Raw genomic sequence first — 144,179 nt, forward strand, 5'->3', positions numbered from 1 at the left:
ATAAAAGTCAGCCCGTTGACCCGAAACGTCACCCATCCCTTCTCTCCAGAGATGCTGCCTGTCCCGCTGAGCTACTCCAGCTTCTGGTGTCACTTTATTCCACCCGGTGTTGAAGAAGGAACTGCAGATGCTTTAAAATCGAAGGTAGACAAAAATGCTGGAGAAACTCAGCGGGTGAGGCAGCATCCATGGAGCAAAGGAATAGGCGACGTTTCGGGTCGAGACCCTTCTTCAGACTCACCCCGTGATCTGTGATGCTTAGTGCAGACCAGACTCGGGGATGCGTGGCAGATGCTGGTTTATACCGGAGAAAGACACAACATGCTGGAGTAACTCAGCGGGACAGGCGGCATCTCTGGAAAGAAGAAATGGGTGAAGTTTGGGGTCGAGACCCTTCTTCATAATCTTCCGAGCTGCCTTCTGCTGAGAGTCTGTTCATCTTGACCCAACTCTGCTGCCACAACTCAGTAGCCCTTATAGCTCCCTAGCTTTTGAAAAACGTTCAATGACCCGTGGTAAAAGTCTTTAAGGAACTTTAAGTGGGATAAAGCCAAAAGCAAAAGGAATTGGGGCTTGGCATTTGTAACATAAACTCCCTTTAAAGATTTACCAGGATGTTGCCAGGACTTGAGATCCTGAGCTATTTGGAGAGGTGGACTAGGCTTGGACTCTATTCCTTAGAGCGCAGGAGGATGAGGGGAGATCACATGGATAGGTGTACAAAATCATGAGGAAAAATAGATTGGGTAAACACACAGAGTCTCTTGCCCAGAGTAGGGGAATCGAGAACCAGCGGACATAGGTTTAAGCCAAGGAAGGGGAAATATTTAATTGGAACCTGATAGGAACCTGATTTACAATTAAATAGTTTAATTGTAATTATTTTTACACAAAGGTTGGTGTGCTCATGGAAGGAGGTGCCTGAGGAGGTAATGAGGCAGGTACTGTCACATTGTTTAAGAAACATTTAGACAGGTGCATGGATAGGATAGGTTTAGAGAGAAAGATACATCAGCTACTGTATGATTGAATGACAGAGTAGACTTGATGAGCTGAATGGCCTCATTGTGCTCGCCTCCGAGAACTTATGAAACATAGAAACATAGAGAAACATAGAAAATAGGTGCAGGAGTTGGCCATTCGGCCCTTCGAGCCTGCACCGCCATTCAATATGATCATGGCTGATCATCCAACTCAGTATCCCATACCTGCCTTCTCTCCATACCCCCTGATCCCTTTAGCCACAAGGGCCACATCTCACTCCCTCTTAAATATAGCCAATGAACTGGCCTCAACTACCTTCTGTGGCAGAGAGTTCCAGAGATTCACCCATCTCTGTGTGAAAAATGTTTTTCTCATCTCGGTCCTAAAGGATTTCCCCCTTATCCTTAAGCTGTGACCCCTTGTCCTGGACTTCCCCAACATCGGGAACAATCAGAACATTTAGACCAGTACATGGATAGGACAAGTTTAGAGGGATATGGGCCAAACGCAGGCAGGTGGCACTAGTGTAGATGGGACATGGGTCGATGTGGGCAAGTTGGACCTAAAGGCCTGTTTCCACTCTGTATGACTCTGTGACTCTATGACTCGAAAGGTATATCTTGGAGCAAGCAAACAAAGGAGCAAGCCTACTCCTGCACCTATTTTTTATGTTTCTATGTAACACTTGCTGAACTGTGGAGGGAGAAGGAGATAAAGCAGTGGTGGTGCCTAAGCAAGGGGAGGGTTGTGATGCCAACAATGATCGACCTGACTCAGCTACAATGACACATCCTGTGCTAAACACAGTGTTCATAGTAACTCAGCATGTCAGGCAGTGTCTGTGCAGTCTGAAGAAGGGTCCCGACCCTAAATGTCACCTATCCACATTCTCTGGAGATAGATGCTGGGTCAAGGCCCTTCTTCAGAGTGTTTGTAGTAGGGGGTAGAAAGCTGGAAAAGAGATGGAGGCAGGATAATGCCTGACAAAGGATAGGTGGAAAACAAAAGACACTGAAGAAGGGTCTCGACCCGAAACATTACCTATTTCCTTTGCTCCATAGATGCTGCCTCACCCGCTGAGTTTCTCCAGCATTTTTGTCTACCTTCGATTTTCCAGCATCTGCAGTTCCATCTTAAACAAAAGACACAAAGTGCTGGATTTGCTCAGCGGGTCAGGCAGCAACTTTGGAGAACATGGATATGTGACGTTTTGGGCTGGGAACCTTCCTCAGATATCAGTTACTCCAGCACTCTGTGCTTTTATTTTGTAAATTAGCATTTTTCAGTTCCTTGTTTCTACTAGGTGATAGGTGGATACAGGTGTGAGGGATTTGGTGGAATAAGTGAAAAAGGCGAGAGGTGAAAAAGAGACAAAAGGGTGTCAGTTAAGGTGAGAGGAAGTGTGAAATGTGAAGCTAGAGGGAAGGGGACATAGGTGGAAATGGTCAGGGCAGTGAGGAGAGAGGGGTGAGATAATAGGTGTGCCCTGGGGAAATGGCTGGGTACAACATCGAGCGAGGGGGAAGGGGGATTGGAGAATTTAAATTGGAGAATTCAATGCTCATAATGCTGGGTTGTAAACTACCCAAGCGGGTAGTTTACCCACTATAAGATAGAAACATAGAAACATAGAAAATAGGTGCAGGAGTAGGCTATTCGGCCCTTCGAGCCTGCACCGTCATTCAATATGATCATGGCTGATCATCCAACTCAGTATCCTGTACCTGCCTTCTCTCCATACCCCCTGATCCCTTTAGCCACAAGGGCCACATCTAACTCCCTCTTAAATATAGCCAATGAACTGGCCTCAACTACCTTCTGTGGCAGAGAATTCCAGAGATTCACCACTCTCTGAGTGAAAAATGTTTTCCTCATCTCGGTCCTAAAAGATTTCCCCACTTATCCTTAAAAGATCATCTCTCATCCTCCTGCACTCCAAGGAATAGACTCCTATCCTGCACAACCTCTCCCTATAGCTCAGACCCTCGAGTCCCGGCAACATCCTCGTAAATCTTATCTTCACCCTTTCCAGCTTGACAACATCTTTCCCACAACATGGCGATCAAAACTGAACACAATACTCTAATTGTGGCTTCACCAATGTCTTATGCAACTGCAACATGACCTCCCAATACTCAATACTCTGAATGATGAAGGGCAATGTGCCGAAAGCCTTTTTTGACCACCCTAGCTATCTATGATGCCACTTTCAAGGAACTGTGTACCTGCATGCCTAGATCCAGTACCTGCAGTTACTTGTTTCTCCAACCATATAACCATTCAGTGTAGGTCAACTAAGAGGCCAAAGTGTATCCAAGCCTTCTATTGCTCTCAACAAATTCTTAGAGACTTATATTGGCTTACAGTAAAGGTTTTTGTATATAACATATCAAACATTCAATCTGTTGATGCCACAATAGCTTTTAATTAATAAAAGAAAAACCGTGCGGCAGGGTGGCGCAGCGGTAGAGCTCCCGCCTCGCATCGCCAGAGACCCGGGTTCCATCCTGACTGTGGATGCTGTCTTTATGGAGTTCGTACGTTCTCCCTGTGACCATGTGGGTTTTCTCCGGTTGCGCCGGTTTCCTTCCACACTCCAAAGACATGCAGGTTTGTAGGTTAATTGGCTTCAGTAAAATTGTAAGTTGTCCCTGGTGTGTGGGAAAGTGTTAGTGTATGGGGTGATCCTTGGTCGGCGAGGTCTAGGCGGGTCGAAGGGCCTATATCTCTATCCGCGCTGTATCTTTAAAGTCTAAAGTAAAAGTAAATACAGTTATATAATTAGATATAGCGATTTGGAGAGATATAATTAGATAGCCAGTTGATGGTATCATTTGAGTTCTGTGGCAGTGTAGATAGTAGAAGGGTAACTATTGATCTATTAGTATGGCAAACAGCAATGGACATTCAGTATTAGAGGCAGTCTGTTCTTGATTCCACCTCATTAATAATTATAGGAATGATCACAGTATAAAATAAGCTCCATTTTACTTTGTTCTGCTGTATTATTTTGAGTGGATCAATTTAAAATTCACTCTATTATTTGTTCTGGGAATCTCTCAGGTCATCGCCATTTTAATCACCAAGGTCATATTTTCTAATGAAACACCAAGTGTAAATTCAATTGCTTCTGCGTGACAATGAGCTCCTTTTTTCCCCCTTTCGGCTTGGCCCCAAAATGCTCTCCGCTCCAGCACAAAATGTTGTGATTCCATTAGCTAATTACCAAGAACAGCAAACAAAATTCTCGTGCTGCTTGATAGCCTTGGTTTCACAAGGCTGGCTGAAGCATCAAATAATGTTAATGTGCAGGGAGCTATGAGCTGTTCAGCAAAAGCAAACTGGCCTCTGTTGGACCTCCCGACTTCAGTGAATAAACATTCTACAAGTTCCATCTTGCTTAATCAGAAGCAGCAGCTCCAGTTAACTAAGCTCCTAGGGTCTGATATAAAGTTGGGTTACTGAACAATCAGTTTAGAGTTGCTGCTTTGATTGCACCATTCCAGTGTGACGCCAGTAGGCTTAGATGGATCCCGCAAACTGTATGTGAGCTGGAAGGTACACAAAAATGCTGGAGAAACTCAGCGGGTTTCAGCAACTATGGAGCGAAGGAAATAGGCAACGTTTCTGGCCGAAACCCTTCTTCAGACTGATGGGGGGTGGCGGGGAGAAGAAAGGAAAAAGGAGGAGGAGGAGCCCCAGGGCTGAGGGATGGGAGGAGACAGCCCGAGGGCTGAGGAAGGGGAGGAGACAGCAAGGGCTAACAAAATTGGGAGAATTCAATGTTCATGCCCGCAGGATGCAGGCTCCCCAAGCGGAATATGAGGTGCTGTTCCTCCAACTTCCGGTGTTGCTCACTCTGACCATGGAGGAGACCCAGGACAGAGAGGTCGGACGGGGAATGGGAGGGGGAGTTAAAGTGCTGAGCCACCGGGAGGTCAGGTTGGTTATTGCGGACCAAGCGGAGGTGTTTGGCGAAACGATCGCCCAGCCTCCGCTTAGTCTCACCGATGAAGATCAGCTGACATCTAGAGCAGCGGATGCAATAGATGAGGTTGGAGGAGATACAGGTGAACCTCTGTCGCACCTGGAATGACTGCTTGGGTCCTTGAATGGAGTCAAGGGGGGTGGTAAAGGGACAAGTGTTGCATTTCTTGCAGTTGCAAGGGAAAGTGCCCGGGGAGGGGGTGGTATGGGAGGGAAAGGAAGAATTGACAAGGGGGTTACGGAGGAAGCGGTCTTTGCGGAAGGCAGACATGGGGGGAGATGGGAAGATGTGGCGAGTGGTGGGGCCACGTTGGAGGTGGCGAAACTGACGGAGGATTACTTGTTGTATGTGACGGCTGGTGGGGTGAAAGGTGAGGACTAGGGGGACTCTGCCCTTGTTGCGAGTGGGGGGATGGGGAGAGAGAGCAGTGTTGCAGGATTTGGAAGAGACCCTGGTGCGAGCCTCATCTATGGTGGAGGAGGGGAACCCCTGTTCCCTGAAGAATGACGACATTTCAGATGCCCTGGTGTGGAACGCCTCATCCTGGGAGCAGATGCGGCGTAGACGGAGGAATTGGGAGTAGGGGATGGAGTCCTTACAGGAAGCTGGGTGGGAAGAAGTGTAGTCCAGATAGCCATGGGAGTCATTAGGTTTATAGTGGATGTCGGTCAGAAGTCTATCACCTGCGATAGAGATAGTGAGGTCGAGGAATGGTAGGGAAGTGTCGGAAATAGTCCAGGTGTATTTGAGTGCTGGATGGAAGTTAGTGGTGAAGTGGATGAAGTCAGTCAGTTGTGTGTGGGTGCAGGTGGCACCAAAGCAGTCGTCGATGTAATGGAGGTAGAGGTCGGGGATGGGGCCCTGGTACGTATTGAACAAGGATTGTTCGACGTACCCGACAAAGAGGCAGGTGTAGCTGGGGCCCATGCGTATGCCCATAGCTACGCCTTGTATTTGTGTGGGTGCAGGAGGTGGCACCAAAGCAGTATGTGTATGTGTATGTGAGCTAGCTATGCTGATCTCCCGCTTCCACTGACTTCAACTAACTACTGGGACGCAGGCGGTAACCCTCAGGTTTAACACATAAACCAAATATCACTGGAAGTAGAAGCAAGGAACTGCAGATGCCGGTTTGCAAAGACATGAAATGCTGGAGTAACTCAGCACATCAGGCAGCATCCTAACCTCTGTCAATGCACGTCAAGCAATGAGGCTCAACACACTTACCGAAGGCCACTGGCTTAATGGGACTGCCGATTTCTTTTTCATGATCTGTAATTTCCTACTGGTGTTTCTTCCTAAAGGAATCCCCGAGACTTAATCTGCCTGCATTGGTGCTTACCATTGATGGAGTGAATTTAACCAGTGATGTGGGAGACATTTGGACAATAGATGATAATAGAGCAGCATGGTAGTGTGGCGGTAGGGCTACTGCCTTGCAGCGCTAGTGACCCGGGTTCGATCCTGACTATGGGTGCTGTCTGTACGGAGTTTGTGCATTCACCCTGTGACCTGCGTGGGTTTTTTTTCCGAGATCTTCGGTTTCCTCCCACACTCCAAAGACGGACAGGTTTCTTGGTAAATTGGCTTGTCATAAATGTAACAATGGTCCCTAGTGTGTGTAGGGAAGTGTTGGTGTGCAGGGATCGCTGGTCAGTGCGAACTCAGTGGGCCGAAGGGCCTGTTTCGTGCTGTACCTCTAAAGATCTTAGTCTCTGGGAGGACGAGTTGGTTAGTCCTTTCTTTATTTTAGGCTTTAGAGATGCACCGAGTCCACGCCAACCAACGATCACCTGCACACTACTTCTATCCTCCACCCTAGGGACAATTCACAATTTATAGAAGCTAATTAACCTACAAATCTGTACGTCTTTGGAGTGTGGGAGGAAACCGGAGCACCCGGAAAAACCCCACGCGGTCACAGGTAGAACGTACAATCTCCGTGCGGACCGCGTCCGTAGTCAGGATCAAACGCGGGTGTCTGGCGCTGTAAGGCAGCAACTCTACCGCTGCTCCACTGTGTCTCCTCACAGTCCACATATAGTCATGCCACTTTGTCTACCTGGAAGCTAGCAAATACCAGGGCTTAGTTTCCTGTGTGTAACCATTTAGGGGAGAGTTCACTGTTGCACAATTAACAATCTCGCAACCTTGAAAATATTGCTGAAACATTTGGTGCGTAATTGTGGTTTGGATCTTGCAACAGATAAGAATGCAGTTTAGTTTAGAAGTTCGGTGGGATTCTAACAAATGAACTGAAGTCTGCAGGAATCAAAATTAAATTATAGCCTTATCCCTCACTCTCAACCCAGCTATAATTTGTTTTATTATGTAAGGCATGTTACGGTCTAAGTAAAACCAATGCATTCCCAGTTGTAAAGAGTGAGCAGAGACTGAGTGCGATTGAAATCCGTGGGAAGCCCATATGGTGACGCCATTGCGATCACTTGACGTCATTCACAATTGGGACCTCTCACCAATGTATTGTGACCACAGCATAGATTCAAAAACAATTTTTCTCCTAACTTGCACAAGTATGTGATTTCTGATCAAAGCAATGCCGAGGTAGAGGCCGAGGGATGCGAAGCAGCTGTTTTGAGGCTAAATGCCTCCAGATTTTTAGTTTAATTTCTTTTAGTTTAGAGATACAACGCAGAAACAGGCCCTTCGGCCCACCGAGTCCGCACCAACCAATGATCCCCGTAACCTAGCATTATCCCACACACGAAGGACAAATTACAATTTTTACCAAATTTACAAACCTGTTCGTCTTTGGAGTGTGGGAGGAATCCGGGTCATCTGGAGAAAACCCACATGGTCACGGGAAGAACGTACAAACTCCGTACAGATCTGTGGTCAGGATTGAACCGGGACCTCAGGCGCGGTAGTGCAGCGACTCAACCGCTGTGCCAACGATACAAATAAAAACTTTGTGACACACTCTTTCCCAGCATTTCAGACATTCTCTGATTGGAAAATTGGTCTCAGTCACTAAAAATCCTACAAGAAACACAGTTCTACAGGAAATGCTACAGGGTACGGTAAAAAGAGAAATGTATTGTCACAAACTAGGCATCAAATGGGTGGCACAGTGGTGCAGCGGTAGAGCAGCTGCCTTTCAGTGCCAGAGACCCAGGTTCGATCCTAACCTCAGGCGCTGTCTGTACGGAGTTTACACGCCCTGTGGCCGCGTGGGCTTCCTCAGGATGCTTTGGTTTCCTCCATCAACCATGCAGACGTGCAGGTGTGTAGGTGAATTGTTTTCTGTCCCTAATATGTAGGATAGAACTAATGTGTGGGTGATCATTGGTCAGTGCGGACTCAGCGGCTGAAGGGCTTGTTTTCACGCTGTGTAACTAAACAAAGCTAAACGGAATCGACCCAAGACTTGATAATGCCGCTACAATGTCAGCATTTGCGTTATTCAGTACAAAATAAACCATGTCACTGGTGTAAACCACCAAACCCACCTCCATTGATATGTTGCATATTGTCTCTCACCAGTGTGGTGACATTTGGCACAATGGGGTAAAGGATCAATGTTTTGGCATGTGACCATCCTCAAGTTAACTTCTTCTTTAAGTCACAATTATAGCACACATAACAGTAGAGTGGAGGAACAGGCCCTTTGTCCCTCAATGACCGGTGCTGATAAACATGATGCCCAGACCAAGTCCTATCTGCCTGCACATAATCCATATACTCCCATTCCCTGCATATTCATGTGCCTATTTAAGTCTCTAAAATGCTACTGTCATCTCGACCTTCTCACAACCTCTGGAAGTGCGTTACAGGCACCATCCACTCTGTAAAAAAACTTCTCTGTATACTCCCTCTCACCTTAATGGCCCTGTCCCATGGTACAAGTTCATTCCAAGAGCTCTCCCGAGTTTAAAAGAAATCAAACTCATGGTAAGCACGGAGAATGAACGCAGCGGGTACGTCGGAGCTCGGGGACGTCTCTTAGCGGCTCGGTACGCTCACGGCAGGTACTCGGGAAGACTCGCTAACAGCAGGTAAGTACGGGAAGACTCGTGAAGATTATTCAACATGTTGAAAAATATCCACGAAAGCCCCGAGTACCGACCAGAGGCCATTACCGTAAATCTCCGAGTTCGAATCAGGGCAAACTCGGGAGAGCTCTTGGAATGAACTCGTACCGTGGGACAGGGCCATAAGGCTATGCCATCTAATATTTGATATTTCCATCCTGAGAAATGGTTTCTGATTATCTAGTCTATCCATGCCTCTCATTATTTGACATCAAGTCTCCCTTCAACCTCGGACTTTCCAGAGATAAAACAATCCAAGACTATCCAACCTTTCCCTGTAGCTAATATCCCCAAATCCAGGCATCATTCTGGTAACCCTCCTCTGCACCCTTTCCAAAGCCTCCACGCCCTTCCGATAATGGGACGACCAAATCTGCATGCAATATGCAATCATGACTTCTGGACTCTTATACTCAATCCCCTGACCTATGAAGACAAGAACACCACCTGCCTTCTTTACCATTCTATCTATTTGTGTTGCCACTTTCAGGGAGTTCTGGACTTGGAACCCAAGATCCCTTTGAACATCAAATCATCCTGCTTTGGTATAGGAAGGAACTGCAGATGCTGGCTTAAACCGAAGATAAGGGGTCCAGAACTAGGGGTCACTGTTTAAGGATAAGAGGGAAGACTTTTAGGACCGAGATGAGGAAATCATTTTTTACACAGAGAGTGGTGAATCTGTGGAATTCTCTGCCACAGAAGGTAGTTGAGGCCAGTTCATTGGCTATATTTAAGAGGGAGTTAGATGTGGCCCTTGTGGCTAAAGGGATCAGGGGGTATGGAGAGAAGGCAGGGATGGGATACCGAGTTGGATGATCAGCCATGATCATATCAAATGGCGGTGCAGGCTCGAAGGGCCGAATGGCCTACTCCTGCACCTATTTTCTATGTTTCTATGTTTCTATAAACATAAAAAGCTATAGTAACTCAGCCGGTCAGACAGCGTCTCTGGAGTAAAGGATTAGGTGACATTTTGGGTTGAGACCCTTCTTCAGACCCGAAACATCACCTATTCCTTTTCTCCAAAGATGACGTCTGACCAGCTGAGTTACTCCAGCTTTTTGTATCTATCTTTGGTATCACATTGCTATTCCTGGAATTCCTTCGTTAAAGCAACGATGGGAACGCCATGGTCACCAAGCCTAAAGTGCTCCAGGAGAAAAAGACCACCAATGAAAAGTTAAATCTTAGTCTGACCCTTTTATGTGAAGCATGTAACGATCATCTCTGACCCCTCTCCCACTGGCCTCAAACTATTTGAATCACTTCCCTCGGGAAGGCAACTCCAGACTGTCAAAGCTGCCACAGCCAGACATAAAAACAGCTTTTTTCCTCTTGTAGCTCTACTCAACAACCAAAAATCTGTAGCCTCCTTTTGCTCTGGTATTTTATTTAATTCACATGTTTAATCGATAATGTTTTATTATTAATGTTTAATGTTTTATGTGTCATTCCTTACTGTCACTGTATGTTGTCACTTGCGGGCGGAGCACCAAGGCAAATTCCTTGTATGTGAATACTTGGCCAATAAACTTATTCATTGATTCATTCATTCATTGATGCAAATAGCTGAACTACAAAGACAGTGGTGTCTAAATTACTGTAGGAGGTTGTAAGTTACTCTAGTTTATCTGTGGTGTGATACAGATGCTGCTGTTTAGTAGAATCAAAGAACTGCAGATGCTGGTTTATACCAAAGATAGACTCAAAGTGCTGGAGTAACTCAACAGGTCAGGCAGCATCTCCAGAGAAAAAGGATAGGTGACGTTTCGGGTCGGGACCCTGTCTTTGGACATGTTCCCTAAAAGAGGGCTGAAAACAGAATGTTATCCAAGTTTATGCTAATTTCTAAATAATATTGAGGCAGGACTGAACTATGAAATCAATAAATAGTGGGATTTCCATTTGTCATAAACTGCCAAGGAAACATTCTTGCTCTTATAGGTCTTCAATAAATCCTCCTCCATATCTTATTCTGTGGAAAATTTACTGACATTCATTTCATCTTTAATGATTGAATCAGATGTCAATAAGAGGATGTGTAAATAACAAAATAGTCCTTTGGCAGAAATATACTTTAAATGACCTCAGTCAGCTACCAACAGCAGTCTTTAACAGTAAGTCAGACAAGGGACTTTCATTATGGAGGGAAATTGTTACTACTTCCATTATGGCCAGTGGTTCATTTTAAGTTTATTTCAGTAACTCGGATATGCTGGTCTTTCCACTGCTGCCAAATTGCAATCAAGATTTACACAATTATGTAATTATTCAAAACATTTGGGGTTGAAGCTAAGAACACAAAGAATAGGATTGTGAAACTGTAATTATTACTCTGGCTAAATTGGCAAAAGCACAAAACCATTATTTCACATTATGCTGCATCATCAGCTTAACTGGTGCCTATTTAATGTTTAAATTAGCATAGCTGATACTCTGATTTATTTCTTGCCTGCAGTGACAAGGGTGGAATGTTGTTGTTTTTGTTAATGTTGTGCAGTTCAGCAATATGGTGATGCATCTCAGCTGTCCCTGGAGCGTAGGAGGATGGGGGGTGATCTTATAGAGATGAATTCAAGAGAGAGTTGGATATAGCTCTCAGGGCTAACGGAATCAAGGGCTATGCGGAGAAAGCAGGAATGGGGTACTGATTTTGGATGATCAGCCATGATCGTGTTGAATGGCGGTGCTGGCTCGAAGGTCCGAATGACCTACTCCTGCATCTATTTTCTATATTTCTCTGTTTCTATATAAAATCATGAGAGGAATAGATTGGGTAGATGCACAGAGTCTCTTGACCAAAGTAGAGGATTCGAGAACCAGCGGGCATAGGTTTATGGTGAACGGGGAAATACTTTATAGGAATCTGAGGGGTCATTTTTTCACACAAAGGGTGGTGGGTGTATGGAACGAGCTGCCAGAGAAGGTAGTTTGGGCAGGTACTATCACAATGTTTAAGAAGCAATTACACAGATATATGAATAGGACAGTTTTCTAGGGGATATGGGTCAAACACAGGCAGGTGGGACTAATGTAATGTTGGTCAATGTGGGCAAATTGGCCCAAAGGGCCTGTTTCCACACTAAATGACTCTTTGACTCTATAAGTAAGCTGATTGATGGTTTTTCAGTACATGTGGAAAGAAAGGAAGGGATAATCAAATTGTGTTCGGACAAATCGGCTTGTACTCGCTAGAATTTAGGAGATTGAGGGGGGATCTTATAGAAACTTACAAAATTCTTAAGGGGTTGGACAGGCTAGATGCAGGAAGATTGTTCTCGATGTAGGGGAAGTCCAGGACAAGGGGTCACAGCTTAAGGATAGAGGGGAAATCCTTTAGGACCGAGATGAGAAAAACATTTTTCACACAGAGAGTGGTGAATCTCTGGAACTCTCTGCCACAGAAGGTAGTTGAGGCCAGTTCATTTGGCTATATTTAAGAGGGAGTTAGATGTGGAACTTGTGGCTAAAGGGATCAGGGGGTATGGAGAGAAGGCAGGTACGGGATACTGAGTTGGATGATCAGCCATGATCATATTGAATGGCGGTGCAGGCTCGAAGGGCCGAATGGCCTACTCCTGCACCTATTTTCTATGTTTCTATGTTTCTAAAACGGGACTGGAGGATGATTACTCTTGGGACACTTATTGTGGCAGATGGAATTGAAGATCCTTAGGTTTTATTTTAGTTCAGAGATATTGTGTCATTCGGCCCACCGAGATTGCGCTGACCAGCAGTCCCTGCACACTTACACCATCCTACGCGCACAGGGGCAAACTTACAATTTTACTGAAGACAATTAACCTACAAACCTACACAACTTTGGAGTGTGGCAGCAAACCGGAGCACCCAGCGAAAACCCACGCAGGTCACGGGGAAAACGTACAAACTCCGTACAGCCAGCACCCATGGTCAGGATTGAACCCGCATCTCTGACGCTGTCAGGCAACAACTCTACCGCGGTGTCACCAAGCCGCCCCTACTTGCGGCACTTAAGGTTATAAGGTCATAATGGATGGGAGTAGAATTAGGCCATTCGCCCCATCAAGTCTACTCTGTCATTCAATTAGGGCTGCTCTATCCCTAGCTCCTAACCCCACTAATGACAGCAGATGGAGTGGAAGAGCTTTCTTCCTCTTGTCACCATTTTTTCTTACTTTCAGTGGGAATAATTATGAGGGTACCAATGGTCATCATCATAATTGAAAACATTTTGATTATACCATCTGCAGCACATACATGTGCAATTATGTGCAGAAATCTGGAAGGTGATGTTAGTGATTTCCCAAAGCAGTATATTAAAAAAGGTTTGCAAACTGGTGGGAATTTAAAATATTTATTAACCAATTTCACAGCAAACTCCCCTGAAATATTATATTTAATTACTGTAGCTGAGTTATAATTACTTCTTAGCAAATACCCAAATGCTACAGGTATAGGTATTGGCTTGAGGTATAATTAACTTTTCAATAACACATTAATTGATAATTATTGGTTTACAAACTGTTTGATTATAAAAATATAATTGTATATATATCTCCTCAGTCCATTAAATAATTCAAAATTGTATTACCTTTTAAAATAGTATTACTTTCTATTTTATTTATTCATGAAAAAACAATGGGAAGATTCAGGCTGAAATGTTCTGAATAAAACTCAAACAAAATCCTTTGAAAGAAGAGAATTAAAAACTAAATCAGGTTCCTAATTGGTATTTCTGAACAATTATTTTCAGCTTTATTTCATGTTTACATTCCCACTTTTATTTTTATACTTTGCCAAATGTTTACCCGAAACAAAGCTTGCCTCCAGCTTTGGTGTCTGTGAGAATCATTCAACATGTTTGACTCTTCAGAGTGTTTGATGACATTGCTGTGGCTGGATGCCAGAGATCCTCTATTAGAAAAAAAGGAAATCTTTGCCACAGGGATGGCAAGGCCTTGTCAGCAGCTTTCTTCAAGAGGTGCAGCAGTCTGAGCAATAAACATGAAAGATCGTGGCTGGCAGATCAAAAGGGTAGGCACTCAGAGGTTTAAGAAGGATGAGAGGGTATCTTATTGAAACATATAAGATTATTAAGGGATTGGACACGCTAGAGGCAGGAAACATGTTCCCGATGTTGGGGGAGTCCAGAACCAGGGGCCACAGTTTAAGAATAAGGGGTAAGCCATTTAGAACGGAGATGAGGAAACGCTTTTTCACACAGAGAGTGGTGAGTCTGTGGAATTCTCTGCCTCAGAGGGTGGTGAGTCTGTGGAATTCGCTGCCTCAGAGGGTGGTGGAGGCCGGTTCTCTGGATACTTTCAAGAGAGAGCTAGATAGGGCTTTTAAAGACAGCTGAGCCAGGGGATATGGGGAGAAGGCAGGAACGGGGTACTGATTGTGGATGATCAGCCATGAATGGCGGTGCTGGCTCGAAGGGCAGAATGGCCTACTCCTGCACCTATTGTCTATTGTCTATTGACTATTAATGTTGGATTGGTGAAGCAGAGACAGCAAAAATCGAAGGCTGTGGAGGCCAAGTCAATGGATATTTTTTAAGGCTGAGATAGATTCTTGATTAGTAATGGTGTCAGGGGTTATGAGTAGAAGGTAGGAGAATGGGGAAAGAAGAAATGATAGATCAACTATGATTGAATGGCGGAGTAGACTTAATGGGCCGAATGGCCTAATTCTGCTCCTGTCACTTATGAACTGGTGAACAGAAAGAGTAACCCCATATTAGAGGAGCTCGGAGGGCATGAGATACTAGAAGGCACAAGAAGTTGCAGATGCCGGAATCTTGAAATTGCAATCAAGATTTATACAAGGATGTAATCATTCAAAACATTTGGGGTTGGTGCAAAGAGTTTGCAGGAGACACAAAAAATTACAACTGATGGAATCTTGAACAAAATCGCAAAGTGCTGGAGGAACTCAGCTGGCCAGGCAGCTTCTGTGGAGGGAATGGACTGGCCATTATCCATTGGACTCTGCTTCAGGCTGACTGGAGTAGAGAGGGAGAAGATGTGAATGGAGAGGTGGGGGGTGGAACAAAACATGGCAAGTGATAGGTGGATATAATCAAAATGCTGGAGTAATTCATTTCATTTCAGATCAAGACCGTACTTCAGACTGAAGATGGGCCACGACCCGAAACATCAACTATTCCTTTTCTCCAGTGATGCTGCCTGACCTGCTCAGTTACTCCAGCATTTATTGTCTATCTTTGGTGTAAACCAGCATCTGCAGTTCCGTCCGACACAACTGATAGGTAGATACAGGAGAGGGGTTGTTTGGTGATATTGCCAATTAAGTCCGGGAGGAAGCTGTGGAGTGATGAGATGGTGAGAATCTTACAGAAGGCAGCTTGGTGAACAAGGAATTAATGGGGGGGGGGGGAGGGGAGGGTGAAAGGCGACTGAACTTTTCCGGCTGAGAAGTGAGGCTGAAATCAGGCTGAAATATTCTGAATAAAACTCAAACAAAATCCTTTTGAAGAGCAGGATTAAAAACTAAATGAAGACCCTAAAATTATTTCAAAATATGATGGGACAACAGCGGGATGTAACACTGCTAGCGGGGGAGAGCAGGGTCATGCGGCAAGGTGTAAAATTAGTGCCAGATTAGAACGTGATTGGGAAAGATTTGCATAAACAGCTGAGAATGATTGTTTTTTGTTAACCAAAGATATTAAAGGATAATAGGATAAAGGTAGGGATATGGAATTGAGGCAGGAATCAGCCATGGACCTGTTAAACCGCAGAACAGGTATGAGAGGCTAAATAGCTTCCTCTTGTTCTGACTCATAGAAAACATAGAACATAGGTGCAGGAGTAGGTCATTCGGCCCTTCCAGCCAGCACCACCATTCAGATTCAGATTCAGATTCAGATTCAGATTCAGATTCAGATTCAGATTCAACTTTAATTGTCATTGTCAGTGTACATTACAGAGACAACGAAATGCAGTTAGCATCTCCCTGGAAGAGCGACATAGAATATGATTTCAATAAATAAATCTATTTACATGCATACAGTCATAGTGTTTTTCCTGTGGGAGGAGTGTCCGGGGGGGGGTGATTGGCAGTCACCGAGGTACATTGTTGAGTAATGTAACAGCCGCAGGGAAGAAGCTGTTCCTGGACCTGCTGGTCCGGCAACGGAGAGACCTGTAGCGCCTCCCGGATGGTAGGAGGGTAAACAGTCCATGGTTGGGGTGAGAGCCGTCCTTGGCGATGCTGAGCGCCCTTCGCAGACAACGCTTGCTTTGGACAGACTCAATGGAGGGGAGCGAGGAACCGGTGTTGCGTTGGGCAATTTTCACCACCCTCTGCAATGCCTTCCGGTCGGAGACAGATCAGTTGCCATACCATACTGTGATACAGTTGGTAAGGATGCTCTCGATGGTGCAGTGGTAGAAGTTCACCAGGATCTGAGAAGACAGATGGACCTTCTTCAGTCTCCTCAGGAAGAAGAGACGCTGGTGAGCCTTCTTGACCAGAGTTGAGGTATTGTGGGTCCAAAAGAGGTCATCGGAGATGTTAACACCCAGGAACCTGAAGCTGGAAACACGTTCCATCTCCGTCCCATTGATGTGGATGGGGGTGTGCGTGCCGCCCCTAGACTTCCTGAAGTCTACAATGAGCTCCTTGGTCTTCTTGAAGTTAAGGGCCAGGTTGTTGTCAGCGCACCATGCTGCTAAGTGCTGGACCTCCTCCCTATAGGCCGACTCATCGTTGTTGCTGATGAGGCCATTTGTATCATCTGCATACTTGATGATGGTGTTAGTACCATGTACAGATGTGCAGTCATAGGTGAAGAGGGAGTAGAGGAGGGGGCTCAGCACACAGCCCTGTGGAACGCTGGTGTTCAGGGTGAGGGTTGAAGAGGTGTGCTTGTCTAACCTAACAGACTGGGGTCTGTTGGTTAGAAAGTCCAGTATCCAGTTGCAGAGGGAGGGGTCGATGCCCAGGTCACCGAGTTTGGTGATCAGTTTAGAGGGTATAATGGTGTTGAATGCTGAGCTGTAATCGATGAACAGCATTCTTACGTAAGTGTCTCTGTTGTCGAGGTGGGAGAGGGCGGAGTGAAGTGCCGTTGAGATGGCATCCTCCATACTCCTATTCTTGCGGTAGGCAAACTGATAGGGATCCAATGTGGGGGGTAGGCAGCCTTTGAGGTGTGCCAGGACCAGCCTCTTGAAGCGCTTGGTGATGATGGGGGTAAGTGCAACTGGGCGGAAGTCGTTGAGGCTTGCCGCAGTGGAGTGTTTTGGCACCGGCACGATGGAGGTGGTTTTAAGGCACATGGGGATCACTGCTTGGGCAAGTGACAGGTTGAAGATGTCAGTCCAGACGTCTGTCAGCTGCACAGCACAGGCCCTGAGCACGCGCCCGGGGATGCCGTCAGGGCCAGCAGCCTTACGTGCATTAGTCCTACTCAGTGTCACGTACACGTCATAGGGGGTGAGTGTGAGGGGTTGGTGATCAGCAGGGAGCACAGCCTTGATGGCTGTCTCTAGATTGTCCCTGTCGAAGCGGCCATAGAAGTGGTTAAGCTCCTCAAGGAAGGAGGCGTCGCTGGATGTGGGGGTGGTGTTGGTGGGTCTATAGTCCGTGATGGCCTGGGTCCAATCCAATCCAATCCAACTTTATTTGTTAAGCACTTTAAAACAACCAATGTTGACCAAAGTGCTGTACAGAAGAATAAACAAGACATCATAAACAGACAACATAACAGAACATAACATAACAGCTCACATAAGGCGCAAAAATTACATATGAAATACAACAATAAATTAAAAGACATAAAACATGAGTAAAAATAATAGCCACGCAATAAAAGCAATCAAAATAAGAAATTAAATCAAGTAAATAAAGGATGCCTTGCCACATGCCTCGGGGGTCGGAGTTGTTGTTGAAGTGCTCCTCAATCCTGAGCTTATGGCAGTGGCAGTGTTTATGGCAGTGCTTGGCCTTCTTGATGCCCCTCTTCAGGTTAGCCCTGGATGAACTGTAGGCTCGAGCATCGCCTGACCTGAAAGCGGTGTCCCGTGCTTTCAGCAGTAGCCTGACCTCGCTGTTCATCCATGGCTTCTGATTCGGGAATATGGTCACCTGTTTGAGGGAGGTGACACTATTGATGGTGGAGTTTATAAAGTTCAGAACAGAGGATGTGTAGGAATCAATGTCCGTGTGGGAGTCAAGGGTGGCCTGGGCTGCAAACGCCTTCCAGTCAGTGTTTCCAAAACACTGCTGAAGTGTGGAGTCCGCTTCCTCTGACCAGACTTTAACTGTCCTCACTGTGGATTTAACCCGTCTGATGAGTGGGGAGTACTTAGGGAGCAGGAACAATGAGACGTGATCAGACTGACCAAGGTGGGGGAGGGGACGGCTTTTATAAGCTTCAGCCATGTTGGTGTAGACTTTGTCCAGTGTCTTGTCTACTCTAGTGGGGAAGGAGACATGTTGGTGGAATTTGGGGAGTACAGTCTTCAGGTTGGAGTGATTGAAGTCACCCGCAACAATGAAGGCTGCCTCGGGGTTGTGAGTCAATATGATCACGGCTGATCATCCAAAATCAGTACCCCGTTCATGCTTTCTCCCCATAGCCCCTGATTCCGTTAGCCCTAAGTGCTAAATCTAACTCTCTTGCAAACTCCCTTGTGTTCCTTGAATCTGAAACAAGTAGAGGGTAGAAATGAAACAGCAGAAACTCTAAACGGTATAGAAGATGACACTTCTACCCATTCCTCTTTGCCCTTTCTACTCCACCATAGACAGACAATCATAAAAGGCAGACACAAAAAGCTGGAGTAACTCGGTTGGACAGGCAGCATCTCTAGATAGAAGGAATGGGTGACGTTTTTCAGACCCTTCTTCAGACTAGAGTTGTGGCAAAGGGAAACGAGAGATATAGACGGTGATGTAGGGAGCTATAAAACAAATGAATTAAAGATACTGTATGCAAATAAGTAATGATGATATAGGAAACAGGCCATTGTTGGCTGTTTGCTGGGTGAGAATGAGAAGCTAGTGTGACTTCGGTGGGGTGGGATGGAAAGAGAGGGAATGCAGGGGTTATTTGAAGTTAGAGAAATCAATATTCATACCACTGGGATGTAAGCTGCCCATGCAAAACATGAGGTGCTGTTCCTCCAATTTGCGCTGGGCCTCCCTCTGACAATGGACAGAAAGGTCAGTGTGGGAATGGGAAGGTGAATTAAAGTGTTTAGCAATCAGGCAATTGGCATAACGAAGCGGCTGAGCACAGAGAGGAAGAAGAGGCTGGAATAATTACGCACATTACTATAACTCACCCCATGTTCTACCCTGCGCCTGGTCTTCTGTTCATGCACAAATAAAGAGGAACCAGGCTGAAACTAAGCTGCGGTCCTGAGCTACTATCTACCTCTTTGGAGACCCTCAGACTATCTTTAACCGGACTTTTCTGGGCTTTATAATAATAATAATAATAATATATCTTTTATTGTCATTGCACGTCAGTGCAACGAGATTTAGTGTGCAGCTCCACTGATGTACAAGAAAGGTAAATAAATACAATACATAAATAAACAAGCTGAATTGATTGACGTGACCATCTGAGGGAGACTGTCCAAAGGGGGTGGGTGGGGGGGCTCACGGCCGCTGTATGTCCTCCACCGTTATCTTGCACAAAACGGATTATCTCATCGTATATCTGTACACTGCGAATGGCTGGATTGGAAACATGTGTTGTCATTCTGTTGACTGGTTAGCAGGCAACAAAAGCTTTTTACTGTACCTCGGTACACGTGACAATAAACTAACCTAAACTAAACAAAAACACTTTTTTACTGTACCTTGATACACATGACAATAAACTAAAGTAAATAAAACAAAAGTTAACTATCTCTTGGTGCTTTTATATTAAATATTCCTTTCTCCAGCCTTATGGCTTTCACCTTAAGGGCACAAAAATACATTAAAAAAATCGCAGAGTTTATTTCAAATTAAAGAAAACATGGAAACAGATACATTAATAGTGTTCTAAGAAAACAAGAAGATAATTATGCAACTGTATGAATGAAAGTACAAGGACCACATTGTAACTGTGTAAAGCCACATCAGAGGTTGTGCCAGACTACCCAAGGATCATTTCTACAGTTGATGCTAAATCAAGATTTGCACACTGTACTAACTTCTACTGAGAAAAGCTGGCAATTTGCTAACGAAAGCATTCTGAATGATGACTTGGTATCCAGAATCAACTTGGAGATTCAAACCTGGCTCGGACATCATGTAAGCATTGTCCCTTCAAAGTAACACACTCTGGGTACTTGTTGTTCCACTGGGTTGCTCCAGTGCAGGCAAACCCCTCAGAGCAGCCTACAGGGTGGATGGAAGATCAATGGGTGGGCCTGGCCCAGCATGATGCCCTTGGCTAACGCAAGCTGTGCTCACGGCCGCTGTATGTCCTCCACCAGTCGTCTACTTAACCCATGACTACCACAACTTTACGGAGTTTGTACGTTCTCCCCTTGGCCTGCGTGGATTTATTCCGGGGAACTCCAGTTTCCTCCCACACTCCAAAGACGTACAGGTTTGTAGGCTAAGTGGCTTGGTATAAATGTCAATTGTCCCTAGTGTGTGTAGGATAGTGTCAGTGTGCGGGGATCGCTGGTCGGCACGGGCTCGGTGGGCCGAAGGGCCTGTTTCCACGCTGTATATCTACGGACTTCAGCAGCCACCTCTCTGCGTCTGTGAGCTGAGGTGACCACGTCCCGCTTCCTGAGCTGACCACGGAATGTCATGGTGCCTCCCGAGGGAGCGTGAGGTAGATTCACAGACCGTTTACAGCCACTGACTTTCCTCTTCACCTTCCCCCACCGTCATGAAGCAAAACATCACCCCGGTTGTTCCTTCTTCTCCCCTCTCCCGTCGGGCAGAAGATACAAAGCATGAAAGTACGACCCACCAGATTCAGAAACACCTTCTTCCCCACTGTTATCAGACTGAATGGTCTTCCCATATGGTGACAGAGGCCCGGGGAGCCGTTGGTGAGAGGAGGAGTTACCCAAATCTGCAGCGTTCCATCCAAAGATATCTCACTTCCAGAGAAGGGGTCTGGTAGAAGCCTCTGATTGGTGGAAGAGGACCAGAGGAAGCAGCTGATTGGGTGCAACACCAGGTTTACATTTCTGCTTTCAGGTTAAGGGTTCAGTGAGTTAAGGATTCTGTGAGTTAAGGGTTCTGTGAGTTAAGGGTTCTGTGAGTTAAGGGTACAGTATTTATTAGTAAAGGTACAGTTTAAAGGATAAATATTTTTATAGTGTGAGGGAGTTGAGTTAATTTGGGAGTAAGCTATGTCAGTGGAGATTGGCCCCGTGGTTTGCTCAGCCTGCAACATGTGGGAGATCAGGGATATGGTCGGTGTCCCTGGTGACTACGTTTGCAGGAAGTGTGTCCAGCTGCAGCTCCTGGCAGACCGCATTGAACGGTTGGAGCCATGGTTGGATTCATACTGGAGCATCCACGATGCTGAGAAAGTCGTGAATAGCACGTACAGCGAGTTGGCCACACCGCAGGTAAAAGGTAAGAGGACAGAAAGGGAACGGGTGGCCAATAGCCAGCATAGCAGTAGGCAGGTAGTGCAGGAGTCCCCTGTGGTCATCTCCCTCCTAAACAGGTATACCATTTTGGATACTGTTGGGGGAGATGGCTCATCAGGGGAAGGCAGCAGCAGCCAAGTTCATGGCACCATGGGTGGCTCTGCGGCACATGAGGGGGGGGGGGGGGGGGGGGAAAGAGTGGAAGGGCAATAGTAATAGGGGATTCAATTGTAAGGGGAATAGATAGGCGTTTCTGTGGCCGCAAACGAGACTCCAGGATGGTATGTTGCCTCCCTGGTGCAAGGGTCAGGGATGTCACTGAGCGGCTGCAGAACATTCTGGAGGGGGAGAGTGAACAGCCAGTTGTCGTGGTGCATATTGGCACCAACGATATAGGTAAAAAAATGGATGAGGTCCTACAAGGTGAATTTAGGGAGCTAGAAGATAAACTTAAAAGTAGGACCTCAAAGGTAATAATCTCTGGATTACTACCGGTGCCACGGGCCAGTCAGAGTAGAAATAGGAGGATATTGCAGATGAATACGTGGCTTGAAAAATGGTGCAAGGGGGAGGGATTCAAATTTTTAGGGCATTGGAACCAGTTCTGGGGAGGTGGGACCAGTACAAACAGGACGGTCTGCACCTGGGCTGGAATGGAACCAATGTCCTTGGGGGAGTGTTTGCTAGTGCTGTCGGGGAGGATTTAAACTAATGTGGCAGGGGGGTGGGTACAAGAGCAGAGAGGCAGGGGGGTGTAAAATGAGGGTAGAAGCAATAGGTAGCAAGGTGAAAAAGTGGCAGGCAGACAAATCCAGGGCAAAAATCAAAAAGGGCCACTTTTCAACATAATTGTATAAGGGGTAAGAGTGTTGTAAAGACAAGCCTGAAGGCTTTGTATCTTAATGCAAGGAGCATTCGTAATAAGGTGGATGTTGAACGTGCAGATAGTTATTAATGAATATGATATAGTTGGGATCACGGAGACATGGCTCCAGGGTGACCAAGGCAGGGAGCTGAACATCCAGGGATATTCAATATTCAGGAGGGATAGATAGAAAGGGAAAGGAGGTGGGGTAGCGTTGCTGGTTAGCGAGCAAATTAACGCAATAGAAAGGAAGGACAGTAGCTTGGAGGATGCGGAATCGATATGGGTAGAGCTGCGAAACACTAAGGGGCAGAAAACGCTAGTGGGAGTTGTGTACAGGCCACCTAACAGTAGTAGTGGAGTTGGGGATGGCATCAAACAGGAAATTAGAAATGTGTGCAACAAAGGTAAAACAATTATAATGGGTGACTTCAATCTACATATAGATTGGGTGAATCAAATTGGCAGGGGTGCTGAGGAAGAGGATTTCTTGGAATGTATGCGGGATAGTTTTCTAAACCAACATGTAGAGGAACCAATGAGAGAGCAGGCTATTCTAGACTGGGTATTGAGTAATGAGGAACGGTTAGTTAGCAGTCTTGTTGTGTTTGGCCCCTTGGGCAAGAGTGACCATAATATGGTTGAGTTCTTCATTAGGATGGAGAGTGACATTGTTAATTCAGAAACAAGGGTTCTGAACTTAAAGAAAGGTAACTTTGAGGGTATGAGATGTGAATTGGCCAAGATTGACTGGCAAATTATTCTTAAAGGGTTGAAACAACAACAAGTGTTCATCCCAGTTTGGCAAAAGAATAAATCAGGGAAGGTAGTGCATCCGTGGATAACAAGGGAAATCAGGGATAGTATCAAAACAAAAGATGAAGCATACAAATTAGCCAGAACAAGCAGCCTACCAGAGGACTGGGAGAAATTCAGAGTCCAGCAGAGGAGGACAAAAGGCTTAATTAGGAAAGGGAAAGTAGATTATGAAAGAAAACTGGCAGGGAACATAAAAACTGACTGCAAAAGTTTTTATAGATATGTGAAGAGGAAAAGATTAGTTAAAACAAATGTAGGTCCCTTGCAGTCAGAAACAGGCGAATTGATCATGGGGAACAAGGACATGGCAGACCAATTGAATACTTTGGTTCTGTCTTCACTAAGGAAGACATAAATAATCTGCCGGATATAGCAAGGGACCGGGGGTTAAATGAGATGGAGGAACTGAGTGAAATGCAGGTTAGCCGGGAAGTGGTGTTAGGTAAATTGAATGGATTAAAGGCCGATAAATCCCCAGGGCCAGATAAATTGCATCCCAGAGTACTTAAGGAAGTAGCCGCAGAAATAGTGGATGCATTAGTGATAATTTTTCAAAACTCTTTAGATTCTGTAGTAGTTCCTGAGGATTGGAGGGTAGCTAATGTAACACCACTTTTTAAAAAGGGAGGGAGAGAGAAAACGGGGAATTACAGACCAGTTAGTCTAACATCGGTGGTGGGGAAAATTCTGGAGTCAGTTATTAAAGATGGGATAGCAGCACATTTGGAAAGTGGTGAATTCATTGGACAAAGTCAGCATGGATTTACGAAAGGTAAATCATGTCTGACGAATCTTATAGAATTTTTCCGAGGATGTAACTAGTAGAGTGGATAGGGGAGAACCAGTGGATGTGTTATATCTGGACTTTCAGAAGGCTTTCGACAAGGTCCCACATAAGAGATTAGTATACAAACTTAAAGCACACGGTATTGGGGGTTCAGTATTGATGTGGATAAAGAACTGTCTGGCAGACAGGAAGCAAAGAGTAGGAGTAAACGGGTCCTTTTCAGAATGGCAGGCAGTGACTAGTGGGGTACCGCAAGGCTCAGTGCTGGGACCCCAGCTATTTACAATATATATTAATGAACTGGATGAGGGAATTGAATGCAACATCTCGAAGTTTGCGGATGACACGAAGCTGGGGGGCAGTGTTAGCTGTGAGGAAGGTGCTAGGAGGCTGCAAGGTGACTTGGATAGGTTGGGTGAGTGGGCAAATGCATGGCAGGTGCAGTATAATGTGGATAAATGTGAGGTTATCCAATTTGGTGGCAAAAACAGGAAAGTAGACTATTATCTGAATGGTGGCCAATTAGGAAAAGGGGAGATGCAACGAGACCTGGGTGTCATGGTACACCAGTCATTGAAAGTAGGAATGCAGGTGCAGCAGGCAGTGAAGAAAGCAAATGGTATGTTAGCATTCATAGCAAAAGGATTTTAGTATAAGAGCAGGGGCGTTCTACTGCAGTTGTACAGGGTCTTGGTGAGACCACACCTGGAGTATTGCGTACAGTTTTATACAATACAATACAATTTTATTGTCATTTGAGCCTCAGTGAGGCTCAAACAAAATTCTGTTTCCACAGCCATACAAACAAAGACGTACACACAATTTAGTTCACACAAACATCCATCACAGTGGACCCACTGTGATGGAAGGCAAAGTCTTTTCTCTCCCCTGTTCTCCATGTCTCTCCCGATGTCCAAGCCCCAGGCGGGCGATGATAAGTCCCACGGCCATTTTAGGCCGTGCCGGGCGATGTACGGCCCTGCTCCCGGTCTAAAAGTCTCGAAGTTGGAGCCCCCGGCGGGCGCTGGAATGTCCCACGGCCATGAAGCCGTGCCGGGTGATGTATGACCCCGCTCCGGGTCGTTCCAACCCCGCGACACGGGCTGGAGAAGTCGCGTTGCGGGAGCTCCGGGAAGCGGTCTCTCTCTCCCCCCCGGACCCGTGAGCTCCCGATGTCCCAGTCCACCGGACCTGCGGCTGCGGTGCTGGAGCCTCCGAGCCCCAGGAGTCGAGTCGCAGCAGCGAGTCACCACCGCTCCCCACGCTCCGAGGCCGGCCAGCCCCACGATGGTGAGTAGTCCGCAGCTCCGCAGTCTCCCGAGCCCCCGGGTCGTTCAGGTTGGAGGCCGCTCCACGGTGCTAGGCCCCAACAACAACGGAGACCCGACAGGGAAAAGGTCGGGTCTCCCAGACAGGGAAGAGATTTTAAACGGTTTCCCCCTCCCCCGCCCCCGCCCCCCACATATACACATTTAAAACCAGTTAAAAAACACCAAACACTACATTTAACTAGACAAAAAATAAAAAAAAGACAGACAGGCTGTAGGGGCCGCTGCAACGGGTGAGTCGCGCCGCCTATGGTCTCCTAATCTGAGGAAAGACATTCTTGCCACAGAGGGAGTACAGAGAAGGTTCACCAGACTGATTCCTGGGATGGCAGGACTTTCATATGAAGAAAGACTGGATAGACTCGGCTTGTACACACTAGAATTCAGAAGATTGAGGGGGGATCTTATCGAAACTTACAAAATTCTTAAGGGGTTGGACAGGCTAGATGCAGGAAGATTATTCCCGATGTTGGGGAAGTCCAGAACTAGGGGTCACAGTTTAAGGATAAGAGGGAAGTCTTTTAGGACCGAGATGAGAAAATCATTTTTTACACAGAGAGTGGTGAATCTGTGGAATTCTCTGCCACAGAAGGTAGTTGAGGCCAGTTCATTGGCTATATTTAAGAGGGAGTTAGATGTGGCCATTGTGGCTAAAGGGATCGGGGGTATGGAGAGAAGGCAGGGATGGGATACTGAGTTGGATGATCAGCCATGATCATATTGAATGGCGGTGCAGGCTCGAAGAGCCGAATGGCCTACTCCTGCACCTATTTTCTATGTTTCTATGTTTCTATGATGTAATCTTTCAACCTTCCAACCAACCTCATTATGCACTTTTCTTTAACTGTGTGTAAGTGGTTACAAGGAGGAAGCCAAGTTTGTGAGCTAGTCAGAGGTTAAAGGAATGGGGAGCAAGTAGATTGAACATGAGGCAAGGTAGAGATTAGAAAATGTCACATTGGTGCCAATACGCTTAAAGGGTTGGAAATGTGATGGAAACAACAAATTTTGGAAATACTCAGTAGGCCAAACTAAACAAAACCGAAGGACACAAAGTGAATGAATGACTGAATAAGTTTATTGGCCAAGTATTCACATACAAGGAATTTGCCTTGGAGCTCCGCCCGCAAGTGACAACATGACATACGTGACAGTTAGGAATGACACATAAAACATGAAAAATTAATAATCTATACATAACTAAAGCTATGATCTTGTTATCTTCCGGTTGCGTGATCATTCTATTTGTGTAAAAACGTTACGAGATAGCGCTACATTTTTTCGCCAGCTTACTCACCGTACTCCTGCGCTGCTATTGCACCAAGTTTGGTTCCGATTGGTGGTTTAATGTAAACTTTAGCGAGGTTTAAAAATCTTAAAAACCGCCCGTGCGCAGATCGATCTCCTCTCCTGCCGTACAGCGCCACATGGATTGGTCTTTTCTCCTGTCGCTCCGCGGGATGGTCCGCCCCTTCCTACGCCATCGCCTCTTTACTGGAGCGGTGGATGGCCGGTGGAGGTTTCCAACCGGACACAATTTTCGGAGGGACTGGAAATGGCCCGGCCAATTTCGTAAAACGGAAAACGGAAAGCGGAAAATCTGATCTCGGCGGAGGAGAACGACCAGCGACCAGCGGTCCAGCGACCAGCGACCTGCGACCACTGTGAGTCTGCTCCAGCCCCTTCCCATTAGCTGCGCCTGCGCAGTAAAACCTGTGTGTTCCATGTCACAATGGGAACCCAATGGGAGGGAATGGCTGCGCCGCCGGAGGGCCGCTAAGAGTGGATGGAGGGGCAGGGGTTGAGGGGGGATGGAGTGAGTGTGTGGGGGAGGGGGGGGGGGGATGGGCACGAGGCGGAGTGGGAGGGGTGAGGGGAGGGGAGCAGTTCAGGGGCGTAACAACGGGAACCCGTCAGCCGCGCCTGCGCAGTTAGGGGCTATGGGTGAGTGGTGGAATAATGCATTGGGGGAACGGGTTGCGTTGGGGGAATGGGTGAGTGGTGGAATATTGCGTTGGGGAATGGGTTGAATTGGGCCCAGGCCTCCCGTGTGACTGGGACCCAACGGATCCCACTTAGTCTAGTAATAACTAATAACAATAATAATAGTAATAATAAATAATAATAATAATAATAATAATAATAATAATAATAATAATAATAATAATAATAATAATAATAATAATAATAATAATAATAATAATAATAAAATTTTATTTTGATCCCGACCCAAAATGTCACCTATCCAAGTTCTCCAGAGATGCTGGTGGACCTGCTGAGTTACTCCAACACTTTGCCTCATTTTGTGCATTAACCAGTACCTGCAGTTCTTTGTTTCTACAGGAGGCAACCAAATATAATGTTTGGGGTCAATGATTTTTCATCTTTGAGCATTTTCTACTTTTATTTCATGTTTGAAATGCAGCCTTTTCCAGCTTTCAGCTCAAGTAAGTGAACTTGACTTAGGAATCCTGGTCACAGGTTCTAACTCCAGATACTGGAACGGGAAATCTACACTTCAATCTGCGAGTTGTGCTGGTAATTATAAAATGACTTTGGTCTTACTTAGCGGGAAACTAGAGGCATGTTTGTCCCTCGACCAATACTGTGTAGGAAGGAATTGCTGATGCTAGTTTACTCCGAATATAGACACACAAAGCTGGAGTAACTCAGCGGGTCAGGCAGCGACTCTGGAAAAAAAGGAATAGGTGCGTTTCGGGCCGGAACCTGAACCTTTGGGTCTGAAGAAGATTATGACCCGAAACGTCAACTACTCCTTTTGTCCAGAGATGCTACCTGACCCCCTCAATCAATATTGGTGTTTGATAGAGTTGTCTGTGCAAGTAGTTGCAACATTTCCAACAACAAGGATTACATGTCAATGAACACTACATTGCCTCCGATGAGGTGGTGGACGTTTACTGGTATTTCTTTCAATCCTGATGAAGGATCATTGATCTGAAGCATTAACTCTGTTTGTCTCTCCACAAAAGCTGCTTGACCTGCTGAGAATTTCCATCATTTTAATTTTCTTTAATCCTGAGGGCTATTTTCAGAGTAAGTGCTGAGGGAATATTCTCCCCGAAGGATGAATTTACAAAAAGGGGGCTTAACCGGAGGAGGCGCTGTCCTGAACGGCTGCCTGTCCTGCAGCTGTCCGTTTTTTTCCCCTTCTTTTTTATTATTTTTAGTACGTTGAGTGTGCAGTCAGGGGGCCTAATCTTTTTATGTGTGGGGGGTGGTGGGGGGGAAGGGGGAAACTGCTTTTCGAGTCCCTACCTGGTCGGAGGGGATGCCTTCCTCCGAGCAGCGACTTCGACCTGTCCTCGCGGCCTACCAGCGGGTCCTGGAGCGATGTTTCCCTGAGGGGACCTGGCCAGAACATCGGCTTTGGCGGCGGCGCAGAACATCGGCTTTGGCGGCGGCGCAGCACTGGAGCGCTATTGCGGAGCGGGCGATGCCTTTCCTGGGTCGCCGCACTGGAACTCCAGTATGCTGGGACCGTCGATGAGAACATCGTGGAGCCGCGGTTCTGTGGAGCGGCCAGCTGCGACGCTGAACGTTACATCCCGGAGCCTGGGATCTCTTGCTGAGATCGCCAGTGTGCGGAGCTCCGTCCGGCGCGGTCTGTTGGCTTGGAAGCCGCGGGCTCCGGTGGAAAGGCGGCCGTTCCTGGCACCCCAAGCCGCTGGGGGTTCTCCCGACGCCGGAGCACCATCACCCGGCGAGAACATCGGGCGCCGTGGCGGCGACTGTGGAGGCCTCAATAGGCCCGACTTTGGGTGGACAAGAGGATGGGGACTGGACTTTGTGCCTTCCCCCACAGTGGGAATCACTGTGGGGGGATGTTTTTGTGTTGAACTTCTTTTTGAATCTATGTTGTATTTTTATTAGTGTGCTGCAAGGACATCAGAATTTCCCCTGAATAAGGGGTTTAATAAAGTTTAATCTAATCTAATCTAATCTAATCTAACCTCGGTGCATGGGTTGGCTAATTAAAAACTGAGGAAACTGAAGTTTCTGTTCTCACACCAGACATACCTTTGTAATTCTCTATTGTGGAGGCAGAATCATAAGTATATCCAAGTCCAGGACAGACTGAGTTTTGGACAACAGGGTCATTGAGCTATACAGCATGGAAAAGCACCCCATATTTCACTTGGACGGCTTACGACCCAGTGGTATGAATATCAATTCCTCTAACTTCAAGTAATCCTTGCTTTCCCTCTCTCCCCATCCCTCCCCACCCGAGTTTGACTAGTTTCACTGTCCTTTTGATTAATTTTACTGATCTCTGGAACTCTCTGCCACAGAGGGTAGTCGAGGCCAGTTCATTGGCTATATTTAAGAGGGAGTTAGATGTGGCCCTTGTGGCTAAGGGGATCAGAGGGTATGGAGAGAAGGCAGGTACGGGATACTGAGTTGGATGATCAGCCATGATCATATTGAATGGCGGTGCAGGCTCGAAGGGCCGAATGGCCTACTCCTGCACCTAATTTCTATGTTTCTATGTTTCTATGTATGCATCCTTGTCACCTTCCCCTCAGCCAACAACGAACCATTCCACATTTCCTTATCGTGGTCTGCTTTGATCTGTCATTTTCACACCTGACCCTTTTATATCCCACTCCCCTGACTCTCAGTCTGAAGTAGGGTCTCGACCCGAAACGTCACCCATTCCTTCTCTCCAGATTTACTGTCTGTCCCGCTGAGCTACTCCAGTAGTTTGCATCTATCATCGATGTATAAGCAGCATCTGCAGTTCAAGTTCAAGTTCAAGTGAGTTTATTGTCATGTGTCCCTGTATAGGACAATGAAATTCTTGCTTTGCTTAAGCACACAGAAAATAGTAGGCATTTACTACAAAACAGATAAATGTGTCCATATACCATGATATAAATATATACACACATGAATAAATAAACTGGTAGTGCAAATAACAGAAAGTGGTTGCTAATAATCAGAGTTTTGTCCGAGCCAGGTTTAATAGCCTGATGGCTGAGGGGAAGTAGCTATTCCTGAACCTGGTTGTTGCAGTCTTCAGGCTCCTGTACCTTCTACCTGAAGTTCCTTCCTACACATGGAAAAAGGACCTTCGGCCCACCTTGGCGATCCTGACAAGGATCCTGGTCCAGTCCCAGGGGAATGGAGGGTTACACTCGTGTACAGGTGATCGATGATTGGCGTGGATTCGGTGGGCCATTTCCACGCTGTATCTCTAAGCTCATGGGCGGCACATTAGTGCAGTGATACAGCTGCTCCCTGACATCGACAGAGACCCGGGTTCGATCCTGACCTGGGCAGCTGTGTGTGCGGAGTTTGCACGTTCTCCCTGGGGGCTTTCTCCGGATTCCTCGCACATTCCAAAGATTTGTAGATTAATTGGCTTCTTTAAATTACCCCTAGTGTGTAGATGCGAAAGTGGGATAACGTGGAACTAGTGAATGGGTCGGCAAGGATTAAGTGAGCCAATGGGCCTGTTTCCAAGCTGTATCTCTAAGCTAAACTAAAAAAGAACAGACAGGAAACTGAAGCTGAAACCAAAGGTCACATCGACCATTGCCTGGATCTATCTTGAAGGGATATATTGCAATTTTCCTGCTCCTTTTTCAAAGTGCAGAGTGCACAGTAACGGCTGCACGGTGGCGCAGCGGTAGAATTGCTGTCTTACAACGCCAGAAACCCTGGTTCGATCCTGACGCAGGGTGCTTGTCTGTATGGAGTCTGTACGTTCTCCCTGTGACCACGTGGGTTTTCTCCGGGATCTCCGGATTCCTCGCACACTCCAAAGATGAACAGGTTTGTAGGTTAATAGGCTTGGTATAATTGCAAATCGTCACTAGTAGGATAGTGTAAGTGTGCGGGGATCGCTGGTCGGTGCATACTCCGCAGGCCGAAGGGCCTGTTTCCGCGCTGTATCTCTAAAATTAAAAAGGACTAAAAATATTTTGCTTTCACATTTGGGTCAAATCTAAATTAATTTCTTGCATTCCAACTGTTGCAATCAAGTTCAGGGCCTTAGGTTCAGTATCATATCAGGATTTTAACCACTCTCCCTAGAAGGAAGCTTTGAAAGATTTTCAAATGAAGCTTGTCGCCGGAGCCGCTGATTGTGTAACATCAACATTTAGCACTGATGTGGGAATAGGCCGAATGATAGGGCCATGGAGAAAGAGAGACTGAGTGCATACCAAACCAAAATATAAACACATTAAAAAGTAAATACAGATTTTTCAGCGCTGACATATAAATGATAAGACCATTGATGTTCTTGACATGTTTTTACCGAGTGTTATATTTGTCATTGTGTTTGAAGGTATAAATAATGACTAGATTAAATGGCTTAACCTGCCTTAACCTCCTGTCTCGACATCAACACATTGGAATGTGCAAGCTCACTGAGATAAATCCTTATTGATCAGATCAATACTTGGCTGAGCTTACTTCAGAATCAATTACGTCTGTAGAAACATAGATGCAGGAGTAGGCCATTAGGCCCTTTGAGCATTCAAGATGATCATGGCTGATCATCCAACATCAGTACCCCAATAGAAAATAGACAATAGACAATAGGTGCAGGAGTAGGCCATTCAGCCCTTCAAGCCAGAACCGCCATTCAATGTGATGATAATAATAATAATAATACATTTTATTTGCGGGCGCCTTTCAAAGTCTCAAGGACACCTTACAGAAATTAACAAAAGAGAAAAAACATATAGTCGGAGTAAAATAAATAATAAGGACATCACCAATACACAAATTAAAGACAGAAATCGCTCCAAAGACAAAAAATCAAAAACACAATGTGATCATGGCTGATCATCCACAATCAGTACCCCGTTCCTGCGTTCTCCCCATATCCCCTGACTCCGCTTTCTTTAAGAGCCCTATTTAGCTCTCTCTTGAAAGTATCCAGAGAACTGGCCTCCACCGCCCTCTGAGGTAGAGAATTCCACAGACTCACCACTCTCTGTGTGAAAAAGTGTTTCCTCATCGCCGTTCTAAATGGCTTACTCCTTATTCTTAAACTGTGGCCCCTGGTTCTGGACTCCCCGAACATTGGGAACATGTTTCCTGCCTCTAGCGCATCCAAACCCTTAATAATCTTATATGTTTCAATAAGAGACCCTGTCATCCTTCTAAACTCCAGAGTGTACAAGCCCAGCCGCTCCATTCTCTCAGCATATGACAGTCTCGCCATCCCGGGAATTAACTTTCCCATTCCTGCTTCCTCCCCATATCCATTGATTCTGTTAGCCCTAAGAGCTAAATCTAACTCTCTCTTGAAAACATCCAGTGAATTGGCCTCTACTGCCTCTTGTGGCGGTGAATTCCACCAGCTCGCACCAGCACCATTGTGACTCAACCCCCCCACAACCCCCACCCCTCCACCTCCCGAAACCACCTGCCTCTCCCACTCCCCCTTTGTAAAAGGTGATCATGTTGAAAAGGTGAGAGAGGACAATCCTAGCTTTGTGTTGCATTAAAGTCTACTTATCGTTTCAAAGAGGAATTGTTGTTAAATATTTTGCTACGATAATATGTCTGCATTATCAAGTGATTAAAGAGAACCATGCTTTCACTGACAAAGAGAGTTAAACAAACCGACCTTGTTTGGGAGTCCACTTACACTACAATCCCCCAGTAAGAGGCACTTACACTACAATCCCCCATCCTTTGGGAAAGTGACAATTTTTCTTTTGAAACCATTTGAATCACTGCAGGCTGTGTTTTGCCGCACACTCCTTCTCTTATCCTCCCTCCTTATCTTAGAGTGTTGGCTGACTGTGATCAATTCCTTTTTGCATTTAATGGGTTCGCTTTATCTCCTGATACTGCTGTTGACAACACAGTGCGATGTGTTTCAGAAATCACACATTCGGTTTTCATCCCTGGACTTTGTTCCAACCGCCTGCCCTTCAACTCCCCCCCCCCCCCCCTCGCCTGTGCCTGCCGATTACCTGCCATGCTTTATCCTGCCCTTCCTTCTAACTCCCCCCACTTCACGATCAGTCTGATGAAGGCTCCCTCTCTGAAATGTCACCTACGGATATATGGAACATGCTGCCAGAGGAGGTAGTTGAGTCAGGGACTATCCCAACGTTTAAGAAGGAGTTGGACAGGTACATGGATAGGACAGGTTTGGAAGGATATGGGTCAAACGTGGGCACGTGGGACTAGTGTAGCTGGGACATGTTGGCCGCCATGGGCAAGTTGGCCTGAAGGCCTGTTTCCACACTGTATCACTCTATGACTCAATCCATGTTCTCCAGAAATGTTGCCTGACCTGTTGAGTTACTCCAGCACTTTGTGTCTATCTCTAGAGACGCTGCCTGATCCATTGAGTTACTCCAGCATTTCCTATCCTTTTTTGTAAACCAGCATCCGGAGTTCCTTGTTTCCACTACGTGATGTATTTCCTTACTGGTTGCATTATGGCTTGGTACAGCAGTTCAAATGCACAAGAGTACAAGAGGCTGCAAGGAGTCCATCACGGGAACTGTCCTCCCCTCTATTGAAAGTATCTACATGAGATGCAGCCTCACAAAGGCAACATCTATCAGCATGGATCACCATCACATGGGCCATGCCCCTCTTTTCATTATAAGTGCCAGGCCAGAGGTGCAGAAGCCTGAAATCTAGGTTCAGGAACAGTGACTTTACTACAACCATCAAGTTCTTGAACCAATCCCCTCAACCTTGGATACACACAAAATGCTGGAGTAACTCAGCGGGACAGGCAGCATCTCTGGCCAGAAGGAATGGGTGACATTTTGAGTCGAGACTCTTCCTCCGACTTTGCAATATCCTCTCTCGCTTCTCCACATCCTTAATCCTACATCAAGAATGGAACACTACTTTCCTCCTGCTCCACTCAATGGACTTGCAGTGTTTGTGTTCGTAATTGTGTTTGCACTAAAGTCTTGGTCTTGTTTTGGCACAATAATTTCTTTCCACTGTCTTGTATAATTTATGTTTTGTCTCTAGTCTAAGTCTACGTGCCTGTAATGCTGCCACAGGCGATATTTTCACTATGTCCGTACCTCACTGTGCTTATTCATTTGACAATAAACTCGACTTGACTAATCACCTAACATTATTCTTATGGCACCTGTATAGACCTGTCTGTAGAAGGGTCCCAACACGAAACGTTATCTGTTCATGTTCAGGGATGCTGCCTGACCCGCTGAGTTACTCCAGCACTGTGTCTTTTTTCTGTAAACCATTTTCTGCAGTTCCTTGAATCTATCTTTTGGGACGGTTGGCTTTGTTCCCATCATTCACTGTCTGATTAGGAACAGTCAACATGGATTTGTGCCTGGAAGGTCATGCTTGACTAATCTTCTTTAATTTTTTGAAGAGGTTACTAGGGAAATTAATGAGGGTAAAGCAGTGGATGTTGTCTATATGGACTTCAGTAAGGCCTTTGACAAGGTTCCACATGGAAGGTTGTTTAAGAAGGTTCAATTGTTGGGTATTAATGGTGGAGTAGCAAGATGGATTCAACAGTGGCTGAATGGGAGATGCCAGAGAGTAATGGTGGATGGTTGTTTGTCAGGTTGGAGGCAGGTGACTAGTGGGGTGCCTCAGGGATCTGTGTTGGGTCCACTGTTGTTTGTCATATATATCAATGATCTGGATGATGGTGTGGTAAATTGGATTAGTAAGTATGCAGATGATACTAAGATAGGTGGTGTAGTGGATAATGAAGTCGATTTTCAAAGTCTACAGGGATTTAGGCCTTTTGGAAGAGTGGGCTGAAAGATGGCAGATGGAGTTTAATGCTGATAAGTGTGAGGTGCTACATCTTGGCAGGACAAATCAAAATAGGACGTACATGGTAAATGGTAGCGAATTGAGGAATGCAGTTGAACAGAGGGATCTAGGAATAACTGTGCATAGTTCCTTGAAGGTGGAATCTCATGTAGGTAGGGTGGTAAAGAAAGCTTTTGGTGTGCTGGCCTTTATAAATCAGAGCATTGAGTATAGAAGTTGGGATGTAATGTTAAAATTGTACAAGGCATTGGTGAGGCCAATTCTGGAGTATGGTGTACAATTTTGGTCGCCTAATTATAGGAAAGATGTCAACAAAATAGAGAGAGTACAGAGGAGATTTACTAGAATTTTGCCTGGGTTTCAGCAACTAAGTTACAAAGAAAGGTTGAACAAGTTAGGTCTTTATTCTTTGGAGCGCAGAAGGTTAAGGGGGGACTTGATAGAGGTCTTTAAAATGATGAGAGGGATAGACAGAGATGACGTGGATAAGCTTTTTCCATTGAGAGTAGGGAAGGTTCAAACAAGAGGACATGATTTGAGAATTAAGGGACAGAAGTTTAGGGGTAACATGAGGGGGAACTTCTTTACTCAGAGAGTGGTGGCTGTGTGGAATGAGCTTCCAGTGGAAGTGGTGGAGGCAGGATCGATTTTATCATTTAAAGATAAATTGGATAGGTATATGGACGGGAAAGGAATGGAGTGTTATGGTCTGAGTGCAGGTAGATGGGACTAGGTGAGAATAAGTGTTCGGCACGGACTTGAAGGGCCGAGATGGCCTGTTTCCGTGCTGTAATCGTTATATGGTTATATGGTTATTCCAGCTATTTGATCCCTGGTAGATTTAATTTAGGAATACTTATCCACTCCCCACACACTAGGGGCAATTTACACAGTCCAATTGACCTACAAACCCGCATATATTTGGAGCAACCGGAAGAAACCCACGCAGTCACAGGGTAAACGTGCAAACACCACGCAGATGCTGCCTGACCGGCTGAGTTACTCCAGCACTTTATTTTCTTTAATAGGCATCTGCAGTTCCTTGTGTCCACACTATAACTATCATCAGTTTTGTTTTCAGTGCTGGTACCTATAACATGATTAGTTTTAGTTTCGAGATACAGTGTGGAAACAGGCCCTTCAGCACACCGACCAGCGATCCCCGTACACTAAAGGGCCTGTCCCACTGTACGAGCTAATTCAAGAGTTCTCCCGAGTTTCTCCTGATTCGAACTCGGAGAATTACGGTAATAGCTGCTCGTAGGTAATCTGGGCTCTCGTGGACATTTTTCAACATGTTGAAAAATCTTCACGAGTCTTCACGAGTTTACCACGTTTCTCGAGTACCTGCTGTTAGCGTTACGAGCCGGTAAGAGACGTCCCGAGCTCCGACGTACCCGCTACGTACATTCTACGTACTTACCACGAGTTTGATTTTTTTTTTAAACTCGGGAGAACTCTTGAATTACCTCATACAGTGGGACAGGCCCTTAACACTATCCTACACACACTAGGGACAATTTACACTTATACCCACCCAATTAACCTACAAACCTGTACGTCTTTGGAGTGTGGGAGGAAACTGAAGATTTCGGAGAAAACCCACGCAGTCATGTGGAGAATGTAACGCTCCATACAGATGGCACCTGTTGTCGGGATCGTACCCGGGTCTCTGGCGCTGCAAGCGCTGTAAGGCAGCAACTCTACCGCTGCCCCACCGTGGCTGCCCTTACACATTGTCAAGAAATCAGCATTATGGATGGTTGAGTACATTTTGAATGTACTTATTAAACCTCTGCTCAAAACTTGCGGGAACAAATGTTTAAATGTAGAAACAAGGAACTGCTGGAGTAACGTAACGGGTCAGGGAGCATCACTGGAGAACATGGACAGGTGACGCTTCAGGTCAAGACCCTTCTTCAGATGTTTACTTTGAATGTTTACTTGATTGTCGTTTCTTACTAACAACTAAATCCCCAGATTAAGGAGACGAGGAGTTGTCAGTGTAGGTGTTCAGTGATCAAGAATACAAAGTGGACTATTCCAATTAATCAAAGAAGGCAAACAAAATTCCAGTTGCCAGGGGAAGAGCTGACACTGATTCTCAAGCCTCAATTTCCACTTCTCATCTTTGACAATTACATGAGGCATTGTCCTATCAACTGCAGCAGCTGTCTGCTAAACACTAAGTATTACAGCTATTTTCAGTAATCTCACACTAATAGCATGGCTTTAGGGACAGGTGTACAGTGAGTGTGACACCTATGCTCAGTTTGGGCAGCATGGGTGGCGCAGTGGTAGAGTTGCTGCCTTTCAATGCTAGAGTCCCGAGCTTGATCCTGACTACGGGTGCTGTCTGTACGGAGTTTGTACGTATTCCCTGTAACTGCATAGTTTTTCTCCGGGTGCACCGGTTTCCTCCCACATTCCAAATATGTGCAGGTTTGTAGGTTGACCCTAGTGTGTAGGATAGAACTAGTGTGTGAGCAATTGCTGGTCGGTGTGGACTCGGTGGGTGAAGGACCTGTTTCCCGATCTATCTCAAAACCAAACTAGACATAGAAACATAGAAACATAGAAAAATAGGTGCAGGAGTAGGCCACAGCCCTTCGAACCATTCAATAAAATCATGGCTGGTCATCTAAAATCAGTACCCGTTCCTGCTTTTTCCCCATATCCCTTGATTCTGTTAGCCCTAAGAGCTAAATCTAACTCTCTCTTGAAAACATCCAGTGAATTGGCACCCACTGCCTTCTGTGGCAGAGAATTCCATAGATTCACAACTCTGGGTGAAAAAAAATGTCCTCATCTCAGTCCTAAAAGCCCTTATTCTTAAAATGTGACCCCTGGTTCTGAACTCCCCCAACATCGGGAACATTTTTCCTCCATCTAGCCTGTCCAATCCCTTAAGAATTTTATATGTTTCTATAAGATTCCCTCTCAATAGACAATAGACAATAGGTGCAGGAGTAGGCCATTCGGCCATTCGAGCTGGCACCACCATTCAATGTGATCATGGCTGATCATCCCCAATCAGTACCCCGTTCCTGCCTTCTCCCCATATCCCTTGACTGCTATCTTTAAGAGCCCCATCTAGCTCTCTCTTGAAAGTATCCAGAGAACCGGCCTCCACCACCCTCTGAGGCAGAAAATTCCACACTCACAACTCTCCGTGAGAAAAAGTCAAGTCAAATCAAGTCAAGAGAGCTTATTATCATATGTCCCAGATAGGACAATGAAATTCTTGCTTGCTGCAGCACCACAGAGCATTAAATACAGAACAGTTCAGTGTGTCTATATAGCACATAGACCATATGTATATACACATATAAATAAACAGATAAAGTGCAATAGGCTGTTATAGTTTGTTTGATGGTGAGTTTAATAGCCTGATGGGTGTGTGGAAGATGCTGTTCCTGAACTTGGATGTACCAGATTTCAGGCTCCTGTACTTTCTCCCTGATGGCAGCAGAGAGATGTGTGTGTGGCCAGGATGGTGTGGGTCCTTGATGATGCTGGCAGCCTTTTTGTGGCAGTGACTGCGATAGATCCCTTCGATGGTGGGGAGGTCAGAGCCGATGATGGACTGGGCAGTGGTCACAACATTCTGCATTCTTTTCCGCTCATAGGCGTTCAAGTTGCCGACCCAAGCCACAATGCAACCAGTCAGCGTGCTCTCTACTGTGCACCTGTAGAAGTTCGAGAGAGTCCTCTTTGACATACCGACTCTCCGTAATCTTCTCAGGAAGTAGAGGCACTGATGTGCTTTCTTAATAATTGCATCAGTGTTCTGGGACCAGGGAAGATCTTTGGAAATATGCACGCCCAGGCATTTGAAGTTCTTGACCCTTTCCACCAACGGCCCGTGGATATAAACTCGTCTCCGTTCTAAATGGCTTACCCCTTATTCTTAAACTGTGGCCCCTGGTTCTGGACTCCCCCAACAGGACCATGGTTCCTGCCTCTAGCGTGTCCAAACCCTTAATAATCGAACGTACGCTACACTGCCTCAATAACAAGGATGGCCTTCATCAAACTTGGAGACCAAAATTGCACACAATACTCCAGGTGTGGTCTCACCAGGACTCTGTGCAACTGCAGTAGGACCTCCTTGCTGGTAAACTCAAATCCTCTCACAATGAAGGCCAACATGCCATTAGCTTTCTTTACTGCCTTCTGTGACTGATGTACAAGCACACCCAGGTCTCGTTGCACCTCCCCATTTCCTAATTTGACACAAATCAGATAATAATCTGCCTTCCTGTTCTTGCCACCAAAGTGGATAACCTCAAATTTATCCACATTATACTGCATCTGCCATGCATCTGCCCACTCACCCAACCTATCCAAGTCACCCTGCAGCCTCATAGCATCCTCATCGCAGCTCACACTGCCACCCAGCTTGGTGTCATCTGCAAACTTGGAGATGTCACATTTAATTTCCTCGTCTAAATCGTTAATATATTCCCAGCCCCGAGCCTTGTGGCACCCCACTAGTCACTGCCACTAATAACTACTCAGTTATCTCTTCAAGAGCCAGCACAATAACCTGGCTCTCAACACCAGCAAGGAATGGATTGTGGACTTTGGAAGGGGTAGGATAGGGACCCACAATCCCGTTTATATCAATGGGACGATGGTGGAAAGGGTCAAGAACTTCAAATTCCTGGGCGTGTATATTTCCGAAGATCTTTCCTGGTACCAGCACACTGATGCAATCATAAAGAAAGCACATCAGCGCCTCTACTTCCTGAGAAGATTACGGAGTGTCGGTATGTCGAGGAGGACTCTCCCGAACTTCTACAGGTGCACAGTAGAGAGCACGCTGACCGGTTGCATCGTGGCTTGGTTCTCGTGGCTTGGTTCGGCAACTTGAGCATCCAGGAGCGGAAAAGAATGTAGAAAGTTGTGACCACTGCCCAGTCCATCATCGGCTCTGACCTCCACACCATCGAGGGGATCTATCGCAGTCGCTGCCTCAAAAAGGCTGGCAGCGTCATCAAGGACCCACACCATCCTGGCCACACACGCATCTCTCCGCTGCCATCAGGCAGAAGGTACAGGAGCCTGAAATCTGCTGCATCCAGGTTCAGGAACAGCTACTTCCCCACAGCCATCAGGCTATTAAACACGACATCAAACAAACTCTGAACTATAACAGCCTATTGCACTTTATCTGTTTATTTATGTGTGTATATATATGGTCTATGCTATATAGACACACTGATCTGTTCTGTATTTATGCCTACAATATTCTGTTGTGCTGCAGCAAGCAAGAATTTCATTGTCCTATCTGGGACACATGACAATAAACTCTCTTGACTTGAAGAGCCATTGTCTTTTTTTTACATATGGTTGATCACCTGGCAAAAAACTGAAAGGACAGGTTCAACATAGACGATTAGCAGCAGGAACAAATGAACACTGCCTGATTTAACATCAGACACATCACATCCCCAATCCAAATATATACGGGTACATCTGATAAGGATCATGATGAACTGAAGGGCTTCCTTTACAATGCTGTGTGTATCTGAGCTAGGTGGAGCTTCAGAGAAGCCATCTTTCTCCGGTACTGAATTAAGTCTATTTTTGCAAACATTGTCAAACTTGAGAAAGAAAATGGGTGCTGTCTGTACGGAGTTTGCACGTTCTCCCCGTGACCTGCGTGGGTTTTCTCCGAGATCTTCGGTTTCAACCCACACTCCAAAGATGTACAGCTATGTAGATTAATGAGCTTGTTGCAATTGTAAATTGTCCCTATTGTGTGTAGAATAGTGTTAGTGTGGGGATCGCTGCTCGGTGTAGACTCGGTGGGCCGAAGGGCCACCGAGCCCGCGCTCAGGGTGAATGATGTCAGATAAAAATCTGACACTGTATCTCTAAACTATACTAAACTCAACTAAAATGACTTAATTTGATTGTTTATCTTCCGAGTTATCCAAACAACATTTATCTTGATGGTGGTGAAGCGATAAGGGTGAGTTAGCGCAGTTTTTGGTATGTGTGGAAGTTTCACACCACAATTACACTGTGGCCCAGGAGTCTATGAAATTGCAGCATGGAATTAGTACATTGGCAACGGTGATATCAGTGCAATAAATGCAGGGAGAGACGGCAACAGTTTAGTGACTGTCAATTTGAACTTAATCAATAACATTTGAACATCTCCATTATCAGTTATCATAATGGCAGCAAGTGCTGGAGTAACTCAACGGGTCAGGCAGCATCCCTAGTGAACATAGATAGGTGGCATTTCAGGTCTTTGTGAAGGAGGGGGGAGGGGAACGAGAATTGGAAGAGAGGAGGGGTACAACAAAGTGTGGCTTTGTACCTCCCCCCACCCCCCACAATCAGTCTGAAGAAGGGTCCCGACCCGATATGCCACCTATCCATGTTCTCCAGGGATGTTGCTTGACACGCTTAGTTACTCCAGCGCTTTGTGTCTTTTTTTGTAAACCAGTATCTGCAGTTCCTCATATCTGTCTTTAGACTTTAAACTTTAACGGTACAGCGGGGAAACAGGCCCTTCGGCCAACTGAGTCCGTGCTGACCAGCGATCACCCCAAACTCTGGCACTATCCTACACACTAGGGACAATTCACAATTTCACAGAAGCCAATTGACCTACAAACTTGTACGTTTTTGGAGTTTGGGAGGAAACTGGAGCACCCAGCGAAAACCCACGCGGTCACAGGGAAACATACACACTCTGTTCAGACAGCACCCATAGTCAGGATCAAACCCGGGTCTCTGGCGCTGTAAGGCGGCAACTCTCCAATTGCACCACTGTGTCGCTATTCTAGCAAATTTCTTCTCTACGCTCACCAAAACCTAATTCTCTTTACAAACACAGGGTGCCCAGCAAATTACTCCAGACATACCTTTCTGTGCTGTTGTATTGTCTCTTCCCATTCCTGCTATGAAAATGCATAATCTTTTGTGTCTTGAATCATCCAGATTGTGCCATGCCATCAGCCACTGTTAGTTCCCTTTATTACAGTTTTCCCTCATTAGTCACCACACTTTCCCTGTGGTTTGGTGGAGAGAAGGCATGGCTGCCAATGCTAACTAAAACATGCGGGGGCTGGAGAGGAGGCCAGAGTTGTAGGAACTAAGACGTGTTAACATAATGTAGTAGGTTGACGAGCCACCATTGGACATTGGCTCTAAGATGCTGCTGTGTGGAGCCAAAGTAAAGTCCCAATCTCCTGAACAGATTAATGGACCTTTGCCCACTCTTAACCACAGAGCACTACAGAAATAGCCCAGCAGCGGTACATGGTGAGGCGGAGGCGGTGGATGGATTACAATGGAGCATATTGTTCACACACAACGAGACATTGGTTGGGTACACTGAAGCATGTCAAGGCATATTGTGGCATGTGGTATGGTGTAGCCAAACTGCCAATGTTTCCAGATGAGGTTTTTATGAATGCATATTGCTGAACACAGATCAACGTCCTAGGGCGAGTTCCTAGTTCGCAGTGTTCACAGAGATGCTTGTTTTAGTGGGAAGCTACGCAGGGTCATTTAATGGAACAAGCATACATGCTCAGTTTTCACAGTCATTCATTTTCTAGAGAGTCTCTATTGAATATTTTCTGACATTATTCGGCAAGGCTGCCGTTTACTGATTCCATTTTACCCAACGCCTTCCAGCATTGTTGATTGCCTAATGGGACCTTTATTTGTTACCAATAAACTTCAGCTATTTCCAACACTCTCCTGGCTATGCTTCTTTCTTTATCAACTGGAGCCTTTCCAAAACTGCTCATTCCCCTAAACACACCAAGCTTATTTAATCCGTCGCTAAACACAAAGTGTTGGAGGATGTCAGAGGGTTAGGCAGCATCTTTGGAGGGAATGGGCAAGCAGCATTTTGCATTGGGACCTTTCTTCAGACTGAAGAAGGGACCCAACCCGAAATGTCGTCTGACCATTCCCTCCATAGATGTTGCCTGGCCACTGAGTTCCTCCATCACTTTGTATTTTGCTCAAGGTTCCACTGTCCGCTGTCTCATGTGTCTCCATTGAATATCATTCTTCTGAGTAATTGCCTTCGAGCTTCCAGCACAGATTCCTGGTGTGGCAGGTTCCTACAATCTAGCATCAGTTCCAGTGGTCATAGGCTCAGAATAAAAGGACGTTCCTTTAGGAAGGAGATGAGGAGCAATCTCTTTAGTCAGAGGGAGGTGAATTTGTGGAATCCATTGCCACAGAAGGCTCTGGAGGCCGTCAATGGATATTTTTAAGGCAGAGATAGATTCTTGATTAGTACGGGTGTCAGGCGTTATGGGGAGAAGGCAGGAGAATGGGGTTAGGAGGGAGAGCTAGATCAACCATGACTGAATGGCAGAGTGGACATGATGGGCTGAATGGCCTAATTCTGCTCCTATCTCATGAACTTATCTGCAGTTCCTTGTGTCTTCATTTCACCCATCATCCCTTTTCTCTCTGAACTATCCAGCAATGCTTTGATCTTAAAATTGTCATCATTGTCTTCAAATCCCACCATGGGTTGTCCCTCCTTCAGGTTTCTGTGACTGCCTTCTTCCTACAACTCGAAGATGTCTATGTTCATCCCATTCTGGCCTCTTGCACATCATTAACTTTAATGGCTTCACATTCAGCTGAGGCACTGAACCCTGTAATTCACTTTATTAACTGCTCTTCCCTCTGCTCTTTTGTTTCCAGTGAAACATTCCATCAAAGCTACCTCACTGGACCATGCTTTAGTTCTCGACCCGAAACGTCACCCATCCTTTTCCTCCAGAGATGCTGCCTGTCCCGCTGAGTTACTCCAGCACTTTGTGTCTTTCTTTATGCTTTAGGTCCTCTTTGATAATGTCTCTTTGTTGTTCCTTCGTCAAATGCAGTCTGATGATGAGTTTGCGAATGGCTTCATGATGTTAAAACGTGGTAATAAGTTCATAAATTATAGGAGCAGAACTAGGCCATTCGTCCCATCTAGTCTACTCTGCCATTTAGTCATGGCTGATCTATCTCTCCTAACCCCATTCTCCAACCTTCTCCCCATAAGCCCTGACACCCGTACCAATCAAGAATCGGTCAATCTTCGTCTTAAAAATCTCCATTGACCTGCCCTCCACAGCCTTCTGTGGCAATTAATTCCATTCATTCAAAAGGTACGTCCTTTAATTCTGAGGCTATGGCCTCTGGTCCTAGACTCTGCCACTAGTGGAAACATCCACTCCATCCAATCCTGTCATATATATATATATATTTAAATGGAACGTACTGTTACATCGTGCTGGCAGCAAGATGAGACAAGCTCAGGTCAATGATACTCAGTCTAAAGAGTGAAAGGAAGTGGGCAGAGCTTTTGTTCAGTCCACTGTCAGCTTCAGGACATTTAAAATGTTTGATGGGAGATCGGGAGCAGCCATATTTCAGGATCATTGATGAACAGTGCAAATGCATGACAGGAATGCTGGGTTAACAGGAAGGAGCAGAGAGCGGCTCAGCTGGAGTCTAACCCAATGATAAGCAGATGGGGCCAACGTATCTTGTCTTTGTCTATTTATTTTTTTGTCACTTCTACAAGCTCTAGAGTTAGATAGAGCTCTAGGGGCTGCAGAATCAAGGAGATATGGGGAGAAGGCAGGCACGGGTTACTGATTGTGGATGATCAGCCATGATCACAATGAATGACGGTGCAGGCTCGAAGGGCCAAATGGCCAACACCTGCACCTATTGTCTATGTTCTATGTTCTAAAACCCTAATCTTGTCAAACCTATTGAAATGCCTTCTATGCTGCACAACAATTAAACCGTTAGTAAACGGGATCATTTTAACTGTTTAACTGCTGTTGAAACATTTACCGTAGAAATGATTAGATCTATTCAATGAGCTTCATGTTTGGGAAGCTTTATATTATAATGCAACTTGATTATTTACTTCACTTTACTTTAGAAATACAGCGTGGAGATACACCGTGGAAACAGTCCCTTCGGCCCACCAGGTCTGTGCCAACCAACAGTCACCCTGTCTAGTTTTAACCTGCAGAATAGAGACAATTTACCATTTACAAAAGCCAATTAAACTACAAAGCTATACGTCTTCGGAGTTTATTATTAAAGGTGATCTAATTATTGTGGCAAGTCAAGTCAAAGGTGTCCCGAAACAGAACAATGAAATTCTTACTTAAAGCAACACAACAGATAGGTAAATATATCAATCAGTAAAAAAATGTTTAGTATGCATAAAATTAGCATACTGATAACAATGGGTCCGAGTGTGCATTGTTGGTTTTGTTAGCAGGCACCTCAACATACGCATGCAAACAGACTTTTGTCCAAAGTTGGGGAATTAAAGACACAGAGCTAGATTTAAGATGTGAAGTCAAGTTTCTTCACATCGTTGTAGCTCTGCCTCTCAAGTCCTGGCTACATCCTCATTGGTATTCAATGCGGTGTCCATCTTCGGATTGAAAGATTAGTTTAGTTTAGTTTATTATTGCCACATGTACCGAGGTATATTGAAAAGCTTTTCTTATGTTTGATTCTGTAGGGCTTAGACCGAACAGATGGGGACAAGATGCTTTCTCTTTCGGGCGAACCTAGAATGAGAGTCAATATTTGAAAGGTCAGCCAATGAAGAAAGAAATTAGGCAAATCTTACTCACTTTGCCTATCTTTGGAATTTTCTTCTTCACAGGCAATGGAAGCAGAGTCTATGAATATTTTTAAGGCAGAGGTAAACAGATCATTGATAAGCAAGGAATGAAAGGTTGCAGGGGTAGATAGGAATGTACAGATGAAGTTGCAATTAGATAAGCCTTGATCATTTTGAATGGCAGAGCAGTTTAGGGTTAAGTGGCCTGCTGTTGGCCCTAATTTCTATTTTTGTATCTCTTTGCCAGAGATTTTGATCCTCGACACTAATTTCTCCTTGTGACATGGCTTCACTTTTTGTGCAACCATGTATCTCTGAAATGTATCTTCTGGAATTTTTTGAGAATGTGTCAAGTAAAATGGATGAAGGAGAGACAGTGGATGTAGTGCATCTGGACTTTCAGAAAGCTTTTGTTAAGGTCCCGCACAGGAGAATAGTGGGCAAAATTAGAGCACATGGTATTGGGGGTAGGGTATTGTCATGGATAAAGAATTGGTTGGCAGACAGGAAACAAAGAATAGGAATAAACAGGTCCCTGTCAGAATGGCAGGCAGTGGCGAATGGAATGCCACAAGGCTCGGTGCTGGGGCCGCAACTGTTTACAATATATATTAATGATTTAGATGATGGAATTAAAAGTAACACGAACAAATTTGCAGATAACACAAAGCTGGGTGGCAGTATGAACTGCAAAGAGGATGCTAGGAGGTTGCAGGGTGACTTGGACAGGTTGAGTGAGTGGGTAGGTGCATGTGGGTAGATGAGTGGGTAGATGCATGGCATGTGCAGTATCTATCAATATTACTAAAAGTAAGATCTTGACCATTTCCTGTTTTTCTGTTTCATGATTTTTGATAAAACGCTGCCACTTACGGCTGTGATTTTTGGCCATCTTACTCAGAGTCCCCCTCCGCTGCACAGGACAAGAAGATTTTTGAACACGAGGAAATGCTGCACTGCAAATGGTTGCTGGTGGTAACTGCTTTGAAATGCTGCACTGCAAATGGTTGCTGGTGGTGGTAACTGCTTTGAAATGCTGCACTACAAATGGTTGTTGGTGGTGGTAACTGCACAATTTCCTGTTTGCACTGTGTATTGATTTTAGATAAAATGCTACCACTTACGGCTGTGATTTTTGGCCATCTTACTCAGTCCCACTCCGCTCATCAGGTGCAGAGGATTCTGCCCATCAATGAAAAATAAAAGTGTTATTAGTGTTTAAAAAAATGTTGAGAATCTCTCTCTTGTCAATCACGCCATGAAGGCCACACCCATTCCGGTGGGAGGGGTGAGGGATTATAAAACCCGGAAGTGTGGGTGTGGCTCAGTCTCTGCAAGATGGGGGAGGGAGAAGTCACGACTCTGTCTGAGCTGTGAATCAACTGAACACACTGAATGTCTACTGAACTGTGAGTGTGGTGTTTTTGTGATGTTTTGTGTGGTTTTATGGTGGTTTCACCCTGCTTGAAATGGTATGAAACTGCATTTGAATTTGGTGGCCTTGCACCCTGCTTGAAGTGGTAGGAAACTGCACTTCAGTTTGGTGGCCCTGCAACCTGCCTGAAGTGGTATGAAACTGCACTTGAATTCAGTGGCCTTGCAAGCTGCTTGAAGTGGTAGGAAACTGCACCTGAATTTGGTGGCCTTGCACCCTGCTTGAAGTGGTACGAAACTGCAATTGAATTTGGTGGCCTTGCACCCTGCATGAAGTGGTAAGAAACTGCACTTGAATTTGTTGGCCTTGCACCCTGCTTGAAATGGTAGGAAACTGCATTTGAATTTGGTGGTCTTGCACCCTGCTTGAAATGGAATTTCAAGGAATAGCCATGAGTCAACTGCTTGCGCACCAGCCGTGAGTGAGCTGCCAGCACATCAGGCTTGAGTGACTGAGCTGTCACCCCAAGAATCCATTTGGCCCACAATGTCCATACTAGCCCTCTGGAAACCAGTCCCTCCAGCCCACAATACCCATACTAGTGCTCCAGAAAGCCTCCTACTGGCCACCAATATTGGAATTGGTGGAGAGGTGGAATATTGCGTTGGGGGACCAGCACTCCCATGTGAACATGGGACCCTACTGGTCCCACTTAGTCTAGTAATGTAGATAAATGTGAGGTTATGCAGCAAGAACAAGGAGGCAGGTTATTATCTCAGTGGTGTCAGATTAGGAAAAAGGGAAGTGCAACGAGACCTTGTACATCAGTCACTGAAAGTAAACATGCAGGTCCAGCAGGCAGTGAAGAAAGCTAATGGCATGTTGGCCTTCATAACGAGAGGATTTGAGTATAGGAGTAAAGAGGTCCTTCTGCAGTTGTACACGGCCCTGGTGAGACCACATCTGGAGTATTGTGTGCAGTTTTGGTCTCCTAATTTGAGGAAGGACATCCTTGTGATTGAAGCAGTGCAGCGTAGCTTCATGAGGTTAATCCCCGGGATGGCGAGACTGTCATATAAGGAAAGATTGGAAAGACTGGGCTTGTATTCACTGGAGTTTAGAAGGATGAGATGGGATCTTATAGCAACATATAAAATTATAAAAGGACTGGACAAGCTAGATGCAGGAAAAATGTTCCCAATGTTGGGCGAGTCCAGAACCAGGGGCCACAGAATAAGAATAAAGGAGAGGCCATTTAAAACTGAGATGAGAAAAAACTTTTTCACCCAGAGAGTTGTGAATTTGTGGAATTCTCTGCCACAGAGGGCAGTGGAAGCCAATTCACTGGATGAATTTAAAAGAGAGTTAGATAGAGCTTTAGGGGCTAGTGGAGTCAAGGGATATGGGGAGAAGGCAGGCATGGGTTACTGATTGTGGATGATCAGCCATAATCACAATGAATGGCGGTGCTGGCTCGAAGGGCCAAATGGCCTCCTGCTGCACCTATTGTCTATGTTTCTATGAAATGCCTTGGGACATTTAAGCTACAACAAAAGTTCTATATAAATACGTCATATTGGTCACATATTTCCGAAAGTGGTGATAGTATATTTGTTTACTGAATAAAGAGAGACATTGTAAAGGATGCACCAAAACATGCAGGATATCTCCACATGTTCTTACTCATTTCTTTACATACCTCCAAAGTAGCCCAATTTGCCCACAATCTGATTATATTAGCGTTGCACTATCTCAATGTAAGTGCGGCACAGTGGTACAGCAGTAGTGTTGTTGCCTTACAGCACCAGAGACCTGGGTTTGATCCTGGCTACGGGTGCTTTAGTTTAGTTTACTTTAGAGATACAACATGGAAACAGGCCCTTTGGCCCAACGAGTCCACATTGACCTGCGATCCCCGCACATTAACGCTACCCTATACATACTAATGTATACATTTTTTACATTTATACCAAGCCAATTTACCTACAAACCCATGCGTCTTTGGATTGTGGGAGGAAACCAAAGATCTCGGAGAAAACCCAGGCAGGTCACGGGGTGAAGTACAAACTCCGTACAGATGGCACCCGTAGTCAGGATCGACCCAAGGTCTCTGGCGCTGTAAGGCAGTAGCTCTACCGCTGCGCCACATTGCTGCCCCAAGATGTCCGCTGTCACCTCCGCTGTCTGTACGGAGTTTGTATGTTCTCCCTGTGAGCACGTGGGTTTTCTCCAGGTGCTTGTTCCAAAGTTTCCCAAATGTTGTGAGAATACCTGCATTCACCCTCTTCTCAGCCAGTGCGTCCAAGATTTCATCAGCATTGAAAAGATTCCTCCTCAGTTCCCCTGTAAGCCTCTTCCTCTTGGAACTTAGACCACAGAGCAGTGCAGCATGGGAACAGCCCCTTTGGTCCACAATGTCTGTGCTAAACATCATGCAAATTAGACGGATCCCCTCTGTCTGCACGGGATCTATATCCATGCATCCCCACCATATTCATCTAAAATCCTCATTTCTCCCCACAGGCGGCACGGTGGCGCAGCAGTAGAGCTGTTGCCTTACAGCGCTTTCAGCGCCAGAGACCTGAGTTCGATCCCCACTACTCTGTACGGAGTTTTACGTTCTCCCTGTGACCACGTGGGTTTGCTCTGAAATCCTCAATTTCCTCACTCACTCCAAAGACGCACAGGTTTGTAGGTCAATTGGGTTGGTATAGAAATGTAAATTGTCCCGAGTGTGTGTAGGGTAGTGTTAATGTGCTAGGATCACAGGTGGGCACGGACTCGGTGGGCCAAAGGGCCTGTTTCCTCGCTGTATCTTTATGGTAGAATCATCTTCCGAAAGCTGGTGGAGAGTGAATGAATAAAACATTAAATGTGATAAATAATGCGCTTGTGTAAGGATGAGAGCAGCAAGTTTAGTTTAGTTTAGTTTATTGTCACTTGTGCCGAGGTACAGTGAAAAGCTTTTGCTGCACCATTTGTGTAAGTTCCATCCTTCCCCGTTGACCGTGACAGATTATATATGACATGTATGAAACCAGCATCACATGTTGATCAACTGCAGACTCTTCAACCTAAATTCAGAGGAGGTAGTTGAGGCTGGGACTATCCCAATGTTTAAGAAACAGTTAGACAGGTACATGGATAGGACAGGTTTGGAGGGATATGGACCAAACACAGGCAGGTGGGACCAGTGTAGCTGGGACATGTTGGCCGGTGTGGGCAAGTTGGGCCGAAGGGCCTGTTTCCACACTGCATCACGCTATGACTATGACTCTAAATTCAGCGTGAGCAATCCTTCCAGTTTGAGATGAAATTGCACTCATATTTATACTTAAATAGTCTCAGTGGAGGTTGGGAAATAAACCCTAGTTGACTCCAAAGCTCTGACAAACCAATCTCTCCCATTTCACTGATGATTGCTCCAGCTACTTATTCTTTCCCATGCTGTTAACTGCACTTGTTTATTAGCTAATAACTTATTTGGAAATTGACTGACGAAATGTTTTCCGAAGCTGGTTTTGATTGGGAAAAATGTTGTTAAACTAGCTGTATCAATGACCAAACTAATGAGAACACAGACTTGGAACACACATACGAGATACAGCACAGAAACAGGCCCTTCGGCCCACCGGGTCCGCGCCGACCAGCGATCTCCGCACATTAACACTATCCTATACCCACTAGGGACAATTTTTACATTTACCAAGCCAATTAACCTACATACCTGTACATCTTTGGAATGTTGGAGAAACCGAAGATCTCGGAGAAAACCCACGCAGGTCATGGGGAGAACGTACAAACTCCGTACAGACAGCACCCATAATCGGGATCGAACTCGGGTCTCTGGCGCTGCATTTGCTGTGAGGCAGCAACTCTACCTCTGCACCACCATGAATAGGAGTAAATTAGGCCATTCGGCCCATCAAGTCTACTCCGCCATTCAATCATGGTTGATCTATCTCCCCCTCTAACCACAATTCTCCTGTCTTCTCCCCATATCCTCTGACACCTGTACTAATCAAGAATCTATCTATCTCTACATAAAAAATATCCACTGACTTAGTAAGTAAGTAAGTACATTTTATTTATATAGCACGTTTAAATCAATTCTCGTTGAAACCAAGGTGCTTTATATATAGAAGAAATAATTAGGTTTCCGTACATCCATGGAAAAATTAAAAAATAGGAAAATGACACTACACATTATAGAATTTAACATGAACGTCCCCCCACAGCAGAATCAAAATTTTCCACAGTGGGGAAAGGCACTAGAAAGTTCAGTCCTCTTCCTCTGTGATCACCCGAGGTCGGGGCCTATTTGTGGCCTCTGCAGCCAGTCACCGCAACGGCAGCCCGATGTTGTCAGGCCCTCTTGCCGGATGATGGAGCTCCGACGTCGGGAGAAACACTCCTCAGAGGCTTGGAGTGTCTGGAATGGCCGCTCCCTCCCCGGAGACAGCGGCTCCAGATGTCCACGGGCCGCACTGGTCGGAGCACTGACTCTGGCGATCTTGGCGAGAGATCCCAGGCTCCGCGGTGTTTTAAATCCAGCGCCGCCCGCAGCTGGACGCTCCACAGACCTCAGCTCCTCGATGTTGGAGTCGGCGGTCACAGCACTCCGGAGCATACCGCACGGCGATCCGGTAAGGCAGTGCCCGCTCCGTGACGGTGTTTCAGTGCTGCGCTGCCGCTGAAGCGGGGGTTCTGGTCGGTCTGGCAGGAGACGCTGCTCCAGTCTCGATGGTAGGCCGCGAGGAAGGGGCAAAGATGCAGCTCGGAGGGAAGCCGCCTCTCCTACCAGGTAGGGACTAGGAAATAAAGTTTCCCCCTTCCTCTCTCCCCACCCACCACATAAAAGAAGACCTCCAACAAACATATTTTTTAACAGGACTAAAAATAAAAATTAGAAAGGACGGACTGCAGGCAGCATCTCCACACTTGACCTCCACAACCTTCTGTAGCAAAGAATTTCACAGATTTACCACCCACTGACAAAATAATCTCCTGCGAAGATAGACACAAAATTCTGTAACTACTCAGCAGGACAGGCAGCATCTCTGGAGAGAAGGAATGGGTGATGTTTCGGGTGGAGACCCTTCTTCGCACTGTAAGTCACGGGAAAGGGAAACGAGAGATATAGACGATGATGGAGAGAGATATACTGTGAAACAAATGAATGAAACATGTGCAAAAAGTAATGATGGTAAAGGTAGCTGTTTGTTGGGTGAAAATGAGAAGCTGGTGCGACTTGGGTGGGGGAGGGATAGAGAGAGAGGGAATGCTTGAAGTTAGAGAAATCAATTATCAAACCACTGCACTGTAAGCTGACCAAGCGAAATATGAGAGGCTGTTCCTCCAATTTGCGTTTAGCCTCACTCTGCCGATGGAGGAGGCCTAGGATAGAAAGGTCTGCATGGGAATGGGAAGGAGAATTAAGGTGTTTAGCAACCGGGAGATTAGGTAGGTCCAGGCAGACTGAGCGTCCTGCGCATATATACTCCTATCTCACAGTATGACCTTCGGTTTTCTCCCTACGTTCACAAGAATTTCTTTCACAGTGCTTGATAACTCAGTCTCACTAAGCCTTTTATTTCAATGACCTTATCAATGACAAAGCACTTCAGCATCATTGCAGGATCAGAGATAAAGACACTAATTTGATGTCAATATTACCAATGTCACTAATTGGTTTAGAAAACATTTGTACATATTGAATGGATGGATTAGATTTTGTATACCTGAAATCGACTGGAACTCAAATGTACGGCGTGCCTGTCCGAATACCTTGTAAATGTTGTTATAGCACCTGCCTCAAATCTATTAGGGACTGCAGAATAAAAAAAATGATTTGAATTGAAATTGATTTTATTGAAGGAAGGAATCTAAATGAGTTTTGCCACAAGTTGCTACGTGACTCGTTAACTTATATTTGTGGAGTCAGATGTTCCGACTGTTTTGTGGAACCTTGCCAAAGTTTGATGTTTTCATTTCAAATTTCCACCATCTGCTGTTCTAAAAGAAACAATGATTTGTCTACATTGGATCCTCTTTCAGAAAATAGAGCCTCTCATCTGTTTGAAGGGCAAACACGTTCTCTGGCATGATGTCAGCTGTGGCTCATTGGCAATGCCAGAGGCAGAGGCTCGCAGAGTCACACCGCACAGAAACTGGTTCTTTGGACACTTTGTCCATGCTAGCCGCCACGTCCCTGTGTCGGGAGGAGCTGCAGGTGCTGGTTTGAAACGGAGACAGACGCAAAAAGCTGGAGTAACTCAGCGGCTCAGGCAGCATCTCTGGAGAAAAGGACTCAGTGACGTTTCGGGTCAAGACCCCTTTTCAGACTGAGAGTCAGGGGAAAGGGAAACAAGAGGTATAGACGGTACTGAGGAGAAATGTAGCGGAGACATGTAAAAAGCAACAATGACCAAGGAGATGTGGGGAGTACAATAGGCCATTGTCGGCTGTGTGATAGGTGACAACGAGTAATACAGACAGAGGAACTCAACAGGACAACAATAAAACTAGTACGATGACTAGAGTGGGGTAGGGATGGAGGGAGAGGGGTGCAAGGGTTACTTGAAGTTGGAAAAGTCAATATTCATATCACTGGGTTGTAAGCTGCTCAAGTGAAATATGAGGTGCTGTTCCTCACTCTGACAGTGGAGGAGGCCCAGGACAGAAAGGTCAGTATGGGAATGGGAATGAGAGGGGGAGTTGAAGTGTTTGGCATCCGGGTGATCACTTAGGCCGAGGCAGACTGAGCGAAGGTGTTCAGCGAAACAATCATATTTTGTCCCTGTCACCACTTGGCCTGTAACCTTCTGTACCACTGCATTCCCGATTCCAAACATACGCTAGGTGAAAAATATTTTGTCCTCGAAACCCCTCTGATCTCAAATCCCGAAACCCGTCTGCGCTGAGGCCTAATGGCAGAGCTGGCGGCTTCCAACTGCGACCGACCTCGAGGCTCCGGAGGCAGAGCCAGCCAGGACTTACCAACGCGAGGCTGGCCGAATTCGGAGCTGTGGCGGCGTTCCGGCGTTCCGGTGACGGTGGCCCGGCTTCGGGGCTGAGGCGGCGTTCCGGCGGTGGCGACCTGATTTCGGGGCTCGGCCGTGGCCCAGTGGACGACATCGTCGGGAACTCGCAGGTCACAGGTTGGTGACCTGTTCTCCGGAGCTCCCGCAACTACAGCTGCGTCCGCTGGACTGGAGGGCGGCATCTTCAGCAGCTTCGACCACCCCGGGCCACGGAGCATGAACCAGCCCGTTCGCGCAGCTCGGTTGAGTCGCGGGACTTACCTTCCATCATCCGGCGGGGTCACAACATCGGAAGCCTGGATCGCCTCAGCGCAGAGGGAGTACAAGGAGGGAAGAGACTGAGACTTTAAGACTTTTGCCTCCATCACAGTGAGGAGGTGCCTGGTGAACTCACTGTGGTGGATGTTAATTTGTGTTTATAGTATGTTTCGTTATTTATTATTATATGTATGACTGCAGGCAACAAAATTTCATTCAGACCAAAAGGTCTGAATGACAATAAAGGAATCCAATCCAGTACAGTTGAGAGGGAGGCCTAAGCACTGGTCCTGAACTTTGCATAAGAAGACAAACCATAGAGTCATTGTCATGGTGTTATACAGCACAGAAACAGTAACTTTGGCCCAAATTGCCCATACCTACCTACCAAGGTGCCCCATCTACACTAGTCCTACCTGCCTGCTTTTGAACCATGTACCTGTCCATATAACTTTTAAATGTTGTTATAGTGCCCTCCTCATCTACCTCTGGCAGCTCATTTCATGTGCCCACCACATATAGGTTGCCCCTCAGGTTCCTATTCAATATTTCCCCTCTTACCTTAAAATGATGTCCTCTGGTTCTTGATCCACTACTCTGGGTAAAATACTCCGTGCGTTCACCCTACTTATTCTCCTCTCCTACAAAAAAAAACTGATAGTTTTACTTCTTAATTTTTTCTTGTCATAGAGTCATAGATTTATAGAGTGATACAGTGTGGAAACAGGCCCTTCGGCCCAACTTGCCCACACCGGCCAACAATGTCCCAGCTACACTAGTCCCACTTGCCTGCGCTTGGTCCATAACCCTCCAAACCTGTCCTATCCATGTACCTGTCCAACTGCTTCTTAAATTTGGGATAATCCAAGCCTCAACTACCTCCTCTGGCAGCTTGTTCCATACACCCACCACCCTTTGTGTGAAAAAGTTACCCCTCAGATTCCTATTAAACCTTTTCCCCTTCACCTTGAATCTATGTCCTCTGGTCCTCGATTCCTCTACTCTGGGGAAAAGACTCTGCCCAATCTACCCGATCTATTCCTCTGATGATTATATACACCTCCCCTCACCCTCCTGCACTCCATGGGTTAGAGACCCGGCCTACTCAACCTCTCCCTATAACTCACACCCTCTAGTCCTGGCAACATCCTCGTAAATCTTTCCTGAACCCTTTCAAGTTTGACAATATCTTTCCGATATCATGGTGCCCAGAACTGAACACAATATTCTAAATGTGGTCTCACCAACGTCTTATAGAACTGCAACATGACCTCCCAACTTCTATACTCCAAACTTTTACTGAAAGTGTCAAAAACCTTTTTGACCACTTTATCTACCTGTGACTCGAGCTTCAAGGAACCATGCACTTGTACTCCTAGATCCCTCTCCTCATAATCGGTCGGTGGGGGCGCTGCAAGCCAGCAGCCCTGCCAGCAGCGTGTTCATTTTTTCAACTTTTTTTGATTTTTAGTGCTTCTTAATGTATGTTTTTAATGTTTCTTTGTGTGTCTTGTGTGGGGGGACAAGGGGGAAACCGTTTCGGTCGCCTCCTCCATGGAGAGGCAACTTTTTCCATGTCACCTCCCCCGTGGCCTAACATCGAGGATCAGTGTGGCCTTTCCTGGAGACGGGCCCGGGGCTTTGGCTGCGGGCGCAGTGCGGACTCTTGTCGCAGAGCGGGTGAGCCCTAGCCGGGGCTTGCCGGAGGGGAGCATTTCGTTCGCTGGCCCACGGCAGCTTGAAGCCGCGGTCTGCGGAGCTCCAGCCGGCCCAGTGCCCGCAGCCTGGGATCCCTAGTTGGGGACCTCGGAGGAGAAGAGCTCTGACCGCCGGCCCGCGGCCTACATCATCCAGAAGCCGCGGATTGCGGTGCTTCTAGCTGGCGCAGTGTCCGCAGTCAAGGAACCCTCTTTGGGGACCCCTGGAGGAGAAGTGCTCCAAGCGCCGGCCCGCGGCCAATTTCTATCACAGGCATGGCGGGGACTTACCATCCGGAGCCCTGGAGAGGAGCTCTGACCGCCGGCCCTGCAGTCTGCGGTGCTTCTGGCTGCGGCGCGGCGGGGACTTTATATCTTCCACCGCCGGCCTGCAGCCTACACCATCTTGAAGCCGCAGCCTCCAGTGGGGAGGCACCGATTCAGGACTTATTCAGGGCTTACCCGGACTTACCCTGTGTGTACATCTGGACGCCTGCAGCGGCGACTGAGGAGGGTTGAGGTCCCGACCATGGGGGAAAATGGTGGAGGACTGGCCAAATTTTGTGCCTTCCACCACAGTGATGAATGCTGTGGTGGATGTTTGTGTAGATTTTTTGTGTGTGTGTTCTTTTTTATTGTACCGCTGCTGGCAAATTCATTTCACTTGCACTTATGTGCAAGTGACGAATAAAACTTGATTGATTGATTGATTGATTGATTGATTGATTGATTGATTGATTGATTGGTTGATTGATTGATTGATTGATTGATTGATTGGTTGATTGATTGATTGATTGATTGATTGATTGATTGATTGATTGATTGATTGATTGGTTGATTGGTTGATTGGTTGATTGATTGATTGATCTACAATACTACTCAGAGGCCTACCATTCATTGTGTAGGTCCTGCCCTTGTTCAATGTCCCAAAATGCAACACCTCACACTTCTCTGCATTAATTTTCATCAACAATTCCTCCGCCCACCTGGCCAATCGATCCAGATCTTGCTGCAATCGTTCACAACCTTCTTCACTATCTGCAAAACAGCTAACTTTTGAGTCATCAGCAGATAAAAAATGCTAGAATTGGGTAGAATTAGGCCATTCGGCCCAACAGGTCGATTCCGCCATTCAATCATGGCTGATCGCTACCTCCTAATCCAATTTTCCTGCCTCCCCGTAACCCTTGACACGCGTCCCATTCAAGAATTTGTGCCTTAAAATTATCCACTGACTTGGCCTCCACAGTCCTCTGTGGCAAGGAGTTCCACAGGTTAACTTTAGACAATAGACAATAGGTGCAGGAATAGGCCATTCGCCCTTCGCGCCAGCACCGCCATTCACTGTGATCATGGCTGATCATCCACAATCAGTACCCCGTTCCTGCCTTTACCCCATATCCCCTGATTCTGCTATCTTTAGGAGCTCTATCTAACTCTCTCTTGAAAGCATCCAGAGAATCGGCCTCCACTGCCTTCAGAGGCAGAGAATTTCACAGTTTCACAACTCTCTGGGTGAAAGCGTTTTTCCTCATCTCCGTTCCAAATGGCCTACCCCTTATTCATAAACTCTGGCCCCTGGTTCTGGACTCTCCAAACATCGGGAACATGTTTCCTGCCTCGAGCGTTTCCAATCCCTTAATAATCTTATATGTTTCAATAAGATATCCTCTCATCCTTCTAAATTCCAGTGTATACAATCCCAGTTGCTCCATTCTTTCAACATACTTATGACAGTCCCACCATCCCGGGAATTAACCTCATGAACCTACGCTGCACTCCCTCGATAGCAAGAATTTCCTTCCTCAAATTTGGAGACCAAAACTGCACACAATACTCCAGGTGTGGTCTTACCGGAGCCTTGTACAACTGCAGATGGACCTCTTTGCACCTACACTCAACTCCTTATGTTATGAAGGCCAACATGCCATTAGATTTCTTCACTGCCTGCTGTACCTACATGCAGTGAATTTCAGTGACTGATGCACAAGGACACCCAGATCTCGTTGTACTTCCCCTTTTCCTAATTTGACACCATTCAGATAATAATCTGCCTTCCTGGTCCTACCATCAAAGTGGATAACCTCACATTTATCCACATTAAACTTCATCTGCCATGCATGCGCCCACTCACCCAAGTCTCCCAGCATCTTCATAGCATCCTCCTCACGGTTCACACTGCCACCCAGCTTAATGTCATCTGCAAATTTGCTTATGTTACTTTTAATGTGGTGTGGGGGGGTAAGGGGGAAACCGTTTCGGCCGCCTCCTCCATGGAGAGGCGACTTTTTCAGGTCGCCTCCCCCGTGGCCTAACAGCATGGATCGGCGCCGACTTTCCCGGAGACGTGCCCGGAGCTTCAGCGGCGGGCACAGCGTGGACTCTCGGCGCGGAGCGGGTGAGACCTCGCTGGATGGGAGCGCTCCGTTACGCTGGCCCGTGGCAGCCGGCAGCCTGAAGCAGCGGTCTGCAGAACTCCAGCTGGTGCGGCGTCCACAGCCCGGGATCTCACGTTGGGGACCCGGGGGAAGAAGCTTCCACCGCCGGCCCGCGGCCATCTTCTACCGCGGGCGTGGTATGGACTTATCATCTCCCCTGGAGGGGAGCTTCGACCGCCGGCCCTGCAGACTGCAGTGCTTCCGGCTGCGGCACGGCAGGTACTTTAAAACTTTGACCGCCGGCCTGCGGCCTACACCAGCCTGAAGCCGCGGTCTCTGGTTGGGAAGAGCCGATCCTGGACTCACCTTGAATTTGACTTTGTCCCTTACCATCTGAACGCCCACAGCAACGGCTGTGGAGGGTGGTGGTCCCGACCACGGGGGAAAATGGAGGAGGACTGGCCAAGCTCTGTGCCTTCCACCACAGTGATGAATGCTGTGGTGGATGTTTGTGTAAAATTTTTATTGTGGTTGTGTTCTTTATTATTGTACCGCTGCTGGCAACCCAAATACCACCGACCTTGGTTGTGTGGCAATTAAATTATTTCAAATTATTTCAATTAATCCCTTCATTTAAATTATGAATGTATATTGTAATATTGTTCGAGAAAAACATTTTTCTCTGTGAAAAGAGAGTGGTGAATCTCTGGAACTCTCTGCCACAGAAGGTAGATGAGGCCAGTTCATTGGCTATATTTAAGAGGGAGTTAGATGTGGCCCTTGTGGCTAGAGGGATCAGGGGGTATGGAGAGAAGGCAGGTACGGGATACTGAGTTGGATGATCAGCCATGATCATATTGAATGACGGTGCAGGCTCGAAGGGCCGAATGGCCTACTCCTGCACCTATTTTCTATGTTTCTATGTTTCTATGTAAATAGCTGCGGTCCCAGCACCGAGTCTTGCGGTACCCCACTAGTCACTACCTGCCATTCTGAAAGGGACCCGTTAATCCCTACTCTTTGTTTCCTGTCTGCCAACCAATTTTCTATCCATGTCAGTACCCTACCCCCAATACCATGTGCTTTAATTTTGCCCACTAATCTCCTATGTGGGACCTTATCAAAGGTAAGATCCAGGTACACTACATCCACTGGCTCTCCCTTGTCCATTTTCCTAGTTACATCCTCAAAAAATTCCAGAAGATTAGTCAAGCATGATTTCCCCTTCGTAAATCCTTGCTGAATCGGACCAATCCTGTTACTGCTATCCAAATGTGCCGCTATTTCATCTTTTATAATTATAACATATAACATATAACATATAACAATTACAGCACGGAAACAGGCCATCTCGACCCTTCTAGTCCGTGCCGAACACATAATCTCCCCTAGTCCCATATACCTGCGCTCAGACCGTAACCCTCCATTCCATTCCCATCCATATAACTATCCAATTTATTTTTAAATGATAAAAACGAACCTGCCTCCACCACCTTCACTGGAAGCTCATTCCACACAGCTACCACTCTCTGAGTAAAGAAGTTCCCCCTCATGTTACCCCTAAATTTCAGTCCCTTAATTCTCAAGTCATGTCCCCTTGTTTGAATCTTCCCTACTCTCAGTGGGAAAAGCTTTTCCACGTCAACTCTGTCTATCCCTCTCATCATTTTAAAAACCTCTATCAAGTCCCCCCGTAACCTTCTGCGCTCCAAAGAATAAAGCCCTAACTTGTTCAACCTTTCTCTGTAACTTAGTTGCTGAAACCCAGGCAACATTCTAGTAAATCTCCTCTGTACTCTCTCTATTTTGTTGACATCCTTCCTATAATTAGGCGACCAAAATTGACTCCAGCAACTTCCCCGCCACCGATGTCAGGCTAACAGGTCTACCCTCTAACTACCCTCTGGCTAAAGAAGTTCCACCTCACCTGCTTTCTAAAAGAACGCCCTTTAATTCTGAGGCTATGACCTCTGGTCCTAGACTCTCCCACAGTGGAAACATCCTCTCCACATTCACTCCATCTATGCCTTACATTATTCTGTAATTTTCAATGAGGTCCCCCCTCAACCATCTAAACTCCAGCGAGTAGAGGCGCAGTGCTGTCAAACGCTCATCATATGCTAACCCTCTGCTAACCATGTGCGCATATGCTAACCCACTCATTCCTGGAATCATTCTTGTAAACCTCCTCCAGAGCCAGCACATCCTTCCTCAGATATGGGGCCCAATTCCCCCTCGAGTGAAGGACTGTTTCCTGGCATCCACATTGAACAGCCATGCTATAACTTTTTAACGTCTTCCTGGACTCCCTCCACAGAGAGCAATTAGTTTCTCTCTCCCAATTAACACCACAATGAAATCTGTCTTCTTCATTCACTTTCATCCTCGAGTAGTTTTTGCAAGCTTCAACTCCTACCCTGTAACAACTTGTACACCTGACTGTTCGGTGAACGGCAGGATATTGAGTGTCCACAGCAGTTCAGGGTGCTTTAGGTGGGTCCGGTTAGTGTCCTGTGCCCATCCTACATCACCTGTAGCTATGTTGACTATATGTTTATCCCTTATTCACTGGCGGCCAGTTCAACTCCTTGCGTCAATTTAGTTTAGTTTTTGTTTTAGAGATACGGTGCGGAAACAGGCCCTTCAGCCCACCGGGTCAGCGCCGACAAGCGATCCCTGCACATTAACACTATCCTACACACACTAGGGACAATTTTTACATTTACCAAGCCAATAAACCTACAGACATGTACGTCTTTGGAGTGTGGGAGGAAACCGAAGATCTCGGAGAAAACTCACGTGGTCATGGGGAGAACATAGAAACTCAGTCTAGTCTGTACCCGTAGTTGGGATCGATCCTGGGTCTCCGGCGCTGCAAGCACTGTAAGGCAGCAACTTTACCACTGCGCCACCGTGCTGCCCTATCACTCTCACCCCATTCTGTTGTCAAAAGGTCATGGAGAGATACAAAACTGAAACAGGCTCTTCGGCCCACTAAGTGTGGCACAGTAGCGCAACGGTAGAGTTGGTGCCTTATGCCCCTGTCCCACTTAGGAAACCTGAACGGAAACCTCTGGAGATTTTGCGCCCCACCCAAAGTTTCCGTGCGGTTCCCGGAGGTTCCCGGAGGTTTTTGTCAGTCTCCCTATCTGCTTCCACTACCTGTAACCTCCGGCAACCACCTGCAACCTCTGGGAACCGCACGGAAACCTTGGGTGGGGCGCAAAGTCTACAGAGGTTTCCGTTCAGGTTTCCTAAGTGGGATAGGGGCATAACAGTGCCAAAGACCTGGGTTCGATCTGAACATTCCCTCCACATCCACTCTATCCACACCTTTCACTATTCGGTAAATTTCAACAAGGATCCCCCCCCCCCCCACCCCCATCCTTCTAAACTCCAGCGAATACAGGACCAATGCCGCCAAATGCTCATCATATGTTAACCCAATCATTGCTGGGATCATTTTTATCCGAAAGTCTTATTTTGTTGCCTATTTTTTTTTTCTTGTCACTGTCTTGCAGAATTTATGTATGAGTTATAATTTATGATTGGATATGTTGTCTGAAATCTGTGTGCCTGTGACACTGATACTGTACCTGTACCTCACCATAGTTGTCAATTGGCAATAAACATGACTTGACTTAGAACGAAGAACAATGGGGGCGGGACATGATGATTCAGAGCGGTGATTGGAGGAGGGAGATGTGGCACAGACCTGCGCCACATCCACAGCCAGGATCGATCCCGGCTCTCCGGCGCTGCCCCATCCCCACCTGAGTGCCCCCCCCCCCCATGCTATGGGGTGGCCAGAGACGTCGGGAGATAGACGGAAGCTGTACCTCCAGGCCCACAGCCAGCGCAGAGAAGCAGCGCTAAACCCAGCTCAACTCTGCATGTCCCGCCAGGTTAACCTACAACCCTCCCTGGACTTGCGGGAAATATGGCCCAGATTTACAGCCATCGCGGAGAAGCAGCGCTAGTGTCCCGTCAGTCCAGGCAGGGCTGCAGGTTAACCCGGCGAGACAGGCAGAGTTGAGCTGTATTTAGTGCTGGATTGAGCCTCCAAAGCCTCGCATGTGTTTGTGAGTGTGCGCAAGCGCGCGGGGCCGCCAAGACATTGTGTCCCCCCTGTCCCCCAGCCCCCTCCATATAATGATAGCGATTTCCGTGCCTGCTGTACATCATGCATATCCCGCCGTTCCCTGCACATCTAATGGCCTCCTCAACATCACTATGTTATCTGCCACCACCACCACCACCCCTGGCAGTATGTTCCAAGCACATACCCCCCTCGGTGTAAACACCTTGCCCCACACATCTCCTTCAAACTTTGTCCTTAAAGCTGTGCCTTCTATTCATTGACAATTGTACCCTGGTAAAAAAGGTTCTCACTGTTTATACCTTATCTATGCCCCTCATAATTTTCAAAGTCTTTTTTTATTTATTAGAAGTAAGTACAATACAATACCTTTTTACAGGTTCCCAAAATTATGTTAACATATTGCATTCTCTGTACAGCTTCCATTTTTAAATTTTTTTTAAAGAGAAAAGAAAGAGGAGAAAAAGAAAAAGAAGTAGTAAAGAAAGAAAGATAGACAAGTGAGTAAGAAGCAGAAAAAAGAAATAGTGAGGAAAAGAAATAAGTAAAGAAGGAAAAAAAAGCAGGAAGAAGTTTGTCCAATCGCCACAAGGAGATGATTTTTTATATTCTAAATCATCTTTCACCCATACCCAAAACTTTTAGTTTTTACAATACCGTTGCACCACATGACTCCAAAAAATCAATAAATGGAGACCAACTCATTAAGAATTGGTCTTGTTTGTCTATTAGGAGGAGTCTCATTTCTTCCAAATGTGCTGTGTCCAACATATTACTGATCCACATTTTAGATGTTGGTGTATTAGCATTTTTCCAAAATTTAAGTCAAAGTGGATAGAGTTGCTGCCTTACAGCGCTAGATGCTCAGGTTCAAAGTCAGAGTCACAGTCAAATTGATTCATCACATGCACCCAAAGGTGCAGTGAAATGAATTTGCCAGCAGCGATACACTTAAAAATAGAACACACAATACACAATAGAATTTAACACAAACATCCACCACAGCATTCTTCCCTGTGGTGGAAGGCAATAAAGTTCATTCACCGTGGTCGGGCCCATAAACCATCCGTAGTCGCCGCTACAGACGGCCTGATGTACAGGCCCTCTCGTCGGGATAATCAAACCTCCGAAGTCAGGACGGTCGAACGCACTTGGAGTGCCCGAATTGGCACTTTCCTACCGGAGACCGGCTTCAGGATGCTATTGGCCGCAGGCCGGTGGTCGGAGCTCTTCTCCGGCGATCCCCAGCAAGGGATCCCAGACTCCAGATGGTAAGTCCACACCACGCTGGTGCTAGAAGCTCCACAGACCACAGCCACATGATGCCAAAGTCACCAGGCCAGCGGTCAGAGCACTCCTCTCTGGCGATCCCCGGCAAGGGTTTGCCCGCTCCGCGATGGGAAAAGTCCACGCTGCGTCCGCTGCTGAAGCTCTTGGTATGAAGAGCTTGTCTCCGGGAAAGGCTGCTCCAATCCATGCTGTTAGGCCGCGAGAGGGGAGGTGGAGAAGCGACATGGAAAAAGTCGCCACTCTGTCGAGGGAGACTGAAGAACGGTTTAAGAAATATTTTGACAGGTACATGGTTAAGATAGATTTAGAGGGATATGGGCCAAATGCAGACAAGTGGGACTAATTAAACTTACAAAATTCTTAAGGGGTTGGACAGGCTAAATGCAGGAAGATTGTTCCCGATGTTGGGGAAGTCCAGAACACGGGGTCACAGTTTAAGGATAAGGGGGAAGTCTTTGTGGACCGAGATGAAAAAAACATTTTTCACACAGAGAGTGGTGAATCTGTGGAATTCTCTGTCACAGAAGGTAGTGAGGCCAGTTCATTGGCTATATTTAAGAGGGAGTTAGATGTGGCCCTTGTGGCTAAAGGGATCAGGGGGTATGGAGAGAAGGCAGGTACAGGATACCGAGTTGGATGATCAGCCATTATCATATTGAATGGCGGTGCAGGCTCGAAGGGCAGAATGGCCTACTCCTGCACCTATTTTCTATGTTTCTATGTTTCTAGTGTAGACGGGGCATGTTGGTCGGCTTTGCCAAGTTGGGCCGAAGAGAGTGTTTCCACGCTGTATGACTGGCTGTGAAGGCCAAGTCAGTGGATATTTTTAAGGCGTAGATAGATTCTTGATTTGTACAGCTGTCAGAGGTTACGGGGAAAAGGCAGGAGAAGGGGGTTAGGGGGGAGAGATAGATCAGCCATGATTGAATGGCGGAGTAGACTTGATGGGGCCGAATGGCCTAATTCTAATTCTACTCCTATTCCTTAGTCAAGTCAAGAGTGTTTTATTGTCATGTGTCCCAGATAGGACAATGAAACTCTTACTTGCTGCAGCACAACAGAATATGTAGGCATAGTGCATAAAGGGAGAAACAAAGTTCAGTGTGTATATCTACACATGCACACTTACTCAATAAATAAACAAATATAATGCAATAATAATAATAATAGTCTGTTGTAGACTATCCTGTTTGTTTGCGAGGATCCTGTTTGTTGATTTTAGCTCTGCATACAACATCATTGTGCCAGAGCTACTACACTCCAAACTTTCTGAGTTGACTGTGCCCGAACCTCTCTGTAGGTGTATCACCAACATCCTGACAGACAGGAAACAGCATGAGAGGCTGGGAAAGCGCATCTTGGACCCGCAAACGCTCAGCATAGGAGCACCTCAAGGCTGCGTACTCTCTCCTCTCCTCTGCTCTCTCTACTCCACCGACTGCATCTCCACAGACACCTCTGTCAAGCATCTCAAGTTTGCGGACGACACAACCCTGATTGGACAGATCCAGGATGGGGAGTAATCTGCCTACAGACAGGAAGTGTCACAGCTGCCATCTTGGTGCCATCCCAACAACCTAGAGCTCAATGCTCTTAAGACAGTGGAATTGATTGTAGACTTTAGGATAGTTCCCCCACCCCTCACCCCACTCACCATCAACAACACCACAGTCACATCTGTGGAGTCTTTTAAGTTCCTGGGAACCATCATCTCCAAGAACCTTACGTGGGGGACTACCATTGACTCCACAGTCAAAAAGGCACAACAGAGGATGTAATTCCTACGGCAGCTGAGGAAGCACAATCTGCCACAGGCAATGATGGTCCAATTCTACACGGCCATCGTAGAGTCTGTCTTCGCCTTCTCCATCATGGTCTGGTTTGGCTCAGCCACCAAGCACGACACCTGGAGGCTGCAGCGAATCGTCCGATCAGCTGCGAAGGTTATTGGCTTCAACCTTCCCTCCATTGATGAACTGTACACTGCAAGGGCCAGGAAGCGAGTGGGCAAGATCATCTCTGACCCCTCTCACCCTGGCCACAAACTCTTTGAAGCACTTCCGTCCGGACTGTCAAAGCTGCCACAGCCAGACATAAAAACAGTTTTTATCCACGAGTAGTTGTTCAACTCAACAGCCAAAAATCTGTAGCCTCCCTTTGATCAGGTATTTTGTTGGTTCACATGCTTGATCAATGGTGTTTTATCATTAATGTTTTATTATTATTAATGTTTAGTGTTTTTTGAGTCATTCGTAACTGTCACTGTATGTCATGTTGTTAATTGTGGGCGGAGCACCAAGGCAAATTCCTTGTATGTGAATACTTGGCCAATAAACTTACTTACTTACTTACTTAGTTCAGAGCTTATTTGTTGTCTTGTTTAATAGCTTGATGGCTGTAGGGAAGGAGCTGTTCCTGCACCTGATTTTCAGGCTCCTTCCCAATGGCAATGGTAAAATGAGTGTGTGGCCAGGATGGTGCGGGTCCTTGATGATGTTGGCTGCCTTTTTGAGTCGGCGACTTCGATAGATCTCTTCGATGGGGGGGGAGGTCAGAGCCAATGATGGACTGGACAGTGTTCACAACTTTTTGCAGTCTTTTCTGCTCCTGGACATTCAAGTTGCCCAACCAGGCCACGATTCAACCAGTCAGTATGCTCTCTACCGTGCACCTGTAGAAGTTCAAGAGAATCCTCATTGACATACCGACTCCAGGAGTAGAGGCATTGATGTGCCTTCTTTATAATTGCATCAGTGTGCAGGGTCCAGGAAAGATATTCGGAAATATGCATGCCCAGGAATTTGAAGTTTTTGACCCTCTCCACCATTGTCCTGTTGATATAAACAGGATTGTGTGGCCTCATCCTTCCCCCTCCAAAGTCCACTATAAGTTCCTTGGTTTTACTGATGTTGAGAGCCAGGTTGTTGTGCTGGCACCATTTGGTCAATCGGTCGATCTCACTTTTATACTCTCATCACCATCTTTAATTCATCCAACAACAGTGGTGTCAGCAGTGAACTTGATGATGGAGTTCTCACTATGTCCGGCTACACAGTCATGAGTATAGAGTGAGTACAGCAGGGGGCTGAACACGCAGCATTGAGGTGCTCCCGTACTGATTGTTACTGAGGACAAAGTATTTCTGCCAATTCGAACAGACTGTGGTCTGTGGATGAGGAAGTTGAGGATCCAATTGCAGAGGGATGCGCAGAGACCCAGTTGCGTGAGTCTGGTAACCAGCTTGGAGAGGATAATGACCTCTCCATAAATCAGCGAAATGATTGACTGTTTTTCAGTTCTGTCACTTGAACTGTACAAGTGCCTTTGCGCAGAACTTCAAAATGAATAAACTCCAATTTACTTGCATCAAGTTGGTTCAATTAACCATGCGCCTGTGTGCTACAACATTTATGGCAGCAGGCTGCTGAAATGTTCAAATCAGCAGCCAGGGACAGGGTCCAATGTGGAGCTGAGATCAATGCTGGAGGCCATGAAGCGAAAGCAGTTCTAATCCTTGGCTCAGGATGAATGACATTCCAATGGAAAAGTCTCCTGGATGGGTGCAATTGCATTCCTTCGACCAACAAAATATAAAAAGCAGGAGAAAATAAAATAGGCTCTGGCGAATATTTCTTCCATCTGTATCGTGAACTGCAATGTCACTTTATGTTATCTGAGAAATGTGAAACACATTGTATGCTGAGTAATACCATCATCAGCTGGATCAGTTGGGAATTCCTGCATTATATCTATTGAAGTTGTGAATATCTTGGCTTGACAAGATCACAGTGAAAAATAGGGCAGTCCAATTGTTTGAACAGGAGCATTCAACACATTCTGGATTTATTATGCATGCAGTGCCAGTGTTTTTATCTTTCTTCCAAGATGGCGGCCAACCCAGGCGACTATTTGCGTGCTGGCCACAGAAGCAGATCTACAAACACATATCACAATCGCTCCACACTCTTAAATCTCTATTCCTACCGCAGCATTTCTTACATAACTATGATCTTCTTAAACTCCTCTCAGATCTGTCTTTATTTCCATCCTAGGACTATCTTTGATCGGACTTTGCTGGCTTTACCTTGCACTAAACGTTATTCCCTTATCAGTCTGAAGAAGGGTCTCGACCCATTCCTTCTCTCCAGAGATGCTGCCTGCCCTGCTGAGTTAGACCAGCATTTTTATGTCTATCTTCGATTTAAACCAGCATGCGCAGTTCTTTCCTACACTTATCCCTTATCTTGTATCTACACACTGTAAATGGCTCAATTGTAACAAATTTTTTGTCTTTCTGCTGACTGGTTACTGCCTCTCATTCTCGGTTCTCCCGTAAGTTAAAGCGTTTTGTCCCCATCTGTTCGGTCTAGACCCTACAGAATCCAACACAGTACGTGTGACAATAAACTAAACTGAACTGAACTGAGCTCCTTTCCTATCCTCTGCTTCTGAAAGTGCTGGCTCTCACAGGGTTACTCTTCTACGCTCATCGTGCTTGCAATCTTACCTCTGGGCTTTTGGGCAAATAGCTTCACGATTCTATTCATCGCAGAGCAACAAAAACAAGGCTAATCCCTTTTGAATGGCCAATATCTGCATTTCCGGTAAGTGTCACTGCATGCAGCTCTCTTTGCTGTCTTAGTCAAATCCTGCAAATCCACCGGAAAGATAAGCAAATCAACGTCAATGTCCTCTCCAAGACCAACATTCCCAGTGTTCAACTCAGTTAGTATCACCCTCTTATACCAGACTCCTGAAGCATCCACTCTATTCTAAGTTCGGTCATGAGAAGTAATAACCACAAAGACAAAGGAAAATATTCCAGTGTGTACTGAAAGTCTCCTGGAAAAATGTCACACCCTCACAGACTTTTTTAGTTTCGTTTAGAGATGCAGCACGGATCCAGGCCCTTCAGCCCACCAAGTCCGCGCCGCCCAGCGATTCCTGCATGCTAACACTATCCTGCACATATTAGGGACAATTTACAATTTTACCAAGATAATTAACCTCCAAACCTGTACGTCGTTGGAATGTGGGTGGAAACCAGAGCACCCGGAGAAAACCCACGCAGTTCACGGGGAGAACATCCAAACTCCGTACATATGGTTAGGATCGAACCTGGGTTTCTGGCACTGTAAGGCAGCAACTCTACTGCTGTGCCACGCTGTTGAACCATAGGAACATAAGACAAAGGAGGAGCAGAATTAGGACTTTCGGCCCTTTTCTATTCTCTACATTGGGCTCATCAGCCACCTCAGATTGGACACAAATAGATAGGAGGCATGGCATTCTTGATCTGAATACAATGCCCAAGAAGACAAGCTTTTATTAGAAAACTCACAAAGTTAGGTTTCCTACAATCCAATAATCTCATGTTTGATCAGATTTATGTCAAAGAAACATAGAAAAATCGGTACAGGAGTAGGCCATTCGGCCTTTTGAGCCAGCACCGCCATTCAATATGATCATTGCTGATCATCTAAAATCAGTACCACGTCCTTGCATTTTCCTCATATCCCTTGATTCCTTTAGCCCTAAGAGGCATTGCATTCATTATTACAATGTTAAATCAACTTGTAAAAAGCTCATATCACCTAGATATTATGTTCATAACTCCATAAGTCATAGAAGCATAATTAGGCCATTCTGCCCATCGAGACTCCACCATTCAATCATGGCTGATCTATTTTTCCCTCTCAACCCCAATCTCCTGCCTTCTTCCCATAACCCCTTACACCTGTACTAATCAAGAACCTGTCGATCTCCGCCTTAAAAATACCCAATAACTTGGCCTTCACAGATGTCTGTAGCAATGAATTCTACAGATTCACCACCCTCTGACTAAGAAAATTCATTCTCTTCTCCTTTCTCGTATGGTAGGAACTCTATTGCCATAACACTTTTACCTATCTCTTAGGACAATTTACATAGAAACATAGAAAATAGGTGCAGGTGTCGGCCATTCGGTCCTTCGAGCCTGCACCGCCATTCAATATGATCATGGCTGATCATCCAACTCAGTATCCCGTACCTGCCTTCTCTCCATACCCTCTGATCCCCTTAGCCACAAGGGCCACATCTAACTCCCTCTTAAATATAGCCAATGAACTGGCCTCGACTACCCTCTGTGGCAGAGAGTTCCAGAGATTCACCACTCTCTGTGTGAAAAAAAGTTCTTCTCATCTCGGTTTTAAAGGATTTCCCCCTGATCCTTAAGCTGTGACCCCTTGTCCTGGACTTCCCCAACATCGGGAGCAATCTTCCTGCATCTAGCCTGTCCAACCCCTTAAGAATTTTGTAAGTTTCTATAAGATCCCCTCTCAATCTCCTAAATTCTAGAGAGTATAAACCAAGTCTATCCAGTCTTTCTTCATAAGACAGTCCTGACATCCCAGGAATCAGTCTGGTGAACCTTCTCTGCACTCCCTCTATGGCAATAATGTCCTTCCTCAGATTTGGAGACCAAAACTGTACGCAATACTCCAGGTGTGGTCTCACCAAGACCCTGTACAACTGCAGTAGAACCTCCCTGCTCCTATACTCAAATCCTTTTGCTATGAAAGCTTTGTAATATATTTTTTTATTAAAGGTAATCAATTACAATGCTTCAAACAACTTTATATCAAATTAATTCAATTTGCATTAAGTAAAACACTAATAATACTTATCTACTATTTTTTTTAGAAATAATGATAGAAAAAGAATAGAACAGTTATAAATCATTAAGAGAGTGATTAAATAATAATTTGATTATATATAAGAAAGAAAAGAGAAACGAAAAAAAAAAAAAAAAAATGAAAAACCACAATATGTATTGTTAATAACACTACTACAAGTGATAGTATCAATAAAGACATATATGTTAATTCCAATATAAAAATGAATTATTCTCACCAAATCCCGCAGGGTGCACGCCGAGCTGTGTTGCCAAGAACAGCTACTTCTCTAAATACTGTATATATGGAGACCATATCTGTTCAAAAGAATTATACTTGTCCAATAGGACAAATCTAATTCTTTCCAGATGTAACGTCTCCATCATCTCTGCTGCCCACATTTTGGTTGTGGGGGATAATGTTCCCTTCCAAAATTTCAATATGATTTTTTTCCCAATTATCAAACAGTAATCAAAGAAATTTCTTTGATTTACTGTAAGTGATAGATGTAAATCCGGAATTCCAAATATTATTAGCTTTGGGTTAGGGTCCAATTTAACTTTGATGACTTCAGAAATAACTTAAAAAATTTCTGTCCAGTAATAATTCAATTTAGGACATGTAACGAAACTATGTATTAAATTTGCCTCTGCTTTCTTGCACTTATCACAAATAGCGGAGAGATTCGGAAAAATACTATTTAATTTAGTTTTCGAATAATGTAACCTATATAATACTTTAAATTGTATCAATATATGTCTGGCGTTTAATGAACACCGGTGTATTCGTTGTAGACTTTCTTCCCAGTTTTCTTTTGTTATAGCCAATCCCATTTCATTTTCCCATGCTTGACGATATATTTCCGTTATTGGATTCTCCTTATCCAAAATGATGTTATATATATAGGCTATTAATTTTTCTGTATTTGGATATAAATTAAACAGTTCGTCTAACAGTCCTGCTTCTTTATTTTTATAATCTTGTGTATTGGATTTAATATAATCTCTAATTTGTAAATACCTAAACAAATGTTGTGGAGACAATCCATAAATATCTTGTAACTCCTGGAATAAAAGAAATTTTCCTTTTCTATAAAGGTGTTCTATCCTTGTAATTCCTAAATCATCCCATTGTTTAAACCCCCCATCTAATATAGCAGGTTTAAACAATGGGTTATTCATAATTGGTAATCTAAATGAGAGATTATCCAAATGTAGAGTCTTAACTATTTGTTTCCAAATACGTCTATTATTATATATTATTAGGTTGTCTTTATAATTTTTTTTTTGTACTTCCGTTGGTGCAAAAATTATCGAACCTACATTGAAAGGTAGACAGTCTTCCTTTTCTATATTTAACCATGTCGGTTCATGATCCATATTTACCCACCAGAAATTCATATTCTTAATCTGAACAGCCCAAAAATAATATAAAAAGTTTGGAAGTGCTAATCCTCCATTTATCTTAGCTTTGCATAGATGTTTTTTTATTTATTCTGTGATTTTTATAATCCCAAATAAAACTATTAACAATATTATCAATTTTTTAAAAAAAAGTTTTCGGAAGAAAAAAAGGAATAGCCTGAAACAAATATAACAACTGTGGTAGAAATACCATCTTTATGGCACTTATTCTACCAATCATGGATATAGGAAGTGTTTTCCAATATAAAATATTTTTTCTAAGTTTATCTAATAGTTGAGGATAGTTGGATTTTATTAATGAGTTATGAGTTTTAGTTACGTTAATCCCTAAATATTTAAGTTTGTCTGTAACTACTTTTAATGGGTATTGTTGTAATGTATTTAGATTTATTCCTGTTATTGGCATAATCTCGCTTTTATCCCAATTAATCCTATACCCAGAAAATGCACCAAACTTAGTTATAATGTTTAGCAGGTTGGGAATACTAATTTCCGGTTTTGTAATATAAATCAAAACATCATCTGCATATAAAGAAATTTTATTAATTGTTGTATCAGTATTATAGCCATATATTTCAGGTTCAGATCTAATTTTTTCCGCCAATGGTTCTATCACCAATGCGAACAATAAGGGTGATAACGGACATCCCTGTCTGCATCCCCTAGAGAGTTTGAATTTGGCTGATAAAATTTGGTTAGTCAAAATTCTTGCAATAGGATTCGAGTATAAAATTCTTACCCATTTACAAAATCTATCCCCCAATTGAAACTTTTCCATTATATTAAATAAATACATCCATTCCACCTGATCAAACGCTTTTTCTGCATCTAATGATATAACCGCTAGTTCCGTATCTCGTATTCTTTTTGAATATATAATATTAAACAAGCGTCTGAGATTATGGGATGAATAACGTTTTGGGATAAAACCTGTTTGATCATAATGTATTAATTTAGAGATCACTAAACTTAATCTCCTAGATAAGACCTTAGTTAATATTTTTTGGTCTGTATTTAAAAGGGCAATCGCTCTATATGATCCAGGATCTTCCAAATCCTTATCTACTTTAGGGATGAGTGTAATTGTGGATTCATTTAGAGATTCTGGTAATTTTCCTTGGTCATATGCATATCTATACATTATTTGTAATCTTGGAGAAATCAGATCTTGAAATTTTTTATAAAATTCTGCACTCAGGCCATCCGGGCCCGCTGCTTTTCCGTTCTTTAGCGAACTAATTGATTCTATAATGTCTTTTACTGTTATTTCAGCATTTAACAATTCTCTACCTTCCTGATCTAAGCTATTGATTTGACATTCCTGTAAAAATATTTCCATACTATCTGTTTGTCCTGTTAGTTTTGACAAATAAAGATTTTTATAATATTGTAAAAATCTATCATTAATATCTTTTGGAGTAATCAGTATATTTCCATACTCAGATCTAATTCCGTGTATCATCTTCTCATCTTCTAATTTTCTAAGCTGTCGTGCTAGTAATTTTTGTGGTTTATCTCCAAATTCAAAATACACTTGTTTAGTTTGTTGAAAAAGTTTAATAACTTGATTAGAATACATTTTATTTAATCTATATTTTACTGATGCAATTTTATTACTTAACTCTTTGGAAGGCTGTTTTATATTTTCATTATCTAGACGTTTTATCTCATTTTCTAAATTTTGTTCTATTTTTCGATTTTCTTTATTGAGATGTGCTTGTGCGGATATTATTGCGCCACGCATGAATGCCTTAAATGTGTCCCAAAATAGTGATGGGGAAATTTCTGGATTATCATTAGTTTCAAAAAATAATTTAATCTGATCCATCACATATTTACAACAGTCATTGTCCTTTAATATCTGAGGGTTAAATCTCCAGGTAGTAGTTTTATTAGATATATCTTTTAATTTTATCTTAAATGTTAATGGCGCATGATCCGAGATGATAATATTATGATATTTTGCGTCATACGTAAAAGGAAGTAATTTAGAATCTATTAAAAAATAATCTATCCTCGAATAGGTTCCATGTACGGGCGAGAAAAAAGAATATTCTCGTCCGGATGGATTATCTAACCTCCAGATGTCTTTAATATTAGATGTATTGATAAAAGCATTTATGAATTTACTTGATTTCGAGGCAGTTTTCCTTTTTGCAGATGATCTATCTAGATAGTTATCTAAAGTACAATTTAAATCACCTCCAATTATTAAATTGTGTTGAGTGGATATAGGAATATTATTAAATATTTTCTTAAAAAATAGTGGATTATCAAAATTAGGGGCATATATATTCATTAAAATTACCTTTTTGAATATAATTCCCCTGTAATTATTACATATCTACCTTCTTTATCCTCTATAATAGAACTTTGTATGAAAGGTATACCTTTGCGAATAATTATTGCAACTCCTCTAGATTTATGTATAAATGTAGAATGATACACCTTAGAAATCCATTTAGCTGTTAATCTATGTTGAGCATCTTTTTTAAGATGAGTCTCTTGAAGGAAAATGACATCTGTCTTCAATCTGTTCAACTGAGCTAACACCTTTCCCCTTTTAATTGGTTCATTAATTCCTTTTACATTCCAACTGCAGAAGGTTACTCCATCACCCCCAGTCTTCACCTTTATATCATGCATTTTACTATTAGGGCGGCTTTTTTTGGAGTAGCCTTCTTGACTCCCCCAGCTCCCCGTTGCGCCCGGACATCAATCCAATGAGAATTTCTATCCACCTTAATCCGCATCTATGTCTTCTTAAACTAAATACACAATATCCTTCACATCTACATTCAAATAATATATAATATAAGATCAATAAAAAACAAAAACAATAAGAAATATCAATAATTAAAAAAAAGTAAAGGGTGTTAATAGGGTGCTCAGAAAAAAAAGAAACTACACTTATATAGTGTGTAGTATGTGAAGGTGAAAGCCACACTAACGTGGCCATTAATCTAAAGACTTCCGTTTAAAAAAAAAAAAAAAAAAGATGTTAATTATACCAGCTCCTATCTCAAATGCTATATATATTGGGGTGGGGTACTAACTTTATATACTTAGTACTTAGTAATTATTTCTATTATTCATATTACTATTTGCTAATTACTAATATCAATTGTATTTAATACTATAATATGTAATACTATTATCATGGAATAATTAAATATTTTCTAATAATTAATACAGAACTACAACTAAATGTCCATTATTCCACTTCCTTCTAAGTAAGTATTTCATAACCACAGGTCGATGATAAAAGTTCAGCCCTCTCCTTCTCCCTCGGGTCCTTCCTCCGCGTCTTCTCTCTCTTCATCTTCTGGCTTCTGCTGTATGCCTCGGGTGAATTTCAATGCTTCAGTATACTTAACGAAACGATATTCCTTGTCATCATAAGTTACTCTCAGTGTTGCTGGGTACATCAAGCCATATCTCAGATCCTTAGTATTCTGTAAATTCCTCAGGATACCTCTTGTTTCTCTAAATAGTGATCTTTTCTTGGCCACTTCTGCTGGGTAGTCTCTAAAAATACTGATGTTGTCTCCCTCGTATTTCAGGTTTCTCTTTTTTATTATTATCTTCATCATTTCTTCGAAGACATGATCAAAGGCCACTTTTACAATCATTTGTCTGTGAAAGCTAACATACCATTCGCTTTCTTCACTGCCTGCTGCACCTGCATGCCTACTTTCAATGACTGGTGTACCATGACACCCAGGTCTCGCTGCATCTCCCCTTTTCCTAGTCGGCCACCATTTAGATAATAGTCTGCTTTCCTGTTTTTGCCACCAAAATGGATAACCTCACATTTATCCACATTATACTGCATCTGCCAAACATTTGCCCACTCACCCAGCCTATCCAAGTCACCTTGCAGTCTCCTAGCATCCTCCTCACAGCTAACACTGCCCCCCAGCTTAGTGTCATCCGCAAACTTGGAGATATTGCCTTCAATTCCCTCATCCAGATCATTAATATATATTGTAAATAGCTGGGGTCCCAGCACTGAGCCTTGCGGTACCCCACTAGTCACTGCCTGCCATTGTGAAAAGGACCCGTTTACTCCTACTCTTTGCTTCCTGTTTGACAGCCAGTTCTCTATCCACATCAATACTGAACCCCTAATGCCGTGTGCTTTAAGTTTGTATACTAATCTCTTATGTGGGACCTTGTCGAAAGCCTTCTGGAAGTCCAGATACACCACATCCACTGGTTCTCCCCTATCCACGCTACTAGTTACATCCTCGAAAAATTCTATAAGATTCGTCAGACATGATTTACCTTTTGTAAATCCATGCTGACTTTGTCCAATGATTTCACCACTTTCCAAATGTGCTGCTATCCCATCTTTAATAACCGACTCTAGCAGTTTCCCCACTACCGATGTTAGACTAACTGGTCTGTAATTCTCCGTTTTCTCTCTCCCTCCCATCTTAAAAAGTGGGGTTACGTTTGCTACCCACCAATCCTGAGGAACTACTCCCGAATCTAAAGAGTTTTGAAAGATTATTACTAATGCATCCACTATTTCTGGAGCTACTTCGTTAAGTACCCTGGGATGCAGCCTATCTGGCCCTGAGGATTTATCGGCCTTTAATCCATTCAATTTACCTAACACCACTTCCCGGCTAACCTGGATTTCACTCAATTCCTCCAACTCCTTTGACCCGCGGTCCCCTGCTATTTCCGGCAGATTATTTATGTCTTCCTTAGTGAAGACGGAACCAAAGTAGTTATTCAATTGGTCCGCCATATCCTTGTTCCCCATGATCAACTCACCTGTTTCTGACTGCAAGGGACCTACATTTGTTTTAACTAATCTCTTTCTTTTCACATATCTATAAAAACTTTTGCAGTCAGTTTTTATGTTCCCTGCCAGTTTTCTTTCATAATCTATTTTTCCTTTCCTAATTAAGACCTTTGTCATGGCTGATCATCCAACTCAGTATCCTGTACCTGCCTTCTCTCCATTCCCCCTGACCCCTTTAGCCACAAGGGCCCATTTAATACTTGGGGAGTTGAAATTCCCTTTATTTATTTATCTATTACTGATTTCCTTGAGGACCCTGCATATTTGTTCCTCCATTCTCTTCCACTATGATATCATCTGCAGACTGTGTCCATTAATCTGTTTCATCATTTGTTGGTGTTGGTTTGCTTATAAGTGAATGTCCTCTCCTAGACCGAGTCCAAATGAAAGTCAACTGGTTCAGTTGGGAAATGCTTGATACTCTCTCCTGAGCTCTGTTGTGACAAGAGGTTAACAGTGGAAAAGATTCAAGGACGTTCTCAAAGCTTCCTTGAAGTTGTTTAACAAGTGGGGTGGGCAAGTTGGGCTGAAGGGTCTGTTTCCATGCTGACTCCACCTCCACACATTTATCCATATAACCATATAACAATTACAGCACGGAAACAGGCCAACTCGGCCCTTCTAGTCCGTGCCGAACACTTATTCTCACCTAGTCCCATCTACCTGCACTCAGACCATAACCCTCCATTCCTTTCCCGTCCATATATCTATCAAATTAATTATTAAATGGAAATCGGAGCACTCGGAGTAAACCCACACGATCACAGGAAGAACGTACAAACTCCGTACAGACAGCACCCGTAGTCAGGATTGAACCTGGTTATCTGGTGCTGTAAGTGCTGTAAGGCAGCAACTATACCGCTGCGCCACCTTGCCGCCCTATTCATGTTCTGGCTTAATCCTTCTGAATAATCTATGTCTTGCTTATCGATGGCCAGTTTTACTACCTCTTCATGCCATCCTAGTATGTAATTCCCATGATCTCCCCAACTCATCTAACGCCTGCAAAGTTTAATTGCCAGTCATGATGCCTCTGCAACCATGCCCCACTAAACAGTAACTACATTTGGTTCCTCCCAGTGTGTGATTGTCCCCAGCTTGTGTTTTATTACACTGTGTGTGTTGCAATACAAACATCTTCACTCAATTTTAGTAGGATTCCCTGTAACCTCGCAGTTAACCATCTTTTTAGACTCCCATTCTACCACACGACTTGCTCCCTTGCTGTGAATATCCCGTTAGTATAACTCTGTGCAGAAAGGAACTACAGATGCTGGTATATATCAAAGATAGACACAAAGTGCTGAAGTAACTCAGCGGGTCAGGCGCATCTGTGGAGATAAAGGATGGGCAATGTTTCGGGTCGGGACCCTGCTTCGAACTCTTCAGAGAGATGCTTCCTGACCCGCTGGACAAATAACTGCCCACATGGGGCGGCATGGTGGTGCAGCGGTAGAGTTGCTGCCTCACAGAGGCAGAGAACTGGGTTTGATCCTGACCACGGGTTCTGCCTGTGTGGAGTTTGCATGTTCTCCCCATAACCTACGTGGGTTTTCTCCGGGAGCTCCGGTTTCCTCCCACACTCCAAAGACGTGCAGGTTGGTAGGTTAATTGGTGTCAGTAATGAATGAATGAATAAGATTATTGGCCAAGCATTCACATACAAGGAATTTGCCTTGGTGCTCTGCCCGCAAGTGACAACATGACATACAGTGACAGTTCGGAGTTCGGGTTCAGAGGACAGTTTCTAGGTCCCTACCTGGTCGGTGTGGCAGCCTTTTCTCCGGGCTGCCCGTCGACCCGTCCTCGTGGCCTACCTGCGGGCTTGGAGCGCCGTTTCCTGGCGGGGACCGCCCAGCACCTCGGCCTCGGCGGCGGCACAGCATTGGAGCGCTGGAGCGGAGCAGAGTGGAGCGGGCGATGCCTTGCCTGGGTCGCCGCGTGGAGCGACGCGCTGGAGCTCTGGCGAGCTGGACCGCCGAGAGCAACATCTCAGGGCTGCGGGTCTGCGGAGCGGAGAGGCGGCGGTGCGTTGAGGCGGCGGTGCGGAGAGGCGGCGCCGACTTTTTCATCGGGAGCCCGGGAGCTCCAAACTGGCGCGGCCTTGTCGGCTTCGGCAGCTGCGGGATCCAACTAGGAAGCGGCCGTTCCAGGTGGCCCAGCCGCCAAAAGGACTCTCCCGACGCCGGGGCAAGACCACCCGGTGAGAACGGCCAGCGACATCGGGCCTCCGTAGAGGCAATTGCGGTGGCCTGAATAGGCCTGACTTTGGGGTGAACATGGTGTGGGGACTGGACATTGTGCCTTCCTCCACAGTGCTATCCACTGTGGGGGGATGATTTTTTTGTCTAATTGTAGTCCTGTAGGTCTGTGTCCAAGATGGCTGCCGTGAAGAGAGAGTGGACGCTGGCGCGCTTTGGCTGCCGCTGCTCCCTCTTCACGCTGTGTTTTTGATTTTCTGTTTTTGGATTGAATTCTGTTTTTAATTTGTGTCTCTGTGATGTCTTTATTACTTGTTATATTCCGATTATATGTTCCGATTACTATGTAAGGTGTCCTTGAGATGTCTGAAAGGCATCCATTAAATAAAATGTATTATTATTATTAATATCCTTCTCCTTGGTGAATACCGAAGAAAAGAAATTGTTCAATATCTCCCCCATCTCTTTTGGCTCTGCAGATAGCTGTCCACTTCGACTCTCTAATGGACCAATTTTATCCCTCGTTATCCTTTTGCTATTAATATAGCTGTAGAAACCCTTTGGATTTACTTTCACCTTATTTGCCAAAGCAACCTCATATCTTCTTTTAGCTTTTCTTATTTCTTTCTTAAGATTATTTTACATTCTTTATACTCCTCAAGCACTTCATTTACTCCATGCTGCCTATAATTATTGTAGATAGAAACATAGAAACATAGAAACATAGAAAGTAGGTGCGAGAGTAGACCACCAGGTCCGTCGAGCCCGCACCGCCATTCGCTCATGGCTGAACACTAAACAGACACACTTACCCACAAACAGTAGACACAAGACACAGAACACAAGACACTACCCTCCCCTTTATACCGCTATCACCCCTCTCCACCCCAAGAACCTCGTGATCTCCTGGGGGAGGCAAAAAAACGGATAAAAACCCAGGTCCAATTCGGGAAAAAAATCCGGGAAATTCCTCTCCGACCCCAATCCAGGCGATCGACACTTGTCCAGGAGATCACTCAGGTCTTACTATACTAACCATACCTAGGTCCATATCCCTGCCCTCTCCCCGTAGCCCCTTATCCCCTTGGCAGCTAAAAAACCATCTATTTTAGACTTAAATATATTTAACGTTTCTGCTTCCACTGCTCCCTGGGGCAGTGAATTCCATAAATTAACCACCCTCTGGGTGAAGAAGTTCTTCCTCATCTCAGTTTTAAAAGAGCCCCCCCTTATTCTGCAACTATGTCCCCTAGTTCTAGTTTCCCCGATCATTGGGAACATCTTCGGTGCATCCACCCGATCAAGGCCCCTCACGATCTTATATGTTTCAATGAGATCGCCTCTCATTCTTCTAAACTCCAAAGAGTAGAGTTCCAGCCTACTTAACCTTTCCTCATATGTCAATCCCCTCATTGTAGGAATTAATCTTGTAAACCTTCGCTGCACTGCCTCCAGGGCTAGTACATCCTTTCTTAAGTATGGACCCCAGAACTGTACACAGTATTCCAAATGTGGTCTCACTAATACTGTGTACAGCTGCAGCAAGACCTCCGTGTTTTTATACTCAATCCCCCTAGCAATAAAGGCCAAAACTCCATTGGCCTTCCTGATTGCTTGCTGCACCTGCATACTAACTTTTAGTGATTCATGTACTAATACCCCTAGATCCCTTTGCGTTGCATTACAACGCAGCTCCTCCTCATTTAGAAAATAACTTGCCCTATCATTTTTTTTCCCAAAGTGAATGACTTCACATTTATTAGTATTAAATTTCATCTGCCAAGTTGTTGCCCACTCACCTAGCTTATCTATATCCTTTTGCAGACTCTTCCTATCCTCCTCATCCCCTACTTTTCCTCCCATTTTTGTATCGTCCGCAAATTTTGATATATTACACTTGGTTCCCTCCTCCAAATCATTTATATAAATTGTGAACAACTGGGGTCCCAGCACCGACCCTTGCGGAACCCCGCTAGTTACCGGTTGCCATCCCGAGTATGAACCATTTATCCCCACTCTCTGCTTCCTATTTGTTAGCCAATCCTCTACCCATGCTAATATATTACCCCCAATCCCATAATTTTTTATTTTTAGCAATAGTCTCTTATGTGGCACCTTGTCAAAAGCCTTTTGGAAGTCCAAGTATACCACATCCACCAGTTCCCCTTTATCCACCCGGGTTGTTACTTCCTCAAAGAATTCGAGCAGATTCGTTAAACAGGACTTCCCCTTCACAAAACCATGCTGGTTCTGTCCGATGAAGTCATGTTTATCCAAGTGCCCTGTTAGTGTTTCTTTAATAATTGTCTCTAACATTTTACCCACCACCGATGTTAGACTAACCGGTCTATAGTTACCCGCCTTCTGTTTACTTCCTTTTTTAAATATAGGTGTTACATTGGCCATTTTCCAATCCACTGGGACCGTTCCTGCCTCCAGGGAGTTTTGGAAAATTATCACCAATGCATCCACAATCCCCACCGCTATCTCCCTCAAGACCCTTGGATGTAATCCATCAGGCCCAGGGGATTTATCCTCCTTCAGTCTCATTAATTTCCCTAATACCACCTCCTTGGTGATCTTAATAGTATTTAGCTCCTCCATTCCTACCGCCCCCTGTTTATCCAGCGTTGGAATATTTTTTGTGTCTTCTATGGTGAAGACTGATACAAAATACTCGTTTAATGCCTTTGCCATTTCCATGTTCCCCACCAACAACTCTCCAGTCTCACCCTCCAATGGACCAACGTTCACCTTAGCCACCCTTTTTCTTTTTATATAGCTATAAAAACTCTTACTATTAGTTTTTATGTTGTTCGCTAAATTCCTTTCATAGTCTATTTTCCCCGTCTTAATTAATCTCTTAGTTATTTTTTGCTGACCTTTAAATGCTTCCCAATCCTCTACCCTCCCACTATCTCTGGCTACCTTATATGCCCTTGCCTTCAGCCGAATACTATCCTTTATAGTTTTACTGAGCCATGGCTGACTGTTCTTACCCTTACCCCTTTTTTTCTTCATAGGAATAAATTTTTCTTGAAGGTTATACAGTAGATCCTTAAACGTACACCACTGCTCATGTACCGTCTTATTCTTGAGTCTGCTATCCCAGTCAACTTTGATCAGCTCTTGATCAGATCTCCCTCTTTTTCCGAACCAAGTGTCCAATTTCCCTTGAAAACCATGGCTCTTTCCAATTTTTACTATTTCCTTTCAACCGAACAGGACCATAAAGATTCTGTACTCTTAAAATTTCCCCTTTAAATGTACTCCATTTCTCTTCCACATCTTTCCCATAAAACAAAATGTCCAAATTTACTCCTTTTAAATCCTTTCGCATCTCCTCAAAGTTAGCCTTTCTCCAATCAAAAATCACAACCCTAGGTCTGGTTCTGACCCTCTCCATAATTATATTGAAACTAATGGTATTGTGATCACTGGTCCCGAACTGTTCCCCAACGCATACCTCTGCCACCTGACCCGTCTCATTTCCTAACAGGAGGTCCAGCACCGCCCCTTCTCTAGTAGGCACTTCTATGTATTGCCGCAAAAAACTTTCCTGCACACATTTTACAAACTCCAACCCATCCAGCCCATTTACAGAATGTGTTTCCCAGTCTATGTGTGGAAAATTGAAATCTCCCACAATCACTACCTTGTGCTTACTACTAATATCTGCAATCTCCTGTTATATCTATCCTATCCATGCACCTGTCCAAATGTCACTTATATGTTATGATAGTACCTGCCACAACTACCTCCTCTGGCAGCTCATCCCATATATCCACCTCACTTTGTGTAAAAAAGTTACCCCTCAGGTTCCTTTTAATTTTTTTCCCCTCTCACCTTAACCAATGCCCTGTAGTTCTCGATTCCCCTACTCTGGGCACTGTGCATTTACCTGATCCATTCTTCTCATGATCTTGTACACCTCCCTAAGATCATCCACCTGTGCTCCAACGGATAATATCCTAGCCTGCTCGGCCTCTCCCTCTAGCTTATGCCCTTGAGTCCTGGCAACATCCTTGTCATTCTTCTCTGCACCCTTTCCAGTTTTACAACATCTTTCATATAACATGGTGACCAAAACTGAACACAATACTCTCAATGTGGCCTCACCGAATTGTTATACAACTGTATAACTGTATAATGGTCTTATACAACTGTAACTTGACATCCCAACGTCCGAACACCTCCGCTCGGTCTGCAATAACCAACCTGACCTCCCGGTGGCTCAGCACTTCAACTCCCCCTCCCACTCCGTATCCGACCTCTCTGTCCTGGGTCTCCTCCATGGCCAGAGCGAGCAACACCGGACATTGGAGGAACAACACCTCATATTCCACTTGGGGAGGCTGCATCCTGGGGGCATGAACATTGAATTCTCCCAATTTTGTTAGTCCTTGCTGTCTCCTCCCCTTCCTCAGCCGTCCTGCTAACTTCCCCCCCACCCCCCCCCCCCCCCACTCCCCATCAGTCTGAAGAAGTGTTTCGGCTCGAAACGTTGCCTATTTCCTTCGCTCCATAGATGCTGCTGCACCCGCTGAGTTTCTCCAGCTTTTTTATGTACCCTCTATACAATACTCTGACTGATGAAGGCCAATGTGCTAAAAGCCTTCTAGATCACCCAATCTACCTGTGATGCCACAGGTACGTTAGATATTGGTATTTCCCTACACCTTTTTCCTTTGTAATTCTTGGTGTTAGGGGTAGTAGTTTAAGGAGGGGCCATTGGAGGGGCCCGGTGAGAAGCTGCAGTGCATTATGGAGATGGTACACATTGCAGCCACTATGTATCCCGATGGTGGAAGGAATGAATTTTTAAGGTGGTGGATAGGTTGTAAACATAAAGGCTTGCATAAGATATTGAGGTGATCTGCATGAGATGTACAGTAGTAAAGGAAGTCAGAATTTCTTATTCCTCACACATTCGTCTGCACACAAAAGCTGTCGTTGATGACAGAGGTTGCTAGTTTACGGGAGGCTGTTGGAATAGCCTGGGTGAGTGTCTGTGGTGCATTTTGTAAATGATACATGATACAAGCACTTTGCACTGGTGGTGGAGGAGATGATGGTCTGATGGATTGCCAAGCAGGTGAGTGGCAAATTTAATGATTTTCTTATAATAGGCACTATGTCACACATCTATTCTGTATTGGAAGGACTGTCAAAGCACGTTTGATCTGTGTTCTGCACTCTTTCTGCGGTTTTATACTTCTATCTCATTATTCTCTGGTTGCTTTACCATCATCTCATGTAGTTTAGTTTAGTTTAGAGATTAGTTTAATTTACAGATACAACGTGCCCATCGAGTCCACGCCAACTAGTGATCCCCGCACACCTACACTATCCCACACATACTAGGGACAATCTTACTATTATACCAAGCCAATCAAACTACAAACCAGTACGTCTTTGGAGTGTGGGAGTCATGTCAGAAGGTCATAAGTGATAGGAGTAGAAATAGACCCACCAAGTCTACTCTGCCAATCAATCATGGCTGATCTATCTCTTCCTCCTAACCCCATTCTCCTGACTTCTCCCCTTAACCTCTGACACCTGTACTAATCAAGAATCTATCTATCTCTGCCTTAAATCTATCTCTGCCTGGGTCACTCCAGTTGAGGTGGTCTGTGGTCTTTTTTGGCCGTTTTCGGCCGTTGAACGATCGTCCCCCTGCGGCCTATACAGCTAGCCGCCAGAACCGCTAGAATCCCTGCACGCTGCCCGGAGAGGACGCTGGCGTTGACTGTTCGCCGCTTCTCCGCCCGCTCTCCCCCACCCCGACGTCTGTTACCTACCTGTTAACTGTTACCTACCTACCTGCCTGTACCTGTGCCTGTGCACCATCGACGCTGGACACCTCCTGTGCCTGTTCTCCATCGATGCTGGACGCTGGATGCTGGGCACCTCCTGTGCCTGTGCACCATCGACGCTGGACGCTGGACACCTCCCTGCACCAGCTGGATCATCTCTACACCCGCACTGCTGGACAACCTCTCTGCACCTGCACTGCTGGATACTCTCTTCACCTGCACTGCTGGACAACCTCTGCACCCTCATCACTGGACTACCTCTACACCTGCTCTGCTGGACAACCTATTTGCTCCCTCAATTGCTGGACACCTCGCTGCATCTGCACTGCTGGTCAACCTCTTTGCTCCCTCACTGCTCGACACCTCGCTGCACCCGCTCTGCTGGACAACCTCTCCGCTCCCTCACCGCTGGATACTCTCTCCACCTGCACCTGCACCGCTGGACACCTCTCTGCACCCTCACCATCATGCTCAAATACTCGACTCTGCAGATGGCTGGTTTCTGCAACAACCACATCCCATCCTGCATCCAGGTCGTTAAACAGCTTGGACTTCTGCGTCGACCCCGTTACATCCACAGAGGCTCTCGGCGCAGGCGTGTTTGCTTCAACCACGGACGTTCCATTCCATCCCTCTGCTCATTACCACGCTCTGCCCCCCCTCAACCGCGTCACCCCCCACCCCAGCTGACCGCACGCACTGTCAACCGGGACAACCTCAGATTTCTCCAGCCTGCCCCCATCCCTCCACCCTCTCACAATGCCAACTTTGCCCTCCTCAACACCAGGTCGCTCAACAACAAAGCCCTTGCCCTCCATGAACTAATCATTGACAACACTCTGGACTTCCTTCTGCTCACTGAGACCTGGCAACAACCCAATGTCTTCTTCTCCCTCAATCAAACATCCCCACCTGGATTTAATTACATTTCCAAACCCCGCCCCTCCCGCCATGGAGGTGGCCTCGCTGTTATTTTTAACCAGAATTTTCGTATCACTGAACTCACCTTCACCCCAGTAGCATCATTTGAATTCCTCGCCTTCAAAGCCCTTTCCTCCATGACAGTCATCCTCATTTACCGGCCACCTAAACCAAACCCCTCCTTCCTATCTGACTTCACTGAACTCCTCACACTTGCCTCATCCCTCTCCTCACGTCTGCTGCTACTTGGTGACTTAAATATTCACATGGACTCCCCCACCTGCAAGCTCGCATCTGAATTCGCCTTTTTACTGGACAACTTCTCTCTCACTCAGCACGTCACCTTTCCCACCCATGACAAAGGTCACATCCTTGATCTGGTCTGCTCCATAAATCAACCGGTACTCGACCTCCATCCTTGCCTCTTCCCCCTCTCTGATCATAAGCTTATACGGTTCACCATCCCTTCTCCGACACCTCGCCCCCGCTTCCTCCGAGAAATCACCTTCCGGAATCTAAAATCCATTGATCCCCTCCATCTCTCTGACCTGCTCTCCACCACTCTCCCACTGGACTCAACCCCCATCTCACCTGATGATCTCACAAACCATCTCAACTCCACCTTGTCTACCTCCCTCAACACTCTGGCCCCCCTCAAAACAAGATCCGTAACTTTCAACACATCCTCACCCTGGTACACACCTGCACTTCGTAAACTGAAACAGACTGGTCGCCAACTCGAACGACTAATAAAAAAATCATCTCTCACAGTCCACCTTGAAGCTTACAAACTCCACCTCACTGACTACAAAGATGCCCTCATTGCTGCAAAATCTGCCTACCTCTCCTCCATATTCACCGATCCCTGCCTAAACCACAGAACCCTCTTCTCCACAGTGGGCAACCTCCTCAAGCCTCGAGCCAACACTCTCCCTACCTCTACTCCGGATCTCTGCAACTCATTCCTCCACTTTTTCGCTGATAAAATCAGCACCATCTATCAATCTTTATCCCCTGTACCCGACTCCTCAGCATCTACTCCACCACCTACCACGGCCCCTCCTTTCAACATCTCCACTGACCTCCTTACCCCTCCTCCACACTGCTTCCTCTCCCAGTTTGACCTGGTCACCCCTATTGAAATCTCCAAACTCATCAGCTCTTCCAAACCCACCACCTGCTCCCTCGACCCTCTCCCCACTCCCCTGCTGAAGTCCTGCCTCCCCGTACTCTGCCCCTACCTCACTAATCTCTTCAACTCCTCATTGTCCCAAGGAATTGTCCCCTCCGCTTTCAAAACTGCTGCCGTTACACCAATCTTAAAGAAACCTGGTCTTGACCCCTCCTCTCTCATTAACTACCGCCCAATCTCAAACCTCCCCTTCCTTTCAAAAACCCTGGAGCGTATCGTTGCATCACAACTTCATTCCCACCTCCTTGCGTATAACCTACTTGAACCCCTCCAATCTGGCTTTCGCCCCCTCCATAGCACAGAAACTGCTCTCCTCAAAGTCCTCAACGACCTCCTCACCTCTGCTGACACTGGTTCCCTCAACATCCTCATCCTCCTCGACCTGAGCGCAGCCTTCGATACAGTGAACCATAACATCCTGCTCACCAGACTCAAGGACCTCGGCATTGAAGGCTCTGCACTCAGCTGGCTCCGTTCCTACCTTTCCAACAGATCCCACTTCATCTCTCTCCACAACCACACCTCTGCTACAGCCGCAGTCACTCAAGGCGTTCCCCAAGGCTCCGTACTCGGCCCCCTCCTCTTCATCATCTACATCCTCCCCCTTGGTCAGATACTCCGCCACTTCAATCTGGACTTCCACTGTTACGCTGATGACACCCAGATTTACCTTGGCACCAAATCCCCCCACAACCCCCCCCTCTCCCATATCAACTCCTGTTTGTCAGCAATAAAAACCTGGATGCAACATAATTTCCTCAAACTCAACAGCGATAAGACAGAATTTCTCCTCATAGGCTCCAAAGCCACACTTAGCAAAATCAATAACCCCACTCTCACCATCGACGGCACCACTGTCTCCCCATCTCCCCAGGCCCGCAACCTTGGCGTGATCTTTGATTCCACCCTCTCCCTTGAGCCTCACATCCGCCATGTCATTAAAACCTCCTTCTTTCATCTCCGCAACATCGCCAAACTCAGACCCTCTCTCACACCGCCTGCTGCTGAAAGACTCATCCATGCCTTCATCTCCTCCCGACTGGACTATTGCAACTCACTTCTCCTTGGCATCAGCTCCACCTACATCAACCGACTCCAACTGGTCCAGAACGCAGCCGCCCGACTCATCACCCACACCAAATCCTGGCATCACATCACTCCAGTCCTCAAAAAACTTCACTGGCTTCCCGTCTCCCACCGGATCACCTACAAAATCCTGGTCCTCACCTACAAAGCCCTCCACCATCTGGCCCCCACATATCTCATTGACCTCCTCTCCCCCTACCAACCCTCACGGTCCCTCAGATCCACATCAGCCGGTCTCCTCTCCATCCACAAGTCCAACCTCCGCAGTTTTGGGGACAGAGCCTTCTCCAGGGCAGCTCCCAGGCTCTGGAACTCCCTCCCCCAACTGATCCGCAATTCCGTGTCCCTCCCCATCTTCCAGTCCCGCCTCAAGACCCATCTCTTCACCTCTGCCTATCCTTAGCCCCACGTCCCCGTCCCTTTTCATCTGTGCATTAATTGCCTCATGCTGTGTTTTGTATTGAATTCTGTCTTTACTTTGTGTACTAGTCATGTCTCTACTATTTATTTCATTCCCCTTACATGTTTTTCCTATACATGCTCAATTTTTGTAAGGTGTCCTTGAGACTCTTGAAAGGCGCCCATAAATAAAATGTATTATTATTATTATTATTAAATATATCCACTGACTTGGCGTCCACAGCTTCTGTGGCAAAGAATTACACAGATTCACCACCCTTTGACAAAATAAATTTCTCCTCATAATCCTAAAAGAACGTCCTTTAATTCTGAGGCTGTGACCTCTAGTCCTAGACTCTCCCACTAGTGGAAACATCCTCGCCACATCCACTCTATCCAAGCACTTCACTATTCTGTATGTTCCAATGCGGTCCCCCCTCATCTTTCCAAACTCCAGCGAGTACAGGCCAAGTGCCGACAAACGCTCATCATAGGTTAACCTACTCATTCCTGGGATCATTCTTGTAAACTTCCTCTGAACCCTCTCCAGAGCCAGCACATCCTTCCTCAGATATGGTGCCCAAAATTGCTCACAACATTCCAAATGCGGCCTTACCGAGCCTCAGCATTACATCCCTATTTTTGGATACAAGCCCTCCGTAAATAAATGCTAGCATTGAGTTTGCTTTCAACTCCGGGAGCACCCGGAGTAAACCCACGCAGGTCATGGAGAGAACGTACAAACTCCATACAGACAGCACCCGTAGTCAGGATCGAACCCAGGTCTCTGGCGCTGTAAGGCAGCAACTCTACCGCTGCACCACCGTGCCACCCTGAGAGTTTATTGTGTGAGATGTGGCTATTTTGTGGGCTTCTGATGGGCATCTTCAAGCGAATAAATTTAGATGTGAAAATTTATAAAATATTTACGATTTATCAATTAAAAAATCTTCTCCGATATAACACTTTTCAATTCAATTTTTCAATTCAATTTATTGTCATTTGGACCCCTTGAGGTCCAAACGAAATGCCGTTTCTGCAGCCATACATTACAAACAAATAGACCCAAGACACAACATAATTTACATAAACATCCATCACATTGCTGTGATGGAAGGCCAAAAAAACTTATCTCTCCCCTGCACTCCCCCGCCCCCCCCCCCCCCCGATGTCAGAGTCAAAGTCAAAGCCCCCGGCTGGCGATGGCGATTGTCCCGCGGCCATTAAAGCCACGCCGGGTGATGCAAGGTCGCACACCGGGTCTTGGTGTTAGAGCCCCCGGCGCGCGCTCGCAGTCCCGCAGCCATTCCAAGCCGCGCGGGGCGATGCTGTAAGGCCCCGCTCCAGGAGCTCTTCAACCCCGCAACTCGGGCGGGAGAAGTCGCCGTTGCGGAAGCCCCGAAAAGCGGTCTCCCTCCAGGGACCCGCGGGCTCCCGGTGCCGCCCGCCAAACCCGCAGTTGCAGCCACCGAATCTCCGGAGGTCGGGCCGCAGCAGCGTCCACCACAGCTCCACCCGCTCTGGACTCGGCGAGCTCCGCGACGGTGAGGTGAGTAGTCGGCACCACAGCCCCCGGTCTTCCTGTTGGAGGCCGCTCCTCGTTGCAGCCCCAACGACAACGGAGACCCGACAAAGAAAAGGTCGGGTCTCCCGTGCAGGGAGAGATTTAAAAGTTAACCCCTCCCCCCCACACCACCCCCACCCCCCCCCCCCACACACATACCCCAACAAAAATAACAAAAACTACATAAAAACATAGACATAAAATAATAAAAACGCAGACGGACTGCAGAGGCCGCTGCTGACGAGAGTCGCGCCGCCTACCGGCCAATAACACTTTGACTTTCTGATGGAGGCCTAGCAAGTTAAACTGAGAAGTAATAAACTTTGCTACAAAAAGTATCCAGTCACCAGATAGCCTCTGGGGACTGACTGTTAGCTCACACGCTGATGCAACTTATTTCGCAGAAGTTGGGACTTTGGGACTGTGTGGGAAGGAACTGCAGATGCTGGTTTAAACCGACGACTGGCACAAATGCTGGAGTAACTCAGCGATTACAGGCAGCATCTTTGGAGAGAAGAAATGGGTGAGTCTTAACCCAAAACGTCATCCATTGCTTCTCTCCAGAGATGCTGCTGCCTGTCGCTGCTGAGTTACTCCAGCATTTTGTGTCTATCTTGGGACTTTGCAGTCTTGGCCATTGCTTACTCCAGTCGGAGTAAAACATTTAATAGCCACTAATAGGTGTTCTGGATCGTTAAAGCACGGCTTGGTAATTTGTCACAGTTGCAAAGTGTTCCAGTTAATTATAGCTATGAGCTCCAACGTTTAGTTTAACAACAGTCGATAATGCTGAGTTTGTAGGTAGATTGCAATTAAAAGTGTTCTGGGTAAAAAGACTGTATCAGTTTTTAAGATGTGAGGAATTTTTGAGACATGAAAAACCTTGTTGTCAGCGGTTTAACAGAACTCATGGACAACTCCGTGACCTACGTGCAGCAACGATAACCTTCCCGTCCTATCTAAACCAATGACAAATGAGCTGAGACCCTGAAAAATAAGCTTTTAAAGAGCCTTATCTCTTGAAGGCAGCCTTTGAAGAGACACAGGGTAAATCGTACAACAAACAGCTGTGGTTTAAAACATCTGGCCTTGTGTACAGATGCACTTTGACCTGATGTTTACAGTGTAATCCTAAAACATGTGCCGAACTCACTCTAATCCTTGTGTAGAATGCAACAGAGTGGCTCCTGATTATTGCCTGATTATCATGCTGGCTTTGAAGCACAATAGCAGCTGATGTGTACTCTGCATGTCAAAGCCAACCATTGTGCATTATATTAAGAATGTTGCTAATTTCTGCAGCAATTTACTGCCTGTGGATTTTAGTCCAAAAGTCATTAATACCAATTTGCACCTTCTAATGTTTTTAACAGGGGTAGATGTTGACACAAGTGACAAAAATGTCGCCAGCTGCACTAATTATTTGGAGTAATGGCTGCACATTGCAATCTTTCTAAACGATGAGATTCGCTTCTACGTAAATGGTCCCCAGGGTGTGTAGGAGAGTGTTAGTGTGCGGGGATCGCTGGTCGGCGTGGACTCGGTGGTCTGAAAGGCTTGTTTCCACGCTGTATCTCTAAACTAAACTAAACTAAGCTAAATAGAATTGAAAACAGAATGGAATAGAATTGTCAATTTCTTGGATCTTGATGTAGGGTCTCAACAGAAAACGCTAACAATTCCTTCTCTCCCCACAGATGCTGCTCAACTAACTAAGTTTCTCCAGCAGTTTGTTTTTGCCTAATCCTAATATCAGAATAGACATCCATGCATTGCAATCTCAAAGCATCGCAAAAGTATTTTGCAGCCATTTAAATGATTTTTGAGGCACAAGCGACTGCAGATGCTGGAATCTGGAGCAACACATTTTTGGAATGTTTTGCAGCAGAAATTGCCGCAAAAAAAATTTGCACATCGCAATAAAAACCCACACACAGAATATTGATAGTGATGGGATAAACTGTTGCTGGGTAAATCCACATCTAACATGTGGGAATCATTCAAAAACCATCTGCTCGGAATGCAGGACCAACGTGTTCCTGTGAAGAAGAAGCTTGGGTGACGAGGGATATTGAAATTCTAATCAAAAAGGAAAAGGAAGCATATGTAACACTTAGGACGCTGAAGTCTGACAGGGCCTTTGAGGAATTTAAAGGAAACAGGAAGGAACTTAAACATGGAATCGTGAGGGCTAAAAGGGCCCATGAAATGTCCTTGGCAAGTACGATTAAAGAGATTCCCCAGGCATTTTATGCACAGATTAAAAACGCGGTTAGATATGGAAAGGGTTTAAGGACATTTATATCTGGGGCCAGAGGAGGTGGGTCAAGTATTTTCACATCGGCATTCATCATGGGGAAAGGTCGGGAGCATCGTGAGATCCTTGAGAGTTGTTCAAGGGTAAGCTGATATCAAGAAGGAGAATGTTTTGGCTCTCTTGAAGAACCATCTTGGATGAGTCTCCTGGAGCTGATGGGATCTATCCACGGTTATTGAGGGAGACGAAAGGAGATATTGCTGGGACATTGACAGAGATCTTTGTATCTTCTTTAGCCCCAGATGAGGTCTCAGAAGACTGGAGAGTAATTGTCCCTTTATTTAAGTGGGCAGGTGCTATACACCTGCACGGGAAGGTAGATGCTCCCGCCCCCACGAGTCTCGGGCAGGTGGGGCTCGTCAGCCTGGGAAGGCAAAAGGAGAGGGAAAACTCTGATTTGAAACCTCCACTGCCTTGTGGCCATATCCAGTCAGGGAAAAGGCTCCAGGAGTAAGCCTCAAGAAAATCTGGAGTCGGAGCGCCTAAGGCAGTTCGTCGTTGTCTACAACCTCGCTCTGGCAGCTCCTGCGATGGCGCTGGTGCCAAACTGCAATTGCACTGCTGTTCCTTTGGATCGATCAGCGACGTGGAGAGGGGGACGTGCTGCATGGGCAACAGCCTGTCCTCCATATGACATCGCCCAGGCTTGCATCTGACCACGATGCATCACCCAATGTCAGTCATGACCGAGGGGGGCCTACTATTTAAGAAGGGCAAAGGGATAATACAGCAATCAGTTGAGGTTTTCTTCGGTGGTAGGGAAGTCCTTACGGAAGATTCTTAGGAACATGATATATTCTCATTTGGATAAGCGTGGAGATATTAGGAATAGTCAGCATGACTTTACGAAGACAGGTCATGTCTTGCAAACTTGATTTAACATTTTGAGGAGGTGATGAAGATGGTTGTGGAGAGGAGAGCAGTGTCTATTGCCTACATGGACTTCAGTCAAACATCCAACACAACCCATCATAGTAGGCTGATCCAGAGGATGAAAGCACATGAGATCCACAATGTTTTGGTAGACTAGATTCAAAATTGTCTTGGCCATAGAAAATGATGATGTTACTCTGACTGGAGGTCTGTGGCTAGTGGTGTTCCACAGGTTCGGCTCTGGGGCCTCTGTTGTCGTGCTATATATAGAAACATAGAACATAGAAAATAGGGGCAGGAGTCGGCCATTTGGCCCTTCGAATCAGCACCGCCATTCAATACAATCATGGCTGATCATCCAGAATCAGTACCCCATTCCTGCTTTCTCCCCATATCCCTTGAATGTTAGCCCAAAGAGCTATATCCAACTCCCTCTTGAATACATCCAGTGAATTGGCCTTTCTGTGGCGGAGAATTCCACAGATTCACAACTCTCTGGGTGAAAAGGTTTTTCCTCATCTCAGTCCTAAATGGCCTACCCCTTATTCATAAACTGTGACCCCCTGATTCTGGGCTTCCCCAACATCATGAACATTTTTCCTGCCTCTAGCCTGTCCAATCCCTTAATAATTCTATGTTTCTATAAGATCCCCTCTCATTCTTCCAAATTCCAGTGAATATAAGCCCAGTTGATCCATTCTTTCACTATATGACAGACCCGCCATCACGGGAATTAACCTGGTGAACCTACGCCGCACTCCCTCAATAGCAAGAATGTACTTCCTCAAACTAGGAGAGCAAAACTGCACACAATACTCCAGGTGCGGTCTCACCAGTGCCCAGTACAGCTGCATAAGGACCTCTTTGGACCTCTTCATTCCTTACTGTCACTGTATGCCATGTTGTCATTTGTGGGCAGAGCACCAAGGCAAATTCCTTGTATGTGAATACTTGGCCAATAAACTTATTAATTAATTAATTAATTCATTCATTCATTGCTCCTAAACTCAAATCCTCTCGCTATGAAGGCCAGCATGCCCTTTGCTTTCGTCACTGCCTGCTGTACCTGCATTACCTGCATTTCTTACTTTCATTATATATAAATGATTTGGACAAAAATGGAGATGGACCGATCAGTGAGTTTTCAGGTTGCACTAAAACTGGTGGAATTGCTGATAGTGAGAACGTTTGACAAAGGAGACTGCAGGATATTGATCAGTTGAAAACAGAGACAGATAAAGGGAAACACAAAATGCTGGATTATCTCAGCGGGTCAGGCGTCATCTCTGGAGAAAAAGAACAGGTGACATTTTGGGTTGAAACCCTTCCTCAGACTGATAATAGAGGTTGGGGGGGGGGGGGGGGGTAACTGAAGGCAAGAAAAGGCCTGAACAAAACAGGGCCGGCAAGAGATGACATTAGGGAAAGGTGGAGCCCATAATGGCCCATTGTTTGCTGGGGCTCTGCAGAGAAGAATAGAGCAGCAAAGACAGGGTCCAGTTTAGTTTAATTTAGAGATACAACATGGAAATAGGGCGGGGGCCCACCAAGCCTTCTTGGACCTTCAATTGCCCATTCACAATTGTTGCATGTTGTTTCATTTTCGTATCCACTGCCTATATGTTTGAGGCAATTTTTATAGAGGACAATTAATCTACAAACCTGCATATGTTTGGGATGTGGGAGGAAACCAGAGCTCCTGGAGAGAACAGGGAAATATGCAAACTCCACACAGACAGCACCCAAGATCAGGATCGAACCCAGGTCGCTGGCACTGTCAGGCAACAACCCTACCAGCTGTGCTACTGTGCTGCCATAGAGAGGGAACAAAGAGGAACATTGCCTGGGGCAGGGGATGCATATCCCCCCTGTGGGTGCTTCTAGAGGAGGGAGGGATTAGATGTCCGGTTGGCATGGCAGCATGGTGATTATATTTCCAACCTGGTAATCCAGAGCACCTGAGTTCAATAACCACTGTGGGAAATGCAGAATTTGAATTCTGTTAAATAAAATCTGGAAATAATAAACTGGTATCACTAAAAGTGACCATGATGATGCCAGATTGTTAGTTTAGTTAGAGATACAGCACGGAAACAGGCCCTTCGGCCTACTGAGTCCGCACCGACCAGCGATCCCCACACACTGACACTATCCTAAACGCACTAGGGACAATTTTACATTAATACCAAGCCAATTAACCTACAAACCTGTACATCTTTGGAGTGTGGGAGGAGATGGAAGATCTCGGTGAAAACCCACGCAGGTCATGGGGCAGAACGTACAAACAGACGGCACCCGTAGTCAGGATCAAACCCGGGCCTCTGGCGCTGTAAGTCAGCAACTCTACCGCTTGTTGGGAAAGAAAGCCTTTCCATCCATAGGTTTGCTGGTGGACACACATGACTTCAGTTCCAAGTCCATGCTGCCTTGGCAAGGGTTCCCCGTCAGAACAATTAGTGATGGAACTGGCAACAAAACTCGAGTCCTGATAATGATTGTGTTTTGTAATGAAGGCTGCAGCGGGAGATCCCAGAGACAAGGAATCCAAGGAATGGTGGAGGGAGCGTGCAAGAGCACTGTCTCTCCCCTGTGAAAAAATGAAATGTAATGACCTCACCAGCAAATGTAAGTCGCATGTGACCTCTGACCCTTCCCTACGATGTACCTGTGTGTTAAGTAAACTACAGTATATTGGAATGTCAGGCCCTCTCTGTGATAAATAGATCATATGACACATGGCCATCATTATTAATAACCAGCACATGTTTCAACCATTAAGATTATATATCTCTCCCTTTCAGAGTGAACATATCAGAAAGCCTTCCATAAGGCAGTGCCTGTCTGGGGACAGATCTACAGTCAGTCATTTTTAAATAAGGCGCTCTACTATTATGAAGAGGTAATGAATATTCTTCCCTCTATTCTCCCACGGGCAATAGATGGCCGCAGTAATAACTGGTTAAAAGTTGGAAATAAAATCCATTTGGACTGAAATACAAAATGGAGAACCATTCGCTATTCCATGCGTTAAGTACACATTGAACTTTGCTTTCGAATTTCTGTTCCGGCCACATCAATACTTGCATGCACATTTAGTTTAGTTTGGTTTAGAGATACAGCGCGGAAACAGGCCCTTCGGCTTCACCGAGTCCGCGCCGACCAGCGATCCCCACACATTAACACACCATCCTACACTCACTGGGGACATTTTACACATACACCAAACCAATTAACCTACAAACCCGTACGTCTTTGGAGTGTTGGAGGAAACCGAAAATCTCGGAGAAAACCCACGCGGTCACGGGGAGAACGTACAAACTCCATACAGGCAGTACTCGTAATCGGGATCGAACCCAGGTCTCCGGCTCTGCAAGCGCTATAAGGCAGCAACTCTACCGCTGCACCACCGTGCTGCCCAAATGCACTTCTAATGGAGTTCAACACAAAAGCATCAGTATATCGCTCTAACAAAACGTGTCGCTTGGAAGACTTTCAAATTAAAAGGGAGATAATTGATAATTGAAAGGCTAATTAAACTTGGAGAGAGTAAAACTCCTAGTCCATTTACATATTATGATCATATCTTGGAGGATGTGGTTATACAATCTCTAACATGAAGGGGGTAAGATTTTATAGGAATCTGAGGGGTAACTTTTTCACACTTTTATCTGTGGGTGTATAGAATGAGCTGCCGGAGGGGGTAGTTGAGGCAGGGACTATCGCAATGTTTAAGAAACAATTAGACAAGTACATAGATAAAAGATAGACAAAAACAGCTGGAGTAACTCAGCGGGTCAGACTGCATCCTGGAGAAAAGGAATAGGTGATGTTTCGGGTTGAGACCCTTCTTGCTATGGATAGGACAGGTTTAGAGGGATATGGGCCAAACGCAGGCAAGTGGGACTAGTGTAGATGGGACATATTGGTTGGTGTGGGCAAGTTGAGCCGAAGGGCCTCTTTCCACACAGTATGACTCCATTACTATATTAGTGAAGATACAATATACTATACAAATTTTCTAGAGAAAGTGTGTAATTACCTGATAACTGACAGTTAGCTCATGAGCTGTCCATGTTTATTAACGGAGCTGCAAGATACTGATTGACCTGTAGACCAATTTATTTCTCATTAATGGCAGAAATAAAAATAGTATCCTTCATCAAATGAGTAAAGAAATAACACATTGAGAAAAAATTGCACTGTCCAAATTTTGAATAAATCACAGAAAGGGTGAATCAAGGAAATATAGTAGAGATATATATATGGAATTTAAAAGAACTTTGAAAAGTACATTTTTTAACAGGTTAGAACAATTAAGAGTCTAGGGCCAAGGTGTAGGATTGATCTAATATAATAGAATAGTAAGATTAAACGAGAACTTACCAGTTTGAAGTTTGATCTTGATTTCATGAGGAGTTACGATGAGCGATTACGTGAAGAAGGGCCGTCCGCCTGCGTGCGCGTCAATCTTCAAAGCAGCGGTGTTAAATCACAGATAAAAAGAAGACCTGAGAATAGTAAGATTGTGAAGAAACTAGAACTTCCATATGACCTTGATAGTATGAGGGTGGGAGCGGTGGGCACGTAATCGCTCATCGTAACTCCTCATAAAATCAAGATCAAACTTCAAACTGGTAAGTTCTCGTTTAATCTTACTATTTTACTTCGGAGTCACGTGAGTGACTACGTGAAGATTTCAAAGCTCTGTGATTTTACGCCGGTTACGAATCCAGGCGTCACACACTGAATGGATTGACCATGGATGCGTGTAATCATTAAACCATTCAGACATTACGTAGTTAAGTAAAGAAACTGATGCTTTAAATGAAAGAAAAGTTTTAAAAAAAGTTACCCCTCCCAACCTTGGGGGGGAAACTAAGGGACAGAACTTAAAATGGTACGTGCAAACACCCCCCATATGGTCCGGTTATGGGTTTGTTATAAAACCGGTGGACCGTTATTTCATTCGTCCATCCTACAGCCACTAGGATGTCGTCATGGGACACGACCATAGCTCTTGCTGCCGACGTAGATGCAGCCCTGGTGGAGTGAGATTTAAGCATATAAATGTTTACTCCTGCTACCGCCATTACCTCTTTTGACCATCTGGAGATGGTTTGAGTTGACACCTTTTGGTGTGGTTTTTTAAAAATTTTTATGGCTGATGAGGACCGATTGTTCTGAGCCTCTGAGGTTCTCCGTAACTCTCAGATAGTGGTGTTAGTATGTTACCACCCACACAACCGTTGGTCCTCTGGATATGCCTAGAACTGGATCTCCATCCCTGGCATTCCTGGCCTGCTCTGTTTTTATCAGGTTCTTGATTTGGAATGTTATGTTGTTCATATTGGTGGTCATGTAGTCCAACTGTAGCTTTTGCAGTGTCTGGACTCTTTGTCAGCATACCACCTTCAGGGTTATTTATAGGCGGTCCCCACTGTCAAAGTAGGGTTTGTACCATGCTCACATCCCATGTGTCAGTGTACCTTGGCCTTGGAGGTATTAAATTGTAAATTCCCTTCATGAATTTTGTTGTAAAGGGGTGCGTTCCTATCGAACTGTGCCCTGCTTCCGGCATCAGATTGGAGGAGAGTGCGCCTCTGGCACTATAGATGCACTATAACTTAGTTTATAGTTATAGTACAGTTGATAGGAACTCCAAGACATCCGTTATCCGAACTGTGTTGTATTTGTTCGGACAGTTCTATGCCTTGAAATGGCCTCCTCAGAATCTGCAGACCAACAAGTTATACGTTCATGTAGTGGATGATTGCTCCCTGTAACTGGGTTTACTAGGAGGTCCCTGCTCTTGGGTACAGCCATTACTGGCTGGACTATAATTCCCAAATTTTTTGGGGACCAGGCTTGAGTAGGCCAATCTGGCACTACCAATATGCCTGTGGCTTAGTCTTGCTTGATTTTTGTCAAGCATCGGTTTGTGAGACAAATTGGCGGAAAGCATACATAAACATTCCTCCCCAATTGAGGGAGAAAGCATCCACTGCCTTGCCCCTGGATCCAGCTCGCAGGACACATATCTGGGTAACTAATGGTTAGTCTAGATGCAAAAGGATCAACATCTGGTATGCCAAATTGTGTAGTTATTTTGTTAAATACCGTCTGATTCAACATCCATTCTGTGTTGTTATTAAGCATCCGTGATCCAGCATCTGTCACCGTGTTATCTCTACCTCGTAGATTTCCCAAATGTTCCTCTCGATACACCAGTGCCAAATGAGGTTCGACAATCTGTCGTAAGATACAGATTTTACACCACCCTTGTTAATGGATATATGCCACCGCAGTGGTGTTATCAATCTGAATTTGAATAAGCACCGGTTGCATATCGCTACAGAGAACCTTGAGTCCATATTGTGCCCCCAACAATTCTGGGTAATTGATTCCATGTGTTGGGGAATTACAGACTCCTGCTCATTCCATCTGCCCCCACAGCTTTAGACTGTGTTGGTGTCTCCCCATCTTTAGCCGCTTGCATAGGTCTGAAGAACCCTCGATGGCTTTCGAGCAAAATTTCCCTGAGCTGTCTCCCATTCGTTATCCACCATAGTTATTCAACAATGGCCTCTGCTTGCAATCCATAGTTTGCCAATTCGGCCTGCATGTAATCTGAGTGTTCGTTCCTTTGCTTGCTGTAAGTTCTGGTAATGCAAAGGCCCGTACTGCTGGGAATGCAGCTACTATTTGCCAATTACACTCGCTGTTTGCCTGATAGATGGCTAGAATTTGACTATCAGGTCATTGCAGGCTTAATTAATATTGTCGTTTGCCCTTAGGCAAATTCACCAACATATTTACTGTTTTTGATAGTAAATTCTAGGTAATCAATTACCCTTGTAGGTGTCAATTTTGATTTAACTGGATGGATGAGGTAACCAATTCTTTCAAACAGGGTTTTGGTTTGCTTGACTGATGCTTCTGCCAATTCTTGGTGACTCCAAAATGAAAATGTCCTCCAAATATGCCATTGCTATGTGGTTTTGAGACCTTTGTAGTCCCAGAATTGGTTTCCTGTTCTTAATGAATAGTATGCATCTTTGAGGTCGATGCATGCCATGTGACCATTTTATAGGAAGCTCCTATAAAACAGTAGTTAGACCGTAACAATAAATTGCTGTTTCTAAAAGTCTGTACTGCACAAATGAGTTAAACCTGGATGAAGTGACATCCTCCATCTGTCACCTGTCCTGGAAGGCAATCTTGCCCAAAATACTGGGCCTGCCTTGAAGACAATTCCGGTCCGAGCTCCAAGTCTGCTTGGAACCTATGTATGTTGTGCAGTAAAAAATAATCACATGTTGTTATCTGTTTTTTAAAACCAGATCTGAAATTCATGTTTTTGTCATTTTGAACAAAAACACAAGAGTAAAATTACCAACATGTAACTGGTCCACAATCCCTTGTTTCAGTAAACCCAGACCCACCTACCTCCATGGCTACCGGTGGTCTTGTGGTAAGCCCAAAGGCCCCTGATGCGGGTTCCTTTTCTCTCCTTGATTGGGAGTTGGACTGGTAGGAAGTGTGGATTCCATGTTTCTCCTGACCTCTGCTAGGGACTTGGTCTGAAAACCTTATCATACTGAGCCTGTCTTGTCGGACAATTATGGCCATAATTATGAGTCTGCCTTGAAAGACGACTCTGATCATATTTCCGTGCCCAGCTTTCAAGCTACCACCGGCTTCAGTGAACTGCTTACCCCCTATGGAGGTGTGGGGTGTGTTGTCGCCTACTGATGAAGTTTGCTTGTCGTTGGTACCTTGATTGGTCCGACAGCTTTTGCTTCCTTCTTCTGGTCTTACCTGAAGAGAGGATTCGGCGGCTAGTTTCTCCAATGTCACCCTGATAGCGCTGTTCCCTTGCCGGCATTTGTGCGGATATTCTGCCAACTGCTGTCTCTTGAGGCCATATGCATGTGCTTCAGTATGTTCATACTTTAATTCGAGATCAGTTACCTACTGATCTCGAAACCAAATTTCGTTTGAACGTTATGTGAGGTTCAAATGACAAATAAATGGTATTGTATAGTATTGTAATTACCTGCTGATCACTCACACTCCCCTCCATTGAGAGTGAGATTTGTAGGTAGCCCTGAAAACAGGTGCTGCCGCAGGCCCCTGAGGATACCTGCGCTGACATGGCCCTCCAGCGGGCCTAAATGAGATTCTTGCTTTGGGTCAGACTGAAACTGACCGTGAATGCTCCTCTCCTTAGAGCAGGAGACATTTTCTAGATCTCTATCCAGGGAAGCACCCAGTGGAACCTGGATGATTGCAGAAGTATTTCTTTTCTTTTGTGCTTATTATTTATTTTATTTATCCAATTCAAAACATTACATAGACTATATTATTCAAAAACTAAATTAAATAAAATCTTTCCTAATGTTTCACCAATCTGTGATAAATGTCTGTGTCAAGAAGCTACCATAGCGCATTCTTTTGTTTTTTGTACAAAAATCCAAAAATTCTGGCATGGAATATTTGATATTTTTTCAAAATTAATTAAAATAAAACTGGTGCCAAAACCAGAATGGATCATTTTTGGGATATCGGAAGGTATCCCTGAATTAAACGTGTATCAGAAGAATTTACTCAATTACGGGCTAATAATGGGAAAAAAGCTCATACTTAAATTCTGGAAAAATGCGCCCACACCAACAATAAAAATGTGGACATCAAATATGTTTGAAACATTACATCTGGAAGAGATGAGATTCCTCTTAGCAGGTAAAGCAAACCAATTCCAAAAGACGTGGTCTACGTTTATGGACCTATTACAAGCATGAGGTGCAATAGTAATTTTAAAAATAAATAAATAAATAAATAAATGGTAGCAGGACCTGGCAATGGGAGGTAAAACAACAAAAACAGACTTGGTTGGTAGTCTTTCTGCGGAGTTTAATGTTATAATAGAGCGATTGTCCTTACTTTCTTTTTCTTTCTTTTCTAGGGTCTACTTTCTTACTTCACTTCCTTCTCTAACTTCTTTTCTAAGGGGCTTTCTTTTCCCAACACTCTCTTGCACTTCACGACTCTTGCGCACCTTCTTTACTTTCCTTATTTCTATCTTTTTCTTAAAGCTTAAAAAAAAAATGAAGCGGTACAAAAAATGTATTAAGATATATGTGTTGTGTGTTATTGTAATTTACCGTACTTCTAATTAAAAAAAAAAAGAGAGAAAAAAAAGGGGGAAAAAAAAAAAAAAAAAAAAAAAATTATTTATTTTATGTAAAGCTCTTTGGTGCAAGTTAACTTAAACAGTGCAATATAAGTAAAAGTTACTTACTTACTTCCTTTCTTCTGCTTGTCCCTGGGAAGGTCCCCCCCCCCCCCCCCCTGTTTTTGTACTCTGATTCAGAGTGGTTTCTTCCATATGTACTTCCCCCTCCAATGGGGAAGACATTGGGTTGAATCTGAAGGAAAACACATTGTGTGGAAGAAAATAAATCAGGAATGGCAACAATACTGGGAACAGGAGACAAATGGGAGACACCTCTATTCGCTACAAAGAGTGGGCATTACAGCAAGAAGAGGGGGGAACAGGTAGTATTAACAAGATTGAGGATAGGACACACTCACCTGAACAGCACATTAAAAATATTGGGAAAACACCCTACTGGGCTGTGTGAGGAATGTCATCAACCAGAAACAGTTCAGCATGCTCTAGTTGCATGTGGGAGATATGAGACAGAAAGAGGATTTATGATCATTGAAATGAGGACAATTGGATTGACAGAAATATCAGTAAAGAACATTCTAGAGTGTGGAGGGAAAGGAAAAGGAATAAAGTTGTTGTTTGATTTCTTGAGGGCCTCTGGGCTTATAAAAAGGATCTAATATAAAGACATGAGTACTGTGGAATGAAGCCAGAGGGTGGCAGCAATGCAACATTGCGGATGCCGGCTGCCGTAAAACTCCAAAGAAGAAGAAGAAGAAGAAGACATTGGGTTGCCCCATTATGCGAGGCTCCCGGTACTGCCTGCTGCTGTAGGCCCGGACTGACACAGCTCTCTCCTTAGAGCAGGTCATTGTTGGAGCAACTTCTCCAAAAAGTTGCTCCTATGTGGGAGAGTTGTCCTCAGATGCTCTCCGTTGAGGGAGGGTATCCCTTTCCCTCCCCGGACTCTTCTGAGTCAACGGGTTGTTTGACTTGCGGGTGGATTTTCCCGTACTGCGGGACCACCAACGGAGCTCTCCTCCTGCAACAAGTCTCCTGCCGGTCTGCTGCCGGCGCTAAATGTCGGGAAACACCGTTGCCCGCTACTGGGAAATGCTGCGGTCTTCGGCAGCCGACTTCCCCGCGGACCGTCTCCTCGACATCTGGGCCCTGAAACTAAAAAAAGCTTCAAGCCCGAAAGAACGCAGGTAAATGATTCAACTTTCCTTACCTGCCGATCCTAACGGCCTGGGAGGACGCAGTGCCTCTGCCAGTCCGTCGCGCGTGTTGCGTTCAGACGTAATGACGCTCACGCAGACGGACGGCCCTTCTTCACGTAGTCACTCACGTGACTCCGAAGTACAATCCAGAGGGCTGGTGTTAAAGACAATAATTATATTAGTGAATAATCTGAAGGAAAGAACTGCAGATGTTATTTTACACTGAGGAAAAGTACAAAATGCTGGAGTAATTCAACAGGTCAATCTCTGGCGTCACCTATCCCTTTTCTTCAGAGATGCTACTTGATCCACTGAGTTACTCCAGCTTTTTGTGTCTATCTTTAGTGAATTACTAGATGTGTTCCACAAGGATTGGTGCAAGGACCACTAGTGACCACTGTCACCTGGAATCAGAAATTCAGTTTCAAAGTTTACTTTAGTTTAGTTTGGTATAGTCTAGTTTAATTTATTATTGTCACATATACCGAGCTACAGTGAAAAACATTTTTGTTGCGTGCTATCCAGTAGAGGAAAGACTATACATGATTACAACCGAGCCGTCCACAGTGCACAGATGTAGGATAAAGGGAGTTACATTCATGGATGACACAAAATTGGGGGGGTCGTTCCTTATGGAACATTATTGTCCATTTGTGGATTTAATTGCCACAGAAGCCTGTGGAGGCCAAGTCAATGGATATTTTTAAGGCAGAGATAGATAGATTCTTGATGAGTGCGGATGTGAGTGGTTGTGGGGAGAAGGCAGGAGAATGGGGTTCATGGGGAAAGATAGATCAGCCTTGATTAAATAGCGGAGTAGGCTAGATGGGCCGAGTGGCCTAATCCTGCTCCTATCACATAAACTTAATGAGCTTGTAGCATGTGATCCTCATTCCAGATAAATGTGAGGAAAATTAATAGGAAGAATAAAGTGGAGATGCACTCCTGAAAAAATTTACATTTATTTTTTCACTAAGAGTAGCACTTATTGTTCATCTCCAATTGCCCTTGACCTGAGAAGGCAGTCTCTCTCCAGTCATCCACATTTGTGAGCCTGTGCCCGTGGGGGTCAGAATAGATTTAAAATCCCCATGCTATGAGTGGAACGTATGGCTCTAGATCAATGGTCCAGAACTCCCAAACATGACCTAGGAACTATCACTTCTGTGCTATGTCTAGACAATGTCGCAAAACAAACTGTCAGGGCGGTATTGGCATTGATATCGTGAAAAACAGTGAAGAAAATGCTATTGAGATGTCCAAATAAACATGCATCCAGAATGCCGGCGTACATTCCTTAACAGGGAGAATTAAAAAGGCAACATAGTTACATGAAATCGAGAGAGCACTTTAATTAGACCAGACTTGGAGTACTGTGAACAGAGCTAGTCAGCAAATTATGCGTGCTCAGCCCCCTGCTGTACTCACTCTATACTCATGACTGTGCAGCCGGATATAATCCATCATCAAGTTCGCCGACGACACCAGTGTTGTTGGACGAATCACAGATGGGGACAAGTCAGAGTATACAAGTGAGATCGACCGATTGACCAAATGGTGCCAGCACAACACCTGCTCAGCCACACGCTCATCTCACCATTGCCTTCAGGAAGAAGGTACAGGAGCCTGAAAACTGTAACGTCCAGGTTCAGGAACAGCTTCTTCCCTACAGCCATCAGGCTATTAAACACAACAATGAACAAGCTCTGAGCTCTGCAAAAGACTATATTATTAGTAGGCCCCCCTCGGTCATGACTGACATTGGGTGATGCATCCTGGTCGGATGCAAGCCTGGGCTATGTCATATGGAGGACAGGCTGTTGCCCATGCAGCACGTCCCCCCTCTCCACATCGCTGATCGAACCAAAGGAACAGCAGGGCCGTTACAGTTTGGCACCAGTGCCGTCGCAAGAGCTGCCAGAGCGAGGTTGTAGACAACGACGAACTGCCTTAAGCGGCCTTTTCACGGGGCGACTTGACGCAAGAGTTAACCGGAGTTTAACATCGTGGGAACCTCGTGCGATAACAGTGCGGCATTCGTGGACCACCGTAGCGCTAACGGCAGGTCATCGTGTAACTTGGTCACTCGGGAGAAAATTCAAGAAAGTTTGAATTTCTCCAAGAGTGACTTGTACACTTGTGGTTGAGTATTGCAACATTATATGAACGTAGTGGCCAGTGCGATATCCGTAATAACTCTTGCGGGTACCGTGGGAACTCCTGCGAACGGTGAACCCGGAAGCTGGACAGAGGGAACAGAAGGTGAGTAAAAATTATCTTATGTGGGATTGAATTTAAAAAATAAATAAAAATAAAGATTTGCATCCGCATATGGACATCAACTTATTCATGAGTTATGTTAATGAGATTCAAGAAAATAACTATAATCTTTAAAAGGGACTTTAAAAGGGACTTTACTGAAAGGTTACGCATTTTTATGGTCCGTGAGAAATTTTTCACATGTACTTCTTTGAGAGATACAGGTCGGAGTCCTCGGGTCCAGGGGTCCGGAACGCTACCAATCAATGTTGTACAGAGACCCGTGTAAGGAGTGAACTGCACATGCTGGTTTAAACCGAAGACAGACACAAAAAGCTGGAGTAACTCAGCGAGTCAAGCAGCATCTCTGGAGAAAAAAAGCTGATGTTTCGGGACGAGACACATCTTCAGACTCAATTCCGATTAGGCTGTCTGAAGAAGGGTTCCGGTGTTGGGGGAGTCCAGAACCAGGGTCCCAGTTTTACAGTCTACCGTGGGAACTCTTTAACTCAGTAAAGTAAAGTAGCCTTTATTGTCATATCAGCGCACAGGCAGCAGTTGACTGTTGCTCTATTCAGTTTCCCAGGGGGTCGGGACGGGACTGGAGTTGGGAGAGAAAGGTGGGGGAGTCGAGGGAGAGGAGGGGGAGACAGATGGGGGTGTCTTCATTTACTGACGGCGGGTGTCTGTCACTGAAACAGGCAGGTGAGATTTCACATCCACCTTGTGTGTGCTTCTCTCTCTCTCTCCCTCCCTCTTACACAGGCTGAGAGACTCTGCCTCTGTGAGTGTACGTCTCTTTCTCCCCCTCTCCCACACACAGTAAGACCGAGGTACTGTGCTCAGTCCATCTGTGTCTCCCACATACACAGTAAAATATGTCTCCAAATGAGCCAATTCAACCAAGGGAGGATATATATAGTGTGTGAAAAAAAAAGTTACATCATCTGTGTCACGTGTAGTTCACGATGTTCATTCAAGATTTAACGGGAAAGCTCGGGAAACGGACAAGTCAATCGCACAAATAGCAGAAATGCCGAGTACCATGGGAACTCTTTATCTACTGCCGTTATATCGTGCGAGACTCGTGCTGGACCACGACCACTTCACTCTGGTGACATCTTGCGTCAACTCGCCCCGTGAAAAGGCCGCTTTAGGTAGCAATGTTACATAATTTTGAGATTTAAAAAATCAAGTCTGCAATTTATCCCATCAGATAAAGCATAAAAATAAGTTTAATTTGACACCTAATTCACTTTCATATCTCAAGTATTTAAAAAGTTATGGCCATTTTCATACTGGGAAATTAGCATCTTGTTCCCTATTGATTTTCTATGGACATAACAAAAAAGCTGTGATCGTGAACAGTCAAAAGCCCATAACTTTCTTAAAAATTAAGAGAACTGAATGAAATTTTCAGTTATCATAGATTGAAGCATTCTGAAAAAATATAAAATAATCTTACTTGGATGACCTGAAATTAAAGCATATAATTAGTTAGTTACCTAATTGTAGCTAATTTCAGACTTCAATTACTAGATCTAAACATCTATCCATTTCTTAATAAATGATTAACATTTTTAAATAGCCTAAATGTCCAAATAATATTCACAAATAATTCACAATAAAACATGATTTTTAAATCTCATTTACATTCATTTATAGGCCAAATGGAAGGAATTTAGTGTTCAATTGCTGTAAATAAATGCCCATTTAAATCAGCTTTCCAGTGGGTCCCTGTGAACGCGCTGGTTTAGAACGTTCACATTGCGGTAGATTTGTGCCCCAAATGCCCAGAAAAATACTGCGGGATATAATGGGCCCAAAATGAGCTACTCGCAATATTAAACTTTGTATAAAGAGATCTTAAGAAGCCCTTTTTAATGTAAAAATATACAGCCTACCTTCAATTATTTGCTCTATGAGACCCTGCGGTTGCTGGTGGTCGCGGGTTTAGAGATTGATTTTTAAACTACTATAACTATTATACGAGGCCTTTAAAACTAATAATAGCTTTTGCGACGGGGTCTTTCAGCGATTTTTCGTTAATAATTAACTAGGCTGAACATCTTCGATTTGAACAGCCTAGAGAAAATCGCGTTTTAAACCCGCCCCCTCTAAACGGCGCCAAAATCGCGCACACCCGCAGCGACAGATTTTCAGCGACGCTTCAGGTAAGCTTTGCAACATACCTACCTTAGGGGCTCCGACTGCGGATTTTCTTGAGGTTTACTCCTGGAGCCTTTTCCATGACTGGATATGGCCACAAGGCAATGGAGGTTTTAAATCAGAGTTTTACCTCTCCTAGATGGACTGCCTTCCCAGGTTGACGAGCCCCATCTGCCCGAGACTCGTGGGGGCGGGAGCGTCTACCATCCCGTGCAGGTCTATAGCACCTGCCCACTGCCCAGACTATATTATTATTGCATTATATTTGTTATTTATAGAACTTTTCCTTTTTCTCTTCCCCGTTATATACAATGTTTACATATTCACATATTCTGTTGTGTTGCAGTGGCGGCGCTGTTGAACGGCCGTGGCTCGCCTGCAGTCCGTCTGTTTTTACTTTTTTGTGTTGTTTTTTTTTTGTGTTGTTTAGTTAAATTTTTGGTTATTAGGTTGTGTTATGTGTGGGGGGGGGGCTGAAACAGGGCTTTCTGTCTCTCCCTTCGGGGGAATGCCACTTTTTCTTGTCGTATCCCCCTTCTCTGCCTCCGTCTGCGCTGAGGCCTAATGGCGGAGCTGGCGGCCTCCATCATGCGACCAACCTCGAGGCTCCGGAGGTAGAGCCAGCCAGGACTCAACAACGTGAGGCTGGCCGTCTTCGAGCTGTGGCGGCATTTGGGCGCTCCAGTGGCAGCAGCACGACTCGGCGCTCCGGTGAGGGCGGCCCGGCGCGGGGCTGGGACGGCGCTCCGGTGGCTGAGGCGGCCCGGTGCGGGGCTGGGACGGTGCTGGCTGAGACGCTCCTGTGGCAGCGGCAGGGGCGGCACTCCCGTGAGTGCGGCCTGGTGCGGGGCTGAGACGGTGCTCCGGTGGCTGGGGCTGCGTTCTGGCGGCGGCGGCCTGAATCCGAGCTCGGCCGCGGGCCAGTGGACGACATCGTCGGGAGCTCGCAGGTCACAGGCTGGTGCCTGTTTTCCGGAGCTCCCGCGGCAACAGCTGCATCCGCTTGACTGGAGGGCGGCAGCTTCGACCACCCCGGGCCGCGGAGCTTGAACCGCCCTGTTCGCGGAGCTCGGTGAGCCGCGGGACTGACTTACCATCGCCCGGTGGGGTATCGCCTCAGCGCAGAGGGAGAAGAGGACGGAAGAGTTTTGCCTCCATCACAGTGAGGAGGTGCCTGGTGAACTCACTGTGGTGGATGTTAATTTGTGTTTATTGTGTGTTTTGTTGTTTATTATTACATGTATGGCTGCAGGTAACGACATTTCGTTCAGAACGAAAGGTCTGAATGACAAATAAAGGATCTAATCATTGTCCCATTAGGGACATATGACAATAAAACACTCTTGATTCTTAACGTAAAAGTTGCAGATGTACAGGACTGTGAGCCTGTACCTACATCGAGAATGATTAAAGATAAAACTGATTTTAACACCAAGGAATAATAATAATAATAATGGATGGGATTTATATAGCGCCTTTCTAATACTCAAGGCGCTTTACATCGCATTATTCATTCACTCCTCAGTCACACTCGGTGGTGGTAAGCTACTTCTGTAGCCACAGCTGCCCTGGGGCAGACTGACGGAAGCGTGGCTGCCAATCTGCGCCTACGGCCCCTTCGACCACCACCAATCACTCACACACATTCACACACATTCACACACAGGCAAAGGTGGGTGAAGTGTCTTGCCCAAGGACACAACGACAGTATGCACTCCAAGCGGGATTCGAACCGGCTACCTTCCGGTCGCCAGCCGAACACTTAGCCCATTGTGCCATCTGTCGTCCCGAAGGAAGGAAGCCTTCATATTATTTTAGTGGCTTAAATACGTTCTCCCACTGACCTGCGTGGGTTTTCTCTGGGATCCCCGGTTTCCTCCCACACTCTAAAAGCATATAGGTTTGTACGTTAATTGGCTTGGTACAATTTGTAAATTGTGCCTAGTGTGTGTAGGATAGTGTTTGTGTGTTTCGGGTTCGCAGGTCGGCGCGGACCCGGTGGGATGAATGAATGAATGAATGAATGAATGAATGAATGAATGAATGAATGAATGAATGAATGAAAACTTTATTGCCATTCAGATATACACCTATACACAGTGCACCTTGAACGAAATTTTGTTGCATTTGACTCTCCAATCAGGTAAATAGTAAAAGTAAAAGTGCTAGGTGCGTCCATAAAAATGCCTCATGTGCATGGTTCTGTAAAATAAATATATATAAAAAGTTTTTTAAAAAGTGTCGATATTTTAAAAGTTCTAGCCTCGGTTTTGTTGATTGTTCAGTAATCTTATGGCCTGGGGGATGAAGCTGTTGCAGAACCTGGTTGTCCCGCTCTTCATGCTGCGGTACCTCCTCCCAGAGTTAAGCAGTATAAACAGTCCAAATTGTGGGTGTGTGGGGGCTCTGGTAATGCCCTTAGCTCTAATCAGACAACGCTTGTACCCCATGTCCATGATGGAAGGAATAGAAGTCCCAATGATTTTTTCCGCTGTCCTCACCACTCTCTGAAGGCACTTCCAGTCCGCAGCTGTACAGCTGCCGCACCACGTAGAGATGCAGCTGGTCATGACCGACTCAATTGTGCTTCTGTAGAAAGTGGCGAGGATGGGAGGGTGGAGGTGTAAACTTCTCAACCTGCGGAGGAAGTACAACCGCTGCTGTGCCCATTTTGCCTGAGATGTAATGTTTGTGGACCAGTTTAAGGTGTCCGTTATATGCACCCCCAGGAACTTGATCCTTTTCACCTGCTCCACTGCTGAGTTGTTGATGCAAAGTAGAGTGTGACTGGGCTGAATTTTCCTTCTGAAATAGACGACAATCTCCTTGGTTTTGTCCACATTTAGGAGAAGGTTGTTCCTGCTGCACCAGCTCACCAGCTGCTCCACCTCCTCTCTATATGCCTGGTCATCGTTGTTGCGGATGAGGCCCACTACTGTTGTGTCATCCGCGTATTTGATGATATGGTTAGTAGTGGACCTGGCGACACAGTCATGTGTCATCAATGTAAAGAGCAGCGGACTCAGGACACAGCCCTGAGGGGAGCCGGTGCTCAGTGTGATGACCGAGGAGGTGTTCTTCCCCACCCGCACAGACTGGGGTCTTTTAGAAAGGAAATCCAGGATCCAGTTGCATAGTATGGTATTGTATAGTATGGATTATCGTATTGAATGCTGAGCTGAAATCAACAAACAGCATCCGCACGTGGGTGTTCCTCTCCTCCAGGTGTTGTAGGCTCAGGTGGACTGCAGAGGAAATAGCATCCTCTGTGGAGCGGTTCGGGCGATAAGCAAACTGGAACGGGTCAAAACTGGAGGGGAGTTTAGAGACCATGTGCTGCTTAATAAGCCTCTCAAAGCACTTCATTATTATTGGTGTGAGTGCTACGGGACGGTAATCATTCAGGCAGGTTATTGTGGACTTTTTGGGAACTGGTATGATGGTGGCTGTCTTGAAACATGATGGAACAATGGCCTGGTTCAGGGAGATGTTAAAAATGTCTGTCAGAACCAGAGCCAGCTGGTCGGCACATCCCCTAAGCAGACGCCCCGGTATGTTATCCGGTCCGGCTGCCTTTCGCTGGTCAATACCCTCCAGGATTTTGCGGACTTCAGCAGTTTCAAAAGACAGTGTCTGTTCTCCTGGTTGAGGCTCTAATTTCCTCACTGTAGTGGTGTTCAGTGCCTCAAACCTGCCGAAATGATTATTTAGTTCATTTAGAAAGTCTGTGTCACCCTTACAAGACATCTGAGGGGCCTTGTAGTTTGTTATGGCCCGGATGCCTTCCCACATGTTCCTGGTGTTGGTATCATCCTGGAAGAAACCCTGGATTTTCTGTCCGTGGGCGCGCTTTGCTTTCCTAATTTCGCGGTTGAGGTTGGCTCTCGCTGTTCTGAGCCCCCAAATCACCAGATTTAAAAGCCGCATTCCGTGCTTTCAGCATGGCACGCACCTCTGCAGTAATCCAAGGTTTGTGGTTGGCCCGGGTTGTGATGTTCCTGATGACAGTGACGTCCTCCATGCACTTCTGTATGTATCCCGACACAGACATGGCATACTCATCCACATTGATGTTTTGGTTGTAAGTGGCTGCTGTCCTGAACATGTCCCAGTCCGTGCACTCAAAGCAGTCCTGGAGTGCTTCTGTAGCTCCCTCAGACCAGACTCTAACCTGCTTCACAGTGGGTTTCTCTCTGATCAGCAGGGGCGTATAGGCTGGGATGAGCATTACAGAGAGGTGGTCAGAGGAGCCGAGGTGAGGCCGGGGTACTGCTCTGAAAGCCTGCTTGATGTTACTGTAGACCCGGTCCAGCGTATTCTCTCCACGTGTAGCAAAGTCCACATATTGATGGAAATGAGGGAGGACAGTCTTCATGTTGGCCTGGTTAAAGTCCCCAGCAACAATGACAACGCCCTCTGGATGATTTCTTTGCAGCTCACTGATGGAACGGTAGAGAATACGCAGAGCCTCCTTAGTGTTGGCCTGTTTCTGCGCTGTATCTAAAAACTAAAATAAAAGCCGACTGGGAGAAATACACAAATTGTGGTCCTGGTCCTTTACGAGGCACATTAAATGTTTGCGGAGGGGTCTCGACCCGAAACGTCACCCATTCCTTATCTCCAGAGATGCTGCCTGTCCCACTGAGTTACTCCAGCGTTTGGTGTCTACCTTAAATGTAAGATAGTTCATAATGCCTCGATTTATGCACAAACTGTTAGAGGATGATAGAGGGTCTCCCATGGCCTCAAATGGTGAGCGATTTTGAAAGGAAACATTATAAACTGCTTTGTTGAGTTCGAATTACCTCCAGGAATAGTTTTGTTGGGGTGATTGCTTGTCCTATTTGCAGTTATTTCGCTGTTGGACAATCACTTTTAGATCCTCACCCCTGCGTGCTTATTGCTACCAGGTCCTTTTACGAGCATGGATGCCTGAAACTATTTCTTCTCTAATCTGGATGCTATTAAGCAACAAAATAACCCCTGAGCCTTGTGATCAATGGGGAATGTCACACTGCAAGAGTTGCTTTGTGAGAAAACGCAATCGTTTCCTGTAAATCTTAATTCACCGTTGTGTTTTATTTTCATTTACTTTTCCCCAAAGCATCGTAAATCTGCAAATATTTTCCCTTTGAAATCTAACCGGATATGAGGCTGTCTCCAGGGTGTGGTATTGGAGGCCTCTTTGGGAATCACTGAAAGGCAGGATTATGTTGGATAGATCTGCAATAAGAAAATAGACTTCTGTGGAGAGCTGATAGGGGGCATGTATTCTGACATGGATATTGCTACTGGATATAATTACTTTCTGATAAATTAAATGGCAATGTAAGACCCTTGGAGAAGGTTTACAGCTCATATTGACATTCACATGTCTCGGACTAATGAAGTGGACTAAAAGGAGTAGTGATCTGCACTGGAATACAATTAAACCTAGACCTGGTGCTCCGCAAAAGTCGCCGGAGGCAGGCGCCATCTGAACCCAACCCAGCCAGAGTCAAGCCAAGTCTGATTGGACCCTGGGAATGTATCATTTCTTGTGATACACATCTCGAGCTAAACCATTGGTGGGTGGTTCCCTCCATTCCCTCCGCAACTCCCTGGTTAACTCATCCCTTCCCACCAGACCGCCTCCTCCCCAGGTACTTACCTGTCCATATGCCTCTTCCCTCAACTACATCCAGGGTTTCCTTCTCCCCTAACTCTCATCCTGACGAAGAGTCTCGACCCGAAACGTCCTTTTCCTTTTCTCCGGAGATGCTGCCTGACTAGCTGAATTACTACAGCATTTTGTGTCTATCTTCGGTGTAAACCAGCATCTGCAGTTCCTTACTACACATAGCTAGGTGGCATAGGGCTTAGGCTAAATCGCATGTTTCTAGTATGGAGCATGTTTCAGTGGTATGGTATTTGGACAAAGGATATTGATCATAATATCATCAGGTTTAATATAGGCAAATGACCAGATGTAAATGACAGATGTATAAATATGGAAGTGGTAGAATATAATTTCATTTAAATGAAAATGAATCCTTTAGACAGGGAGTAAGATTTGTTTGTTTTTCTGAATTTTTTTTAGATTTTAGATTTTTGAAATACACCGCGGAAACAGGGCCTTCGACCCACCCTGTCAGCGGCAACTAGCGATCACCTCTTACATTACCCTACACATACTAGGGACATTTTTTAATAGACCAAAGCCTATTAACCTACAAACCTGTACGTCTTTGGAGTGTGGGAGGAAACCGGAGCACCCGGAGAAAACCCAAGTGGTCACAGGTAGAACGTAGAGACGGACTGTACAGGCAGCACCCGCAGTCAGGATCAAACCTGGGTCCCTGGTGCTGTAAGGCAGCAACTTTATCATTGTGTAGGAAAGAACTGCAGATGTTGGTTTAAATCGAAGTTAGACTGTCCCACTTACACGACTTATTCGACGACTGCCGGCACCCGTCATAGGTCATGACAGGTCGCCGAAAATGTTCAACATGTTGAAAACCAGTGGCGACCACAACATGCGACGACTCTTTGGGCGACTTCACGACCATACAGGCTTCACCCCGTGACATGTCGCCAGGGTGTCGCCTGTATGGTCATGAGTTGTCTCCTCAGTCGCCCAAAGAGTCGTAGCGTCTTTCTGGTCGCCGCTGAATTTTCACCAATTTTCAAGAGTCACCTAAGTGGGACAGGCCCAACAGAAAGCTGGAGTAACTCAGCGGGACAGGCAGGCAGCATATCTGGAGAGAAGTAATGGGTGACGTTTCGGGTCGAGAACCTTCTTCAAGTTTCTTTATCGTTGCGCCACTGTGCCGCCCTAATTTCGAAAGAGAAATGATCTCCTTGAGATTGAGAGTGAGATCGACAGGCTAGTGCTTCTGGTTGCTGTGTTTCCTTACTTACAACATTGTACACACTTTAAAAATGCTACTTCAGTGGATGTAAAGTGCTTTGATATACCCTGAGGATATGAAAGGCACTTTTGAAATGCAAGTCTTTCTTTTTTCACATTTAAATATATTAATGTTTTGCTGCCTAAGATTGCGAAGGAGTGTCCCAGCTTTGTGGCATTTAACACAATCCGGGCGACGTTCCAATGTGGGGTGGGAACGTCAATTGTTCCCAACGATTGGAACAACGTTTCAATTCAATGAAACATAGAAACATAAAAACATAGAAAATAGGTGCAGGAGGAGGCCATTCGGCCCTTCGAGCCAGCACCGCCATTCATTGTGATCATGGCTGATCGTCCCCTATCAATAACCCGTGCCTGCCTTCTCCCTATATCCCCTGACTCCACCAGCCCCTAGAGCTCTATCTAACTCTCTCTTAAATCCATCCAGTGACTTGGCCTCCACTGCCCACTGTGGCAGGGAATTCTATAAATTCACAACTCTCTGGGTGAAAAAGATTTTTCTCACCTCAGTCTCAAATGACCTCCCCTTTATTCTAAGACTGTGGACCCTGGTTCTGGACTCACCCAGCATTGGAAACTTTTCCTGCATCTAGCTTGTCCAGTCCTTTTATAATTGTATATGTTTCTATAAGATCTCCCCTCATCCTTCTAAACTCCAGTGAATACAAGCCTAGTCTTTTCAATCTTTCCTCATATGACAGTCCCGCCATCCCAGGGATCAATCTCGTGAACCTACGCTGCACTTCTTCAATCACAAGGATGTTCTTCCTCAAATTAGGAGACCAAAACTGTACACAATACTCCAGATGTGGTCTTACCCGAGCCCTATACAATGATTCGATGATACTTTATTTTCACATGTACCTAAGTACAGTGAGAATTTAGTTTAGTTTAGTTTAGAGTTACAGCGTGGAAACAGGCCCTTTGACTCACCGAGTTCGTGCCGACCAGCGACCCCCAAACACCAACACTATCCCACACACACACACACGAGGGACAGCGTGAAATTTTAACGAAGCCAAATAACCTACAAACCTGTACGTCTTTGAAGTGTGGGAGGAAACCAGAGATCCCAGAGAAAGCCCATGCAGGTCATGGGGAGAACGTACAAACTCCGTACAGAGAGCACCCAGAGTCTGGATCGAACCCGGGTCTCTGTTGCTGTAAGGCATCAACTCTACCGCTATGCCGCTGTGCAGCCACAATTCTTTGTTTTTGCACACAACCCAGTAAAATCATACGGTGGACCTCACCTGGGCAGTGCCCAAAGAGTCGCCACGTTCAAACTTGAAACACTTCAGATGTTATGGTGTTTATTTATTTTAATTCTTTTTTTTTTCTGGTGTTGACAGTGTTTGACAACTATTCACAATGTTGCTGATGTAAGAGACCAGTCTGCAGCCTTTCAACAAAAAAGTGTTTGTAAAATATATCTGCCATGGTATTGGAACAGGGCAGCCCAAGGCACAGCTTTTTACAGCTTCCCCTGGAATAACTGCAATGTTGCTTCCATTGCTGATGGCCACATCTCTATCACAGTGTGAACACCTTGTATGAAATGTACGTATGCCGCAAGGATGAAGGGCGAGAGCAAACACTGATGGTGCGTTCCTGCTGGAGAGATTTGTACTGGGAGAGGCAATCTAATTGCAAATCAGATTAATCAGCAGGGTTCATCACAAAGCTAAGTCGGCAAACATTTGCTTTTTGTCAACATTCAGCACAACCCCCCTCCGACAAAAGGGAACCACACAGCCCCGAGCATATGCTATGAGATAAAATGTTGTACCTCTTTGAGGAATCAATTGCTGCTGTTTGCATGACTCTGCCCACGGTATTCTCCGAATTAGCAAACTGGGAACTACCCTTCCCCACAGCCAACGCTCTTGTTTTAGGTGCCCAGCCCTCTCAATCAAAGAGCCATACAGGCCCTTTGGCCCAATCCAAGTCAAGTCGAGAGAGTTTTATTGTCATGTGTCCCAGATAGGACAATGAAATTCTTACTTGCTGCAGCACAACAGAATATGTAAACATAATACAGAACGGGAGACAAGATTCAGTGTGTCTATATTTCATAGACCATATATACACAATAAATAAACAGATAACGTGCAAAAGTAAAAATAGACTGTTATTGTTCAGAGCTTATTTGATGTCGTGTTTAATAGCCTGATGGCTGTGAGGAAGAAGCTGTTCCTGAACCTGGATGTACCAGATTTCAGGCTCCTGTACCTTCTTCCCGATGGCAACGGAGAGATGTGTGTGGCCAGGATGGTGTGGGTCTTTGATGATGCTGGCAGCTTTTTTGAGGCAGCGACTGCGATAGATCCCTTCAATGGTGGGGAGGTCAGAGCCGGTGATGGACTGGCCAGTGGTCACAACTTTCTGCATTCTTTTCTGCTCCTGGACGTTCAAGTTGCCGTACCAGGCAAGAACCCGTCTTTGCCGAACAAGATGCACCATTTAAAACAGACACAAAAAGCTGGAGTAACATTTCTGGAGAAAAGGTGACTTTTGGGTCATGACTCTTCTTCAGACTGAGAGTCAGCGGAGAGAGAACCGAGAGATATGAAAAGGTACATAGAACAAATGAATGAAAAATATGCAAAAATCAGATCAAAGCCAGCAACAATGATCAAGGAAAGTTGGAGCCCACAATGGTTCACTGTTGTCTGTGGTGAAGGTGGCTCAGCAGGATGACAGTGAAACTAGTACGTCGACTAGGTGGGGGAGGGATTGAGAGAGAGGGGATGCAAGGGTTACTTGAAGTTAGCGAAATCAATAGTTACTTGAAGTTAGAGAAATCAATATTTACTTGAAGTCTCCCCTGACTCTCAGTCCGAAGAAGAGATTTGACTTGAAACATCACCTATTCCATTCCTCCACAGATGCTGCCTGACCCGCTGAGTTACTCCAGCATTTTGTGTCTATCTTCGGTGTAAACCAGTATCTGCAGTGCCTTCTTTCACGTGCCCCATCTAAACTTGTCCCAATTGCCCGCATTTGGCCCAATCCCTCGAAACCTTTTCTATAAGATCATAAGACATTGGGGCAGAATTGGGCCGATTGGCCCATTGAGTCTGCTCGATCATTCGATCATGGCTGATCTATTTTCCCTCTCAACCCCATTCTCCTGCCTTCTCCACATAACCATGTACCTGCTTATCCATGTACCTGTCTAAGTATCTTTAAAATGTTCTCATCAGTGCTCTGATTCACTGGTCTTCGTGGAATATGTCCCCTTCAGTTGCTCTGTGCATCTTGTCCTACAACAACAAGTTGCCCATTAGGACCAATGGGTCAATGGTTTAATTTTTCATTATTGCACCAGGTATAAGACGTTGGTGAGACCGCATTCAGAATATTGTGTTCAGTTCTGGGCATCATGTTATAGGAAAGATATTGTCAAGCTTGAAAGGGTTCAGAAAAGATTTACAAGGATGTTGCCAGGACTAGAGGGTGTGAGCTATAAGGAGAGATTGACTAGGCTGGGTCTCTATCCCATGGAGCGTAGGAGGATGAGGGGAGATCTTATAGAGGTGTACAAAATCATGAGAGGAATAGATCCGGGTAGATGCATAGTCTTTTATCCAGTGTAGAGGAATCGAGGACCAGAGGACATAGATTCAAAGTGAAGGGGAAAAGGTTTAATAGGAATCCGAGGGGCAACTTTTTCACACAGAGGATGGTGGGTGTATGGAACAAGGTGCCAGAGGAGGTAGTTGAGGCTGGGACTATCCCATCATTTAAAAAACAGTTGGACAGGTACATGGATAGGACAGGTTTGGAGAGATATGGACCAAGCGCAGGCAAGTGGGACCAGTGTAGCTGGGACATTGTTGGCCGGTGTGGGCGAGTTGGGCCGAAGGGCCTGTTTCCACACTGTATCACTCTCTGACTCTATGACTATACAGTGGAATATTTGTTTTGCATACAGCTCAGCAAGACTATCCTCGTACATAAGCACAATCCCCCGGTTGGTACACATTGTACAGGACAGCCCACTGAGTCTAAATGCAAGAGTTGCCATTTTGACGCCATTTTGACGCCATTTTGACGCTATTTTACAGCTGGCCACACAGGCCTGTTGCAGCCGTCGCCTTCATTTTATTCATCCCGTGAACTGTAGTCCCTCTCCTAGCACGGACCACCAATTCATTCTAAACAGGTGGCTGCTTACAGGTGGAATAAAGTAAGGCTTGGCACTTTCACAACCTAAGGCATCACAAGTTGTCTTCCAGTCAATTAAACACATCAGAAATGTATTCATGATGTTTGAAATGGGACAGCAAACCTGACCATTAAATTAATAGAACATAGAACACAAGGTCACAAGTGATGGGAGTAAATTTAGGCCATTCGGCCCATCAAGTCTACTACACCATTCAATCAAGGCTGATCTATCTCTCCCTCCAAACCTCATTCTTCTGCCTCTCCATGACCCCTGGCACCTGTATTAATCATTAATCTATCTATCTCTGATTTAAAATTATCCACTGACTTGGTCTCCACAGCCTTCAGTGGCAAAGGATTCCCCAGATTCACCAGCCTCTGACTAAAGAAATTCCTCCTCATCTCCTTCCTAAAAGAACATCCTTTAATTATGAGGCTATGACCTCTAGTCCTAGACTCTCCCAGTAGTGGAACCATCCTCTCCACATCCACTCTATCCAAACCTTTCACTATTCTAGTACCTCGAACAGTGCAGCATAGGAACTGGCCCTTTGGCCCTCAAATCAACTCCGATCACAATTCCCCAATTGAAATCACACCTCTGTCTGATTTTATTATTCCCTCACGGATGAACTGCCTTTGAAATGTTGCTGTTGTATCTGCTTCCACCGCTCCTCTCACACATATGAGGCAACCCTCGCAGCCATTCTTGATCACTCATCTATTGTTTAGTTTCCAGACACAGCCTGGAAACAGGCCCTTCAGCCCATCTAATCCACTCTGACCATCAATCACCTGTTTGCAGTAGTTCAGATCCTTTCTTATCCATGTACCCGTCTAGGTGTCTTTTAAATGCTATTATAAAAGCTGCCTCAACTACCTCCTCTGGTGGCGCAGCGGTAGAGTTGCTGCCTTACAGCACCAGAGAGGCGGGTTCGATCCTGTCTACTGGAGCTTGACTGTACGGAGTTTGTCTGTTCTCCCCGTGACCTGCGTGTGTTTTCTCCGAGATCTACGGTTTCCTCCCACACTCCAAAGACTTACAAGTTTGTAGGCTAATTGGCTTGGTATCATTGTAAATTGTCCCTAGTCTGTGTAGGACAGTGTTAATGTGTGGGGATTGCAAGTTGGTGTGGACTCGGTGGGCTGAAGTGCCTGTTTCCGCGCTGTAAACTAAACTAAAGCAAGTTCCATATATCCACCAAAAATATATCCTCTGAGCGAAAAAGTGGCCCCTCAGTTTCTTATTAAATCTTGCCCCTCTCATCTTAAACATATGTCCTATGGTTCTTGATACCCCTACCCTGTGTACGTTTACCCTATCTATATGATTTTACACACCTTTATAATTTCACCCCTCAGCCTCCTGCACTCCATGGAATAAAGTCCTAGCCTGCCCAACTGTTCCCTATAGCTCAGGCCCTCATGTCTGGACAAAATCCTCATAAATTGTCTCTGCATTCTTTCCATCCTAATAACATCGCTTAGCAAGGTGCCCGAAACTGAACCCATGATTCCAAATGCGGCCTCACCATCGTCTTGTATGACTGTAACACAATGTCCCCACCTTTATACTCAACTGGACACGTTGTGTCTGCTCCCTAACCCAATATTCCACCACTCACCCATTCCCCCAATGCAACCCATTCCCCCAACGCAATATTCCACCACTCACCCGTTCCCCCTACGCAATATTCCACCATTCATGCATAGCTCCCAACTGCGCAAGCGCGGCTCATTTCCCCTCATCCCCAGCATTCACTCCCCCTCCTCTTCACCCTCCCTCTTCTTTCCCCTCTCCTCCCCAATCCCTCCTCACCTCTCCCTCCCTCCTTTCCCCTACCCTCAATCCCTCCCTCAATAACTCCTTTCCCCTCCCTACCTCCCCCCTATCCCTCTATCCCCACTACTCACCTCCCCCTATCCCCCCCCATTATCCCTCATGACCTCCCCCACTGCCCTCCTCTCCCTCTATTCCCCACCTCCCCCGCTTCCCTTCCTCTCCCTCTCACCTCCCCCACTTTCCCCCTCTCCCTCCCCCCCTCTTCTCACCTCCCCAGGATATTTCCCCTCCCCTCCTCCCCTCCTCCAATCTCTCATCACTCCCTCCCTCTCCTTTCCCCTATCCTCAGTCACTCCCTCCCACCTTCCATAAAATGCAGCATCTGCAGTTCCTTCCTCCACAGGTCATTCATGGTTAGCTGTGGTTTAGATCCCGTTGATGTAACGACGGCCACCCTGCAACCCGACTCTTCCTCCATCCCTCTGCCCACTCTGGCTCAGCCGCCGCTCGGCCCGTCCCCGCCCTGCCCACCCGCCTACCTGCTCCGCCATTCAATCATGGCTGATATATCTCTCCTTCCTAACCACATTCTCCCGCCTTCTCCCCATAACCTCTGACACCTGTACTAATCAAGAATATATCTGCCTTAAAAATATCCAGTGACTTGGCCTCTGCAGCCTTCTGTGGCAAAGAATTCCACCCTTTGGCAAGTGATAGGTCTTGATCCCTCCTCTCTCATTAACTACCGCCCAATCTCAAACCTCCCCTTTCTTTCAAAAACCCTGGAGCATATCGTTGCGTCGCAACTTCATTCCCACCTCCTTGCGTATAACCTACTTGAACCCCTCCAATCTGGCTTTGGCCCCCTCCATAGCACAGAAACTGCTCTCCTCAAAGTCCTCAACGACCTCCTCACCTCTGCTGACACTGGTTCCCTCAACATCCTCATCCTCCTCGACCTGAGCGCAGCCTTCGATACAGTGAACCATAACATCCTGCTCACCAGACTCAAAGACCTCGGCATTGAAGGCTCTGCACTCAGCTGGCTCCGTTCCTACCTTTCCAACAGATCCCACTTCATCTCTCTCCACAACCACACCTCTGCTACAGCCGCAGTCACTCAAGGCGTTCCCCAAGGCTCCGTACTCGGCCCCCTCCTCTTCATCATCTACATCCCCCCCCTTGGTCAGATACTCCGCCACTTCAATCTGGACTTCCACTGTTACGCTGATGACACCCAGATTTACCTTGGCACCAAATGCCCCCCCAACCCCCCCCCCCCCCCCCCCTCTCCCATATCAACTTCTGTTTGTCAGCTATAAAAACCTGGATGCAACATAATTTCCTCAAACTCAACAGCGATAAGACAGAATTACTCCTCATAGGCTCCAAAGCCACACTCAGCAAAATCAATAACCCCACTCTCACCATCGACGGCACCACTGTCTCCCCATCTCCCCAGGCCCGCAACCTTGGCGTGATCTTTGATTCCACCCTCTCCCTTGAGCCTCACATCCGCCATGTCATTAAAACCTCCTTCTTTCATCTCCGCAACATCGCCAAACTCAGACCCTCTCTCACACCGCCTGCTGCTGAAAGACTCATCCATGCCTTCATCTCCTCCCGACTGGACTATTGCAACTCACTTCTCCTTGGCATCAGCTCCACCTACATCAACCGACTCCAACTGGTCCAGAACGCAGCCGCCCGACTCATCACCCACACCAAATCCTGGCATCACATCACTCCAGTCCTCAAAAAACTTCACTGGCTTCCCATCTCCCACCGGATCACCTACAAAATCCTGGTCCTCACCTACAAAGCCCTCCACCATCTGGCCCCCCCATATCTCACTGACCTCCTCTCCCCCTACCAACCCTCACGGTCCCTCAGGTCCACATCAGCCGGTCTCCTCTCCATCCACAAGTCCAACCTCCGCAGTTTTGGGGACAGAGCCTTCTCCAGGGCAGCTCCCAGGCTCTGGAACTCCCTCCCCCAACTGATCCGCAATTCCGTGTCCCTCACCATCTTCCAGTCCCGCCTCAAGACCCATCTCTTCACCTCTGCCTATCCTTAGCCCCACATCCCCGTCCCTTTTCATCTGTGCATTAATTGCCTCATACTGTGTTTTGTATTGAATTCTGTCTTTACTTTGTGTACTAGTCATGTCTCTACTATTTATTTCATTCCCCTTACATGTTTTTCCTCTACATGCTCAATTTTTGTAAGGTGTCCTTGAGACTCTTGAAAGGCGCCCATAAAGAAAATTTATTATTATTATTATTATTATAGGGAGAAGCAGCAAAATCAGGGATAGAGCTATGGTTGAGTGAAAGACAAAGCCAGGATGTGGAAGAGTGATAAGAAACATAGAAACGTAGAAACATAGAAAATAGGTGCAGGAGCAGGCCATTCGACCCTTCGAGCCAGCACCACCATTCAACATGATCATGGCTGATCATTTAAAATCACTACCCCGTTCCTGCATTTTGCCCATATCCCTTGATTCCATTAGCCTGAAGAGCTAAATCTCTCTCTTGAAAACATCCAGTGAATTGGCCTCCACTGTCTTCTGTGGCAGAGAATTCCATAGATTCACAACTCTCTGGGAGAAGAGGTTTTTTCCTTATCTCAGTCCTAAATGGCCTACCCCTTATTCTTAAGCCGTGACCTCTGGTTCTGGACTCCCCCAACATCATATAACCATATAACCATATAACAATTACAGCACGGAAACAGGCCATCTCGGCCCTACAAGTCCGTGCCGAACAATTATTTTCTCTTAGTCCCACCTGCCTGCACTCATACCATAACCCTCCATTCCCTTCTCATCCATATGCCTATCCAATTTATTTTTAAATGATACCAATGAACCTGCCTCCACCACTTCCACTGGAAGCTCATTCCACACCGCTACCACTCTCTGAGTAAAGAAGATCCCCCTCATGTTACCCCTAAATTTCTGTCCCTTAATTCTGAAGTCATGTCCTCTTGTTTGAATCTTCCCTATTCTCAAAGGGAAAAGCTTGTCCACATCAACTCTGTCTATCCCTCCCATCATTTTAAAGACCTCTATCAAGTCCCCCCTTAACCTTCTGCGCTCCAGAGAATAAAGACCTAACTTATTCAACCTTTCTCTGTAACTTAGTTGTTGAAACCCAGGCAACATTCTAGTAAATCTCCTCTGTACTCTCTCTATTTTGTTGACATCCTTCCTATAATTGGGCGACCAAAATTGTACACCATACTCCAGATTTGGTCTCACCAATGCCTTGTACAATTTTAACATTACATCCCAGCTTCTATACTCAATGCTCTGATTTATAAAGGCTAGCATACCAAAAGCTTTCTTTACCACCCTATCTATATGAGATTCCACCTTCAAGGAACTATGCACGGTTATTCCCAGATCCCTCTGTTCAACTGCATTCTTCAATTCCCTACCATTTACCATGTACGTCCTATTTTGATTTGTCCTGCCAAGGCGTAGCACCTCACATTTATCAGCTTTAAACTCCATCTGCCATCTTTCAGCCCATTCTTCCAAATGGCCTAAATCACTCTGTAGACTTTGGAAATCCTCTTCATTATCATTATCTTGGTATCATCTGCATACTTACTAATCCAATTTACCACACCTTCATCCAGATCATTGGTGTACATGACAAACAACAAAGGACCCAACACAGATCCCTGAGGCACCCCACTAGTCACCTGCCTCCAACCCGACAAACAGCCATCCACCATTACCCTCTGGCGTCTCCCATTCAGCCACTGTTGAATCCATCTTGCTACTCCTGCATTTATACCAAACAGTTGAACCTTCTTAACCAACCTTCCATGAGGAACTTTGTCAAAGGCCTTACTAAAGTCCATATAGACAACATCCACTGCTTTACCCTCGTCAATTTCCCTAGTAACCTCTTCAAAAAATTCAAGAAGATTAGTCAAACATGACCTTCCAGGCACAAATCCATGTTGACTGTTCCTAATCAGACCCTGTTTATCCAGATGCTTATATATATTATCTCTAAGTATCTTTTCCATTAATTTGCCCACCACTGAAGTCAAACTAACAGGTCTATAATTGCTAGGTTTACTCTTAGAACCCTTTTTAAACAATGGAACAACATGCGCAGTACGCCAATCCTCGGGGACTATTCCCTTTTCTAATGACATTTGAAATATTTCTGTCATAACCCCGGCTATTTCTACACTAATTTCCCTCAATGTCCTAGGGAATATCCTGTCAGGACCTGGAGACTTATCCACTTTTATATTTTTCAAAAGTGTCAGTACTTCTTTTACTTTGAAACTCGTAGTATCCATAGCTACTCTACTAGTTTCCCTTACCTCACATAATTTAATATCCTTCTCATTGGTGAATACCGAAGAAAATAAATTGTTCAATATCTCCCCCATCTCTTTGGCTCTGCAGATAGCTGTCCACTCTGTCTCTCCAATGGACCAATTTTATCCCTCGTTATCCTTTTGCTATTAATATAGCTGTAGAAACCCTTTGGATTTACTTTCACCTTACTTGCCAAAGCAACCTCATGTCTTCTTTTAGCTTTTCTAATTTCTTTCTTAAGATTCTTTTTACATTCCTTATACTCCTCAAGCACCTCATTTACTTCATGCTGCCTCTAATTATTGTAGATCTCTCTCTTTTTCCGAACCAAGTATCCAATTTCCCTTGAAAACCAGGGCTCTTTCCAATTTTTACTGTTTCCTTTCAACCGAACAGGAACATAAAGATTCTGTACTCTTAAAATTTCCCCTTTAAATGTCCTCCATTTCTCTTCTACATCCTTCCCATAAAACAAAATGTCCCAGTTCACTCCTTTTAAAACATTTCGTATCTCATCAAAGTTAGCCTTTCTCCAATCAAAAATCTCAACCCTAGGTCCAGTTCTGACCCTCTCCATAGTTATATTGAAACTAATCAGGGCCATTTTTTCTGCATCTAGCCTGTCCAATCCCTTAAGAATTTTACATGTTTCAGTAAGGTTCCCTCTCATCTTCTAAATTCCAGTGAATACAAGCCCAGTCGACCCATTCTTTCATCATATTCCACTAACACCAACGTGCTGCCTACTGCTCGAGTTGTCTCCTACATACCAAACATCTGCAGGTCGGTTGGTTACAATCAGACGTTTGAACCCACTTTGAGAAGCATTTTGAGAAGAAAAATCTCTGCACGTAGTCAAACGTGCCATTTCTTTTTTTACTTCTTATATCGGAGAAGGCCATTCAGTCCATCCAGTCTATGCCAGCTCTTGGAGCACGCGCATCAGTCCATTCCCCCATGTATTTCCCAGTAACCTATTCCATCCCACACGCCATCAGCACCTTCCTCAATTGTACAGAGTTCAGAAAGCTACTGTTTTTTAACTGTTTAAAAAATAATCATTGATATATGTAGTTGTGACATGGGTGTCGCTATTAAATACATCAAACCTCTGGAACTATAATGCTTCTTTAACAGTAAGTTGATGCCAAGATAGTGTTTTCTAACAATATCTCAGCATTGCAGATTCTCAGCAGTAGATTCATTGGATGATTTTCAAATGTTTCACCTCCAGGTCAATTCATTTAAAAAACATAACTTGTTGGTTGCAGCTCAGCAAGCGACCTGTCAGAGGCTCCAGGATAACTAATCTCGCTGTGGGAGCCTCAGACTCAAAATGCCAGCTTTGCATTTGCACATGCAAAGAGATTAGCACATAGTTCAGGCATGGTTACTGAGCAGTCACTGGCCTTTGCCAATCTCATGGAGTCATACAGTGTGGAAACAGGCCCTTTGGCCCACTTGCCCATGCTGACCAACTTCCCCTGTCTGCACTAATCGCGTCTCATAGTTCATTAATGATAGGAGTAGGATTAAACCATTTGGCCCATCAAGTCTACTCTGCCGTTCAATCATGGCTGATCTATCTTTCCCTCTCAACCTCATTCTCCTGCCTTCTCCCCATGCCTGTGTTTGGCCCATTTCCCTCTAAACCTGGCGTTTCCCTGTACACGTCTAAATGTTTCTTAAACATTGTGATAGTACCTGCCTCCATACCGCACTTTCTGTAAAAAGGTTGCCCCTAAGGTTCCTATTAAATAGTTCCCCCCTCACGTTAGTACCTGCATTGATGTAAAGCACTTTGGTCAACCAGAGTTTGTGCTATAGAAATAAAATTGACTTGACTTGATTTGACTTTAACCCCATGTCCTCTGGTTCTCAATTCTCCTACTCTCAGCAAAATACTCTGTGTGTTTACCCGATCTATTCCTGTCCCAGGTGCTCTGGTTTTCTCCCACACTCTAGAGACCTACAGGTTTGTAGGTAATTGACTTGGTTAAAATGTAAATTGTCCCTAGTGTGTGTAGGATAGTGTTAATGTGCGGAGATCGCTGGTTGGAGAGGACATGGTGGGCTGAAGGGTCTGTTTCCACACTGTATCTCTAAACCAAACTAAACTGAACTAAACTGAATTAAACTAAACTAAACTAACCTAAACCTGACAGCCTGGCATAGTGATTGCGTGATTAAAGGCTGTACCAGAGAAGGTCGAAATGCGGAGAGAGATGGCGAGACTCAGACACAGGCAGGAAATGGCAATGATTGTTTATTTTCCTTTTGACAAAGATCAAGTCTCTATTTCTTCCATAAATAAGTAGTTTGCTGGGATTCAATTTGTGTCGACCTTGGAATCACACACCACATGCTACTGTTTGTTTGTTTGTTTTGTTTTGTTTTGATTTTTTTTTTAAATCAAACTTTACCAGGCGGTAGTGTTGCTGCCTTACAGTAGCGCCAGAGATCCAGGTTCGATCCTGACCGCGTGTGCTGTCTGTATGGATTTTGTACGTTCTCCCCGTGACCTGCATGGTGTTTTCCCCGAGATCTTCTGTTTCCTCCCACACTCTAAAGACGAACAGGTTTGCAGGTTAATTGGCTTGGTAGCAATGTAAAATTGTTCCTATTGTGTGTAGGGTAATGTTTATGGGCAGATAGGGTCGTCAGCCTGGGAAGGCAGTCCGTCTAGAAGAGGCAAACTCTGATCTAAAACCTCCACTGCCTTGTGGCCATATCCAATCATGGAAAAGGCTCCAAGAGTACACCTCAAGAAAAATTCCGGAGTCGGAGCCCCTCAGGCAGTTCATCGTTGTCTACAACCTCGCTCTGTCAGCTCCTGCGACGGCGCTGTTGCCAAACTGTAACGGCCCTGCTGTTCCTTTGTATCGATCAGCAACGTGCAGAGGGGGGGACGTGCTGCATGGGCAACAGCCTGTCCTCCATATGTGACATCGCCCAGGCTTGCATCTGACCAGGATGCATCACCCATAGTCAGCCATGACCGAGGGGGGCCTACTAGTGTTAATGTGCGGGGATCCCTGGCCAGTGCGGAATTGGTGGACCGAAGGGCCTGCTTCCGTGCTGTATCTTACAAACTACCAAATAATCTAAATACTAAATATGAAATACTGCATCACTAGGATGCATTCAACCTCCTGTGGTGCACAGTGGTCTTGGAAATCCCCCATACTGCCGTGGACAACGAGGGTTCCTTTTCGTGGGATACCCTGGCGCGGACGTAACCCCGGAAAAGGAACAGGCGGTCGGCTTGGGCAGAGGCCTCTTCTGCCTGGCACCGTGACCCACTAGCTTGGCCAGGCCACAGGAGCAACCCAACCAGGACATGCTTTGCTCTACCCACTCGCCTACGCCCTGCTGGGTTGCTTGCTGCATTCTCCCAGCACAGCGCCGATCCTGTGCTGATTACCTAGCCAATTAACCTACCAATCTGCATGCCTTTGGAGTGTGGGAGGGAACCGGAGCACAATAGACAATAGACAATAGGTGCAGGAGTAGGCCATTTGGCCCTTCGAGCCAGCACCGCCATTCAATGTGATCATCGCTGATCATCCACAATCAGTACTCCGTTCCTGCCTTCCCCTGACTCCGCTATTTTTAAGAGCCCTATCTAGTTCTCTCTTGAAAGCATCCAGAGAACCCGCCTCCACCGCCCTCTGAGGCAGAGAATTCCACAGACTCACCACTCTCTGTGAGAAAAAGTGTTTCCTCGTCTCCGTTCTAAATGGCTTACTCCTTATTCTTAAACTGTGGCCCCTGGTTCTGGAGTCCCCCAACATTGGGAACATGTTTCCTGCCTCTCGTGTGTCCAAGCCCTTAACAATCTTATAGGTTTCAATGAGATACCCTCTCATCCTTCTAAACTCCAGAGTGTACAAGTCCAGCTGCTCCATTCTCTCAGCATCTGACAGTCCCACCATCCCGGGAATTAACCTTGTAAACCTACGCTGCACTCCCTCAATAGCAAGAATGTCATTCCTCAAATTAGGGGACCAAAACTGCACACAATACTCCAGGTGTGGTCTCACTAGGGCCCTGTACACATGGAGAAAGCCCATGCGGTCACGGGGAGAGAGCACAAACTCTATACAGACAGCACTCGAGGTCAGGATCGAACCAAGACCATCGTTGTCGTCTTGGAAGAAGCAAAATCGACACCGCAACGACGCCCTTGAGCTAGACAGGAGTGATTACACCGACTGCATCCATTCGTCACAAACTCTGGGACACACATCAGTGTTGGGGGATCCATGAAAGAGATGTTTCTTCTGGCTGGGATGTCCGCACCAGCGGTCACAACACGGGGTGTCGGCCATTCTGGTCTGTGTTAAGAAGAATGTTCCTCACCTAGAGGATGGTGAATCTCTACCCAAGGGGGATGGAGAAGCACGGGCGGTATGGTGGCACAGCGATAAAGTTACTGCCTTACAACGTCAGAGACCCGGATTCGAAACGGACTACTGGTGCTGTCTGTACGGAGTTTGTACGTTCTCCCCGTGAGCTGTGTGGGTTTTCTCCAAGATCTTCCGTTTCCTCCCACACTCCAAAGACGTACAGGTTTGTAGGATAATTGGCTTTGTATAAATCTAAAAATTGCCCCTTTAGGTGTCCCTGTGGTGTGTGCAGGATAATGTTAATGTGCGGGGAGCGTTGGCTGGCACGGACTCAGTGGGCCGAAAGGCCTTTTCCACGCTGTAACTCTCAACTAAACTAAAAACAAACCAAGGACACATGGAACGTACAGCTCAGGCCCTTCAGTCACCATGTCATAGAAACATAGAAACAAAGAAAATATGTGCCCTTTGAGCCAGCACCGCCATTCAATATGATCATGGCGGGTCATCCAGAATCAGTAACCTGTTCCTGGTTTTACCCCATTTCCAGATCAAGTATATCTTTATTGTCATTTTCCTGAGTACTCACATACCCAGAGAAAACAAAAAAAACGTTGCTCAACCAGTGTCCATTCAGTGTGCAGTAAAAAATAAATAGAAATAAAAATACATATATCATCATGAACAAATTAAACACTCTACTCTCTACTAAACATCAACAGGCGTTCCGATCGGCAGCGGCTAGACAGTGGCTCTGCTGCAGTGTGTCCAGGTTGGTGGTTGGTGCGCGATACTTTGGCAGGGGGCAAAGTCCGTTTATCAGTCTTATAGCCTGCGGGAAGAAGCTGAGGAGCATCCTGCTGGTTTTGCAGCTAATGCTCCTGTACCTCTTCCCAGATGGCAGGATGGAGAATATGTGATGCGATGGGTGGTAGGGGTCTTTGATGATGGAGATGGCTCTGCTGATACATCTCTTCCTGTATATGTCCAGCAGGAAAGGGAGTGGAGCAGCAATAATCCTGCTGGCGGTCTTCACAATCCTGTCTAGTTGGTGCCGTTCGTACGCCTTGCAGCTCCCGAACCAGGAAGTGATGCCGTAGGTTAATGTGCTCTCGATTGTCCCCCTATAAAACGTTCGTAGGTGTGTAGTGGGGAGACCTACTTTCAGTAGAGAGGGGGCGCTGTCCTGTGCACGGCTGCCCAGCCAGCAGCTGTCTGTCCCTTCATCTTTTTTTATTTTATTTTAAGTTAGTTAAAGTGTTTTGTTGGAGGTCTAGGCTTTTTTTATGTGGGGGGGGGGGGTGGGGGGAGGGGGAAACTACCTTTCAGGGTCCCTACCTGGTCGGAGAGGCAGCTTTTCTCCGGGCTGCACCTTCGACCCGTCCTCGCGGCCTACCAGCGGGCCTGGAGCGGCGTTTCCTGTCGGGGACCGCCCAGAACCATGGCTTTCGGCGGCGGCACAGCGCTGGAGCGCTATCGCGGAGCGGGCGATGCCTTGCCCGGGTCGCCGCGCTGGAGCTCCGGTGAGCTGAGACCGCCGGGTAAAACATCGCGGAGCTGCGGGACTGTGGAGCGGCCAGCTGCGGGCGGCAGCGCTGAACTTTACACCGGGAGCCTAGGATCTCTAGATGAGATCGCCAGTTGTGGAGCTCCAACCGGCGCGGCCTTGTTGGCTTCGGAAGCTGCGGCCTCCAGTACGGAGGCGGCCGTTCCAGGGTTCCCAGGCCGCTGGGAGGACTCTCCCGACGCCGGAGCACCATCACCCGGCGAGAACTGCCTGGAACATCGGGCCTCCGTAGAGGCAACTGTGGAGGCCTCAATGGGCCCGACTATGGGTGAACTGGGGTTGGGGACTGGACTTTGTACCTTCCCTCATGGTGGGAGCCATTGTGGGGGGATGTTCTATGTGTTTAAGACTCTCATTGGTGTTATGTCTGTATTCTTTTTTTGTGTGCTGCATACCTTTGATACCTTTGATAGTCTTTGGAGAGGGTGTAGTCGCTGCTGGGCTCTCTTGACCAGTGCTGTGGTGTTGGTCGTGGATGTCAGGTCATCTGACAGGTGGAGTCCTAGGAACTTCACGTTGCTGACCCTTTCCACATCAGCTCCATCAATGTGCAGAGGTGTATGGTGTTGTTTTCACGCCCTCCTGAAGTCAACCACCATCTCCTTAGTTTTTCCCACGTTGAAAATGAGGTTGTGGGATTTGCACCATCCTGTGAGCAGCTCCACCTCCATCCTGTACGCCGACTCATCATTGTCACTGATGAGACCCACCACTGTTGTGTCATCAGCGAACTTGTTGATGAAGTTGTTGTTGAGTCTAGCAGTACAGTCGTGTGTAAGCAGACTAAACAGCAGGGGGCTTAGGACACAGCCTTGGGGTGAGCCAGTGCTCACGGCTATGGTTTTTGATGTCCTACTGCCCACCCTGACTGTCTGCTGCCGTTGCGATAGAAAGTTCAGGACCCAGTTACATGTGCCAGCATCAACCCCCAATAGCTCCAACTTCTCCACCAGCTGCTGCGGAATGATTGTGTTAAAAGCAGAGCTGAAGTCTATGAAGAGGATCCTGGCATAAGTATTTTTCCGATCAAGGTGTGACAGTACGAGGTTCAGTGTTGTTGAGACTGCGTCCTCTGTGGATCGGTTGGCTCTGTAGGTGAACTGCAGTGGGTCTAGGTCGGCAGGTAGACTATTTTTGATATGCTGCATAACTAGTCGCTCAAAACACTTCATTACTATGGGTGTTAGAGCCACTGGTCGAAAGTCATTCTGTCAGATAAGTCTTCATGTCTGTGCTGAACATGAAGCTAAATCAAACTTACCCCATCTGCATGCACATGGTCTATTTCTCTCTGCTCCCTGCCTGTTCACGAGTCTGTGCAAGTGCCTCTTACATGTCGCTAATAACATATCTGCTTCCACCAGTATCACAGGATGCACATTCCAGGCATTTATCACTCTCTCTGTAAAAGGCTTGCCTCGTAAATCCCCTTTAAGCATTCCCTCTCTCACCATGAAATTATGCCCTCTGGTGAACAACAAACTGCTGGAGAAACCTAGGTGGCCAGGCAGCATCTGTGGAGTCTCTCTTGACATCATACTCAAGATGTGGATACAAGGAGCTGTGGATGCTGGTTTACTAACAAAAAGACACAAACCACTGGATTAACCGACCAGGGAGCATTTCTGGATAGGTGGTTTTTCGGTTTGGAATCCTTCTTTAGACTGATTGTAGGGGGTGGGGAGGTGGGGTGGCGGAGAACGCTGGAAGAGAGGAGGGGCAGGACAAAGCCTACGGTAATAGGTTGATAGAGGTTCATACCACGCTGCCTTATAGAGTTTTGGATCATTCTTCACAGGTTCACAAGCTATAGGAGTAGAATTAGGCTATTCGGCCCATCAAGCCTACTCTGCCATTCAATCATGGCTGATTTCTCCCTCCTAATCTTATTTTCCTGCCTTCTCCCCATAACCATTGGCACCCGTTCTAATCAAGAATTAGACTTGGCCTCCATTGACTTGGCCTCCACAGTCCTCTGTGGCAATGAGTTCCACAGATTAATTACCTTCGGACTAAATAAATTCCTCTTTGCCTCCTTTCTAAAAGAGCTCCCTTTAATTCTGTGGCTATGACCTCTGGTCCTAGACTCTCCCACCATTAGAAACATCCTTTCCACATCCACATCTACCTATGCCTTTCATTATGATATAATTAAGATAGGCCCCAATTATCTTTGTTGGAACGCAGTGATCAATGCATGTCTTGATCAAACTGGTGGCGATCGGTGAAACCGACCAGATATTGAAAGACCTAGATAGAGAGCAAATGGATTCAATCATGGCTGAACTATCTTTCCCTCTTAACCCAACTCACCTGCCCTCTCCCCTATCCTTTCTAATCAAAAATCTATCAAACTCAGCACTTTAAAAATATCCAAATATCTTGCCTCCACCGCTGTCTGTGGCAATGAATTCCACAGATTCACCACCCTCCGACTAAAGAAATTCCTCCTCATTTCCTTTCTCAGTGGCTAATCAATACATATTTGAATGAATGAATACTTTATTGTCACATGTGACAGGTCACAATGAAAATCTTTGTTTGTATGCCCAAGGTATGCAAATAGTCACCATATAAAGGGCGCTGACATAGTTACAAGTATCCCACAGCAGGTCCATCTTTGCTCTAACCCCCCCCCCCCCCCCCCCATGGCGGTCCCCCCACATCAGTTCCTCTATTGTCCCCCCCCCCCCTCCCTCACAGTGGTACCCCCACGCTGGGTCCTTAGTTCCCCCCCTCAGCAGTATTGTTCCCACCCCGACATGGTCCATTCTCATCATCGACCGCCACACCGGCCTCTCCACCATCACCGCCAGGTCCTCTCTGGACGGCTCCATGGTGCCGACGTAGGCCCCAGCTGCGGCTCCGTCAACCCAGGCTCCGTCGACTCGTGGGACTCCAACTCCGACCCACAAGGCTCCGGCCTTGGCTTCTCAGCGGCCTTCTGGGAAAGTCTGCCGCCACGGCCCTCCAGGAGGCACTGGTCCTAGAACCACTATTTATGGCACTGTCCTAGGAAGAGGGTACTTTTGCAGTTTGGTTGGTGAACTCCCAAAGTAAACCTGTCTCACTCGCACTGGAACATCTGAATAAATCTCGTATTTCCTTTGCCTCAGCTGTTAAATTGTCCAATAAGATCATAACTTTGATTTATTATCATTGGTTTTTATTACTCTTGGGTAAACATCTCTGTGAGGAGCCTTGGAAGACTTGTAAGATGCAGGCTACAGCCCAATGAAGAACAGTAGTTCTACACTGGAGATACAGTGCGGGAACAGGCCCTTCGCTCCACCCAGTCCGTGCCTACCAGCGATCCCCGCACATTATTAACACTATCCTACACACCCTAGGGTTAATTTACAATTTTACCAAGCAAAATTAACCTACAAACCTGTACGTCTTTGGAGTGTGGGGGGAAACCTGAGCTCCAGGGGAAAACCCACCCCAGTCATGGGGAGAACGTGCAAACTCCGTACAGACAGCACCCATAGTCAGGATAAAACCCGGGCCTTTGGCGCTGTGTGGCAGCAACTCTACCGCTGCACCATCAGGATGCCCTCTCTAATTTAAACAGCAATAAAGAGGTAAGCTGCATGTAAAAGAAACAGCGACGTCTGAAGAAGGGTCCAGACCGTAAACATCACCTATCCATGCTCTCCAGAGAAGCTGCCTGACCCGCAGAGACAGTCATAGAGTCAGTGTTTAAGAAGGAACTGCTGATGCTGGAAAATCAAAGGTACACAAAAAAGCTGGAGAAACTCAGCGTGTGCAGCAGCATCTATGGAGCGAAGGAAATAGGCAACGTTTCGGGGCGAAACCCTTCTTCAGACTGGTATAGAGTCATAGAGTCATACAGTGTGAAAACAGGCCTGCAGCCCAACATGCCCACACCAATCAATATGCCCCATCTGCACTAGTCCCAGCTGCCTGTGTTTGGCCCATATCCTTCTAAATCAAAGACAGACACAAAGTGTTGGAATAACTCCACAGGTCAGGGAGCATCACTGGACAAAAAGGATGGGTGATGATACGGGTCGGGTCAGGGTCTGAAGAAAGGTCCTGAAGCGAAACGCCACCTATCTTCTTTCTCCAGAGATGCTGCCTGATCCATTGAGTTACTCCACAATTACATTCCCTCTAAACCTATCCTATCCATGTACCTGTCCAAACGATTTTTAAATATTTTTAAACCCGCCTCAGCACCATGCTCCATGCCAGATCAACCTCTAGTGGGCTGGATGGGCCTGGAAGATTCCCTTCTGTTGATGGTGAACTCCATTATAGGAAATGCTCTTGCAGAGGAGAGCTGTGTAGTTTAGTTTATTGTCATGTGTATCAAGGTGCAGTGATAAAACTTTTGTTGCGTGCTATTCAGTCAGCTGAAAGACAATACCTCCTCTGGCAGCTCTTTCCATATGCCTACCACCCTTTGTGAAAAAGGTTGCACCTCAAGTTACTATTAAATCTTCCCCCCCTCTTCCCTTCCCTAATCTTAAACCTATGCCTTTTGGTTCTTGATTCCCCTACTCTGGGTAAAAGACTCCGTGCATTTATCTTAACTAGGTTACTCCAACACTTTGTGTCCCTTTGTATAAACTAGTCTGAAGAAAGGTCTCGACCGTAACATCACGCATTTCACCCCGTAGCAGGGGGGGTGATATGCTTAAAGGTGCCAATTTTTATTTTGTTATCAAACTGCCATCATTCCAGCATTTAAAAGATTGTTGTACCCTCCAGATAAGTTTCAATAGAAAAAGTGAATATTCTACAATTAATGACATTTCAATTAGAATGAAAAGATGGCAAGGATATACATTTTTCAGGTGAACTAACTAATTCATGTTTCCAAACTAATGGAGTTGAGCTGCACTCTGGAGCGATTTACATCAAACTTCAGTCGAATCTATCCCTTCACAACAGCACGGTGGCGCAGTGGTAGAACTGCTGCCTTACAGCGCCGGAGACCCAGGTTCGATCCTGACTACGGGTGCTGTCTGTACAGACTTTGCATGTTCTCCCCGTGACTGCGTGGGTTTTCCCCGAGTGCTCCGGTTTCCTCCCACACTCCAAAGACCTGCAGGTGTGTAGGTTAATTGGCTTGGTATCATTGTCCCTGGTGTGTGCAGGATAGTGTTACTGTGCGGGGATTGCTGTTCGGCGCGGTCTCGGTGGGCCTGGTGGCCTGTTTCCGCGCTGTAGCTCTAAACTAAACTAAACTACAAATTCTAACTAAGTACCGATTCCTCTGAGCCGAGATATCAAAAGCACTTAATAATGAATAAGCGGGAAAGGCAGAGTGTACATGATGCCAGACTTACAAGATCAAAAGGGGAATGTAAAGCCCATACCTCATCCCAGGCTGTAAGGAAAAGGTGGAAGAGGTCTCCAATCCAAGAGGGCATTGCACTGTAACATAATTATAGCACAATGTCGAGTTACAGAGTCACAGAGTGATACAGTGTGGAAACAGGCCCTTAACCATATAACCATATAACAATTACAGCACGGAAACAGGCCATCTCGACCCTTCTAGTCCGTGCCGAACACATAATCTCCCCTAGTCCCATATACCTGCGCTCAGACCATAACCCTCCATTCCTTTCCCATCCATATAACTATCCAATTTATTTTTAAATTATAAAAACGAACCTGCCTCCACCACCTTCACTGGAAGCTCATTCCACACAGCTACCACTCTCTGAGTAAAGAAGTTCCCCCTCATGTTACCCCTAAACTTCAGTCCCTTAATTCTCAAGTCATGTCCCCTTGTTTGAATCTTCCCTACTCTCAGTGGGAAAAGCTTTTCCACGTCAACTCTGTCTATCCCTTTCATCATTTTAAAAACCTCTATCAAGTCCCCCCTTAACCTTCTGCGCTCCAAAGAATAAAGCCCTAACTTGTTCAACCTTTCTCTGTAACTTAGTTGCTGAAACCCAGGCAACATTCTAGTAGGTTTCGGCCCGAAACGTCGCCTATTTCCTTCGCTCCATAGATGCTGCTGCACCCGCTGAGTTCCTCCAGCAATTTTGTGTACCTTCTAGTAAATCTCCTCTGTACTCTCTCTATTTTGTTGACATCCTTCCTATAATTAGGCGACCAAAATTGTACACCATACTCCAGAATTGGCCTCACCAATGCCTTGTACAATTTTAACATTACATCCCATTACAGCCCTTCTGCCCAACTTGCCCATATCGGCCAAAATGTCCCAGCTACACTAGTCCCACTGCCTGCTTTAGGCCCATATTACCTCCAAACCTGTCCTATCCATGTACCTGTCGAACTATTTCTTAAAAGTTGGGATTGTCCCTGCATACACCCACCACCCTTTGTGCGAAAAAGTTCAAGTTCAAGTTACATTTATTGTCACATGGTCCAATTGGTACAGTGAGATTTGAGTGACCATACAGCCATACGAATAACAAGAACACAATACACGATAGAGTTTAACATGAACATCCCCCCACAGCGGAATCAACGTTTCCCACTGTGAGGGAAGGCAATAAAGTTCAGTCAACTTCCTCATTGTTCACTTTTTTCCCAGATATTTGATCTGCTGCTAATTAGAATCAGTCTACAGTGATAAAGAGACCTTTCCTGTTCCAGATATGGACTCTTATATATCGGCGAGACCAAACGCTGACTGGGCGATCGTTTCGCTGAACACCTTTGTTCAGTCCACCTTGGCCTATGCGATCTCCCAGTTGTCAAACACTTTACCTCCCCTTGCCATTCCCACTCTGACCTTTCCATCCAGGGCCTCTTCCACTGCCAAAGTGAGACCAAACGCAAATTGGAGGAACAGCACCTCATATTTCTCTTGGGCAGCTTACACCCCATCGGTATAAATATTGATTTCCCTAACTTCGTAATTCTTGCATCTCCTCCCTTTCCGTCCCTCCCTCACCCTAGTCATCATACCCTACCCACAGCCAACAATGGGCCATTGTGGGCTCCACCTTGCCTTGATCATTGTTGCTTTATGCATATCTTTCATTCATTTGTTCTATGTATCGTCTAGATCTCTCGTTTCCCTTTCCCCTGAAGAATGGTCTTCACCTGAAGAAAACCTATTATTTTTCTCCAGAGATGTTGCCTGACCCGCTGAGATACTCCATCTTTTTGAGTATCTTTGGTTTAATCCAGCATCTGCAGTTCCTTCTTATACATAGTTTCCATAGAAGACTACTTCTAAAGGGAGGTTCTACTGCAGTTGTACAGGGTCTTGGTGAGACCACACCTGGAGTATTGCGTACAGTTTTGGTCTGAGGAAAGACATTCTTGCCATAGAGGGAGTACAGAGAAAGTTCACCAGACTGATTCCTGGGATGGCAGGACTTTCATATGAAGAAAGACTGGATAGACTCGGCTTGTACACGCTAGAATTTAGAAGATTGAGAGGGGATCTTATAGAAACTTACAAAATTCTTAAGGGGTTTGACAGGCTAGATGCAGGAAGATTATTCCCGATGTTGGGGAAGTCCAGAACAAGGGGTCACAGTTTAAGGATAAGGGGGAGGTCTTTTAGGACCGAGATGAGAAAATCATTTTTTACACAGAGAGTGGTGAATCTGTGAAATTCTCTGCCACAGAAGGTAGTTGAGGCCAGTTCATTGGCTATATTTAAGAGGGAGTTAGATGTGGCCCTTGTGGCTAAAGGGATCAGGGGGTATGGAGAGAAGGCAGGTACAGGATACTGAGTTGGATGATCAGCCATGATCATATTGAATGGTGGTGCAGGCTCGAAGGGCCGAATGGCCTACTCCTGCACCTATTTTCTATGTTTCTATGTTTCTACAAATGTCCCCTGGTGTACGGCAGCTTGTTTAGATGAAACACTTAGTGTTTGTCATTCACAGCTCCTGAAGTGTATTATTAAACATGGAAGACATGAGTTCAGTGTTTCTATGAGAACTAGACAAAGCTGAATCTTTTTTGTCTTCTGATTTCCTTGAAGGGAGTACTGCCAATTATGGTGAATATCACTACAAAAGATGATTATGCAGAACATAACAGAAGTTGTCAAGCTCTCAAGCATCTGCAGAACCTGCTTGTAATTTAAATTGCACCGAGAACTATTCTAACCTTTCCATGCATTCCTGTGATGTAGAAAGATGCTATTTAGTCAACCAAGTTCATGCCAGCTCAGAGTCATAGAGTCATACCACCTGGAAACAGGTCCTTAGTAAAAACTTTCCCACACCGGCCAACATGCACCATCTATATTAGTCCCACCTGCCTGCGTTTGACCCTTATCCCTCCAAACCTGTCCTATCCAGTTCCTCCAGCAATTTTGTGTACCCTATCCATGTACCTGTCTCAATGTTTCTTAAATGTTGGGACAGAAGCTGCCTCAACTACCTTCTCTGGCAGCTTGTTCCATACACACACCAACCTTTGCATGAAAAGGTTATCCCTCAGATTCTTATTAAATCTTGCCCCCCTCACCTTAAACCTATGTCCTCTTGTTCTCGAATATCACTCTGTGCAAAAGGCCTTGTGCGTCTATACTCTGTAAGATCTCTCCTCATCCTCCTGAGATAAATATTTTTTCTTTTCCCCTCAAAATTTCCTCCTTCATTTCATCTCCTGCAGGGATTGGTCCCTCATAATAGTGAAAAGATGTGGACGTGGAGAGGATGTTTCCACTGGTGGGAGAGTCTAGGACTAGAGGTCATAGCCTCAGAATTAAAGGACGTTCTTTTAGGAAGGAGATACATAGGTACATAGATACAGAGAAAATAGGTGCAAGGGTCGGCCCTTCGAGCCAGCATCGCCATTCAATTTGATCATGTCTGATCATCCACAATCAGTACCCTGTTCCTGCCTTCCCCACATATCCCTTGATTCTGCTAGCCCTAAGAGCTCTATCTACAGTAACTCTGTTTTGAATGCATTCAGGGAATCAGCCTCCACTGTCAGCAAATTCCACAAATTCACAACTCTCTGGGTGAAAAATATTTCCTCATCTCAGTTCTAAATGGCCTACCCCTTATTCTTAATCTGTGGCCCCTGGTTCTGGACTCCCCCAACATCGGGAACATGTTTCCTGCATTTAGCGTGTCAAGTCAAGTTTATTTGTCACTTACACATACGAGATGTGCAGTGAAATGAAAAGTGGCAATGCTCGCGGACTTTGTGCAAAAAAACAAACAAACAAACAACCAAACAAACTACAAACAGAATGGAACAGAATCGCATATTCTTTTTCATATTAAATATTGTGGGCGGAAGGAAAAAGGGAAAAAAACAGCAATTTTAAAAAAAGCAGTAGAGTGGTACAGTAAAGTTAGTCCCTGGTGAGATAGGAGTTTACAGTCCGAATGGCCTCTGGGAAGAAACTCCTTCTCAACCTCTCCGTTCTCACCGCATGGCAACAGAGGCGTTTGCCTGACCGTAGCAGCTGGAACAGTCCATTGCAGGGGTGGAAGGGATCTCCCATGATTTTATTGGCTCTGGAGTTGCACCTCCTGATGTATAGTTCCTGCAGGGGGGTGAGTGAAGTTCCCATAGTGCGTTCGACCGAACGCACTACTCTCTGCAGAGCCTTCTTGTCCTTGGTAGAGCAATTCCCAAACCAGATGGTAATGTTCCCGGACAAGATGCTTTCCACCGCCGCTGCGTAGAAGCACTGGAGGATCCTCGGAGACACTCTGAATTTCCTCAATTGCCTGAGGTGGTAAAGGCGCTGCCTTGCCTTACTCACGAGTGCTGCGGCGTGTGATGTCCATGTCATATCCTCAGAGATGTGGACTCCCAGATATTTAAAACAGCTCACCCTTTCCACAGTATCCCCATTTATCCTCACTGGTGTGTACGTGAAGGAGTTTCTTCCCAGAGGCCATTCGGACTGTAAATTCCTATCTCACCAGGGACTAACTTTACTGAACGTTTTTCCTTCCAATATTTAATATGTAAAAGAATATGTGTATGTTTATGATTGTGTTTATAGTTTGTTTGGTTGTTTGTTTGTTTGTTTGTCTTTTTGCACAAAGTCCGTGAGCATTGCCACTTTTCATTTCACTGCACATCTCGTATGTGTATGTGACGAATAAACTTGACTTGACGACGTCCTCGGATGATGTGCCCTCCTAAAGTCCACGATCAGCTCCTTAGTTTTTTTGATGTTCAAGAGGAGGCTGTTGTCCTGACACCAGAGTGCCAGATCAGCCACCTCCTCCCAGTAGGCCTTCTCATCGTTATCTGAGATCAGGCCCACCACCACAGTGTCATCAGCAAACTTGATTATTGATTCGGAGCTGAACCTAGCCACGCAGTCATGTGTGTACAGGGAGTACAATAGGGGGCTGAGGACGCAACCCTGGGGTGATCCTGTGCTCAGTGTGAGGGACTTCAGTGAGGGTGAGGGCGAGGGTGCATCTAGCGTGTCCAATCCCTTAATAATTTTATATGTTTCTATAAGAATCCCTCTCATCCTTCTAAATTCCAGTGAATACAAGCCCAGTTGTTCCATTCTTTCATCATATGACAGTCCCGCCATCCCAGGAATTAACCTGGTGAACCTACATTGCACTCCCTCAATTGCAAGAATGTCCTTCCTAGCAAGAATGTCCTTTCTAGAGGGGAAATTTATTCAGTCAGAGGGTGGTGAATCTGTGGAATTCTTTGCCACAGAAGGGTGTGGAGGCCAAATCAGCGGATATTTTTAAGGCAGAGATAGATAGATTCTTGTTTAGTACGGGTGTCAAAGGTTAAGGGTAGAAGGCAGGAGAGTGGGGTTAGGAGCACGAGATAGATCAGCCATGATTGAATGGCGGTGTAGACTTGATGGGCTGAATGGCCTAATTCTATTCCTATTCCTTATGACCTTATGACCTTATGACCTTATGACCTCGCCGCGACAGGCAGGGGTGACTCACGGGTGCCTAATCAAAAGGTCGTTGTTCTTGTGAGAGCCTTGACAGTGAGTGATGAGATACTATTCCACTGTGAAAGACATCACAGCTCCAGCCCAGTCCTGACCTTGCCGAAGCCACACAAGCATATTGTAAAAATCTAGGTTGCGTGGGAACCATGACTTGTGGCTTTCTGACCAGATCCCGTTTGTTTTGACTGTTGTGCTGGCCAGACTGAGATCAGTTCACCTCAGCAAAGCTTCACCTTTGAAAATGGAACCTCTCAGTTCAGTTTAGTTTAGAGATACAGTGCGGAAACAGGCCCACTGAGTCGGCGCCGACCAGCGATTTTCCCGCGCGCTAACACTATCCTACACATTCTAGGGACAATTTACAATTTTTAGCGAAGCCACTGAGCCTACAAAACTGAATGTCTTTGGGGTGTGGGAGGAAACCGGAGCTCCTGGAGAAAACCCACGCAGGTCACAGGTAGAGAATGCAAACTCTGCACTGACAGCACCCGTAGTCAGGATCGAACCCGGGTCCCTGGCGCTGTAAGGCAACAACTCTACCTGTACGCCACCATGCCACCCATCTTCTGTGTTATTTTGTGGTTCTCTCATTTGATCTCTGTAACCATTGGCGTTGGGGAAGGGGGCCGGGGGGAAGGGTGAGGGGGCCGGGGGGAAGGGGGAGGGGGGCTGGGGGGAAGCAGGAGGGTGGCGGGGGGAAGGGGGAGGGGAACCCAGAAAGCAATCCTAAACCGTAACCTCTCTGCAACTTGTGAGGTTAAGCCTTAATCCTGTTTTTAAGCACGACCCCCAGTTGACATAATCACGCCAGGGTTGCGTCGTTGGAAATACCGCCTTATGTACAACATGTTGACTTATTTCCCCTAAAGTAGGTTTTGTGAAAAACAAGTGGTGAAAGAGGGCAGGAAGGGAGATGGAAGGGAAAATGTTATGTTTAGGCGAGGGGGTTGGGTGAGGAACGTTGGTTACATTACAATGGTATCAGCTCTGAAAGAATAATTCATTAACTTGCTTGTGAAGTTTGGGATGTCAAGGGGATGTGGTAAATCGCCATCAAAGGCCCCGTGTTCATCTGAGCTAAAGCTAAAGCTAAAGCTTAAAGTAATGCAGATTGTTGACCTCACACAGGCAATACACTAGCCTGATTAAATGAATTTACATTAAACAATGGTAGAGCCATACGGTGCATTGTTTATTTGTCCTCTCCCAGTTTTTCGACCTCACGGCATGATTAAAGTATTCACCTTTTATGCTTTTTCATCTCATAACCCAGAAACCTTATGGATAATATTTACTTTCAACATAAATCATTATTTACCCTCCGCCATTTATCTTACTCAACGTATAAAACAACAATCTCTCAAGATGACACCCCATCTCCTTGACACCGAGGCAGCTGACATGTGAACAGTGTCTGCAGGCAGCCACATGCAGCAGTTACAGCAATTGGAGTTAAATTGTGAATCCACAAAGACTGATCTTTTCCCCGTCGCCAACCCTCCCCCCCCCCCCCCCTCCTCCCAACTTTCTCCGCCTTTGACATTCCTTATCAATGCCTCCCATTTGAGCTCGCGACAGAAGCAGAGTGCATCAAAGTGGGCTTTGTGCTAGAAAAAACAGTTTATTATTCTCCAGCAAACATCATCATTTAGCTGAAGCAGCAGGGCTTGAATGGCTTCAAGCTAGGGGAACCAGATGTATTTGGACCTCTGTCAGGCAATTTCATCGCGCCACCTGATCTACAGCAATGGACTGTAAAGGGCCACACATATTCATGTAGATAGAGTACACTCACTGGAGAGCCACAAATCATCTGAGTTAAATGTTATGCAGAATGTGTCCAGGTTATTGATGTCCTATGTTGATATGTCTGAACTGTATATTTATTAAATAGTCCAGCAACGTTCCACATGCATTTACACTGTAGAACAAAATGGTAAATGTATTGCACATATGAAAGAGCAGAGGTCATGGAGCTTTATTCAGATTGTTGTAATGATATTGATTCAAATCGAACAGTGCAATGCAAATGTGCCTCGTGTTTTAGAGGGAAACCTGGGAATTTTGGGCAAATGTTTTTCATCAGCAACAGTTTGTCGTCAGTGCCATTTCCTTTTCT

This window comes from Amblyraja radiata, chromosome 1 (genome assembly GCF_010909765.2).
Source record: "Amblyraja radiata isolate CabotCenter1 chromosome 1, sAmbRad1.1.pri, whole genome shotgun sequence".
In the NCBI taxonomy this organism is placed as follows: Eukaryota; Metazoa; Chordata; class Chondrichthyes; order Rajiformes; family Rajidae; genus Amblyraja; species Amblyraja radiata.